This window comes from Hevea brasiliensis, chromosome 8 (genome assembly GCF_030052815.1).
Source record: "Hevea brasiliensis isolate MT/VB/25A 57/8 chromosome 8, ASM3005281v1, whole genome shotgun sequence".
Classification (NCBI taxonomy): Eukaryota; Viridiplantae; Streptophyta; class Magnoliopsida; order Malpighiales; family Euphorbiaceae; genus Hevea; species Hevea brasiliensis.
The window spans coordinates 90215425-90359603 of NC_079500.1; the positions used below are offsets into that span (position 1 = coordinate 90215425).

At 32.4% G+C, this 144179-nt stretch overlaps 6 protein-coding genes and 2 pseudogenes across 6 annotated transcripts; 3 read left to right on the forward strand and 5 right to left on the reverse strand.

Moving 5' to 3' along the window:
* Window positions 1-12716: 12716 nt before the first annotated feature.
* LOC110648906 (uncharacterized) lies at window positions 12717-21225 on the reverse strand. The gene is made up of 2 exons (XM_058151609.1): window positions 21054-21225; window positions 12717-13339 (listed from the first exon to the last, which is right to left on the reverse strand). Exons 1-2 carry the CDS (start codon window positions 21145-21147, stop codon window positions 12831-12833), a joined length of 603 nt encoding a protein of 200 aa, XP_058007592.1. The 5' UTR covers window positions 21148-21225; the 3' UTR covers window positions 12717-12830.
* A 3523-nt stretch (window positions 21226-24748) lies between these two features.
* On the reverse strand, window positions 24749-26559 carry LOC110648912 (lysM domain receptor-like kinase 3). Its single transcript, XM_021803289.2, has one exon. It carries the CDS (start codon window positions 26169-26171, stop codon window positions 24882-24884), a length of 1290 nt encoding a protein of 429 aa, XP_021658981.1. The 5' UTR covers window positions 26172-26559; the 3' UTR covers window positions 24749-24881.
* An 11955-nt stretch (window positions 26560-38514) lies between these two features.
* Window positions 38515-40161, forward strand: LOC131182147 (uncharacterized). The gene is made up of 2 exons (XM_058150797.1): window positions 38515-38753; window positions 39948-40161. Exons 1-2 carry the CDS (start codon window positions 38515-38517, stop codon window positions 40159-40161), a joined length of 453 nt encoding a protein of 150 aa, XP_058006780.1.
* A 2334-nt stretch (window positions 40162-42495) lies between these two features.
* On the forward strand, window positions 42496-43390 carry LOC110648909 (hevamine-A-like; annotated as a pseudogene).
* Window positions 43391-62213: 18823 nt separating this feature from the next.
* On the reverse strand, window positions 62214-63185 carry LOC110648910 (GCN5-related N-acetyltransferase 8). The gene has a single exon (XM_058151610.1). The coding sequence runs from the start codon at window positions 63116-63118 to the stop codon at window positions 62420-62422; it is 699 nt and encodes a 232-aa protein (XP_058007593.1). The 5' UTR covers window positions 63119-63185; the 3' UTR covers window positions 62214-62419.
* A 1107-nt stretch (window positions 63186-64292) lies between these two features.
* LOC110648913 (lysine-specific demethylase ELF6) lies at window positions 64293-75674 on the reverse strand. The gene is made up of 7 exons (XM_021803290.2): window positions 73390-75674; window positions 72599-72677; window positions 71819-71886; window positions 70635-70785; window positions 68738-69312; window positions 67424-67603; window positions 64293-67256 (listed from the first exon to the last, which is right to left on the reverse strand). The coding sequence occupies exons 1-7, from the start codon at window positions 74558-74560 to the stop codon at window positions 64489-64491; spliced, it is 4992 nt and encodes a 1663-aa protein (XP_021658982.2). The 5' UTR covers window positions 74561-75674; the 3' UTR covers window positions 64293-64488.
* Window positions 75675-96685: 21011 nt separating this feature from the next.
* On the reverse strand, window positions 96686-101444 carry LOC110652284 (transketolase, chloroplastic-like; annotated as a pseudogene).
* A 28313-nt stretch (window positions 101445-129757) lies between these two features.
* Window positions 129758-139562, forward strand: LOC131182537 (uncharacterized). Its single transcript, XM_058152072.1, has 5 exons — window positions 129758-130337; window positions 137884-138460; window positions 138527-138619; window positions 138720-138836; window positions 138923-139562. The coding sequence occupies exons 2-5, from the start codon at window positions 138239-138241 to the stop codon at window positions 139292-139294; spliced, it is 804 nt and encodes a 267-aa protein (XP_058008055.1). The 5' UTR covers window positions 129758-130337; window positions 137884-138238; the 3' UTR covers window positions 139295-139562.
* Window positions 139563-144179: the final 4617 nt, after the last annotated feature.

The window sequence follows — 144179 nt, forward strand, 5'->3', positions numbered from 1 at the left end:
TTAGCTTTCTATTAGTTATTAACTATTTAGTAGCTGTCAACTATTTTACTAAAGATATTAGCTGTTTATACAGTGATTTAAAGTATAGGTGTCTGTTAAATGTAAAATTAGTGATATAATATTGTTCACTCTAATTAGAACACTCCCTCAATCTTTAAAAATTATGAAATATAATTTTACATGATTTATTTCCTAATACTTTACCACCGATCAGTGCAAGTGAGAGTTTTACCACCGATAAGTGCAAGTGAGAGAGGTAATATTTTGACAAGAGTGTCAAAACACTAAATACTACCTTAAAAACGGTTATCGAACAGGTCCTAAATCAGTTATAGAACATAGATTGAATGTCTTTAATGCCGGAAACTGTCTCCGTTCACTGCTAGAGCTTCCCAAATCAATGCCGTTGAACTCATTTCTCACCCTATCTATTCCACTTATCTCAATAAGTTGAGGTTCTATATTAAAGGTTGCATCACCGAGGATGTTCAGTTTTTTTCTTACAGAATATTCTTTCAGAAAAATTACATGATAATATAAAAATACGTAAAATAATATTTACTTGTCCATAAAATATGAGTCCTAAAGAATAAATTTCATATAATGATAAAATAAAACACATTTAGGTGAATTGAATAGCCAATTTTGTATATGCTACAAGAACCATGTTAATATGGAAAAATTAACAGGCAAAAGCAAAGCTAAGACAGAATGATGTTTCACTCTTTAGATCCCTGATAAAGGTTTTCACCAACCAAATTTGTTATAGGGGTCGAGTGTTACCTGCTCTATATGGCTTCTTGCATGATATAAACAGTATTGGGGGCTTCACCTTCTGTATCTTGTAATTGCCACTGGAAAAATTGGTTTCTTATGTAAATTTTGCTAAAACTATAATGGAACTTGTCGTTCGCCAAAGCATAACTACTGCGATTCTGCTTGGTAACTTGACTGGTCTAAGCGTATTCATGCCTAGCAAAAATATGGAGACCCCTTGTGCATTTCTCGCATCATTCTTCAGATGCTCATTTCCATATGATGTCCCTTAAGAATTTAAGAGCTGGAACACCTCTGATCTCTACATCAACTAATGGTCACTGTATCAATGTCAATCTGGAGAGTTCTGGATCATTTCGTCTATATCAAGAGCACGCACATGATCCTGAAATGTTTTTAACAGAAAATTCTAATATTAAAACTTCAATATCTTCTTCTCATTTAATTGCATGATGTGCTCCCAATTGGGCTCATATAGGAAATAATAAATTAATATACCTTTCTTTTCATTGCACAAAACTTGCAGTCAGAGACAGATTGAGGGAGAATTTGATTAAAAATAAGCCTCTTAACAGGAACATTCTCCTTTTGCAAGGAGGCACGCAACCTAGATGACTCACTGACTGCCATTACCTGCAAAAATAAATCACGTAACAAGAGAATTAGCCACTGAATGCTTGGGTTTTGGACATTCAAAGGTGTATATTGCAGTTACAAATAGATCTACCCTGAATTATCCTTCCCCATTTCATAAGCAAAGCAGTTTGCATGAGTTACCGACAGGCCCATAAAAGAACAAATATGCACTGTTCCATTAATGAAATAAGAAAAGAAGGTTTCTTGCCAAGCTTAAAACAAGAATATTCAACCTTCACTCAACGTATAGAGAATATTTAAGTAATTATAAAAATTTATTACCGTGGGAATTGTAACTATGACAAACTCTGTGGAGTCTGTATCACGAAAAAGCTCACGACCTTCTATCATCCTCTCCCTCAGTCGTTCCAATTTGTCAGCCTGCAAAAAATATATATATATCATAAAAATAAAAAAAAAGTACTAAAAATAGACAAATTAAGAGCAGAAGATGTGCTTCCAATGAATTCCTTACAGCATCCCGTCGGGTTCCTTCTTGTCCAAAAACAGATTTGATGGCAGATGTGGCAGAAGATATTTTTTGTTTAAGCTGCAATGAAATGCAAAGCAGTTAGAATCATTTCATGGTAACCAAATAAGCAATTGTTTCAAATATAATTCACTCTAAAATTATGCTAGACAAGAAAACAGATAAAGAAATTAAAATTGCAGTCCAGTCAAATGTAAAGATGAATTTATAACCAAAGTAATAGAAGACATAATTGTGGTATCCTGTACTCGCTCAACTGCATTCTAGATAAAGGGTGTAAAAATTTATAAGAATAACGCTAAATTATTATGGGTATTTTTTATAATCTTTAATTATATATTTTAATACGTATACGGCACATTATTTGTATATATTCATAATTAATTAAATTTTCTATAAAAAAATTTTTTATTAAATTTTCCATATATAATAATAATAATAATAATAATAATAATAATAATAATAATAAATAACTAATTAAGATAATTTATTATATAAAAATAATTAAATTAATAACGTAATTTAATATTATGAATTAAAAATTACATTTTTTTTTCTATAACTTTATCAATTTATTAAATATTATAATTTAATGGATTTGTCATGACCCAACCTATGGGCCGGACTGGCACTAGAACCTGGGCCAGCCTAAAATCCCGAGGCACATAGTAAGTCTAATTATTCCTTAACTCAATCCTAAGGCCCATTTTAAGCCCAATTTCAAGAATTCAATCGGATAGAGTCTAACTATAACATGGACCATACAACGGAAAGTTTTTTACTCGCCCGACCTGTAAGCACAATATATAATAATTTGGGAAGTTCAGCTCATCCTCCACATACTCATGATGTCATAAAATCAAATGGGAGCTCAGCTCTCTCATCCAATCCAATCATACATGCATCTAATAATTTTACAGATCCTATTACAGACCTGATTTTTATAAAATACTTCTAATACATGTAAAATTCTAAAAGTTAGTAAAATTATGCAAAACATCACAGACATTAATAGATGACCTGCGAGGGAGAGAGACAGGTTAGAACTCAATAAGAAATCTCCTGTATCCTGAAAAAATAAGGTGAACAGGAGTGAGCGTTCGACTCAGAGAGTAAAATACTAATTTTAACTACAATTTCTATAACTATCTAAAGCTAATGCATCTTAAAGAGCGGAATGCAACACCATCATAATTTTTATATAAATCACATCATAATAGCAACAGGTAATTTGGAGCATTCACACACCCAATAATATTCAAACAGTACATATATGAAGACTAATCCCCTATATAGCTCTCTTAATCCAACCTCTGCCAGCGAATACATCTCAAGCCGGACTTTCATTTAATAGACCAAATAAGGGGGCCAGCGAGATCATCTCGAGCCGTGCCTACCTCGACTTATCCATAAAATGATCAGGTCCCAGTGAGTCAAGCTCCAGCAGCATTTACCCGTCTTGTCCATATCCAACACCACACACCACACGCACACTGCTCCAAATTACCATAAAACAATATCCATGGCACTTCATCAATTAAAAATGCAATATAAAATGTGCTTTGTGTTTAACTACATAGATATATATTTACAAGTGATGCATGGGCATGCTTGAACATATAATAATATTAAAATTATAATCAAAATCAATATTTTACTCACAGACGTGAACCGAGGTCACTGCGATGACTGGGTGAAGAAGGAAGGCTATCCCGGCTCACCTGACAATTTCATTATAATTATTTAAAATAATTGATTCAATACAAGTTTAAAAAGAAATCAAAGACACCTTAAGTCGTGCCGAAAATTCGGCAGAATCTCCCTTATACCTGAGACCTACCCAACCTGTAAAAGGGTTAAAAATACATTTCAACATCCATAAGTCACACAACCACAACTCAATCACATCACATGTTCTCTCTTGGGCCCATCCCAACAGTCAACCACCACAATTTAAAAAATTACCATTTAGTCCCTATAAATAATCCTCTTGCAAAAACTATCTAAATGAGCTCTAGAAATTCTAAAATTTTCCCCTGCAGTCCTTAGCAATATTATCAAGTTATTGCAAAAGGAATTATAATTTTCTAACCTACCATGAATATTTTATAGATTTTTAATTGAAATCAGGCCTAGATAATTAAGAAAAATGAGAGTTCGGGTTTACCTATGCCAATTCCGACCTTAAGACTCGTCCGAGATGTCTGAAAATGGTGGGGTAGCCTATAATTTTGACCAGATTCTGATGCTTTCCCGGTAACCTGCCAACCTGGCCTAAAATTGAAGACTGGAGCAACTGTCGAATTTCCACGAAATGAGCGTACCTACACAAAGCCCACAACACGGGGCTAGTACATAATTTTTATAGAATTTATTAAGCTCATTTAATACTCGAAAAAACATTACAAAGTTCCGTAGAATCTATTGGAAAACGATGTAGGAAAAATTTGAAATGGGTATTGCCGCGAAGCTCTTGTTCTGGAGGAGCATTTTGGTACTCTCGAATTTTTCTTAAGGTTCACGGTTTACGAGAAATCTAGCCCAAAAATCGAAATGGGCTAAAATTTTCTGAACAAAAATTGAGCAAACCGCTCAATAAATTTTTGTGTTCTTAGTGTCTATGAAAAGCTCTCAAGGTGTAGATGGATTTTGGGATAAGATCCAGTTCAATCGGTGGTCGGATTAGTCGGAATTGGCCTGGGAAGTTGAAGTAGCGCGTGCGCGCAGTGGAGGTTTTTTGCGCGGTTTTTCAGCGACCTGCGGGCCAGTCAACGGCGGGGAAGGTCGCCGATGACGCGGGGACGGGAGGGGAGGCGGTGGCCGACGCAGAGGGAGAGGGAGGAGAGAGAAACAGGAGGGAGAAGTGGGGCGTCGGGGAGAGAGAATGAAGGAGAAGAAAAGAAGGAAGGGGACTAGTTCGATTCGATCGGTCCGATTCAGGATACTCGAAATTGAATTTTTGTTCTGTCATGAAACAAAAAACGAGGCCCAAAAATTTCAAAAAAATTTCAAAAAACTCCGAAAATTTTGTAAAGTCTAAATATAATTTTAGTTTTGCCACGTGATCTTTAAATTAATTCTTAAAAATTAATAAAGTTTATTGATTTTGAAAAAATCAAACCCGATTTCTAAATTTCGAAAAATTTTAAATAATTTTCCAAAATTTTTAATAAAATAAAATACTAATATTCACTCATAAAATAATAAATTTAAAAATTAAGGGTGTTACAGGATTTCTAGTTGAAAAGAATGGAGAAGTTATTACAATTAGAATATAAAAAAAAAATTATAACACATGTTTGGTTTGACTATTTTTGAAAATGACTATAAAGATTTATATTTTATAATGATTTAATCTAAACAATTAAAATTTTGTAATTTCATTATATTTAAATCTTTGTTATTATACTTTTATTTAAAATTTTATAATTTTATCAATTTTGTTATGAGTCAAAAGTTTCAATAACACAACAGAAAAGTTTTGGACATTAGTCATATCAATTAATTGATATTATTAATTTGTCTTTCTGTATAGGTTATTCATGTATTTTTGTTTAACTTATATCATAAATAATTTTTACAATAGCAGAATTATAAATTTCAAATATCTACGTGATATTCTTTTAAAACTAATAATTGGTATTAGAGTTTGCATGAAACTAATCAATGGAAGTGTTTGTTTTTAAATTAGACATGTATTCTAACAAGATACAAGAAGTTTGTTTCAATCAACTTATTAGATGGCCAATGATCTATAATTGAAAAAATATTGAACAGTTCTTTTCTAATAAACACTCAGTTATAATAATAATAATAATACACTAAACTAATAAAAATTTATTTAAAAAACTATTCTATTTTCTAATTTTACAAGTAATTTTCTTTCACATATTAGATATACAATTTCATTGTGTAAGTTAAGATTATTTTAAATTATAAAAAATTAAATAAGATATGCAAATCAATTTTTCTTTTATAAAAAAGTAAAATAATAGAGCTTAAATGAATTAAATTCAACAAGCTAATTTTTATTTATTATTAATTTATTTTAATTTTTAAATATTTTCACGTATTTATATTTTTAAAACTTATTGTTATATCTTTTTTATTATATCATATTTAAGTTTATAATTAAGTTAATATTATAAGTTAATAATATAACATATAACTTTTATAAACATATAATCAAATAAAAAAATAATTTTTAAATTGATAAATAAGTTTATTTATATAATTAATGAAAATGACTTTAAAATTAATATTTTAATTTAAACAATTGAATATAATATTTATAATATTATATAATATATAAAAAAATTTTAAAAAAATATATAAAAAATTAAATCATAAATTTTATAACGAATATAATAGCGTATAACATTGCAATTACAATTAAGATTTAAAAAATGATTTTTAGTAGCCAATTAAATTTAATCCTTTATTATTATAATACTAAATCATCATAAGTATTTTTAACAATTTCAATGTTCCCTCTACTTTCCACTTTTATAGATAAAAAAATATTTATATATAATTGTAATATTAGATTTTATTAACTATTTTTTTACAATTATGTTAATAATCATTGGCAATGAATCCAAATATTATAATGATTACATTTTAATATGATATAGATCATAAAAATAAAAATTGATCAAAAATTTTGCACGAGTTTCATAGAAATTTTTTTCAAGAAAACATGAATTTTTTATTTTAATTAACTTTTTTTATAAAATCTTATTTTAAATTAAAAAAGTTAAATAAAATAGACTACAAATTTTAAATTTATAATAATTTTAAAATCAATTTAAATATAATTATAATTTTCAAAATAATAAATAAATTAATTAAAATTATGTTTTTTACTAATTTGAGAATAATTGTTAAAATTGATATAAAAATAAAAAGATTGGCTAATATTAATAATATAGCCAAATATTTGAATTGTTTTTTGTAACATTTTATTTTTCATGATATATATGTTTTATATGCATTCTAATTAGTAAAAATAAAAGTATATCAATAGAATAAGAAATTATAGAAGTGAAATTTATAATAAGAAATTTATTATTATAATATAATTTTATAATTGTAAGTGATTTTTAAATATATAAATTTAACTATTTATTATTTTGTCAGTTCATAAGTGTTTAATTTATCAAAATTAATTAGTTTTTAGTATTTTATAATTTTTATAAAACATATATAATTAAAGTGAAAAATATAAACTTTTTTCAACACTATTTAAGAGTTTATACACATAATAGTAAATAAATTCAATTTAATATAATTTTATATAATGTTGATTTTTTTTATTTCTAGTTATTTTCAATTTAATTTTTTAATTTTATTTGGCAAAATTAATTGTGCACATCCATATCAATAAGTGTCAATATTATTAATTTTTATTTGATATATAATATTTTACATAATTTTATATTTTTTTATGATATAGAGAAAAACTTTAAAAATAAGACTAAAAAATATGTTAATACTAATAAATTATTATAAATAATAAATTAATATCCAAAATGTTCTTTTTCTATAAAAAATAAAAAATCAATACTAATAGAATAAAAAATACTAACATTAATATATTATTATTTTTAATTAAAATAATTATAATAAAAAAACGTGTAGACAATTATTCATTTTATAGTAAAATATTTATCAAACTAATTTGTAACATATTTTTAAATTAAAATTTTTTTTATTATCATTTTTTTAGAAGTAAACATCAAATTTTAATAAAGGAAATTGTTGAATCCAAATAAATAAAAATTCTATTAAATGATGTCATGCTTATATTCATATAAAAATTATGACTTTTTTAATTAAATTATTAATTTATATTTATATTTAAATATAGATTTATTAAATTGAAATAATAATTCTATATATGATTTCTAATTTTTTTTTATATATATATATTTATTATTTAGTAAGTTAGGATAACATTATAATACTAAAAAATTAAAAAATATTATTTTTTTTATATGTACAGATATAAATATTTTTAAACTTTTAATAACGTATCATTTTAAAATAAAAAAATGCTATATAAATTATAATCATTCTATTAATTATATTATTTTTAGGATTAAATTTAAACTTAACATTTCTGTTAATTATTAATTTTTACATAATATCTATTTATCTATTTAAAATTTTTTTCCTCATATATATATATATATATATATATATATATATATATATATATATATATATATATATATATATATTGCTTTGTACATAGTTATATATTATTTAAAAAATTTAGATTTATTTTATTTTAATATATATATTACATACTAATTAAATATATTTTATAAATCAACGAATATCATTTTTTTTTCATTGTTATACACAAATACACACACATGTAAAGCTTATCAATTAATAGTATTTATATAAGACTTATGAATTCAATTTTAATTAAAACTAATTTATATATTAATGTAATAATAAGAATTTGAGAAATATACCTATAATTAAGAAAAATATAAATTTATTTTATATGAAATATTTCTTAATAAACTTATAAGAAATTAAATTAAATGAGAATTTCAAAAACAATAATAAAAGAATTCATATGTTTGGCTGACAAAAATTAATTTCTTTTCATGTTCTTATAATTGTATTAAAATAAATTTACATAAATAATTATAAGATAAAAATATTATTAGGATTTATTAAAAAAGTGATTCATATAAATAAAATACCATTCTCTTTTTGTACATAATATAAATTATGAATGTATTTATTTTTATATTTTACCCTTATTTACAACAAAATAAATAACTTAAGTAGAGATATTTAGAGTATTTAATAGAAAAATTCATGCAATTTTTAGGCTAATTATTGGATACACCAAGAGTACAAAAAAATAATACTCCTTTAAATACAACAAAACAGTTTTCCCTTACTTGTAGAAAGGTGATTGTAACACCCTCCCGGTAGCAACTCCGTACATTCTACTGTTCCGGTGACCGGTGTCGGTCCGGACAGCTAGAACGTCCGGAAAAATATTTAAACTAAAGTCAAGAACCAAAATTAACTCAAATATTAATAAGAAAAATTTAGGAAAAATTTTTGAAATTAAATACAATCAAGTCAAATGAGCCGGTGCCCAAGCGATGGGTAACCCAGAGGGAAGTTGCGGTTCTCGCAACGAGGAGCCCTAGACCCGGGAAAAAATTCATAAAATAATTTTTGGAACTCCAGAGAAGGGTCATTGAGGTTCCTATGGCATTAGAATGCCAAGAAAATATTTAGAAAAATTTTACAATCGGTACAGACAATTTTGACCCGTTAAGCCAAACGGAGGGCATTTTGGTCATTTCGCCTTCAGAGACGATTTTTGGCCGACTTGTCCAGTTGAGTAAATAATTATTATGACATAAAATATGAATTAATATTGATGAAAAATTAATTGAAAGTTAGTAGAAAAGAAAAGAAAAGAAAATGCAACAAAATGCCAAATATGACATATTGTGATGTCATTTAAAAAGCTTTCTCCAATCACAATTAAATAACCCTTTAATTAACTAATAAAAGAGACCAAAGGAGACCAAAAATTCTGGTAATCTTCTTCTTCTTCTTCAGCCAAAACGTGACCTCCCCTTTTCCATAACCCTCCATGAAAGTTTCCTTTAATTTCTTCCATTTCCTATGAAATTCCACTACTAAACCCTAAGTCACCTTCACTAAAACTTGTCCCCACATCACAAGGCAACTCTAGGCAGCCACAAAGAGGAGAAATTCTAGAGTTTTCACAAGCTCAATAAGTTGAGCAAAGAGGTTAGTGCTTAATTATGCATGTATATCTCTTGTTCCATGTTAAGGACTTAAAAATGAGTATGAAATTGTAGATTAAATGAATGAAACTTATGGGTATGTATGCCATGGATTTCGGCTGCCCTAAGGAAGGAATAGGATTGAGTGTTTGTGATGGACTTGGAGTGAACTAGAAACCATGTTTAAAGTGTATAAATATAAGGATAATGAACTAGTAGTTAATTAAGATAAGTTGTGAAAATTCATAATGGGAATTAGGGTTTTAAGGGTGAAAATTGGACTTGGCATTTGAATTAATTAATGGACATTCTAGTGGTCAATTAGTGACCATTTAAGGCAAGTTAATCATAATTTGAAGTGAGTTAATGCATGGCAAAGTGAATGTGTAGGCTGCCTAAAGACAAGCAGGTGGTGAAATTTCAATCCACTTGGACTGCCATATCTTTGGCTGTGTTGGTCCAATTGGTGTTTGGCCAATTGGAGATGAAACTAGGCTTATAATGGCACATTTTTGCTGAAGAAACCATGCCCAAAAGACCAAAGCAAGTGGACCAAAAGTTGGCCCCAATCCGGATACCCTGCAACAGCACCTGCAGAAATGACCAAATGAACAGTGTTCATTTGGCCATAACTCACTGTAGATATGGTCAATTGACCTGAAATTTTTACAGCGACAAGACAGGATATAGACAAACAACTTTCATGAAGAACATCACCCCAAATTATGCCATGAACCCATTCAAATTATTGGGCAAAGTTGAGTTATCAAACCTGCAACTCTGCAGATTTTCATTTGAGCAGTAATGTTTGGAGGACTATAACTCTCTCTAGAAAACTTGGATTTAGGCGATTCTTGAACCGATGGAAACCTAAGGCATGGTAGAACATTTCATATGAAGAAAGTTAGACCAAATTATAAACTTAACTTGATCAAACTACTGACCAAATTTGGACCAAAATCTGCCAAAACCCAAAATTGCAGCATGAACAGTACACGTGAATAGTAAACTTATTTTGGCCATAACTTGAGCTACAAAACTCCAAATGGAGTGATTCAAAAAAGGAAATTCAACTAGACAAAATAAGGAACAACTTTCATGTTTACCATTTCCTCAAATTCCCACTGCAACAGGGCTTAATGGAACAGTAAATTTGGGTCACAAAAACTGAAAATTCTGCCCTCTTGGTTTTAAGTTTGGAAATGGTATTTGTGACTTATTCCAACAAGTTTTAAATGAAAAATGTGGTATGTTTGAAGTGCCAAAGCCAATGTACCTACTTTCTATGCAAAAGTCAACTTTTTGTTTGACTAATGAAGTGAATAGTGACACAAAAACTTGAAATTCAAAAATGTGAAACTTAAAAATGCAAAATGCCCTAGTAGGCCTAATGTGATTGGTTTGGATAGTTTGGCATGCCAATAGGGTATTGTTTTAGCAGTACTGCGAAAGGCTTTATACCTGTGTTCATGGCTTTATGCCCGTATTCATGGCTTTTATGCCCGTATTCATGGCTTTTATGCCCGATTATGTGATATCATGGCTTTTTAGCCATACTGACTGCATACATGGTTGACGTTCTGCGTCCCATGGTATGATGGCCCGAGGCACCGCGGTGTCCAGTGCCAACAACCCGTTATCCAGTCCAGTCGTCCAGTATAGGTTACTTGGGCATGGAAAAGTATAACTGTGATTGAACTGATTATTAAAGAAAATACGAAAATTAAGTATCAGGAACGATTACAAAAATACAAAGAAGCTCAAGATCATGAAGAAAATAATTAACGAAATGCATGAAGAAGTTAATATCATAAAACATGATTAGTCATCGACTAAACAATAAGTTAGTAATTAGTCAATTCTTATGAACACAATAGCAAGGAAATTATTATTTTTATTTGCATATTATATTTTCTTGTATTATTGGCACCACTAAGCTTTATGCTTAGCGCGTCGCTTTTGCAACGCGTAGGTACTGAAGATTTGGACAGAGGGCCCGGTAGACCACAGATTCGGTAAGGCAGTTCACAGTTCTACATAGTGTCCGTGTCACCTCACCGTCTACAGTGCATTGGTAGGACACTAGGCTTCATTTTGGTATTTTGTAATTGATTTTTATTTTCCTTTGTGTAAATGAAACTTATGTAATGTATTTTGATTTTCATGTAAATAATGCAAAATTGTGTTTGTAAATAGAAAAGTGAATATTGATCTGTGACTGTTACATGACTATCAAATGTGATGAATGATTGAGAAACGAATGGTTGAAAAATATTGAGATTTTGATATTGGAGTTTGTGAATAGATGAATATGATTATTAGAAATGTTTTTCACAGGTTCCGAAGAACTGTTTTCTCCATTTTTAGCCGGTACTCCGCCGAATTTTCTTTAAAATTTTTGGAACCTCAAATAAATTACAATTTCAATAAATGAATTATATTTCACAAGTTATATTCAAAACTACGATAAAAATGAATTAAGATAAAATAGAGTGCTCTGACACACTGAGTGGCATAACTTGCTCGGCTACACTGTAGTCGGGTAAGGGGTGTCACAGTGATACTCATGTTTATAAAGAGAAGATACATGTGTACCAGGTGCACCTAATAATCTCTCTTTTTTTAAATTAAAAGAGTGGAATTTTAGTAATTTTAAACATTTCAACACGAGAATTAATAAAAAAAATTCAATTGAATTGAATTCTTTCTTTTTTTTTTAAGACTTTTCCAAACACACTGTAAACTGTAAAATTCAATTCAATTTCATAAAATTTTATGTACTACAAGCATTTAAGAACAGGAGGATTAAAGGGCAAGGGAATTCAGGATCTTGATCACCCTTATTTAGGAATTCTAATGAAAGAAGTGCATTTCTTTTAGCAGCATTTAAGGATATTATATCTTTTGCATTGTTCATGGAATCCTCCAGGGCTTCAATTAATGCCTGCTGAGCTAATTTCTGAATTAGAAACCAAACAGACAAGCAGAGCACTTTGTAATTTCATTTTCAAGCCACATGAAAAGTATACGAGATTCCAATTTGCAATGAGAATTAGGTCAACAAATATGCCATTCTTATACAATTCACCACATTGATTCTCTCAAATACTGATACTTGGCTGCTGAAATTCCTACTCTTTCAAAATTTTGTTTCCTGCTAAATCTTCAAGCGTTAAATTCAGTGTATCCACAGAACCTTTTTTCACTTCCTCCCCACGAGCAGCCAGGAAGTCCTCAATGCTTCCTGGTTCTCCAAACCACCCAAGGCGATCGGCAATCAGATGTAAGTTATTACAGCCACTACAACGTGCCACCACCACACCTTTCTCATATGATTCGCGACAAACTGTCTTCACTGATCTTGTCTCGCATACCTTACAGGTAAATATCATTGCAAGATCATGCCTTGGTGATGTTTTCAAGTTTGATATAGTGGAGTACTCAACAGCAGAATTATCGCTACCGTTTGTTTGGGAAGGAGCAGTTGCTGAGTCATGACTGGGCTTGAGACAACCAGTTTCATCGTTTTCTGAATCCTCATTAAGCTGACTAGCTGGATTTGTTTGCGTCTGAAACCTTCTATAAAAATAATCTCTAGTGAATATTGATCTTTCAGAAGGAAGAAGTTGCCAGGCTGGTTCTGCCACCAAGAATTTTATTTATCAAAACAAATGTCTAAAACACACAGTAAGAGCACTGGTATTTCAAATCAAATATTCAAATTTTTCCAGTGTAAGAGTTACAAATACCATAAAGGTCTAAAATTAGAAGCACTCAAGTCACTTGTATGCATGCACAGAGAGAGGGAGAGAGGATTGAGTACATTAAACAAGTAAAAGGTGCATTTCTATAATTCTTTTTTGCTATTGCTGTCCAAGGATCTTTGAAAACCAGCATCTACCAAATCCATACATATGCAGTCCCAGTATCCCACAAACACCTAATACCTCAATTGAGTGAATGGTGCTAGTCTTTTATGAAACACTCATATTTGTTATTAAGTGTTCAAACATCAGTGCCAACATCATGATGTAGTTTCAAAGTTTCATAGTCAAGGGTGATTAATACGTATTAATATTACTAAATTTAAGGAAGTTTGAAGTTTCAATACTTGTGCAGTTTTCAATGGAGAGGTTCTTCCCACAATCGAATAAAAGCAATGAGGGTGTGTGTTGGTCAAACAATCAGCATAGAGCTAAATATCAACATACCAGCATTCTGCCCATATGACAACTCAAAATTTTAACACCATCACTTTAAAACTTCACCAAATTTAAATTTGAACTTTCTTTTTCTAAATTTAAAGACTCCAAACTTAATCATGTCTTTAATAAATGGACAAACATCAGCAACACTATGGAATAAAAGCTTGTTTGACAAAAACTTCAAATCAACCCTAATGTGACAAATCATAAATAGAGGCCAGAGCAGATGAGTAAACATGGAACTTATTTAAACCACAAAGTGGCAGAAATAAAATGTAGAATACAAATAATTTTCTTATTGCAGAAGCATAGCTGACCACAAACAGATAGGTACTCAAGCTGAATTGGGTTGATTACATGATAAACTGAGTTAAGCTTGTCGACACCATATTTTGGCCGATCCCCGAAATCAATAGACTTTGAAATCGATCCCCAGCACCAAGTCTCCTTACCAGTCAATTACATTTCCGATCTCTCTTCATAGGGATCAAACCAACGCCAGGTCTCCATACCGATCTCTCAAAACAATTATCAAGTCTTCTGGCCAGTCAATCACATTTCCGATCTCTCGTCAAACGAAATCAAACATTAGGTCTTCGTGCCATCCAGTCTTATTTCCGATCTCTCTTTTATAAATATTGTGAATAATTGTTTAATAAAGTTAAGGTTTTAATCCGGCTTAATGTTGCTTCCGATCTTAAGTGTTCAAATCAGGTTTCCAATTTTAATAATCTTAAGTTCCGTTCGGTGTTTGTCCTCGGCAGATCTCATGCTTACAATATTTCTCCGACCTCTTATACTTAGATTAATAATCACTTTTAAGTTTGATGTTCTAATTGGTTCGGACAGTCGGGCGCTTGTACAATTTAGATACTTTTCGATCACATCCAGTTATTGAACGAAAGAGAGAATTTCATTTCATTTCAAAATAAAATACAAGTCATTCGGCTGGAGGATCACCCCCAGCCTGTTCTACATTTCGCTCACCCTCTCTATCTCCCTCAGTTTCTTCCTCGCTCTCCTCTTCGTCTTGGGGAGCCAGGTCCACCATCCAGGAAAAGTCCTCCTCGGGATAACGCTTCTTGAGCTCGGCCAAAAGGTCCCCGTGAGTGTTCACATAAGCACCGGCCTCCCTCGTCACTGCCTCTTCTTCTTTTGCTCTAAGTTCTTCAGTGAGGCGAGCGACATCAGCAGCTCGGAGCGCCCGAGGTTCTTCAAGAGCATGAGCCTATTCAGCCAATTTATCCTCATAAAATTTCATCCGCCCCTCAATGTCAGCTATATATTCCCGGGCGGATGAAAGTTGAGCTCAGGCGGAAGCCACTTCCTGACCCACCTTTTGGATCTCCTGCTTCAAATGATGAGCCTTTTCCCTGATGATATGCTGGTTCACTAAGCTTTCCACGCTCAAGCTCATTGTCTGGGTCAGGAGATCGTCGATGTTGCCCTGGGTCAGCTGATTCCGATCCTCCTGGAGGCAGATGGAAGCTCCTAGATCTTTCCCAAGCCCGGATTCTCCCGTACAGATCGATTCTTCTCCAGGGAGTGAATCAGAACTTGAGCACCGTGGGAAAGGGTCCTCGAAGTAGGTTGGGAAGGACCCCCTTCCGCACTCGAAGCAACTGGTGGAGGTGGTGGCGGCTCTTCTTGTCGAGGAGGAGACCGAACCACTTCTACTTCAGGGATCAGCGGTCTCGAGGGTCAAGACGAGCCTCCCTGCATCTCCCCTGGATCGCGCCTTGGCGTCTGTGAGGCCTTAGCACGCTTCATCTCCCGCACTTTCCTAGAGACCTCTCTCTTCCGCTTCCGGCTCTCTTTGAAAGCCTCGCCACTCGCCATACCTGCACAAAGAAAAAGTCAGTGAGTTCGCTAAGGCCCAGAGATCAGAGATATAAAAATCGAGGCCGAGGTCGAGAGTCAAGCCAGCGTTCTTCGCGGTAACGGCCGCATCATCCAATGATGCAGTTCGGCCATCACCGCATCTAAACAGGAAAACTTCTGATTGGTCGCCTGATCCTTTAGCTCCATTACCATTGCGCCCTCTTCCCTACTCAAGGCGATGTAATTCGAGAGTGATGGGCCCAGATGTAGCCAGTTACGTGGGAAACCCTCAAAACCGTTCAGAATCTTGCTCCTCAGAATAAAGAAGCGATTCTTCCAATTCTTCAGCGAGAGGGCAGATCGGTAAAGAGCCCACAATGCGGTTTCGCCTGAAGGAACCAGTACTCGTCGTCCTTTCGACGAGTTAGCCTATGTAGCTCGGCGAACACCTTCGCTGTAGGACTGAGTCCCTTAGCTCGGCAGAGGCCTCTGAAGGCTACCAGGATCCGCCATGAGTTCGGATGTACTTGGGCTATACATACTTGGTGGAATTTCAGAACGTCCTTGAAGAAGTCATCAAGAGGAAACCGCAGCCCGACTTTTAATTGCTCTTCGTATATCATGATCATATCATTTTCTTCGAAGAAATAATCACCTCGGAGATCGCCATGGCATCTGATAAGCTCGTATGAGTTGGTCCGAAGATTGTATTCTTGGCTAATCGTCTGCAGATCGATTTCTTGAAGGATTGACGGCAGCTCATCCACGGGAAGGCTCTCTCTCCCTGAGGAATGCGTTCGTCTTGAGGGTGCCGCTTGACCACGGGCTGAAACGGAGGTTGTAGGAGGTTCAGATCGCCCGCTTGGTCCAACCACTTCAACCTCATCTGACGACCACGAGACATGAACGGAAGGGGGGCTCGTCGCTCTCTGACCCTCGGCGCCGCTCATTTTCAAAGAAAAGAGAAAATTTAACTAAAAGAAAGATCAAAACCCTTACCGGAGTGTGATCGGTGTCGGAAGAACTTGAAAAAATGAGAGAATTTTGGAATCGCTCGCGAGATGCTGAAAATGACATAAGGGAGCAACTGGCTGACCCATCCCCTATTTATACCCGTCTGAGCATTTAATGCTCACAGTGCCCCAAGTGGCGCATCGGTTAGCGGGATTCGCCAGTTTTTCTGACACGTCTCAAGAATATTCCAGAAACTCCATAAGTAAATAAGGGGAGATCGACTAGTTAAAGATTGACGAATTAAGATAAATGTTCAGAATTACAGATCGGCTAAGGGCTATTCAGTTAGGAATCGGATCGGATAAACACATTAGAGATCGGAAAATAACCAATGCAATAATAGTAAAATGATAATTGACAAAATAAAATCTCATTTCCAAAAGGTCAGATTACATCATTTGGGCGATCTCAAGAGATCGGATTACATTAAAGGTCAGATTCCATCATTTGGGCGATCTCAAGAGATCGGATTACATTAAAGGTCAGATTCCATCATTTGGGCAATCTCTAGAGATCAGCGGTACATCCTACCTAGTAAAGACCTATGTCAAAGCCTAGTCTTGCGGCTGAATCAAAAAACATGTTTGATCAGGAAACCAGCCATCGACATCGGATAGATGTACAGCTCAGATGGGGTGACTATGACTCTCATGAGGATAGGAGAGGTCATCGTCAATGTTATCGCTCGAAACCGAACCGCTGTTGGGACACCCGATGTGGTGAGGAGCCAAGTGAACTTCGAAGGGCAGTCACCAATGATAAGAGGGAAATTAGCAGTCTTCTAGCCCGAAATCGGTTCACCGATTATATCGGTCGACCGACTCGAGATGGCCACGATCGATATTCTCGATCTAGATCGGTAAATTAGTCCGATTCTCTCACTGTCATCAGAGATAGCCATCGTGATTTTCTGGTCACCGGGGTCATAAATTTTCAGTCGATGAACAAAGTGAACAGTCGGAAAAAGATCAAAAGCAGCTGCCATAGCCGTGATTGTTGCCGGAGAGGCTAGAACAGGAAAAGTGAGAAGCGGAAAGAGGAGAAAATGAAATGCGAAAAGGATGTCCCGTTGAAGATATATATATAGAGAAGGTCTGAGCATTTATTGCTAGCGGAAAACGAAGTGGATGCCTCTGTAACCGAAAGAATAAATGTTTGACTGAACCAATCCAGATAGAAGAGAAGATTCTGGAATGGGAGATATCGGGAGAGGGGCCCGGCATGAGAGATCGGAAGAGGATCGTATTAGAAAGATCGAAAGGGATGGGAGATCGGAAAGCAAAGAGAAAATAAGACAACTTCTAATAACTGTCGTCATAATCAGAGCCGAGGTAGTTAAAGCGTTGCAGACGAGATCAAATCTCCACCGCATGCCTCATTTACAGAATCGCCCACATTACTGACAGGTTGCCAGAACGTGTCATGACAGTCCTGTACATCTCGATCTCCATCGTTGATCTTATTTGCAAGGACAAGTCCGGAGCCCTTGGATCAAAGAGAAGACGACAAGACCGGCGCTTTTTTTTCCCAACCCTCGGATCTCCCTTGACAAGAAGATTTTGAGCCGTTGGATTAGAAAAGAGAAAGGACAGATATTCTGAATAAGATCGCGACCGTCCATTTTGATTCTCTTCAATTCTCAAGCATCAGATCGTGTCTTTTAAAATCCAAACCTTCCATCTCCCTCAAAGGAAATCCTGACCCTTCATCGAGAGCCCCCGGTCCCTATAAATACCTGCATGAAAATTTTAAAAAAAAGGAGGAAGAACAAAAGAAAAAAGGTGGTGATTATAGTGGAAAGGCTCTAAAAATTGATTCAGTTTTGCTACTTTGCTATTTTTAAGCTTTCAAAATAGAAAAAACTTCAGAAACCAGTTTTCTAAAGTATTTTCTTTAAAGGAGTGTTGGACACTGAAACTCTTTATTTTCAGTTTGTTCATTGCTCTACAATACCCTCTCTTAGTTTCAGTTCTGTTTTCATCATCTTTATATCCACTCTTATTTTCCAAGCTCAATCTCATTCAAGCCCGGTTATTGTCATTTCGGTTCGACTGCATTTTAACTTGGTACTCTTCATTACAAGGCAAGCATTAGTCCCCAGACTATTAGCACGCAGCTCTACTATATTTGTGACTCCATAGTTAGTTCAATAGATTCAACTCCCTACAGTTGAGTGTTTAGACCGTTGCTTTACCAAGTACTCGTTTTCTTTATATTTATTTTCTTTGTTTTCATGCTCGTAATTTTCGTCAAGTTTATGTTATGTTAAAAACCCCACGAAGGTGGTTATCCTCTTGAGTTTACTTTTTGTTCATCCGTTCATGTCATTTACTTATTTTTTTAGCCTTTATTACCTTCAAATGTAGGTGTTTTGGTCCCGAGTAACGTATAGGTAGTTTGGTAAAATGTTGGTAGCTGTATCTTAACACGAAAGTTTCTTCAAAATAATAAAAGTTTGGATAATAAATCAGAAGAAAATTATGAAGTCGAACCACTAGACTAGCTCAGGAGATAACTTGGTATAGTGGGGGATCGAGGTAAGATCGGATCCCCGACTAGTAAACGGAAGAGATCGGATATTGCCTGTCAAAAGGTATTGGTAAGGCAATCACATAGGAGATCGGAAAGAAATTTAGTCTGTATCCCCTACATAGGTATAAGGTAATAACGGATTAAGAGAAGCCTTGTTCGGGCTCTCAGCATCTTCGGATGTCAGAACCCTTAGTCTCAGGTCTTTACGACATACAATCGCAATTAAATCTCAAGAGGTCGGGGGAGAGTTCTTACCCGATCCTCATTTAAACGAAAAAGAGATCGGAGGAGAGTTCTTATCCGATTCTCAAATATTTTAATAAATATTAAATGAGATCGGAGGAGAGTTCTTATCCGATTCTCAATCAAAATTTTAATAAATATTAAAAGAGATCGGAGGAGAGTTCTTATCCGAGTCTCAATCAAAATTTTTCAATATTTAAAGAGATCGGAGGAGAGTTCTTATCCGGTTCTCAATCAAAATTTTAATAAACGCTTAAAAAGATCGGAGGAGAGTTCTTATCCGATTCTCAAATCAAAATTTTAATAAATATGCGAAGATCGGAGAAGAGTTCTTATCCGAGATTCCCCACTCAAACTTTAAGCAAATTATTCCCAGAGATCGGAATGGGCTTTTACCCGGGTTCCCTCAAATTCAAACTAAAATAACACAATACGCAAAGTGATCCTCTAAACCAAAACCGCTACGCAACATCAACTCACTAAGGGTCGTCTCATGTACTTATGTATTTGGGTAACCCGAACTAGTGAAAAATCAAATTTTCCCTTACCTAAGGGATTAACATCATCATCCTAACCCCCCTAACTATCGATTTTAATTTGCAAAGAGCATAATGTTAAATCTGTTTGCCGTTATAGAGGGACGATGCGGGGTGCCTAACACCTTCTCCGCCCGTATATGGACCCTGAATCTAGAATCTCTGTTTTCGAAGTGGTTTCATTTTAACTTATTTTCACAAATGGTTTTCTTTAATTTCCCGCAAAATTGAAGTGGCGACTCCTCACTCTTTCCCACTTCGGTGAGTGTTCGTCGAGGCGACCGCAAAATACATTGCGACAGAGCTCAAAGAAATCTCAATATGATGGACCCTAAAATCTGTGTTAACCTCGGGGTAACCAAAGCCCAATAACAAGCAAACTTAGCCTAGGTCAAAATGAACTTCAGAGCAGCACACACCAAACCAAGAATGCTACCTCCATATCAAAAGAGCTTCATAGAATTCAAAATCTGGTCATTTCCAAGATGATGGATAGTCTAAATTGGTAAAATACTCTAGGGAACTCATAAAAGAAATAGCTAGATACAACTAGCAGAAACCTGTTCTCTTTCATAGCTTGACAGTGTATAATTCTTGCATATGCATTACAAATTCACGTTTTCCAATTCAACCATCATATCCTGCTATATAAAATGTCAAAAACTACCAAGTTGGAGAGACATCCTAAAAGTTGAAAATTTTGAATTTGAAGAAAATCATAAAAAAGCTGAAAATTCGAGCAGCCAAACGCAGCATAACTACATATTCTAATTTTCCTACGTTATAGCCCCACAAATTCAAGGCTGAGGAAAATCACTCAATTTGCTAGAGTTTTATCAATTTATTTGAATCGCTAAAAGACACATATTCGCTTCTTCACTATAAAACTTCAAAAAGATTAAAGAATCTACAAAATTATGAACTAACCTCAAAGCTTATCAAAAACAAACACAACGACATAAGCATAGCGAGAGAGAGAGAGAGAGAGAGAAAGAGAGCTAACCTCTATTAATGGGAAAGATGCAGGGATGATTGCGATTATGTACAAAGAAAGAGACCACTCGCCTCATCTGCAAGATGTTTCTAGCAGCCGCCATGAAGGGTTGCTGTCCGAGATTGCGAGTCCCTGGCTCTGGTACCGGTTCCTGTAAAGCATATTAGCACAGTGGAACTTGGCCCTTGAGCTTGGCCTAATGACTATCTAGTCCCTGTCCAAGTTTAGAAATTATTTTTCTCCCACTTTCTTTATTATTTTAAAAAAATTAAAAAAAGTATTTTTTTTTCTTAATTTTATCATTATTTATTATCTTTAATGTATTTTTTTTTATAAAGGATACTTTAATCATTATTATTTTTTTAAAAATAAAATTATCTAACTATTTTCTTAATTTTTATGTAAAAACTTTAAAAGACAATTGAAATAGATCTCTCTAGAACTTTTGTTTGAATTTTTAATAATGCATGGAAATAAAGAGAAACTTAATAATAAAAATAAAGAGAAAAAATTTTTAACAGAAAAAATAATAAAAAAATTTCAATTATTTTGTTCAAATAAATTATTAAAATTAAAGAAAAATATAATTTCTTCATTAAAAAAAAAAAAATCATTATACCCTCATCAAGTAACTTAAGCTTCTGGTATTCTTAAGGTGTTTCATACTGCCAGTGATTTAATCATTATATATAATAAGCTTGTCTCAAGTTATATAAATCCCACCAGTTTGAAGATAGATGAATGAAAAGAATTTGGTAACAGAGCAAGAACATGGATTTTATGGATGAATGAATACATTTTCTTCAATTAATATTGAAAAATTTATATGGGTTTATGAGCTCTATGTAGTTGAAAGAAGTAACAAGCACCAAATTGGGGATTAAACAAAAACAAGGCATTGAAATAATTTCAAGTAAATAACACTCGTTTTCCTTCATTAATCTCCTCCAATTTGGGGGAGATATATTGGGTCAGATATAAGGAGTTTAGAAATATAATTTCGCCTTTTTTTTAATTTTTTCTGTTTAATTTGGTATTTAAATAAGAGAATTTAAAAAAAAATTAAAATGTAATTTAATGAGAAAAATTAAAAAAAAAATTTAATTTTTAATTAAGAATAAATTAAATGTAAATATACCTTTAACAGACTCTTAAGTTTTTGTCTCTTGAAACAATTTCTAATAAAAGTTTAAAATGTTGATATTTATTTATTGATTTAATTAAATTAAAAATTTAATGAGTTTATATTTTAAAATAAAAAAAATTAATTCAATTAAAATAAAAAATTTGTGAGTTATATTTTTTAAAATTTATTTTAAATAATAAAAAATAAATTTTGAAAAGTTTAAAATTATAAGCAAAATATATTAAAAGAATTTAAGTTTAAATGTTATCTCAGCTAGTTATTTCTAAATATAAGGAAGACTCTGTTTGATAATAGCTTTTAAGGTAGCGTTTAACGTTTTAATCAAAGTCAAAAGATTATTTTTCTTATTTATATTGATCGGTGGCATAATATTTATACTAATTTTAGAGATTAAAGAAATAATATATAAAAAATTATTTTTAAAAATTAAGAGAATATTTTAAGCCAATAAAATTTTATTATTATTTTTATATTTAATAATAAATTTAATAATTTTTTTACTAAATATTTTTTATTTAAAAAATATATAAATAAATTATTAAAATAATTAATAATTATTAAAACAATAAATATTACCGAACAGACTTTACATTAATAGTTGGGCCCTTTTTAAGTCTAAACACTGCCTGACGGTAGGGTTTGAATTCCATGATATGTGTGGATGATAGTGTTACCGATTTATACAGGCGAGATAACCTCAAGTCTATTGTTGCCGGCCTGACTATCCAGGGAAGGCATTGACCGAGCTGGACTGACAACAGCATTCTATTGGTTTTCAACATCTAACATCAACAGTGGTCAGCGGTCAAAACATCTCTCTTCTTCTAATTGCTTAATGAACCGGACAAAACCATATAACAATCACTTTTCAAAAGAAATATTCAAGATATTTTAGCCCTGCTGCTGGCGGCGTGTGTTTTCTGTTCTTTGTAGCTATATGGCTACTTCAAGATGCATCTCAGCACCATCAACCTGAACACCAAATTTCAATTGGGATACTTACGGAGGGTCTCTTCTGGGTGTGCTAGATCACTTCAATTATGAAACTAGTTCATATCACTCTGGAGGAATTGATTTTTCTTGCATTTTGGTGGCAGAATCACAAGTTTGCATGAAACCAAGTCGCTGAAACAATACTAAGGACTCTGTTTTCTTGGCCAAGCAATAGCAAGATACTAAAAGATCAAACAGCTAACGCAATCAATTAAATTGTATGACAGATCATTTAAAGAAAATATATTTTAAATATAAATATACGCAAAACCCATTTCAGACAACTAAACGGCAGTAAGGAAGGGTTGTAATGACTTCTTGGAGCACACAGTGAGGTTGATGGTGGCGACGAATGGTCGGGGAGATGTTGGGAAGACCGATTGTCAGGCAATTTGGGTTCATGGGTTCGGTTGGGTCTTCCTCAAACCAATGCCAATCCATTAGCTACGGGTGTCGACAACACGACTGATGGTTGAAATGGAATCATGGGTGACTAACAAGCATATTGGGATTGGTTTTGGCCCTTGAATGGCTGAATGGCGAAGATTCAACTGTTGAAAGCTCTTAATTCATAGATAGAGATACCCTTTATTCATTATTATATTTGTCCACATTCCTGCAACAAGGGAAATACCCAATCCTCTGCCTTACCCAGCCCCACCAGAAGGCCTTCTCAACCCCACAAGAAGGCCTTCTGGCAGCCTGATATGACATGGCCTGGTGTATAAGAAAGGAATGACCCAAGAGTTTCTCTCAGATTATGATGGGTGAACCCACACGAATGCAAACAACTACTATAAAACATTCTATTGAGTCATTGGCTGACTAATTCCAACATCAACAGTGGTCAGTGGTCAAGACATCTGTCTTCTTCCAATTGTTCATATTCCATTCCTGATGTATCCACCATGCTCAGCAGTAGAACCGGACAAAACCATAAAATAATCTTGTTCTTTTTAAACATATGCATGACTGTCTCAAAAGAAATATTGAGGATGTTTTAGCCCTGTTGTTGGGAGCATCTGTTTTCTGTCTTTTTTTAAGATGCATCTCAGCTCCATCGACTTGTACATCAAATTTCACTTGGGATCCTTATGAATTGAAGGGTCTCTTCTGCGTATGCCAAATCATATAAATTATGAAACTAGTTCATATCATTCTGGAGGAATTGATTTTTCTTTCATTTTGGTGGCAGAACCACAAGCTCGTATGAAACCAAGTCACAGAAACAAAACTCTATTCTCTTGGCCAAGCAAAAACTTGTATGACAGATCAAAGGATGCAAGACTTGTAGCTACATTATCACTCACTGCTTTCAATACCAAGCATACAACAAATTTGTGAGATTGTGAACATTTCATAAACAAATATTTGATTTTCTTGTAACAGTATATCTGCTATACTCTACTGAATATTAGATGGGTCATAAGTTCAATGATATTCTAGAGATTCTCAGTGCACTGGAAATGCTCTTCACAAGTCAAGCAACTAAAAGTTTGCACAAAAATTGCAGATAACAATGGAAGCTGTCTGTATTTCATCCATTTGTTTCAAAGAATGGATCTATGAAAATTTTCTTTATACATTATACAGAAAAAATATATATATATCAAAGGGTACTCAAAACTGCAAAAGAAATAATAAACAAAACCAGAGTCACCTATTGATCTGCCATTTTTCTGCTAAACTGTGTTCATTCATCGAGGTGCCAAAGAAACAGAGAAATCAATTGGCATACCAATCCTCTCAGCCCAATTCTTGGATTCCAAATACAATTTAGACACTCTACCGGCCACCTGCTCCATATCCGGCCGCTTCTGTGGGTCCTCCTCCACACATTCCAACCCCACGAAAACCATCTTCTCCGCCACATCCACTGGATACGAATCCTTCAACCTCCGATCCACCCAGTTCCTCACCCCACTGGCACCGCTGCTCACAGCCTCTCTTGCCCTCTCAATTACGCTAACTCTGCTAAACCCTCCACTCCTTTCGTCAAACACGTACCTCAACGCCTCCATCCCTGATACCAACTCCAAAACCACCACTCCAAAAGCATAAACATCGCATTTCTGCGTCACAATCCCACTTGCTTGAAACTCCGGCGACATGTATCCTCTCGTCCCTTCAATTTTCATGCCTTTACTATTACTCCTACCTAAACTTCTCGCCTCTGATCTTTCACTCCCCTCCATTTCCCCGCACAGCTCCGCCGTCCCAAAATGACAAATCTTGGCATTTAACGAATCTTCAGTTACTAATATGCTCGAACTTTTTATATGGTTATGGACAAAACCCGAATTTGAAGCTGCACAATGGTGAATATAATCGAGCCCATGAGCGATATCTGTAGCAATCTGCATCCGCGAGAGCCAATTTGACAGTACCGTGTAACTGGGATTCTGTGGATTTCTTAGACAAGTAGCTAAATTAACACCATTAACGTATTCATACACAAGATATATACAATTCCCTGACGTGGAAGCACCCAGAAGCTTAATCAAGCTGCTATGATGACTCCTGCAGATAGTGGATAGCCGCTGCTGGAGCTCCGGTAATTCGATGGGGTCACGGCGGCGGAACTTGCGCTTGAAAATAACCACCTCTTTCCGGCGAATCTGGCAGCGCCAAGAGGTCGAAGAGGAGGAAGAAGAAAAGGGTTTTGATAGGAAATTGTTAGTGGCTCTGCAGATTTCAGCAAAGTCATAAATATTTGGGTTCTCTGGTAAAGCGGCTTCTTTCAGGCTTTTGAGAGAGCGTTTGCTTGAGATAGAAGAAGAAGACGATTTTGAAGTGTCCTTGTTATTGTTAAAGAAGCCTGAAGAAGAGTAATTAATGGATGATGATGATGGGTAATTGAGACTTGGGTAATTGCTGGATGATGATGATAATGATGAAGATGGGTTTGCAGAAGAAGATGATTTTGAAGGGCGGGATTTGGGGGTTAGAGAGTGGTTTACATCTGTGCTTTTTCTTGATTTGCACATGAGGACATGAGGATAATAGAAACAAACAGAAACAATCTTGGGTTTTTAGTGGTGGTTGCTGGTGATGGCGGCGGCGGCGGCAGCTGCGGTGGGGTGGCATAAAAACAACAGTCTAGGAATCAAATCAATGCGTGAAATTGCAGAAAGATGGGAACTTTGAACATGGGATTGTTTTGGAGGTTTGCAGTGTTGTCCTTGTCAGGGCTGTATAACCATAACTTCAAAATCAAAGAGAAGTGTATGGATACTTTCCGAAGTACTAAAAAAAAAGACAGAGAGAGCAAATCAAGGAAGAAGATGAAAGAAAATATTAATAAGACAGAAGACAAGGGCCGGTGGCAAATTGGAGGAATCATATAATGAAACGTTATTCCGCTTAGCTGTGTTTTGACGAAATGGCAACCGTCCCCATTCTAGATATTATTATTATTATTATTATTATTTTAGATACACCCGTGTGTATCTCTCTGATAATTATAATTGTGTGACTTATTCTTTAAAAGAAGGTTTAAGATATATTGAAAAGCAAAAATAAATCCATAAGACATGAGTGATTCTGGCCTATATACTCAGATATGTACTAATCCAATTAAAAATTAATATATTACTGAAATAATGATAAGTCCTATTATAAAAGTAGGATAAATTTTATTATAAAATATGATTCTCTAAGTTTTGATTGATTAAATATATATTTTTACATGTTAATGCATTTAAAATTTTCTTATTTTATAAGGTGAGTATTATTAATAAGGATTAATTATTAAAATAATATTATTTATAAAATTATTTACAAATTTAATAAAACTTAATTTGAAATGTTTTCTTGAGTAATATCATGTCATGTCAAAATATTTAAAAAGACATAGAAAATATAAAAAAATTATTTAAGATAATTTATTTAAAATGATGTTATTAAATAGTAAAAAAATTATTTAAAAAAATATCATTTAAAATAATATTTTTTAAAATATTTATTCAAATTTATTTAAAAACTTAAGAATGTGAAGTTTAAAAAATTTATTCTCTGCTCGTTGTATTGTTTACTTTGCAACTCAATTTTTTTTTAATAAACTTATTATAGATAATGATCTCTCCAGTTATTGATAAAAATATTAATAATATAAATGATGATAATAACTTTTATTTTATTATTAATATAAATTAACTTTTTAATTACTTGGAAAAAAATTTTAAATTATAACTTATTATGTTATATTTATTAATTTTATAATTATTTATCGAATTAAATAAACATAAGAATATTTTTTATGAGTTATTTCTTAGAATGAAAATTAATAAAAATGAAAGAAATAATTTCAAATCAAAATTACATAAATTAAAAAATTTTTAGAATTAAAAAATAACATAACTAAAATTAAAATTTAAAAATATTCCTTTCATCTTTTAATAAAATTTTTTTTCCAAATAATAAAAAAATTCAATTTATATTAATAATAAAATAAAAATTATTATTTTTATTTATATTACTAACATTTTTATAAATGGCTCATTTTCTATAGTAAATTTTGACAAATGTTTTTGACGTGATATGGGAATGTTTCAGTAACATTTTCTTGAGTAATTTCTTTATTTTCTAACGTAATATGACATTATTTTTGAAAATATTATTTTAAATAATATGTTTTTTAAATAATTTTTATATTTTTTTAATATGATGTGATATTACTTAAAAATACATTTCTAAATATCTTTAAACAAATACTATTTACAAAAATAGTTTCATATTCACGCGAAATTTATAAATAATTTTTTAAATCACATTATTCTAATAATTAATCATGGTAATGAAACCTTTAAGGAATTTGAAAATAAAATTAAATATAATTAAATTTTAGAGAAGTTTTAATTTGTAAAATAATATGTATATTAAGATTAAATTATATTTAAATTATATATATTATAATAATATTTACAATTTTTAAATATTAAATTTTAAATAAATAAAATTTAAATATTTGTAAGATTTAATAAAATTTTAAAAGATAAATTTATAGTAAAATATATTTTAATACTTCAAATATTATTTGTCAAAATAATTGGAGTTGGAATGAAAACATATAATTTAGGATGAATTTTAATTAAATTTAAAATAATTTAAATACTAAAATTATTAATCAAATTTGAATTTAAATTTTTACAGTAAATATCTTTAGTGATCCCTAATCAAAGTACTTTTTCAAGATCCTGTCCTTTTCATTTTTTTTTCTTTTTTATAAATATGAATTAATTAATGCAAAGATTGAGGAAATTAGAAGTGGTTAAAGGTAGATAAGGATGTCGTCTGCTTTTAGGTCGAAACAAGAATTAGATCAATGATTTTAGTCTTAAGAAATGGGGATTTAATTTAATGACTCAATTTGATTATATTCAACAGTTAAATCGAATTGTAAACCGAATTAGAATTGGTCCAGGTCAATAGTTCTGCCTTATGAACCAGTTCAAAATTGGGGTATATGGGGGTTAATTGTGGTCTCCCCTTCTTTAAACCTGAATCGCAACCGGTTGGAAATTGGCTTGATTTAGAAAATGATTTTCTTTTTTTTTAATTTATATTTAGGTCTTTTTAATTATTTTATATTAAAAATTAGATAAATGATATCTAAAAATTTATTATAATTTGATAATACTATAAGCCAAATCAAAATTAGGGCAAAACTATATCAAATCAAAACTATTTGAAATCGAAATCATTTCAAATCAAAGCCAATTCAAGCAGTGAGATCGGCTGAATTGATGTTCCAACTCAAAATCAGACAGAAATTATCAAATTAGCCTATGGGCAGGTTTCCATGCAATAACCATTGGGAAATGCAACCAATTATAATTCAGTGGACAATTTTGGGAACTAAATGCAAGTGAAGAAGGCTATTATCTTTTGCAATTAAATTAATATAAAATCTGAAATAAAATTATACAAAAATAAAAAGGCATTTTAGGATTCGTTGTGTGCTCGGTTGCTGTGACTGTCACGCACTTTTGTTTTTATACAATTTATTAAATTTTAATTTTATTTTATAAAATTTATTAAATTTTAATTTAATTTCATAAAAATCACTATAACTTAAATTTAAAATTTTTTTGATTAATGTATTAATTTATTAACTATTTTATAAATAAATTTACTTAATTAGTGATTCTTAGATGAGAAAAAATAAAGAACGAAAAAAAAAAAAAGAATGGAGAAGAATTCAATAGAAAGAAAATAATTATATGCATACTTTTTTTAAGAAATTAATAAAATAAAATAAATTTATTTATAAAAAAATTAATAATTTAATATGTTAATTTAAAAATTTTTAATTTTATATTATAATAATTTTTATAAAATTAAATTACAATTCAATGAATTTCATAAGAGAAATTAAAATCCTAACAATTTTTATGAAAAAATTTATAAGATTGAGTGATAACATATAATATTCAGCCAGTAAATTCAAAGTATAATACTTGTGTAAGTCATTGTTCTCCATTATAGAGACCCCACTCCATTTTCAACTTTCTCTGACGGTTGGTTGGTGTAGGGATGGTAACAGTTAGATTTTTATGGATATTCGATATCATTGAATCTGAATAAGATAAATTTTGGTATTATATAATCGGATTTGGAATAGAATTAGATTTAAAAAATAATATCCGTGACAGGTTCGGATCGAATTTGAGTTTTACATATTAAGTATCCGTTACTCAAACTTATTTATATAAATATTTAATTAAATATAAAATATATATTTTATATAATAATATTTATAAATTTTTATATATTTTATTTTATATAAAATAAAATTTAAATATTTTATGAAATTATTAAAATTTTAAAATATAAATTATTATTCAAAATAATTTTCATACAAAATATTAATTAAAATATATAAAATTAAATGGGTTCGAGTTTTTTTCAAGTAATAATAATTGTGTTTGAAACGGATTCGGGTAGTTGAAAATAAATTTTAATTGAATTTGAAACGGTTTCAGATTTTGATAATATTAATTAGGTTCGAATTCTGATAGAGTGATTTTACAAGTATCATAACCGTTGTCATCCCTAAATTGGTGTGCTTAGAAAAATTATGAAATCGATCTACATTCCACAGTTTGATCATAGGCATCATAATGTTGCTTGTGATAAATCCTAAACAAGTCTCACTATATATATATATATATATATATACACACACACACACACGTCAGTTTAAACAGATTAAAATTCCCAACTTTACGCATCATAATGGTTGCTTGTGATAAATCCTAAACAAGTCTCACTATATATATATATATATATATATATATATATATATATATATATATATACACACGTCAGTTTAAACAGATTAAAATTCCCGACTTTCATTTCTAAACTACGAGAAAAAAAAAATTATATATGTGAAGAAAAACAGATCAGTATACAACAGCAAAAGAAGGGCCAAAATTTTCATTACAAAATGTGCCAAGTAGCCTATCAAAATCCCCAGGGATATGATTACAAATTTCAGAACAACTCCAAGATTGGGCTTCATTAGGAGCTGATATATATTTGAAGATGTGAGCACTTGTCCTATATGTCTTCATGTGAGCCGTCTGCGTCCAGTCACTTCCATTCATTCGTATCAGGTTCAGGCAAAGTGACTGACAGTACACGCAGTCTTCCAACAAAGAAACATGTTGACCCCACAAGCTCAAAGGAGCATATAGATTTTGATGATACTAAAACTCAATTAGAATCAAACTAACATTGTTTTAAGTGTTGTGTTTCTCAAAAGAATAAAAAGGAAAAGTCACAAGGATTTTATGATGGATTCGTGCTTCTGAAGAAAGGATGACATTCTAAGGATAACACAGGACGAATCAAATGAGATAAAAAAAGAAAATGTTACCTTCCAAGGTTGCATTGAAAATCAGAATTGAAGGTACACATAGTATAGAAGTTAATTTTATTTTTAGGATTACTTGTCAAAGAATTGAGGAGTAAAAGTCAATGATGCTTATTTTCAATCCCTCAAAAGATTTTCTTTTAAATATCATTACTGGCCTAAAAGCATTTGAATATGATTTGGTGTAAAGTTTTATAGTTTTGAAAGTTATGCAGAAAAGTTTTCCTGGTATGCTAACTGGTTTGCTACTTATTTTAGTATGCTAACTGGTTTGCTATTTTCTCAAGTATGCTAACTGTCTCAACTCTGCACAACATCGCAGAAAACGACAAAATAACGGTTATTTTCTTGAAATTCGTATCTGTAACGTTCAAATGAGTTCTGCAACGGTAAAAAACGTTCCAAAGCTATAAATACACCTTCCTTTGGCCATTTTGCACTTAATGAAAGTCCCTCTACTATTCAAAATCATTAAAGCTTTCATTCAAAGTGCTCAAAGTATTTTATTGCTCATCATTGGCTTATTTACTCAACTCTTATTTATAGTTTCTGTTGTATTGAGTGAGAGTGAGTTTTAAACACATTATTATCATTTATGAGAGGTCATTCAAGCACCTATTGAAGCTTGGTTGTGAAAAGTGTTTGGGATAACACTTGGTAGAAGTGTGAAGCTACTTGTAAAAGTTTTGGTGAGAAGATTTGTAAAGGGCTTTTGTCTCTTGCCTTTAAAAGAGAAGAATAGTGAAGTGAAGACTCAAAGTGAGATCTTTGAGAGAGTGGATGTAGGCTAGTTAAAGCCGAACCACTATAAAAATTTCAGTGTTCATTTTCTCAACCCTTGCTCTTTACATTTATGCATTTTAACTTTATGATTGATATGCTTTTGCTGATATGAAAGTTGATATCATATGTTCTTGATCTTGCTGCTATCTGAGAAAAACAGTTTACTGGTAAATCTGCTGATATCTGATATAATCTGCTTGTTGTTTAATCTGTCGGCTAGTATATCCGTATTCTCGCTCGTTTGTGTTAAAAATCTATCCAGATTACTGATATATTTACTGAATGCTAATATAGTCTGCTATATCAGTATACTGATTGCATATAGCTTAACTTTGAATCAACTTGTCAATAGAGCTATATTGTTCATATTTCACATTAGTCAATTAAGTTGAACCTAGCTGCAATTTTCAAAGGTTTTGAGCAAGAACCGAAAATTGTTTTTAAAGTCCAATTCACCGCCCTTTTGGATATATTTTGGGACATCAATTTGGCATTAGAGCTTGTCTCTCTTGCTTGAGGATTAAACCCCTTAGAGTGATCCACACACATGGCTAGTTCATCTAGAAATTCTGCTGGTATACCTGCCCCCATAGCTGAAGGTTATTCCATCACTAGACCACCACTTTTTAATGGCACAAATTACTCTTTTTGGAAAACTAGAATGAGAAACTTTATACAATCTGTTGACATTGATGCTTGGAGAATAATTAAAGATGGTCCTTATATTCCTTATAAAACCAGTGAAGGAACTGTACAAATTCCTAAAGCTGAAGTTGAATTTGATGATAATGATTGGAAGAAAATTTCTACAAATGCCAAGGCTATTAACATTCTTCATTGTGCTCTTGATATTAATGAGTATAATCGTGTTTCAGGATGTCAAACTGCAAAAGAAATATGAGACAAACTAGAAGTCACATATGAAGGAACTGATGTGGTAAAAAAGTCAAAGGCAAACCTCCTCATCCGTGATTATGAATTATTTGAGATGAAACCTGGTGAAACTATTGCTGAGATGAGTACCAGATTTACAGACCTTGTAAATCTACTTAAAGCTCTTGGAAAGAGATTTGAAGAACAAGAACTTGTAAAGAAAATTTTGAGGTCTCTTCCAAAGACGTGGGAAGCAAAGACTACTGTTATTCAAGACACCAAGGATTTCAGAAAATACACCTATGATGAGCTAATTGGTTCTCTCATTGCACATGAGATGATTTATAAGAAAGATGAGAATGAAGGTGATCAAAAGAAAAAGAAAGGGATAGCTTTCATATCCGAAAAAGTAGATGAGAAAAAGAAAAATGTTGTTCTTAAAGCTAGTTCAAGTGATGATTCAAGTGCTTCAAGTGATGATGATGAAGATATGGCTATGATAGTCAAAAGATTCAAAAGAGCATTTAGAAAAGGTGGAAGCAAATACAAGAAGTTCACAAAGAAATATGCTCCAAAGACTCCAAATCATTCAAGTGAAATAGTTTGTTATGAGTGTAACAAACCAGGCCACATTAAGCCAAAATGTCCTACATTGAAGAAGAAAAACAAGTTTAGAAAGGACAAAAGCAAAAAGGCAATGGCAGCAACATGGAGTGACAGTGACTCTTCATCAAATGATGAAACAAGTGACAAAGAAGCTACAAACACTTGTATGATGGCAATTGAAGAAAAAGGTGAAAGCTCACACATCGAAGATAGTGAAAATGAGGTAAATCTTGAACTTTCTAATGTTGATGAATTAGAACTTGCATTTGTGAAGACATATGATAAATATAGAACTTTTAGAAAGAAATGCAAAATTCTGGTTCATGAAAATTGTGCTTTAAGATCAGAAAATATTTCCTTGAGTATGGCTTCAAAGGAAAATGAATTTTACAAATCTCAAATGAAATTATTTAAGGAAGTTAATGATGAGCTTCAAAGATCAAAAGAAGTGTGTGAACAACTTCTTGAGAAAAACAGAATTCTTGAAGAAAAAGTTGAATCTTTGACAAGAGATTTATCTAAATTTACAAAAGGAAAAGAAACACTTGATATACTTCTTAGGAATCAAAGATCCACAAATGAAAAATCTGGAATTGGATATGATGGATTTATGAAGTATGAAAAATACAAACAGTTTTTTTGTTAAAGCTACATCCTTTTCTCAACCGAGTATTACATGCTTTTATTGTAATCATAAAGGTCATATGATTAATGCTTGTCCTATTAGGAAAGGAACCTTTAAGGCAAAGAAAGTATGGGTGCCTAAATCAACCCTACCTAATGTTACTAACATTCAAGGACCCAAAGTTGCTTGGGTACCTAAGAACAATTAACTGATTTCAGGTCTGCCTAAGGAGTATGCTGGAAACAGAACATTGGTACATTGATAGTGGCTGCTCTAGGCACATGACAGGAAATAAAGGAAAGTTTTCCTCTCTTACTTTGAAAGAAGAAGGTTATGTCAAATTTGGTGATAAAAGCAAAGCTAAAATTGTTGGATGTGGAACTATTGGTAAAAATCCTTGCATTGAGAATGTTGCATTAGTACAAGGATTAAAGTATAATCTCTTAAGTGTTAGTCAATTGTGTGATAATGGTTTTAAAGTGATTTTTACTTCTACACATTATGAAATTCATGGAAATAATGTTATGTTTGCTGGTGCTAGAATAGATAATATTTACTTACTTGATTTAACAAGTCTTGAAAAAAATTGTGAAACATGCTTTATGACTTCAGATGATAGTGCATGGTTATGGCATAGAAAATTAGGACATGCTAGCATGAGTACACTTGCTAAACTTTCTAGAAGGAATCTTGTTAGAGGACTTCCAAAGCTAAGATTTGAAAAAGAATTTCAATGCAAAGCTTGTGCACTTAGTAAGCATACAAAATCATTTTTTAAATCAAAAAATGTTGTAACTACGTCTAGACCATTGGAATTATTACATCTTGATCTTTTTGGTCCAATCACACCTAGAAGTCTAGGAGGCAAGGCATATGCATTTGTAATTGTTGATGATTTTTCAAGATTCACATGGACTTTCTTTCTTGCTCATAAAGATGAAACCTTTGATATATTTGAAGCTTTTTGCAAAAGAATTCAAAATGAAAAAGGATATTGCATTACATCTTTGAGGAGTGATAATGGAAAAGAATTTGAAAATAATTTGTTTGAAAATTTCTGCTCTCAAAATGGTATTTATCATACATTTTCAGCTCCTAGAACTCCACAACAAAATGGAGTTGTTGAAAGGAAAAATAGATCTTTGCAAGAAATGGCAAGAACAATGCTGAATGAAAACAGTTTACCAAAATATTTCTCAAGCGTGTCAGAATACAAAGATGCTACATTTTGAACAGAGTTTCCATTAGAGCCATTTTAAAGAAAACTCCTTATGAACTATGGAAAGAAAGAAAACCCAATATTGCATATTTTCATGTCTTTGGTTGAAAATGTTACATTTTGAATAACAAAGACAGCAATCTCAAGAAATTTGATGCTAAATCTTGTGAAGGAATATTTCTAGGCTATTCAACAAATAGCAAAGCATATAGGATTTTCAATAGAAAAACATTGACCATGGAAGAATCAATGCATATACTTTTTGATGATGCTAACACTTCCTTGCAAAGGAAAGATTCTTGTGATGATGAAATTGAGCAGATTCTAAACTCAAAGAGTTCGAATAATGATGAGCTTGAATCAAAAGAACCAGTGGAGCATGATCAAAACGACAAAGAAGAAGAACTCCCTTGCTCCACAAATGTTGAAATTCAAGAAGACTCCCAACCAAATGTGGAAGAACTACAAATTGAGGAACCTCAACATCAAGATATTCCACAAGAATGGAGGTACCATAGAAATCATTCCAAAGATGACATTCTTGATAGTCCATCATAAAGAATGATGACAAGAGCTCAACTTAGAAGATATTTTGGTAATGTTGCTTTTGTTTCTCAATTTGAACCCAAAACATATGATGATGCTCAAAATGATGAAAATTGGCTTTTTGCTATGCAAGAGGAATTAAATCAATTTGAAAGAAACAAAGTTTGGAAACTTGTTCCTAAACCTAAAAAGCACTCTGTTATTGGAACTAAATGGGTATTTAGAAATAAGATGGATGAAAAAGGACATGTAATTAGAAATAAAGCTAGACTAGTAGCTCAAGGATACAACCAAGAGGAAGGTATTGATTTTGATGAAACCTTTGCTTCGGTTGCTAGAATTGAAGCTATTAGAATGTTGTGTGCATTTGCATGTTTTAAGAATTTCATGCTTTATCAAATGGATGTTAAAAGTGCATTTTTAAATGGATATATTGATGAAGAAGTTTATGTAGCTCAACCTCCTGGTTTTGAAGACCCTCACTTTCCAAATCATGTTTACAAGCTTACTAAAGCTCTCTATGGTTTAAAGCAAGCTCCTAGAGCATGGTATGAGAGACTTAGTAAATTTTTGCTTCAAAATGATTTTAAAAGAGGAAAAGTGGATACTACTCTTTTCATTAAGAAAATAGGAAAAGACATGCTTATTGTGCAAATCTATGTTGATGATATTATTTTTGGTGCTACTAACCATTCACTTTGTAAGAAATTTTCCAACATGATGAAAAGTGAATTTGAAATGAGTATGATGGGTGAACTTACTTTCTTCCTTGGATTGCAAATTAAGCAAATGGAAGATGGAATTTTTATAAATCAGTCCAAGTACATAAAGAATATGCTAAAGAAATTCAAAATGGAGGATATGAAAAGTGTTGGAACTCCCATGAGCTCAACAATTAAATTGGAGAAAGATGAAAAAGGTAAAGAGGTAGATAACAAATTTTATAGAGGTATGATTGGTTCTTTACTCTACTTGACAGCATCTAGACCAGATATTCATTTCAGTGTATGTTTATGTGCAAGATTTCAATCATGTCCAAAAGAATCTCATCTTGTAGCAGTTAAGAGAATTTTTAAGTACCTCATTGGCACTCAAAACATTGGTTTATGGTATCCAAAATGTGAATCATTTGATCTTATTGGTTATAGTGATTCAGATTTTGCTGGTAGTAGATTAGACAGAAAAAGCACTTCTGGAACTTGTCAATTTCTAGGTCATGCATTAGTTTCATGGCACAGTAAAAAGCAAACTTCTGTTGCACTTTCTACTGCAGAAGCTGAATATATTGCAGCTGGAAGTTGTGTTGCACAGATTTTATGGATGAAACAACAGCTTGAAGACTTTGAAATTAAATTTGATCACATTCCCATAAGATGTGACAATACTAGTGCTATAAACCTATTAAAAAATCCTGTTCAACACTCTAGAAGCAAGCATATTGAAATTAGACATCATTTTATTAGGGATCATGTTCAAAATGGTGATATTCAAATCGAATTTGTCCCTTCTGAAAAACAGCTTGCTGACATTTTCACAAAGCCACTTAGTGAGGAAATTTTTTGCAAAATAAGAAGAGAACTTGGTATGATTGATGCTCTTGATTAAGTTTTGATGCATTCTCATGTTTCCATATGAAAATGAAGTGATATATATTGGTTTGTAGTGTTAAAAATGCATTCTGATATTTCTGGTGTAATTTGAAAAATTCTGGGTCTTATCAGATATGAACAGTAATCTACAGAATTTGATCACAGTGGCATACTAATCTGTTTGCTAATTTTCTTGTTTGCTAAATGCTTTACCATTGCTCCTACTTTTTCGTTGGCAAACTGGAAGTCAGGTCTGGTTGCACTAAATCTCTAAAATTTTTTTTCTTTCGAGCGCCTTTTCTGCATGTTTAAAGACCATATTACTTAAATACCCCTCTACTTAGAGTATTGTATCTTTATGTGATTTAAGGGCAAAATGGACTTTTAACACATTAATTAGCGCGGGACTCAAATTTTTTTCCTGAACCATCAATCTTCTCACTGTTCCTCCTCTGCTACACACTACCCATTCTCTGCAAATACCTACAGTTGTGTCTTTTCAGTTTTAAAATTCAAAACTCCTTCTTCTTCCGTCGCCTCGTCTCCCAAAACCCGAACGAACGCGTCTCCATCTGCAAACCCATTCCATTCGCAACCTTCCAAGCCATCGTCTCCCTTCATCACTCTTAAAATTTCTGAAACCCATTGGCAGTGAATCGATTAAATCGATTGTTTCAAGATAGAAAATCCCCAAGTTTTTTTATTTTTGTCATTTCTCTAAATCTGCCGAAAGAAATTATTTCCTGTTGGATATTTTTTGCTTGAATCGATTCGCACTCTCTGTCTCTGCATCTCTCAGGTATAAAATCTAAAACTTTAATGGAATCGCGTTTTACATTTTATTTGTGCTTGTTTTGTTTGTCTTCCTTTCGCAATATGCTGAGTGATTTTTTTTTTAATCTGTTTGATCTGCTTTCACTTGTTTGCTCTGTTTTCGCACTTAGTTGTTTATTTTTTTTTTGGGCATTAACATTTCGTAAAAATGTTGTATATAACAAAATCATGAATCGGTTGCCGTTGATTCTTAAGAACCCGAATATCTCTTGCTGTCTGTTCTATTTTTTTATGACATTGCGCTCAGTTGTGCTAAATGCATTTTGACATGCTTGGACTGATTATATATATGAATATATATTGGCTGCTCACATCGCTGAATTTATAATCTCAGTCCTCACTGTCCTTACGGCCTATCTTGCTTCTGAGATTGGTTATGGCGCGGGAAAAAGGAAAAGGGAAAGCTAAAATCCCCACATATTCATCATCGGACTCCACTGATGCAAGTGTTCCTGCGTCTCCCCCTACACAAAAAGATGCTCCTCTGGTAATTGGCAAATCAAAAGAAACACCCAAGAAAAGAACCAGTGAGCCTGTCCAAGAAAAGGGAACCAAAAAGAAAAAGACTTCAAAAGCTCCAGTTGTGCATATGGAGAGGGCCATTCATGAGCCAAGGTATATCCACTGGCCTGTTTTTATTGAAGTTTCTGTTCCTTTACAATCCTTGTTCGAATATCAGAAATGGGATAAATTGTGCTCTGACACTGAAGGAGTGTATGTGGATTTAGTTCAAGAATTCTATAAGAATTTGAGGGTTGATGATTCTGACAAAGATGAGTCTTTTAAGGTGAAAATGAAAGGGAAAATCTATGAAGTGACAGTTGCTAGATTAGCCAAAGCCCTAGGAATTCCAAACAGTGGGAATAAAATCTGTTCCCACAAAGATGTTTTTGCTGTTGGTGGATTTAACAAAAGAGATTTTGAGGGTGAAGTGTTTAAAGGGGAAGTGAAGGATAAAACTAGCATTACCCATGCTCATCAACACATCAAAATTCTTCATAGTTTTATCATTTATGTGTTGAATCCTAGAACTGGCAGTCCCAACTATTTGAGTACCCTTGATCTCTGCATAATTTGGCATATTGTGAACCAAATTGAATTTAATCTTGCCTATTTTATGCTGAAGCAAATCATGAAATGGAAACCACCTTACAAGCTACCCTATGCCCATCTTCTTAATGGTCTGTTTAGAGACTTTGGGATACCTTTGGAAATCGAGAAACTTAGGACCAATATGATCCCAATCACAAGTTTGCAAAAAGATGATGATGGTAGAAAGCTTAGATTTGAACAAGGTGCTAGTTCTAAGGATAGTGCAAGTGGCACTGTTAATGTTGAAGGAATTTTGGAGGAAGTAAACAACTTGAGAGGATTTGTTGAAATGGAACTTGGAGAGATACAAAAATTTAGAGGTTTTCAAACTGTTCTTATGAATGCTCTTGATTCTAAAGTTGATGGCACTTTGATGTTGATGTACAAAATTGTGGAAGAATTGTTTAAAATCAAAGTTCATTTGGGTATTTCAACCACTGAGGCTGGAGAAACCAGTAAAGCTGCTACTGGTTCTGCTCCTCAAACAGAGAAAGAAAAAGAGAAAGAAGAAGAGAAAGGAGAAGAGGAAGAACAGGAAACAGAAGAGGAAGAAGAAGAAGAAACAGAAGAGGAAGAAGAGAAAGAAACAGAAGAAGAGGAAGAGAAAGAAACAGAAGAAGAAGAAGAAGAGAAAGAGGAAGAAAAGGAAGAAGAGGAAGAAGATGAAGCTGAAAAAGATGAAGATGATTCTGATGATGGGAATGGTAATGGAGGCAGCAAAGAAGATAGTGGGAAGGATATGAGTGACTCAGAGTCTGAAGCAGAACCAGAGACCCCTGCTCCTGCTGCTCCTGCAAAAGGAAAGGGAAAAACAGCTCAAAAGGAACAAAGAAGCAAACAGAAAGAGGCAACTGGTAAACCATCTGGCAAAAAGACTAAAACTGGCAAAAAGTCTACAGTGAAGTGCAGTACTATCACAGAATCGACTTAGCAGCTGGGCCTATTATTCCCTTGACACCAGGAACTGAATTGGCTGCTGAAATTCTTCAAACTTTGGTGATAAACCTGTCAAGCCCAAAAAGCTGAAAATGGCTGCTCCAAAACCAATCAGAAGAAGCTCTAGGCTGAAAGGATAAACTGAATTCTGATTGAATTTTGTCTAACAGTCTGTCTGTTAGTTTGCTACTTAGTTTGCTACTTTTGGTTTTTCTGAATTTTAAATTAGTCTGCTATATCAATTTCTGTCTTGGCTGTTTTATTTACTGCACTTAGACTGAATTTTGACATGCTTTCTCCCATATTATTTTGATGCTGACAAAAAGGGGGAGAAAAGTAATGAATGGTAATCTTAATACTTGATATAGTTTGTGATTACTTGTGGATAATATAGTTTGTGATTATTGTTGATATACCTTGTGAATGATATACAATTTGTGATTAATGTGCATATTGTGTATACTTAGTTAGTATCTTTAGTCACACTTGACTCCTTAAGAAAATGCTTATGAATATTTCATTGAAATTATTAAGGGGGAGTTATTTGTGATTAATTGTTGATATAAGCACATACATAGGGGGAGTTATTCTCACATACACATTCATACACATACTCACACTTATTAACATTTACATGGTGATTCAATTGAGTTTTGTCATCATCAAAAAGGGGGAGATTGTTGACCCCACAAGCTCAAAGGAGCATAGATTTTGATGATACTAAAACTCAACTAGAATCAAACTAACATTGTTTTAAGTGTTGTGTTTCTCAAAAGAACAAAAAGGAAAAGTCACAAGGATTTTATGATGGATTCGTGCTTTTGAAGAAAGGATGACATTCTAAGGATAACACAGGACGAATCAAAGGAGATAAAAGAAGAAAATGTTACCTTCCAAGGCTGCATTGAAAATCAGAATTGAAGGTACACATAGTATAGAAGTTAATTTTATTTTTAGGATTACTTGTGAAAAGAATTGAGGAGTAAAAGTCAATGATGCTTATTTTCAATCCCTCAAAAGATTTTCTTTTAAATATCATTACTGGCCTAAAAGTATTTGAATATGATTTGGTGTAAAGTTTTATAGTTTTGAAAGTTATGCAGAAAAGTTTTCCTGGTATGCTAACTGGTTTGCTACTTATTTTAGTATGCTAACTGGTTTGCTATTTTCTCAAGTATGCTAACTGTCTCAACTCTGCACAACATCGCAGAAAACGACAAAATAACGGCTATTTTCTTGAAATTCGTATCTGTAACGTTCAAATGAGTTCTGCAACGGTAAAAAACGTTCCAAAGCTATAAATACACCTTCCTTTGGCCATTTTGCACTTAATGAAAGTCCCTCTACTGTTCAAAATCATTAAAGCTTTCATTCAAAGTGCTCAAAGTGTTTTATTGCTCATCATTGGCTTATTTACTCAACTCTTCTTTATAGTTTCTGTTGTATTAAGTGAGAGTGAGTTTTAAACACATTATTATCATTTATGAGAGGTCATTCAAGCACCTATTGAAGCTTGGTTGTGAAAAGTGTTTGGGATAACACTTGGTAGAAGTGTGAAGCTACTTGTAAAAGCTTTGGTGAGAAGATTTGTAAAGGGCTTTTGTCTCTTGCCTTTAAAAGAGAAGAATAGTGAAGTGAAGACTCAAAGTGGGATCTTTGAGAGAGTGGATGTAGGCTAGTTAAAGCCGAACCACTATAAAAATTTCAGTGTTCATTTTCTCAACCCTTGCTCTTTACATTTATGCATTTTAACTTTATGATTGATATGCTTTTGCTGATATGAAAGTTGATATCATATGTTCTTGATCTTGCTGCTATCTGAGAAAAACAGTTTACTGGTAAATCTGCTGATATCTGATATAATCTGCTTGTTGTTTAATCTGCTGTCAGTTAGTATATCTGGTATTCTGCTCTGGTTGCTGTGTTAAAAATCTATCCAGATTACTGATATATTTACTGAATGCTAATATAGTCTGCTATATCAGTATACTGATTGCATATAGCTTAACTTTGAATCAACTTGTCAATAGAGCTATATTGTTCATATTTCACATTAGTCAATTAAGTTGAACCTAGCTGCAATTTTCAAAGGTTTTGAGCAAGAACCGAAAATTGTTTTTAAAGTCCAATTCACCCCCCTCTTGGACATATTTTGGGACATCAATTGAAATAAAACAGTGGCAAACAGAATGGGCTCAGCTTCCCTTATACAAAAGGCATCCTCCTGAAAATAGTTCCAAGCAACAAGCAGCAAATACTGGAAACTCTTTATATTAGGGACTAGCTAGCTGGTGTCTCAAAACACTTGCAAGTCTAAGTTTAGTTTGGAATGGCATCAAGTTCAGGAATCTCACTAGCATTCATCTTATCAGTGATTCTATCACTGCTTGTGGGTTCTGAAGCTGGCGGAATAGCAATCTATTGGGGTCAGAATGGAAATGAAGGGACCTTGGCAGAGACTTGTGCCACAGGAAACTATAACTTTGTAAACATAGCTTTCCTGCCCACTTTTGGCAATGGTCAGACTCCGATGATCAACCTCGCTGGACATTGCGATCCCTACAGCAATGGTTGCACAGGATTGAGTTCTGATATTAAATCCTGTTAAGCCAAAGGCATTAAGGTGATGCTTTCTATTGGTGAAGGAGCTGGGAGTTACTATCTTGCATCTACTGAGGATGCCAAGCAGGTTGCAACTTACCTTTGGAATAACTTCTTGGGTGGTCATTCATCGTCCCGCCCACTTGGACCAGCTGTTCTAGATGGAATTGATTTTGACATTGAAGGAGGAACAAACCAACATTGGGATGATCTTGCAAGGTTCCTTTCAGCATATAGCAAGAAAGGTAAAAAAAGTATACTTAACTGCAGCTCCCCAGTGCCCATTCCCTGATTCTTGGGTAGGAAATGCCCTTAAGACAGGACTTTTTGACAATGTTTGGGTTCAATTCTACAACAATCCTCCTTGCCAATACTCTGGAAGTATTACAAATCTTGAAAATGCATGGAAACAATGGACTTCGGATATCCCTGCTAGCAAGATTTTCCTAGGATTGCCTACTGCTCCTGATGCAGCTGGCAGTGGTTTCATCCCAGTAGCCGATCTCACTTCGAAAGTCCTTCCTGCAATCAAGGGCTCTGCTAAGTATGGAGGGGTTATGCTGTGGTCCAAGTATTATGATGATCAAACTGGTTACAGCAAGGCCATCAAGAGCTCTGTTTAACTTCTTTAAGGCTTCATGTGAATGGATTTCCCCTTGTGGGAGTTTATATGTAAGCAGATGTATCTCTACATTTAGTAATGTTCTATGTAAATAAATGCAGCATTGTTTGCTTTTGATTTCTGATCCCTACTTGCTTCTCTCGCTTCCCTTCATTAAAATGATACTATGTCCAATTCTATGTTTAATTCTTCTTCATCTTATATTGTTTTTCTTTATCACAATTCAAATTCATGGTAAATTCAGCCTTATAAACCATCTTACATCTAACAGTCGAGGAAGAAAAAAAGAAGGACAAAAAAAAGGCCAGGAAAATTTAAGATGGGCTTAGTCTTACTTCCATAGGGAGGTTAATCAAATTCCTAATTAAAGCATGTGCCTTTGCCCGTTGTTGTTGACTGACAATCATTTTTGGAGTGCACATTATACGAGCCATATGTTTTATCTAACACATAAACAAAAATAAACGGGCACATAAATAAATTTCAAATAATGCAATACAAATATATCAAAATCAGTAAAATGAAAGTATTAATCCCTGCTATTACTATTTGAAAAGAGTAACATTACTATTACATTCAAATAAAATTACTTTCCTACACCCTCTGAGAATAAGAAAAATACAATTGGATGATTTGTTTAATACATTACTGCAAGTGAAAAGAGTAACATAATTAAATAATGGTGTTTTTTCGCACCGAACAATTATTTTTTTTGTGTCCTTGTTCACGACAGAGCGAACAATGTATATTAGACGCAGAAGAAACTTTTTTATTCACATTCCAATTCATTTCATTCTTCATTCTTGACGATTTTGGTCTTCCTTTAAACCTTTTCCATGTCGGGTTAGGCACAAGACTTGGATCATTGTCTATTAGTCAATCATAATGATGTTCAAGTGCATGAAACTGCCACTCATAGCGCTTAAGTATTTGCTCTAATGTATAATAATTTGAAACATATTGCTCATAATTCATTGACATTGATTGGCATGCTGCTATAACATGGGAACATGGAATGCGTATCTCTTGAAACTTGCCACACATGCATGTCCTTTCATGAAGTCTGACAATGTGCTTCTTCCCAGATGTACCTTTCCAAACTTCAAATTCACCACAATCACGGTTAAACAACCTAACATTAAGTGAGTTTGCTTCATTTAAATTTTCACCTAAAATTTGACGACATGCTGGGGTAAAGTTGAAGCCCTGTAGCAATTGTTCACAAAATGTCGTGCGACGCGTATCAAAATATTCGACACACTGGAAAAATATTTTCTCTACTATTGCAGTTATTGGTAATGGATGGATCTCCTTCAGCATTCCATTAACTTACTCAATTGTATTGGTTATCATGCTACCATACCTCTTCCCTCCACCATGAGAACGTGTCCATTTTTCCAAAGGTATCTTATTGGCCCATTCAAACGTGTCTAGATGCTCAATCTTGATTGTGTTCATGGCCTCATAAAAATTTTTTTTCTGAATTTGGTGAGCTGTTACAAAATAAATGTAAAATATTTTTATTATGTGACATTGAAACTTCAATTAACATTACCATATAAATACCAATCTTCTAAAAACTAACCTGCCTTTAGAAGAGCTTCTTTCATGTTAGTATTTTTGAACTTCGTGTTATAATTGCTCAATATGTGTCTTAAACAATATCAATGATGTCCATCAGGAGGCCGCCACCAATCTTGATGCATTGCCGTTTTTATGCCAATATGCCTATCTGATATAACACAAATATCATAACAATCAGTCACAAACACCCGTAGACAAGACATGAACCAATCCCAATTTCGTGTATTTTCACAATCAACTGTTGCCCAAGCAATGGGAAAAATATGGTTATTACCGTCCAATGCAGTAGTATAAAATAAATGCCCTTTGTACTTTTCATATAAAAACATTGAGTCTATATAAATAACAGGGCGACAGTGCTTGAAACCTTCAATTGTTTGTTTGAACATCCAAAGCATTCTGTCGAAAACCGGATAATTGGGTTTTAATTTATTATTAACAAATAAAGGGTCATCTTCAATTAAAAACGCAGAATCAGGGTTGTGTTTGCACAAAGCAAGCATGAATTGCTGCAATGTTGTAAAAGATTCCTCCCAACCACCAAAGATCTTCACAATTGCATCGTGTCTAGCCTTCCATGTCTTCCGATAACTTGGCATATATCCGACCTTATCTTTGATTTCTACATGCAACGCAGATATCTTCACATTTGGTTATTCTCATACAATTGCAAGGATGAAATCAGATATAAATTTGCTATCCAATTGCTTATGGTCTTGTGAGATTGATGGATTAACACATGTATGGGGTCCGTTATATAGAGTAATTTTCCATATATCAGATCCTTCCCAATGAAACGCACGCATTCTCCACTTACAATTGCTCTTTCTATCTTTACACCTGATAGCATATGTTATGTTGTTTGTCTCTTCATAAGAAAACTCATGGTCCCTAAGTAAATGATATTCTTTGGCAGCTTTTTGGATAGCGTCTCTAGAAGGGAATATCATTCCAACTTCAAACTCATTTGATGGATCCCACATTGAACAACATTGTGGTTTTGACTATGAATCAACTGTTAGCAATGAAAATCTATTTCAGAGTAAGGTGGAGGATGGACAACAGGCGTTTTTGGGTTTGCAATATGAGTGTTATAGTACAAAGGCAAATCTACTACCAGCTCATTATCATGCTGAACATCCTCATTTATGTTTGTGTCATCACTATAAATCCATTTTTCATCAAAATCCTCTTTGTTCCCATCATCATTGGGGCAATAATCACTGGAAGAAGATTTTGAATCATATACTCATTCACGCGGACAAATATCTTCAAATTCATTGATAACCCTTAAAACCTTATCCTCAACCGTACTGCCATGAATTTGAGATGATTGATAGCATAAAACCGTGTCATCACTTGCATGTGCAGAAGCACCTACATCAGTACTAGCAGCATTTGAGGGTCCCGCTTCATCAACAACATTTGCGGTTACATCTAGTAAAAAAATGTCAATATATAATTCAATCGATGACATACCTCCTATTTCATCAATGAAATTAAACATAATATTTATATCATCATTGTTAGACAAACTCATGCAGTCCCATTTGTAACGCCCTCATATTGGACACTCTTGTACAGTCTACTGTTTCGGCGCCTGATGTCTGCTCGGACAGTCAAGATATCTGGAGCTATACCTGTGACATCCAGAAAAGTCATAGATAAAAATAAATAACAATTATAAGAAGGAAAAATATAAATAAAGAAAACAAGCATAAAAAGTTAAATGAGTTGAGGGTCACAGCGATGGGTGACCTTCCCGGGAAGTGATTGCGAGGTCAGTCCTAACCCTAATTTTAAACGGGAAATTGTGACGCTGCAATCCTAAGGACTATCGCGAACCTAGTGGAAAAGAGAAAATCACGAAAAAGAGCTACTAAGTAGGTCAAATAATTAAGTCAGGGCTCCGAAAGAAATATCGAATTACTTGCAAACCGGATCAAACCGACGACGGGCAAATTGGTTAATTCACCCCTGGAGGTGACTCACGACCTAATTGTCCAATAAAATCGAAGAAATGAAAATTTCAAAATATAGAATTAAATTAAAGAATTATGGAAAAATAAAGGAAAAAGAAAAGAAAATGAATTATGACCTCATCTTAGTGACCTCATCCATGATGTTAAAAATAAAATTTAATTATTCTAATTTTTGACTAAGTCACAAAGCAAGATAAATACATAAAATTAAAAAAAAAAATGGTCATCTTCATTTTCTAGTTGCCGTCCCTCTCCTCATCCTCTCTTCTCTCTTTAGTTTTCCTCCATAGCCATATTTTTCAAGCTTTTAAAGCTTGAATTTAACCCATAAATCTCCTAAATTTCATAGTTAAAAACCTAAAATCAAGCTTTGGCAAGAGGAGTAGAAGAGAAAAATTCAAAAAGGAAGTGGGAATTGGAAGAGTGAAAGAGCTACCAAGAGGTTAGTGGTTAGTTTTCAAATTTATGCTGTAATTCATGATTAAGTAGTTAAGTTACACTAGAAATTGATAAACAAATGAAACAAATCATGCTCATCCCCATCCACATGAGTTTTGGCCAATGTAAGGAAGTTAGGGTTTCATTGATTTTGATGCAATTAAAGGTCTAATTAAACTTGATTTAGGGTGTAGATGATGCTCATACACTTTAATTGCATCAATTGAATTAAGTAGAAAAATTAGGATTCTTGATCCTTAGGGTTTGAGAAGAAAAATTGAGAAATTGGTAAATTGATGTACTTTGACCTAAATGAGACTCAAAATGGTCAATTGAGAGAAATTAGAATGTGTTTGAATAGTTAGAAGTAAAACCAAATTCGGATAGGTAGGGGTCTAATCCTGGAAAGCTTGACCTAGGTCCTTTTCAGGGACCAAAATTATAATTCTACCACTCCAATTGGTGTGAGACCAATTGGAAATGAGAATAGACATATAGTGACACATTTTTCATGTAGAAATCATGCCTAGAAAGTGACTCTAAGTTAATGAACAATTAGGTCAAATCCGGGTAATGTGCACTGCCACTATACAAAAATGATCAAATGAATAATATTTGCTTATTTAGCCATAACTTGGTCTAGGTAGGTTCAAATAATCTGATTTTTGTAGCATTGGAAAGATATGAAATAGTACTACAACTTTTATGAAGAACACCAATCCAAATTCTACCCATAACCAAGTCATTTTGCCACCCAAATTTGGTTGCCCAAAATTGCCAAAATCGAAAACTTGCCCAGAATTTTGGGTAGATACAAATCCGGCTAGCCTTAAGAAAATAGCTATAACTTGAGCTACAAAACTCCAAATGGAGTGATTCAAAAAGGAAATTAAAGATAAGACATTAAGGAACAACTTTGATGAAGGAAAGTTGGTCAAATTTCCATTGTAGGCAGACCAATAAAATATTACAAACAAGTAACCCAAAACTGAAATTTTGAGATTTAACCCTAATATAGACTTTGAATTGAATTTGACAATCAATGCCAATAAAAACATGACTCAAAATGTGGTATATGAGTGCAATTAGAATTAATAAACCTATTTAGTAGGAAAAAGTAAACATTTTAACTTGAATAGTACAATGAATAGTAACCCCAAAATACAAAATTAAAAGGATACCAATTTAAGCAAAATTAAGGCTACAACTGGTAGGCATGAAATAAATTAATGGATTTACTATGAGATATGATACTGAAACACTGTAAACTGTGTGTTTCAGTTGAAAAAGAGACTGAAAAGAAATCTTCAAGGAAAAACTAAGAGGTGGAGTAAATTAGTCAACAAAGAGGTTTGTGCACAACTAGTGTTTTTATTGATTATATTTCTTCATATGTCTTTTGACTAAATGATTTTATTTCTTATTGTGTTATGTTTATCAAATATTAAATTGATCTCAACAATTATTGAAATGTGTTATGGTATGAATGAGTTTAATTTTGAAAAATTCATTTTGTCATGAATTGAATAAAGTTAGCTTTAGAAAAATTTTGATTGAAATATACTTGACATGGGAAATAGATAAAATTTATTATTTGTAATATTAATTTTAGTATTTTAATGAATGTACTATTTAATTTCTTTTTGAGTTTGAATTTATGTATAGTTTCATTTATGATAAGTTTGGGTTGAAAATGAATTGAGATAGTTGATGCATATGATTTATACATTTTTTAGATTGAATTGTATTGAGAAATGATTTGAAATGGAGTTATGGTTGAGTAAAAATATTGAAAGTGTGTTTCTTTGTAGGTTTTGAAGAACTATTTTCTCAAAATACAGCCGGCAGTCTGCTGAAATTTTTGTAAAAATTACGGAAATTTTAATTACAGAAAAATTTGATTTGTGATTTAGTGTCAATTAAGGGTTTTTAAAATTTGTAAAAAATTTACTATCAGAAAAAAAATGAATGAACAAAAATTGTTTCAAAATCTCTTGTAATATATTTAATGAGTTACCAGTAGGCGAATTACGGTAATTCATTAGGTGTACTATGGGATCATGTTATGCTTTATGTAATAGTAGGGTGTGACACAATTTCACTGAACCTTCTTCCACAATGGGTTGTCTAAATAAGATATCCGATATAAAATCACACCCAACTTTAAAACCAATTCCACGTACCATTTTCATACCTAAAGTACCAAGATCAATACGTTTACCAATACTAATGACAGTTCATGAAACCCCACAATAGTCATAGCCTTCATTATCCTTAATAATTTCTTCATCCCAATATAAAGTAGCAAAGGATGGAATTGACATTTTCTGATGAAAAAAAAAAAGTATTATTTTAATAAAGCATGACAGAAGCTATAAATTAAAATTTATATATGTTATTATAAAAAACATTTATTTTATATTATATTATATTAAATTAAATTAAATATTTATGTTAATGGGTTCAGGTGTCATATACCAACCCGGTATAATTCGAACATTACTGCAACCCATCAATAATATTAATTTAACTAAGTCAAACTCGTCCCAAATCCCATTCTATTACGATTTGGTCTTATACACAATCCGCAAAAGCCTAGCCCGTTGCCATCTGTAAGGATGACCAAGGATTTTCATTAGAATTTTTACAACCAGTAAGAATTGCTATAACTGCTTCCATAGGGATGGTTGGGTTGAGCAATTCTAATTAAATATTCAAAAAAATAAGCATTGTATTTTTTTAATCATTATATTAAACTATTGTATTTTTTTAAAATTAAAAATTACTGGACATATAATTACTATATTTTTAATTTTTAGGCATTACTTATATTTTGAATTTTCTATGAATTTTTTGAGAAAGTTAAACTATTATTTTTAGTTTATGTAAATTTTTTTAATCATGAAATGTAACTATTTTATTTTTAAAAATTAAAATTATGTATAATTACTATATATTTTGTATATTTCATTTTTTTTATTGTCTATTGAATATTTTCCTACTTGTATAATTTATATTATATTTTCCTATAATTTATGTTAATTTTTTTAATCACGATATTCAATTAATTTATTTAAAAATAAAAATTACCTATAATTACTATACTTTTATTTTCAGCCATTATTTATATTTCAAATTTTTTATGTTATTCTTATATATTTTCTTAATTGTATAATTTATATTATATTTTCCTACATATCCTTAATCGAATATATTATTAACTCATTTTTCTATGAAATTTTTTATGATCTTAAAATAATAATTTAGGTTTTTGTAAATTTTAGCTTTATGCAAACTTTTTATTCAACATATCAAAATATTATATTTTAATATGAAAAATTAAAATTTAATAAACTATGCACTTTATTTTCAGCCAAAATCTTTGATTTTTCTAATTTTTTTATTGTTTAAATATTTGATGTTAATAATACACATTTTAAAATTATTTTTTATAATATTTTGTTAATAATACACATTGTGTTAATAATATTATTTTCTAATTTTGTTATGTCCCTATTAACTTTATTTCTCTGTTACACACTTTACAATTATAGTGTCAATAATCTATATATTATTTTCAGGTTAGCTATAATCTACTCAAGTATTCAAATAATTAAATTACATATAATACTAAAAATTCATATAAAACTATATCTCTAAACACTAATAATATTATAAAAACCTACTTCATATCATAACACATGCATGCATGCATACTTACAAAAATTATTTTAATAACTTTCTCTAATAATAAAAACATTTAACACTCAAATATTTCAATATATTACAAGTAAATAGGTTATCCAACTAATAAAATACATACCTTAAATTTTGAAGGACAAAATTTGGCACAAAATTTTTTTTTCAAGCTTCACTTATCTTGTTCCAATTAACAATCGAACTAAACCTTTTTCCTTCCACAGGTGCAGCTCCTCTCATTGTTGCTGGTCTACCAAGCAGGAAGAGCGACAACAGCTCCACTAATTTTTCACCAACAATAGAGAAAATGAGAAGAACAGAGTGATGATCAACACTGAAGGAGAGTTAGTGTAACACCCCTGATTTTTTATATATTATTATTGGGCTTCGTGTAGGTATCTTCAATTCGCGGAAATTCGACAGTTGTCCGGATTTGTGAATTTCCGTCCAGACAGACCAGCTACCGGAAAAGTCTCCGAATTGGATCGAGGTTTTGGCTACCCCACCATTGTCAGGCATCCCGAGCGCGTTCCCGAAGTCGGAATCGACAAAGGTAAACCCGAACCTTGCTTTTTCGTAATTTTCTAGTGCTTAAATAGGATTAAAAATCCATAAAATATTCGTGGTAGCTTAGAAAATTATGATTCTTTTTGCAATAGCTTAGTAATATTGCTAAGGACATGAGGCAAAATTTTAGAATTTTTAGAGCTGATTTGGGCAATTTTTGCAAATATGGTCAATTATAAGGACTAAATTGAAATTTTACATATTGTGATGGATGATTGATTTGATGGGCCCAGGAGGGGCTGTGTGATGGGATTGAGTTGTGGACATATGAATTGTGAATATAGAAGTGTGTTTTGAGCCCTTTTGCAGGTTGGGTAGGTCCTAGGTATAGGGGAGACTCTGCCGGATTTTCGGCACGACTTAGGTTGTATTTGGTCTTTTCTTTGTTTGTATTGAGTCAAATTTATTAAATGATTGTAATAAAAATTGTCAGGTGAGCCGGGACAGCCTTCTTCCTCCGCCCAGCCGCCTCAGAGATCACCGTCAAGTCTGTGAGTAAAATATTAATTTTAATTGTAATTTCGATATTATTATATGTTCAGCCTGCCCATGCATCACTTATATGCATATATTTATGTAGTTAAACTCTAGGCAAGATTTATGATGCATTGATAACTGTTAAAGTGCCATGATGTTGTTGTGGTAATTTGGAGCAGTGTGCGTGCGTTGGCATGCGTGTGATGTGGTGTGGACTATGGATAGGACGGGTAGTCACGGCTTGAGTTCTTCGCTGAGACCCGATCCTTCGAGGGGTAGTCACGGCTTGAGTTCTTCGCTGGGACCCTCGATTTGGTTTATTAAGCGAAAGTCCTGCTTGAGTTCTTCGCTGGCACCAGGTTGGATTTAAGAGAGCTGTATAGGGGATCAACTCCCATATGTTATGATTGATGCTACAGGGTGCGTGAGTGCTCCAAATTACCTTTTTGATGTTATGATGTGAAAATGTTGTTGATGTTGCATTTCACTCTACAGGGTGCATTAGTTTTAGATAGTTATAGTGATTATGGTTAAAATTGATATTTTACTCTCTGAGTCGAACGCTCACTCCTGTTCAATATTTTTTTAGGCCACAGGAGGATATTTTTAAGGTTAACCTGCTTTCTCCCTCGCAGGTCGATTATTAATGTTTGTATAAACTTGTTAAATCTTAGAATTTCCGCATGTGTTAGAAATGTTTATTTGATTTGGGTCTGTAAACTAAATTATTATTTTGGACCTGTAAACTTAATATGCTATGCATGTTTGATGGATTGGATGAGGGAGCTGAGCTCCCCAATTGATGATATAACGTGTTTACAGGTCGGGTGAGTAAAAAAAAAAAACTCCCCGTTGAAAGGTCCATTTTATGGCCGGACTCTGTCCGGTTGATTTCTTGATATTGGGCCCAAATGGGCCTTTGAGTTGGGTTAATGAACAGTTAGGCTTACTACGGGCCTCGGGGGCTTTAGGCTGGCCCAGGTCCTAGTGCCGGTCCGGCCCATAGGTTGGGTCGTGACAAATGTGGTATCAGAGCTTAGGCTCCAGATTCATAGGGAAAAATTATCTAAGTGTTGGAAAGAGTCTACTAGGAGTCACATGCGGAGTATAGGATTCTGTTTCGTCTTTTCCTGTAATTCTTTGTTTCTAGATTCTACGTTATACCTCAGGAAATATAAGATTACCTCAGTTAGTGTCTTGATTTTCGTGGAGTACACAGAAATGTGAAATAGAGTTAGTAGACATGTGAGGTCTATCATGAGGATACGTACTCCAAGAAATGTTATATTTTTGTCAGTATGGGTTTAAATGGTGTGCCCATTTCGTGTAAGGCACGAGTACATAAAAGTGAGTCTTAAAAGTACATGCAGTTGCCTAGATAAGGATGAGGATACCCACTGGCGGTCATCGGTAGATGACCCAATCGAGAATAAGTTTGTGATAATATAACATTCAGGATATATAAGAAATTAGGAGACATAGTCTGTCATGACGTATCTTAGTAACTGTACAATGTTCTCGATGTCCGCTCCTGTAAGTCGCATTACACAAGATCGACATGAGATTATTGTATAGAGCTGCGTGCATCCGTGGTGCTCCATAATGAGGGTGTTTGAGATGGCTTCTGTTTTGGTACAGCTTATGCGAGCGAGTTCTATATTTGCAGAGGAGTTGGGAACTCTGGCTAAGAGTCTAGAGTTAGAATATTGAAAGGTCACGGTTGGGTGATAACTAGAGTCGGTGACTCGATTACTGACATGATCTAGAGTTACATCAAGAGTTGCCATCAGACTAGAGGACTAGTTGCAAAGTAAAGGTGACACTTATAGAGTGAGAATAGTATACCTTGTGTGTATCAGTATGGAATAAAGTACAACTCTACTACCTAGAGAAGGTCGAAACTATGAATTGATGATTTATAGAGCTATGATATGATAAAAGAGTCATTAACTTGACATGGTTCTGGCAAGGTGGTAGATGTAGTACCTTTGTTGCAGCAAGTTAGGATATAGTCCTATCTTTTCAGAATGGATCGAAGGTTATTACTGATAATGATGACTTATGGAATAGTGTCCCAGATGGGACTGTAGAGTGTGGTAGATAGTAGTTGGCTCGGGTATCCTGGAGAGGATACAAGTTCCATTATAGGAATCATATATAATCAGATCACGATGGATGTAAATCCTTTGAATTGGATGACGGGTTTGGGTGCCCGAAATCTTAAGTTTTGGAATTGAGTAAACATGGAAAATAATAATAATAATAATAATAATAATAATAAAATTACTGCAAAATTAGTTCTCGAGGTAGTAAGGGTATTATGTAAGCTAAAGGATAAGAATAGAGATCATACAATAAAAGTATGACTGTAATTTGCTGAGTTCCTTTCTAATTTCAAATTATTCAAAACAATAGTATAATCTAATTATAATAGTGTTAAGAGTAATAAATTAGTGAAGATAAATCACAGAAGGCCAATGGATAAAGAAAGTGCAGAATGAAAGTCTGGACAATTGATTGCAGATGCAATATAATCTAAATGCTAGTGGAAGTACTAGATAGAGTGGTCAAAGGACCAAATCTGAGTAGCACAGACATATGATAACGCGATAGAAACTCTGAAAGATATAGTTAGCAAGTACAGCTATTATGTTAGGAAGAAGAATGGAACCAGGGATAGAATAGTCAAGTTCTATTTTGGGTAAGACAAAGGAAATAAATGAAAGGACAACCTAAAGAGCGCATAATAAAAGGAACAAAGTTAAGATATAGGATAGGCTAAGTGTTATTCTTGGCAAGGAGAATGACAAGGATGGAAAACCCAAAATGGGACCACATTAGTGAGAAAAGTGATGGAGGTATGGAATACAATAATAATGAGTAAATGTTAGAAGGTGTGCGATGATATTGCGGACTACCTAAATAGGTAGAGAAAGAGAAGTTAGTAAGCAGTAAGTTGAATAAAAGTCAGTCTAAGGGATCAAATAGGTATGATGAGAGGAAAAGAATGATAGATAATGACACATAGATTTTAGGTTAGACTTTTGAGATAGTGAGAAGGTAGTTAGAGGTTCGTTATGAATGTCAAGCAAACATTTTTAGTGTGATCAACAGAATCACTTTGTAGTGAAGCAATAACGACAGGACAATAGTAGGGGTAGAACGAAAAGTGACAAGTCTGGATGGTTATAAATCACTAGAAAGTTCAAGGATCAAATTAATGACCCTAGATAAGGGTGGAATTAGTGTTGGAAGAATTTATTAGTGAGAGAAATCTTTCAGGAATCAACAAAAGTTAAGGGCACAATAAAAACAATGATAGATATGAATCATAGGTCGAGTATAAGTAAAGTTAATAAATTATAAAATATTATGTCAAGAAGGAAAATGGTACGGTAAAGGGTTCATGCAGATGATACCTTATGGGTAGAGCATAATTGTGCTAGGAGATGATGAAATTTGGAGAGAAAGACCAAGAAACTTAGGTGAAACGTTATAATATGACAATCGGGTGTAGTTGAATATAAGAGGATATTTTCTTTCTTTTCAAGTTTAGCTTGTGCTTTTGGTTCTAGAAGGTTATATAAGGAACAGAAACTGAGTCAAGGAGACCTAGTTATTGAGAGTTTGGTAGGCACAAATTCATACATAATTTCCTGATATGAGAATGACAGTAAGTGCATACCTAGTATTAAGTATGAAAGGACGAACAGAGTAATGACAGGAGTTAAATTGAGTTAGCTACTAAGGCTTGCAACTGTTTTAAACTATGAGCTGGAGGAAATACTAATTGTGGATGAGTTTCAATAGATGAAATTATTGCTAATGGGTAATTTGAGGTTGAAGTTTAGAAAGCTATGGGCAGTATATGTGATTATATTAAGGAGAATAAACACGTGAAGTATCTTATTTAGAATTAAGGCATGACACACATTTCCCACAGCCGTGTTAGTTCAGATGGAACTTATAGTTTCTGGAGCTCCTATCCATCAAGGATGAGCAATTTCCTACTAAGGCTGGTAGGGAATGATAATGTTCTGATAGTTAAGTTGGGAAAGGGGTTACAAAAATGAATTTTCTATGGTTAATTATAAGTGTTACAAAAGGTGAAGAATGTATTGGTAGGAGAAAATCGTAAGGTTAGAATCCCCGAAGTAATGGAACTAGTAATCAAGATAAGACTAAGAAATAAAAAGAAAGTTAAAGTTGATGATGGGATAGACATCTTTGAAGGAAAAGGTGTAAGGATGAGATAGGACTAAAATTAAGGAATAAGTACAGCAGGTTGAAAAGATACCAACAATACCAAAAATAAGAAAAGGGAAGTGGATAAGATGCAAAGGATAGGAAGAGAGCTCGATAGAGTCAGTTATAATGATGAGGATAAGGAGTGTCTAACCACTATCCCTGTGTTAACACTACCTATGAGCGGTGAAGGATACACCGTGTAATGTGACGCCTCCAGAGTTGGCCTAGGGTGTGTTTTGATGCGGAATGGAAAAGTAGTGGCTTATGCTTCAAGGCAGCTGAAGAGGCATGAGCAGAACTATCCCACCCATGATTTGAAAATGGCGGTTGTAGTCTTTGCACTAAAAATCTGGAGACACTACCTGTATGGTGAAGTGTGCGAGATATACACCAACCATAAGAGTTTGAAGTACATCTTCCAACAAAGGGATTTAAACTTGAGACAGAGGAGATGGATGGAGCTTCTGGAAGACTATGATTGCACCATCCAGTACCACCCTGGGAAGGCCAATGTAGTAGCAGATGCTTTAAGCAGAAAATCTTCTGGCAGTTTGGCCCACATTTCAGCAGAGAAGAGACTGTTGATTCAGGAAGTACATGAGTTGATGGATCAAGGTTTAATCCTAGATCTTTCAGATGAGGGGGTCTTCTTGGCTCATTTTTCAGTGAGGCCAGACTTGCGAGATAGAGTTAGAGTTTCCCAACGCAGAGACCAACAATTAATGAAGATCATAGAAAGAGTACAGCAAGGTGAAGGTGGTGAGTTTGGATTTACCAATGATGGCGCCCTAGTGCAAGGTTCTAGGATATGTGTGCCCAATGTGGACAACCTCAGGAATGAAATCATGCGAGAGGCACACTATACACTGTACAATGTCCACCTAGGTTCCACCAAAATGTACCATGATGTGAAAGATAGTTACTGGTGGATGGCATGAAGAGAGACATAGCAGACTTTGTGTCCAAGTGCTTGACTTGTCAGAAGGTGAAGTTTGAACATCAGAGACCGTCAGGGAAGCTGCAAGAGCTCCCTATCCCAGAATGGAAGTGGGAAATGATTACTATGGATTTTGTGACTGGGTTACCTCGTACCACGCGAGGATATGATTCGATATGGGTAATTGTAGACCGCCTAACCAAATCAGCTCACTTCTTGTCAGAAGACTACATACTGCGGGCACAGTATGCCCGGCTCTACATTCGAGAAATAGTCAGATTGCATGGAGTTCCTGCTTCCATAATATCTGACAGAGGGCCCCAGTTCACTTCTCGATTTTGGAGAAAGTTACAGGAGGCACTTGGCACACTGTTGAACTTCAGTACGGCTTTCCACCCTCAGACAGACGGACAGTCCGAAAGGACAATCCAAACACTGGAAGACATGCTTCGCATGAGTGTTTTGGATTTTGGAGGTCAATGGGATGAGCAGCTAGCTTTGGTGGAGTTTGCCTACAACAACAAGCATTATTCCAAAGATAGGGATGGCACCCTATGAGGCACTATATGGAAGGAAGTGTAGGTCTCCTCTGTGTTGGACGGAAATGGGGGAAGCGAAGGTGCATGATGTAGACCTAGTGCAGTACACTTCAGAGGTAGTTCCTTTAATCAGGGAACGACTGAAAACAGCTTTCAGTAGGCAAAAGAGTTATGCAGACCCCAGACGGAGGGATGTGGAGTTTGCAGTGGGCGACTATGTATTCCTGAAGGTTTCTCCAATGAAGGGAGTCATGATATTTGGAAAGAAGGGCAAGTTGGCACCTCGGTATATTGGACCTTTTGAGGTTACTGATAGAGTTGGAGCAGTTGCCTACCGGTTGGAGCTACCACCCAACCTTTCTCACGTTCATCCCGTGTTTCACATCTCCATGTTCAGAAAATACATTCCAGATTCTTCTCATATACTACAACCAGATGTAATAGAGCTAAAAGAGAACTTGACATTTGAGGAGCAACCTGTAGCCATAGTGGACTACCGAGTGAGACAGCTAACATCAAAACAGATCCCTATGGTTAAGGTTTTGTGGAGGAGTTAGTCAGTGGAAGAGTGCACCTAGGAGTCAGAACGGGACATGCGTAGCAAGTACCCTTATCTATTCAATGTGTAATCATGTACTTTATTCTGCCTTGTGTAAAATTCGAGGACGAATTTTTTTTAAGGGGGGAAGAATATAACACCCCTGATTTTTTATATATTATTATTGGGCTTCGTGTAGGTATCTTCAATTCGCGGAAATTCGACAGTTGTTTGGATCTGTGAATTTCCGTCCAAACAGACCAGCGACCGGAAAAGTCTCCGAATTGGATCGAGGTTTTGGCTACCCCACCATTGTCAGGCATCCCGAGCGCGTTCCCGAAGTCGGAATCGACAAAGGTAAACCCGAACCTTGCTTTTTCATAATTTTCTAGTGCTTAAATAGGATTAAAAATCCATAAAATATTCGTGGTAGCTTAGAAAATTATGATTCTTTTTGCAATAGCTTAGTAATATTGCTAAGGACCGCGGGGCAAAATTTTAGAATTTTTAGAGCTGATTTGGGCAATTTTTGCAAATATGGTCAATTATAAGGACTAAATTGAAATTTTACATATTGTGATGGATGATTGATTTGATGGGCCCAGGAGAGGCTGTGTGATGGGATTGAGTTGTGGACATATGAATTGTGAATATAGAAGTGTGTTTTGAGCCCTTTTGCAGGTTGGGTAGGTCCTAGGTATAGGAGACTCACGATTTTCACACGACTTAGGACGTATTTGGTCTTTTCTTTATTTGTATTGAGTCAAATTTATTAAATGATTGTAATAAAATTGTCAGTGAGCCGATGACCTTCTTCCTCCGCTACCACCTCGGTGATCACCACAAGTCCGTGAGTAAAATATTAATTTTAATTGTAATTTCGATATTATTATATGTTCACTGCCCATGCATCACTTATATGCATATATTTATGTAGTTAAACTCTAGGCACGATTTATGATGCATTGATAATCATAAAGTGCCATGATGTTGTTGTGGTAATTTGGAGCAGCAGCGTATGCGTTGGCGTGCGTGTGATGTGGTGTGGACTATGGATAGGACGGGTAGTCACGGCTTGAGTTCTTCGCTGAGACCCGATCCTTCGAGGGGTAGTCACGGCTTGAGTTCTTCGCTAGGACCCTCGATTTGGTTTATTAAGCGAAAGTCCGGCTTGAGTTCTTCGCTGGCACCAGGTTGGATTTAAGAGAGCTATATAGGGGATCAGCTCCCATATGTTATGATTGATGCTATAGGGTGCGTGAGTGCTCCAAATTACCTTTTTGATGTTATGATGTGAAAATGTTGTTGATGTTGCATTTCACTCTACAGGGTGCATTAGTTTTAGATAGTTATAGTGATTATGGTTAAAATTGATATTTTACTCTCTGAGTCGAACGCTCACTCCTGTTCAATATTTTTTCAGGCCACAGGAGGATATTTTTAAGGTTAACCTGCTTTCTCCCTCGCAGGTCGATTATTAATGTTTGTATAAACTTGTTAAATTTTAGAATTTCCGCATGTATTAGAAATATTTATTTGATTAGGGTCTGTAAACTAAATTATTATTTTGGACCTGTAAACTTAATATGCTATGCATGTTTGATGGATTGGATGAGGGAGCTGAGCTCCCATTTATTTTTATGATGTTATGAGTATGTGGAGGGTGAGCTGAGCTCCCCAATTGATGATATAACGTGTTTACAGGTCGGGTGAGTAAAAAAAAAAACTCCCCGTTGAAAGGTCCATTTTATGGCCGGACTCTGTCCGGTTAATTTCTTGATATTGGGCCCAAATGGGCCTTTGAGTTGGGTTAATGAACAGTTAGGCTTACTACGGGCCTCGAGGGCTTTAGGCTGGCCCAGGTCCTAGTGCCGGTCCGGCCCATAGGTTGGGTCGTGACAGTTCGGTTTCGTTTGTGGGATAAACTGAACGAGGATGTGTATATAGGAAATTTGAACTTTGGACGCTAATATTATTGGCGTCCCAGGCACCAGCACTCTCTCTGAAGGATTCAAATTCACTGGGCGGGGCATATTGAATAACGTGAGCTCTGCACGCCATTGTTAATGGCGTCCCACTGTCTGCACGCCATTTATGATGGCATCCTGTGACCAGCAACAGCAGACGTGACTCCAGCTTTGGACGCTTTTTTGAATAGCGTCCCATCTCTGGACACTGGTTCTGTATCCGGATGATGGTTTGAATGGCGTCCCATCTCACCATCTTTCCACCTTACCATCTTTTACTCCGTTTCCGTAATTTCTATAATCAAAACCCTCTGTTAATAAATTTTATACATACACTACCCTAGTACGGTAAATTCCCCAACAGAAAAGGCCAAGCAATATTGAATTCCATGAAAAACAGAAAAAGGACTTTTAATGTATTTTATTTTAATAATTAATATTATATATTAAATAAAATTTATTAATCTTATTATTATCATTAATTAATATATAACATTTTAATTTCTTAATATTTAAGATAACATGTTAATGATAGTAAAAATAAATTTTAATGCATTATATCTAACCTATAACCAATATAACTCAAATAAAAACAATGAAAATTGGGTTAGATTAACACAAGTTCAATGGTTTTATCGATTTCTTGTACATCCCTAATGTTTAGAATCTGGGCTTATTATTACAAAGATGCAAGCTACACTTTTTTGTTCATATAATATATTATTCGTGTTGATTTACCTAAAAGGGTTAATTAGAATGGGAATCAAGAACTCCCAGAATTTCAATTTTAATTCAAGCTATTTTAAATTTAATGGTTTCGATTTTTGTTTAAATTTAAAAAAAATATATTAAAATGAAAAAAAGCAATCCATCACGAAAACATGGAGTTTGATTCCAATCTGATTCATTTACGATTTGAGTCAAAAATAGATTTGACCGTTTCTAATTCTAAATCTGCCCTTAGCTGAGTCTAGTATAATACATTAATACTTCCCAACTCATAAATTATAAAATAAATATTACTAGCTAAATGAATAATTACTAAAAAATCTGTGGGAGCAATTATGAGAAGAGGAAGCTGTGGAGATATGATTAACAGAAATGGTTTAATTCCGAATCCTTTTCAGTTGACATATGATCATGGGAGGATTTGGGAAGCCGAATGCATGTGTGAGGAGACAGGCTTCTACTATAGACCTGAACCTGATAATGTTCTTTTTCTTTGTCATTTGCTTCTAAAGAAGGACAAGTATTGAATGCGACATACATATTAAATTTTAGCCAGAGAAATTTTATTAACTGTATAATTAGCAAAGGGCTAGAGGAAATTGAAGCCCAGGTTTCTTGTCCAAAGCCTAACATATGCCAGAAGTTCCCTTTCCTTGAAAAAGCTGTTGTTCACATCACATCCTGTTCTGCTAAAGCGTGGAAGAGGACATATGTGCAAGCAAAGCAGAACGCCGAAAGCATGTCCCACTCCAGTTTTGGGCTTCTGCCATTTGTCGCACCCTAGACCAAAACTTTTTGCGAATAAAGAGCAGAGAAACAACTTGAAATTGACACCTCCCCCATTATCCCAAATTCTTTCTTCTTTTGCTATTTAGTCATATAAAGAAAGATTTAACGCAAAGCAAACTCTTCCAGGTATAGAAAAAATTCATCTCATTTCTATTTTATTGAACTGTTTGGGATTTGCTTATCGATCTAGTTTTGCTTAGATCTTGGCCATGGAAGATATTAAAATAAAAGAATAGGGCAAAAGACAATACAATTTTCTCTTTCTGGTTTAGCCAAAGCAGAGCAGAGAGCAGCCACAGAGAAACTTGAAAAAAAAAAAAAGAAAGATCATTTCTTTAGAAATCTAATCTCATTGAAAGCAAAAATTTCACAAACAGTTGAAATTACTTGCAGAAAAAACATATATTATAGCATATAACTAAAACCTCACATTCTTCTTCTTCACCAATTTTCATTCATTACAGTATCATTTTAGCTCACCTTAAAACCAAATAAAAACCCCACAAAGCCATAACCCTATACTTGTCCGGCAAACCTCAAATGGCATCACGATAAGCCTCAAGAGCTTCACCAGTCAACCTGCAAATCCTCCAATCTGTCAAAACCTTCGCACCCATCTCTTCATAAAACTTAATAGCATTTACATTCCAATCCAGCACCGTCCACTCCACTCTCCCATATCCCATTTTCACGGCCTGAGCAGCCACCGCCGATAGCAGCATCTTCCCCATTCCTTTCCTTCTGTAACACTCCCTCACGAACAGATCCTCCACGTACAAGCCTGGCTTCGCTAGGAACGTCGAATAGTTAGGGAAGAAGAGGACGAACCCAGCTACCACTACGTCATTAGTTCCACTCTTGAATAATTCGGCTTCTGGGTCGATGACAGGAAGGTCGAGCTGGATGATACGCTCAATGGGTGTGAACTTTGGGAAGGCGATTTTGGGAAGAGGGTTGGGGGAAACCTCCAGGAGGAAGACGGTAAATGATTGGAAAGGCGGGTTGTTGAAGAGGGTGGCGGAGAGGGAGGATTCGGTGGCGATGCAGTGATGAGCGAGGCGCTCGAAGACAGCCATTTGGTGGATCATTTTGTGAATGCAAGGGACATCGGCGGGGGTTGCGAGGCGGATCCTGGAGAAGAGAGGGTGGCCAACTGGGACGGAGTCAGAGTCAGGGAGGCCGGTGGGAGCCTCCGGGGCAGGGGATGGAGGAGGCGGGGGAGCAGCTGCTGCCATTTTGCTGGATGATGCGAACAATGGGGAGTTTCTAGACCTGTAATGTAAAGGATTTGGCCAGTGGGTGGAGTTTTATAGTTGTTGTGGTGGGGTGGGCTGTAGAAGATTGTAAGGTTAATTTGTCCACATAAATTAATAGTATTTTTCCCCATCTCTTTTTATTCTTCTGTGCTATAATAAATAAATGCACAACTTATCAACAACTATAGTTGTTTTTTTTATTTATTTTTTCTATTAAAGAATAATTTTGAGAGCTGTAAAATCTTGAATAAATTATAAAAAAGAAATTAATAAAAAGAATTAAATAATTCAACTAATTATTATTTTTTTTGTTTCATTTCAATAAATTTTAAAATTTTTTTATAAAAATTAAAAAAATATTGAATAATATATTTTTGTAAAAAAAATATTAATGATTATAAAAATATCATCATAATATCATTGAAATATAAAAAATATTGAAGAAGAAAATACTTTAGAAATAATATTCCTTTGGTCTATAACAGATAATTTAGATTTTTTTTTATCACACTTTATTTACTATTTTAAATTTTATTTTTTTTCAATTTTAATACATTTTCTTTTTAAACACCTTTCCAAGAATCAAGACACTTTATTCAAATATTTATTTTTTTTATAAAATTAATGTTTTCTAATTATTTCTTTAATTGTTGTAAAAAACATTAAAAAGTTATTGAAATGTAATAAACAAAGGTAAAATTAAAAAAATAATAATTAATTTTTTTTTAATTAGTAAATAAAATGAAAAAAAAAATTTAAATCATTTATTACAATGAAAACACTTCAATTTAAAAGGAGTCAATTGTTCAAAGGCCAAATCCACACTTTTCTTCATACATGCCATGGATGACATCAATTCATTTTTGATTTATGTTTGATTCCAAAACATTTATCTGCCAACCTGAAATGATTGACCATCAAGAACATCTACAACAAAATTGGAGCAATTAGATAACCTAACTAGGACCCACAAGAGAAACGAGAAAAGGTTTGACAACTCAACTTGTAATGCAATTTTCCCATAGAAAAAGACAAGCATGTAATGAAGCTTCTCCAGAACAGCTTCTTTCTACTGCCACTGGTAATGCAATTTATTGCAGTGCAATTCTATTCAAAAGAAAATATTATGGAATGATCTAGAGTAGACTGGACAAAACACAAAGGGTTTTCAACTATCATTGCATTCAAATAATTGGAGAATGCCTGCCTACAAAAGGATCAGTTTAACTCTAGCCTACACCTGTGTGGAATGCTCGAGTTTATACATGATTTGGTAGGCCTCTTTGGCCCCCAAAATCCAATCCCCCGTTTCCATATGATACAGATTCCAGCCTGAATACGACAAATCTTCAGGCAGGTGTATTCACATAGTGTCCTGTTTTTCTCCTATGCCGGCTAAAGTCTGATACAAACCTGAAAGAGAGGCCACAGTCTTCAACCTTGCACTTGTATGGCTTCTCTCCAGTATGCACCCGTATATGCTCAGTTCTAGCCCATGCCCACTTGAATGACATGGAGCAACCCTTCCATGGGCACTTGAGGGGTCTATCACCTTCGTGAACACGTTGATGAATTATTGCATATTTGTGGGTGCTAAATTTCTTCCTACACCCTTCATATGGGCACTGGTTGCGTTTGTGCAACTGTAGCTCTGCCTTTGTCTTAAAACTCATGGTGCAGCCTTCCAGGTCACACTTGTGAGATCTCTTCATGATTTCTTTCTTTTTTGTGCAAGGAACTGAAATATCAGAAGGTTTTCTGGCCTTCTTTCTTGGTGGATTATCCTGAGTTGATTTTCTAATATTCATCTCATTACTACATGTTGCATCTTTCCCAGCCCTCGGCCTCAATCCTTCACATGGGCTTTTAATAAAGCCATTGCAATTTAATTTATTGTCTGTTAACTGATCAACTTCATTTTTTCTTTTTCTGCTCTTCCCAGCAGTTGATCCAGGATCTACCACAGTGGATTTGTTGCTTTCCAGTTCATATGATGAACAAACTTCTTGGCCCTTGAGCATATTTTCAATGGTGCAGAATTCTTCATCAGTTCCAGAACATTTTTTAAATGGTTCTGGATTAGGTTGATATATCTGTGTAACTTGGCTAGAAAGAGGTTCCTCCTCATTACTCGCAATTATAGTCTTACGTATTTCGGGCGCTTCATCATCTCTAGTCACCCCATCATCTAAGTGAATTTCCTGCTGCACTTCAGTGTCTAAATTAACATCATTATTATCTTCAGCAGTACATTTCTCTCTAGGAGCTTCAGAATATTCTTCCACTGCAACAGGAACAAATGGATCTTGCATTTGAGTAGGGGGATTTGGGACTAGTTCTTCCACCTTGCTTCTGTTAGCAATTGGAACTTTTAATAGCATTTCAGAATCAGAACTTGAGATAGTGCACAAGTCTTCTTTAGCTGTGCTCCCTCCAATAACTTCAGGAAATCCTTCCACTGAAGCTGTAGTAGGCTGTTCTACTTCCATTTGTGTTACAGAACACAAGATATGTTCTGCCTTCCTTTCATTTGTGGTCTGAATTGCCTGCAGCACTCCATTCTCTGAAGTCGCACCATTGCAAAATTTGACTGCTGCACAGGGCTCCCTGGAAATTTCAGAACATTCATCCACAGAGACATGATTTGGGTGATTTACCAATCTAACATTACTCAGAATGAGTTCCTCCCCATTAATTCCACCAGTAAATTGAACTTCATGCTGCAGTTTATCTTCTGAAAAACAGGTCTCTTGTGAAAATTCAGCCTTTTCTTCCAACGAGGAAGCAAGCTGATTTATTGATGTGTCATCAAATAAAATGCTCTGGCTACCTTTACCTTTGCCAGTTTGAAGATCTACTTGCACTTCATTGCCCAAAGTGACGCAATCACTAATCTCATTATTCATGCAAGATTTCTCTACAACTACATTCTCCATTTGTCCCACAGGTGTACAAGCATGTAAACTTGCTGGAGCAGCAAGACCAGTAATCTCATTTGCCAAAACATCTCTACTAGCCAGGACTTTGTGCTGTCCTTCAGAAACCATATTACAAGTCTCATTCCTGAGGTTGAACTTTTCCATTATTTGACACTCTCCTTGCATCCCAGATCTTTCATCAGCTGCAATGACACATGGACTAGAGCATTCAATGGCATTAGAATCCTCAACCTGACAGGTTCCTGCAGTGACCCTTTCTTTGCGCTGCATCCCCAAACTACCACAGGCTGCTACATTGCATAAAATCTCATAGCCATTTGATTCTTCCAAAGTTTGATTCTCAACTTCCCCCACATGCTCAACAGCTACATTAGCAGTTAGAAGGGAGCCTGCAACATGTAGAGGTGCAGAATTCAAGCTCATATCACCAGTTGCTTCAAGCACCTTCACTTCATGCAGCATTCCAGACATTCCAAGGCGAGAGAAATCAAATCCTGCAGAATCACTTCCACTTGTCTCAACATTAGAAGGACTAATCTTGGATGTTTTTCCATAATGCTTCACATGATCTTGACAATCAGAAACTGAAACTTCTTCCATCACATGATTTCTGGGGCAGCCTTGACCCCAACTTGCAGAACAATCTATTTTAACCTTGTACTTCCTTCTTGTATATTGAATGAGTTTTTCCCCCTTTTCAATATTGGCTCTACCTGACCTTCCCCCCAATGCACAATCTTTGTTTGTTTCAACAGTGTCACATGGCTTACAGTGAGCGTGCGAATTTAACTTGGTTCTTGACCTTGATCTTCTGGATTGCCATTTGATATTTAAGAAATCTGAACTGGAACTTTCATCAGAAAATACTCCCCGCAATGCTAAAGCATGCTGTACTTTACTAGATGGACTTTCATCAGAAAATAGCCCCCCCAATGCTAAAGCATGCTGAACTTTACTAGATGGAGCGTTCTTTCTAACCTTTACACAGCACTGTAAGTTGATCCCCATTCTTGAAGTCCAATCTTCTCCACATTCATCATGGTCTTCATCATCAATTGCGAGACATATCAAGTTCAGATCTTCCTGGGATGCATTTTCTAGTGCAACCTCATTGTAATTGAAAGGAGTGCCAATATCCTCTGAAATGGCGGTAGCATGTGCCTTTATTTTCTGAGAGTCTACAGGAATTTAAAAAGAAATCATAAGAATAATTGCTTAACTTGCAAAATGGATTCACAATGAAGAAAAGAAAAAATTGTCATATATGTACCATGCACAATGCATATGCATAAAGTTAAAATCTCAATTTACTGAAAAATAGGACAGACATTCAAAACCATCTCACCTGAATGGCAAATTATAAGCATGTTTGCTCCACCTTTAGACTGCAACAATTCCTCAATTTGGACAGCATGCTCCAGGCAGAAAATCCGAGGTCTCAGAAATTTACTAGAATTATTCCACCCTCTGGGCATTGGCAGATCCGTCAGAGGAAGAAAAAGGTCAGGCACAGGATGGAGATCATCTGCAGAAGCATGCATAAAGCACACATTGACTCACTTTAGCACCTGAAGAGACTCAATAGAGCAAAGGGTAAATTGGCCCCAATAAATCATTTCACTTGCTTTCACTCAGACCCATAATTATTTCTTTATCTTCCCATTCTTCATGAATATGAAATATGTTTACCATATTAAAAATTTACAGCCATTGCATGCCACAAATATTACACAATTCCTTATAAAATCTGGATCATCTAGTGCATCTCTATGGATTACAACATGGAAAATAAACAGGGCTCTCCAATTTTTATTTGCATACTTTTTTTCGATGCAGTAGAGTATCTAGCTCAATGATGCAAACCAAAGGAGAAAGTGAACCAGAAAGGGAAGAAACATAGAACAGAAGAATTTAGGGAAGGAAGGGATGAACACACAGAAGAATTTAGACTTCATTTATGTTAACCATACCAAATTACAGAGACTGTTCCCCTTTTTATACAAATCATCCCACCAATCAATATTAGACATGTATCAATACCTCCCCTACGCTTCCTTGCCCTCAAGGACCATTAGCTCTGATACCAATTGATGCAAACCAAGAGAAATTGAACCAAGAAAGGGGAGAACACAGAAGATTGAGAAAGAGAATGACATCAGAAAAAGAGAGACTGAAATTCTTATTCATATCACACACTACAATTTTATCAAGAATCTTTATAAATGTCATCTATGTAACTGATATATTCTGATTTCTGATACAACTGACTCCTAACAACTCTAACTAATCCAGCTCTTTCCCTTTTATTCTTTTTATTGTATCACACAATTAGCTGAAATAGAATCATAAATCAGAAATAGAACTAGCATCATTAAAAATTGCACATAAAGGCCACTCAGATTAGCACAAAATATATCCCATCCAATTGAAATTTATGGTCAAATGCAACATGAAATGAAAAAGATTATGAAAACAACTAGCATTAGTTGCAGTAGGAGGTAGGAGCCTCCACATTAGAATATCAGGAACTCTTTCAGGCCCTTGAAACATTTTTGTAACCTAAAGATAACACAGGGACCAACTAAAGATAACATTAGAAAAGCACAGGGACCAACCAAAGATAACACAGAAGCAACAGACAAGTATGATAACCTAATACCTGGAACAGAGCACTTGATAGAGCCACCACAGGCTACAGAGGAATGACAATTTTCAGATTTTTCAACCCTTGATCTTTCTTGAACCAAAGGATGATCCACTGGAAGAAGTTCTATTGATGCCCTCTCAGATGGTTGCACCACACACATAAATGGAAAACCAAGTATCCCACAAGCCACACATGCCAATGTTCCTGAATCAACTTGAAAATCACATGATAAATCATCATCTTCCACATATAAATCATTGAGAGATTCCATATACAAACTCATCTCCTTAAACAGATCATTCCCAGTAGTGCCACTTTTATCTTCAGAATGAGCATGCAAAACATTTTCTTCTGATGTGGTAGCAATAGTAATAGGCAACTGAGACTCTTTACTTGCACACGGCAACAAATCAGGGTTCCATATTACCACATTGTAAGCGGAATCTTTCCCAAGAAGAACAGATAAAATACCGTTTTCTTTCAATATATCTTCTATAAAAGCCTTCTTCACTGACAACTCTCTTTCTTCTTTCAGACGGTCTCTAAGACGAGAACTCCGTGCACCTGGTAGCAGTGATCTAGGTACCCTGGAATAAATTAAGAGATGAGAAATACTAAATGGCTTGCACCGCTTTGAAAACTCTGTGGATGCAATTAGCAAAGAAACATGATCCAATAACTTACTTAGCTTGACATAAAAGTTATTTTATGGCAACTTCCAGCCATAGTTATTAAAGGCGGGGCCTCAGGCTCCAGGCTCACCAGGCTCCAGTCCTAGCACCTCTACAGGAGAAAGGCGGGCAACATTCACCAGATCCTTGCCTTATACGCCTTGGCGTGAGCCTTGTTCCAGGCGCAAGGCTAGAAAGGCGCGCCTTTTTTATTTCCACATTCGGCGAATACTTCCATTGACAAAAAGCACTATTACGTAATACGAAATTTATCGATCTAGAAGTTTTCGAAATTAGTATCGTTGGTAATAACTAGTCACCAAAATCTCATCAAACTAACATACTCAGGATTACAAACCTCCCATACTTTGATTTTCAACACTACCACTCATCATCTTTTTCAAAAAAAAAAAAAAAAAGTTGATACTCCTTTAGTTCTTAAAGATGAGGGAAATGATGAAGATTTTGATTTTGAAGAAAAACATTAAGAGAATGAAGGTGTAGAAAAAGATGAAGAAAATATAGTTATTTTATAATTTCTTAACTTTAGTTATGAAACATTAAAAGACTATTAAATTTTAATATATTATTATTTGAATGCTTATTAGTTATTATTAATTTTAGTCTTATGTTATTTCAAGTTTGATGGAATATTCATATTTATTTTACTTTGATTTTTTTTTTTTTTTTTACCCCTCACCTCCCTCAGGCGTGTGCCTTCGCCTCGCGCCTAGGCTCTAGGACCCCTTGGTGCCTTAGCGCGCCTTGCGCCTTTAATAACTATGCTTCCAGCACAATGCAACAAAAAGTTATTTACTTGAAATGATAAAAGCATTCAATTCAAAGTAAACTATAAGCCAAATGAATAATTAATTATGAGATGAATTAAAAAAAATGATCTATCGTAGATCTTGAAATTCTTTAGTGACCAAAACAACAAAGTATTACCGAAAAACTATGACAATCATGCTTCAATTTTACATAAATGATACATAATAGAACATGTAAGATGCTTATCATATTTTGTGATCCTGATAAGCTTCTTTCTTATACACCGTTAGAAAAAGCAGAAAAGTCAAACAATCCAGCTCAATTTCCACATAAATATGCATCTCAACTATGTTCCATAGGCAAAAAGCTTCCATTTCATTAAAATAAGATGAGAATATCATGATCGTAAAGGAATAAGTTTCATAAGCTAAGCATAGAGGGTTGATTGCGGTAAATAATCTGCAGACCTGGAAACAAAAGACATAGTCAACAGGTATAGCAGCTGCTGATGGGAAAGCATGGGAAGATAATTCATGGCAGCTCTGCGTACTGCAGCTTCCCTGGCTACTTTAAGCCATTGTGGAGTTCCAAAATTAGCCGCTTCCCCACAGTTAAAACCTATTATAATTATGAAAGGGGAAAAAAAGAATGTGATGAAGAGAGGAGGAAGACAAGGGTTTAGAAAATTTGCATAATAGCAGATAACCTTGAGATGACAGATTGATAAACCAACCAAAAATAAATTCCAGAAGCATAGCAAAAATGATACCAATAACACTTAATCACAGGCATCATTTGCAGAAGAAAGAATAAATTTTACAAAGGAATATCACTGTAAGAGTATATACATACATGAGCTATGATGGAAGAACCTTGTACTTGTTTATTTACTTTGTTGATAAGTGTAGAAGTAAATTAGTCTTACAAGATCTATTGCGATTCCTTTTGAAATAACATAATGGTTCTCGCATCATCCCAATGGAAAAATATCTCCAAAGTTCTTAGGATGAAGTCACCCAGTCTTCCTAATTATATAGTATACTAGCTTAGTATTTCCCAAATGCAAAAATTTTAAAACTTATTCCTTTGAAAGCTAGTGACAATTTTCTTTTTTTTATCTTTTTAGGTTTAAGGTCAGTAGAACTTTTCAGATCATTTTCTATCACTCTTTGAATAACTTATAAGTGAAAGGAGTCACTAGCATTCTTTGCGACTGCTTATTGCAACTAGATCAACTTCTAATCTATCTAATCTAAGTAAATTTCCAGAGACTGCAACACACCAATGTAAGTATCCTAAGAAGAATAGAGAATCTTTAACAATGTGTTCTCCAATGTGATAGTGCATTTAAAATTGACTTATTGACTACAAGCAGAGAAGATAGGTGCCCACTCATGAACAAATGGAATCCACTGCTGCTTACATAAATGGATCAATCACATCCTGGAAACACATTTGATCTAAACTTTGTTGTATTTCCATATAACACATCAGGCTTTATTGGACACGTATTTTCTCCTCATGGCAAATGCCAAATGCTATGTTTTTGACACAGTAAGAGCATTGTGCTGAGCTCAGGTGCCAATGCCTCATAGTAAATGACATGCTTTCATAAAATTTGTAAATGTTTGAGCAAACGGTGAAGAATTACCATGGCTGAATCCTACATGATAAGCACGTGGAAAAGTCACAACAAAGTCACCAGGATTCTGTATTAACCTAAAGGAAAACCAGAAAAAAAATGAACATAATTTCAACATAATCAGCTGAAAATACCAAGTTCAATCCTCAGTATCACACAAAATCAAAATTTACAAGTATAAACCCTTACATTTATATTTAAAAAACTAATAACAAAATGGAAGTTACCAAAAAAAAAGTTTAATTGTGGTTTATTTTGACATCTAAATAGCCAAAGATTTTTTTTCATCATTTTAGTGCCACGAGGTTTCATATATTGTCACTTTAGTGCTATTTTAACTGATAGTATTCAGTTACGATTAAATAGTATCCTAGGGCATAAAAAATACTCATTAGATGAAAAAAAATGCTAAATTAATGATCTTTGTAAGCCCATAAAAGAAATACAATTTTCCATATTTTTATTTTTTATCCATAATATAATTTTATTCTAAAACATAAAAGTTAATTTAACACTCAACTGATGTAATGTGGCCATTCATACAGAGCATAGCTATGATTTTAACACATCAGCAAAAAAAGGTGCTGAAGTGACAATGAATCAAAACCTCAGTCCTAAAATGATTTAAAAAAATAAGCATAAAAAATCTGCTGCTTAAATGTCATTGTGGTAACCTCATGGTAATTTTAAAATTTTTCCACTTAGTAAAATTTTTAGAAGAACAGAAGCGATCAAAGCTCCAAGAGAAAATAAAAGAACAAGAAAGGAAGGGGAAAAACCACAACCTACCTACAACAAGGAATGCTGGATGAAACTACCACCTCAGGTGACAAAAGGGTTGTCTTCTCACCCAACAATGTCAGAGCACCTGGAAACAAAACAAACTGCAGTATTGAAAATTGTATGGAATTAAAAATGTTCAACAAATTTCAGATTCTAACAAACTACTTCATTAGAAGGAAGGCGATAAAGAATATCCAAACTATCATAATTTACAAACCAAGAACTTGGAAAACTTTGTGCAGTAGATACAAACAAAATAAGGTCATTTAACTCTCAAACATTATGCCAGTGCAAGGAAAATTTATTTATACAAGAATGTTCTCCAACAAGATTTAGGTCTCTTGATACAGTCAATTTAGCTTTGGCTAGGAACATATTTGCAGACCAAAATTTAGTCACTGTTAACTACTCTGAGGCCATGGAGTTAAGTATCACAATCTGGGGTAATCATTAGAAGGTATGCAGATAAATAAGCCACCCACTATACAACTAGGTAACAAAAGGGTGAAATTTGACAGATTAGGAAGCTGCTAGGATTAAAAATCCACTACTAGCAAATAAATAAATAAATAAAATAGCATCGATAGGAAGATGGAATTGTTGAACATAATGCATCTGAAAAGCTACATTATTCTAAGAGTTTCAAATAAAAGTAACAGTTCTTGAGCAGGGTTTTAGCTATAAAAAGACCAAGAACGAAAAGGTTAAACCCTTCATCAAAGAGGAATTACATGGAAAATTTCAAGCAATAAGCAAGCAATTTAACATATAAACATGCCAGCTAAACAGTGAAATACCTAAGCGATCAATACTGCCACCATAAGCCTCAGTACAGATAACTTCCTCAAATGCAAATGCATAATCTCCGGGGACAGCATACCAAGTCTTTGGAGAGCCAGTATGCAGAAAATTCATGCTGTGAAGCTCATGATCTTCAACATGCCAAGCAAACCAACTGAACAGCATACCAATATAAACCATAGGGGAAGTAACACCTGGGATATCGTCTGGCATGAATCGCGTAATTGACCCAGGTGAGCGTGCAATTACTTGCAGATTCCAAGGGCTGTTAGAAAGCTTCCAACCTGCAGTACCTTCCATATCACTGGTAGCATTAACACTTTTTCGCTTAGAAGATCTCAAATTATCCTCCAAAATGGAGGTTGAAGAAGTAATAGATGATGTGGGTATTGGTCCTGAGGATGTACTTGGGTCATTCGTAAAAGCAGCACCCTTAATTTCATCATTACATGAATTATTTACATTATCCATTTCATTTTTCTTGCAATCAGAACTTTCTGTACTCCTTCTTCTATACGACTTATATGATGCCCTCTTCCTTCTTCGTCTATGAAAATACCGAAACTGACCCTCTGGCTCTCCAAAACCCGACCCAGGCACGTCATTTGCATATTCCACATGGATAGGCTTCTCTGAAGCTGCTTTCCAGAACAATGCTTCTATAACCAATGGATTAACCTCCTTAATCATACCCAACAAACTCCTTGCAAAAGCCTTGGATTTAGACTCAAATTGTTCCAATGTGTAAATCTCCCCACTTTGCCATACTTGCTTATGAACACCCAATTGGGGGCTCTCCTTAACCATCCCTTTTGTTCTCTTCATACCCTGTCCCAACTCCTGATGCCTGGTCGTAAATACAGCTCTAACCTCCCCTTCATTAGTACAATCCGCTAAACCCGTTTTCAATGAGGAAGAAGCATTTGACAAATCCACACCATCACCCAATTCCGGACATTTGGAAAGGGATTTATTCAAGTTATAAAAAACGTACCTTTTGGAAGGTTTAGGCAAGGGAGGTATAATCTTACATATACCAAAGGCACTAGCTTCCTTCTCAATTTTCGATATATAAGCAATTGGGTCTGCAAATTCAGTATCAGTAGGCCGGAACTCGGGGGCCAAGGGCAAATCTTTAAGCCATTTGGGTATTTCCACATTACCCATTTCAACAAAGATTCAGATTAACAATACCCACTTGACAGAACAAATATATAACAAAAACATGAAGCTCAATTATACAGCATTTCCCTATCATTGAAGCTGCAAAGAAGAGCTCATCTAAACCCTAGATTCAAGATTTTCTATAGGTGAAACTGTAAAATGGGTTTTTGCTTCTATAGTGATTGAATTTTGAAGATACCCCAGCTTCAAGAAATTGACAAAATAGAGTGCATGTAAAGGTAAAATTTAAAAGATGAAAATAAAATGAACCTGTTGAACTCCAAGAGACTGTTTTGAATTTCCCTTCTTCAAAGAAACCAAATAAGAAGAGAGGGAGAGCGAAGGGGGGAGAGAATTAGGGTGTTTGTCTAGGTTTTAAGTGACATTTCTTATCCAGCGTATGATAGTAATGCATACTGGGGATAAATTATCATGTACCTCGAGGACATAGCGCACGGGTGTTTCTAGGCCGCGAGTTTCGGTGCAGGGTTTTTAAGCCCGAAACTCAGAGCTTCGTAGTTCGTTGTGCAACAACAGCGCACTTTAGCAGTGAGCGCTGATAAAATAATGAGATGAGAGGATTATCTGGGGTGAGTATAGCCAAATTATCAATGAATTTAAGCATGGACACAGAACACCGCATTTTTAATGAACGACCAACCCTTTAGGAGATATTAGCATTAATGGAAAAGAGGCATCACAGATGGGGTCCAAGGTCCAAGCATAACAGGAAAGGCACCTAAGCCCAAACCAAGATAACAACTAGTAATGCACCCATAACCCAACAAAAGCCCAAGTTCAAACTAAAGAAATCCTAGATGTAGGTGCTGCTGATCAAGGATCCTATCCGGCTAACCTGATGAGGAGGGTATCAAGAATCTTACGCGTTGCCACCGACTTTTGCTGCATCAAGGATAGAGGCAACTAGCTTGAGATGAGTTTCGCTGAAAGATTTGCACATTCAGGAGGTCCTTATCTCACTGCCGCACAGCCAAGTCAAAACCCCAAGAGCTCAATCGATCTGGCGGGGCAGAGCCCTTCAAGTACATGCAAAAACCACAATAAAATAAAAATTAGGTACAGTGAGGGGAGTGTGTAACACCCCAAGTCGTCTAGGAGGAAGCTCCCCTGCCCAGAAGGGGTAGGGAAGCCGCAGAACTCAGGCAAGAAGAGAAGACTAACTCTAGATGAAAAAAAAAAAAAAATCTCTCTGGACAACTATCAATCACCAGCCTTTTGTTTAATCCTTAATTGTGCAGGGGATAAATTAAATACGAAAAATAAGAAAAAATAAAAAATAAATTTAATTTTTTATATTATTTAAACAAATTATTAAAATAAGAGTGTAATATATTTTTTCTTTTAAAAAATAAGAAAAATAACTATTATACTCTATTTTTTTTATTACATTGTATAACCGGTGATGGAGCCATTAAAGGCACAAGAGGGAATGAGTCCCCATAAGATTTTGAAAAAAAATTAAGGGTATAATGGTCTTTTGAACAAAAGTAAATCCAAATTACCTTAAGACCCCCGATTTTTAAAAAATATATATATTTAAGTTTTATTATTATTATTATTATTATTATTATTATTTTGAGAAATTTAGCAACTCATGTCCCAATTTTATAACATTTTACTAATACAATTAAAATATTATATATACTTTAATTTCTAACATTTTGCTTAAATAAAATTTTATTCCTTTAATTTTTAAAAAAATTAATTTTTAATTTTAAGAAAAATAAAAGATAAGACTAAAATGTTATTTTATTTAAAAAAGATACAATTAAAAGTTATTTGACTTAAATAGTAAGGGTTAAAATATAGCAAAAGGATTAAATTTTACATATTTTAAATTTAATAATAATTTAATTCAATTCTTAAAAATAAAGTATACAAATATAAGTTTCACTAATTATTAGTAGGCTTAACCCAACTCATTTATCTTTAGTAAGCAATACTCAACTCACTTATTTTTAGTAAACGATCTGTTTAGGGTTTTAATTAAGAAATTTTAAAAAAAATTCAAAAAAAAAATTCAAAAAAAAAATAAAGATTTCTCATTCTAACATGTCACATATTTTGAGAGTCATTATTCTAGCAAATATATTATTCTCTTTAATAATCTAACTTAATGAGTTTGTAAAAAATTTATAAATTTTGGATATGTAATTTTATGCAAAATTTTCTCTAATTTTTTAATTTTTTAATATTAAAGTTTAAGTAATCAAAAGAAATAAATACAGAAAGAGAGAAAGAGAGAGAAGAAAAATAATTAATAAAAAATATGTATATTATTATATATCACTAAAAGAGGTTACCTTTTATAATTCTTAACAATTTTGCCCTTATTCCCTACCTCCCACAGATTACTTTTCTAATCCTCTGTTGGCCAAGTCCTCAGCATTACTCTTTAGGTGGCCCATGTCTATAGTCATCTAATGCATGTTAAAATTTTATTTAAATTTTAATAATTTTAAATTTTAAAAAGGATTTTAAAATAAAAAATAAAAATAGATAAATAAAAAGTATTATCATATTATTAATTATACATACGATTATTTTGATTTATTATTAAATTTTAATGTTATCACTAATTAGTTTTAATTTATTATGACATAAAAATATTTAATTTTATTTTTATTTAATAAAATTAATATTGACAAATTTTTACAGATAATATTTTCAAGAGTAAAAATGAATTTTGAAAAAATATTTAATTAGCTACTAAAAAATTCAATTAAATTATTATTATACTAATATAATAAAAGAGAAGGCACTTTCAATGAAAGTATTACTTTCTTTATGTCCCCTTTATACTACATCTCTATTATCTTAATTAATTTTTTCAATAAATTAATTAATGAATTTTCTTTGATTAAAATAATTTTGAGATTTATAATATGAAGTTGGATTTTTTTTAAAAATATTTTTCTTTTTGATGAAAAGAAAATGTCTCAAACATTTGAATTAAAAAATTAAAAAAATATTAGAAAAAGAAAGACAAAATGAAGCTTAATATAGTTGCATATTAATGAAAAATATTAAATCATTAATATTCAAAATTGATTTATTCTCTGCGTATTCTGCAAGCGCTTCACTTATATTCACATATGACATTGTAACCATTACAAAGAACATTAGGAAGCTAGCAATGGCTTTAGTCTTAAAAGCCATACTTTTTTACAAGTTTAACTTTTTTTTTTGGGTGTCTGAAATTATTTGAATTTATCAATAGATGCTTATAAAGGGATGGTTAATCAAACTTATTTAGGAAAAAAAATATGTTCTTGCGCATATTTTGTTAGTGGATTATAGCAAAATAAGGAAAAACTTAAGGCATATGAATAGTTGTTGAAAGTTTCGATTGTCTAGATAAATTTTAATTGCAAATATAGAAAAATTTTAATATATGAAAATAAGGTTGAGATATTGTTTGAAAGTTTTCTACTCTTAAAATAAAGGTCAGTTATTAATTGTATAATTAATTTAAACAACTCAAAGCCTTTAAAACAATAAAAAGAAAAGACATGATGATAGCCTAGAATGTCTATATTTATTAAATTTTTATTTTTTTATAATTATTTGAGAAAAATGTAAAAAATATATTGTGATTTTGCGCTTTAACATATTAAAAATTGTAATTTACTTTTTGTTAATTTGATATCCTATAGTCTAAATAGTTAATTATTATTAAATAATACTAATGTGACAAGCATTTAATGTTGATATAACCCACGTTAGCGTTATGTAAGCGCTACATGGATGTCACATAAGCATCGTATCTACCATTTATTGTCACATCAATGCTACATATTCGTCACGTTAGTATCATTTAATAATAACTAATAGTTTCAATCACATTTGTTAACAGAAAAATACAGGATATTAAATTGACAAAAATCAAATTATGATCCCATGTATTAAAGTGTAAAATTACAAAATAATTTTTTATATTTTTCCCTAATTATTTTTAAGTGTAGACAGGAGGATTAGTATTGGTGATATTTAAACCCTAATATTTGGTCCTAAATAGTATCTTTTTCTTTTTTGTTGATGATAATTAGAGGGTTTTCAAATTAATCAGAAACAAAATGAGTATTGCTTTTTACAGAGCCATCAAGGGTGGGACATCCTCCATAAAACATTCTCATCATCCTAAGATAGGGCCCAAGAAGCCAAATGATGTGTTACCTTATTACAATCTCTAAAAGACAAAAAAAAGAAAGAAAGATTGAAAACCTAAACTCTTATGAACAATATCATCCACAATCAATTAATAAAAAGTCAAATCAAATAAGTGTAGAGCATCAATAAGTGCTTTTAAAACAAATTCTAGACTGAAATGAGTGAGTCCACAATTCTAGAATGTAATAGATTCTCATTCCATCCTTTCAGGTTTTTCCACACTTGCTCTTTAATATAGCAAAAGATAGCTTTCTTGGATTTGCCAATCATGGCAGGAATCCTAAGATACTGAGAGTGATAATCAGTAGAGTTGACACCAAAAATAGATTGATAGATTGCCTCATTTGTTCATGAACATTCTTACTAAAGGAATTTTTATTTTTATTTTTACTTATATAAGTTTTTTTTTTTGGCAGAAAGCTCACTCATACTATAAAAGAATTAATTTAACCTTTTGACACTTCGATTGGGTTGCTCGAACCAAACAGTCATTTGCAAAGAATATGTGGGATATCTCTGGGCTAGCACGACATAATTTAACACCATGAATTTTTTTTTCATCTAAATAGCTTTCCTTATCAACATTAAAAGTTGTTCTATATATCAAAAACAAATAAGAAGAAAGAGGATACCCTTTTGGAGGCCTTGATTTGGTTTCAGAGAACCTTTTGATTTCCCATTTAATAGAAAAAATGAGATAGATGAAATGCAAGTCATGATAAGTTGTAAAATGTATGGGACGGCCATCTTAACAAGAATTCACTCTAAGTAAACTCGTCTAATTTGAAAGCAAAAAAGCACTTTTTTACCCTTACACTAGCGTTTCATAGAATGAAAGATCTCAAAAGTAGCTAGCACATTATTAGTAATGAGATGACCAGGAACTAATGCACTTTGAGACTTATGAATAAGGGGAGAACAAGTTTTAGACGATTGGCCCAAGACCTTTGACATGAGTTTATAAGTCATATTACACAAATTAATTGGCCTTAGATCTTTCATGGACTCTTGTATTTTAACTTTAGGAATAAGAGCGAGGAAAAATATGATTAATGGAAGGAGGCATAATACCAAAATATGCTCCCCAATCCGATCTGAGGCTTTCATTTGAAAAAAATTTGTATTCCTATCAATATCTTCAAGCCAAATTCTCTAGATCGATAGCACCAAGGAATTTCCTTATTTTAATATGCCATCTAACACCCTTTGAAGCAAGTTGTGCCCATTCCATATCCCTTTTTCCTGACCACCAAATTGTAACTGGTCCAATTTTTACATCAAATCTTTAATATGACATTGGATTTACTAGAACGGTTCCTTATTCCACTTAGTTAAAGCTTGTGCCCCCCAAATTCTAATTCGATGAAAATAGAATATTGTAAAACCCTAATTACAATTACTTTAAAATGATTAATCACAAAATAATGGCATTGGAGGATCCAATTGTCTTTGCATTAGTCCAACACATTAAGAATCTCATGAATTGTGCTGACTTGTCCTTTGGGGAAGCTTGCCGATATTGGTACCCATTTTTGGAAAAGATCCTAGCTAGCAGGCGGTGTGATCACTTCGCATGATTTATGGGGACTAGCCTATTCTAGAATGTATCCTGTCGGGTACTTTTGGCCTTTTATGAGTTTTTTTTGGGGCTTTGCCTTCGTTTATAACAATACACATGTATATTGTATGTAAGCTCTATTTGCAAATTTTAGGGGGGTGGGGGGTTGGGGGGGGAGAAGCTTTGACATTTCACCCATAAGTATCTCATCACATGTTTTGCCTATTTTGATCCTTTCATTATAATTGTTATCTATACAATGTATGTGCATGAGTCAGGATCAAATATGTTTATATTAGGGTAAATTAAAAAAAAAAACTGCCATATGATTTTGTTGGGTAATTATTATATGCAGTTTCTCAATTTTATAAATTTTTCATAAAAGTTATTAAAATTTTATTTTTTTCATAAAATATATTAAATTTTAATTTGATTTCATAAAATTACTGTAATTGAAAATTAAAAATTTTCAGGTTAATTTACTGATCTGTTAACTATTTTACAAGTAAAATTATCTAATTAGTGGTAGCTGATAAAGAAGAAATGAAGAAAACAGAGGCATTTAATGGCGAGAGAGGTAGTTGAATGCGTTATACGTATCCTATTTTCTCTTTCCTTTTTTAAGAAACTAATAAAACAAAGTAATTTTATTTGTAAAATAATTTACTATAATAATTTTATTAATTTGCTAAATAAACTTTTACTTATAAAAATATTTATATTTTAAAATTTTTTATGTTCTATAATAATTATTATTTTTATATCACATTTTAGTTTTGGATTGCGTAGATGAAAGTACAAGTGAGAGAATAGTGATGTGGGTGTGACTACAATTAAGAGATTAAAAAAATTATTAAACTAGTTGAACGCTACTTAAAATAGAGTCAAGTTAGTGGGACACTATTTAAGTAGCATCTCGCCACTCTTTTAATTATTTTTTTTCAAAGATTCTGCTTTTTAATTGTTTTTTAATAATAGGATGCTATTTATATTAGCTTTTCCCTTTCTCTCTTCCAGTTCAACACAATCATCTTCTTTTGATAAATAAGTCTAAACCCACCTCATATGATAATTTTTTTCAGATGCACCCTTTTAGTAAAAAGCTCTGGGAAGTATGTAGAAATACTACCACTGACCTCACTTTTTATTCTTATTAGCCGATGCTCTCTTCTGCTATCACAGACCTTACTTTTATTTCAATCGGATCACAGCGTAAAACTTTCGGGTCGGGTCATAATGGAAATCCATGAAGACATATTCAAAATTCAAGCCATGTAAAAATAACAGTCAACACTACCATCACCACCACCACTTGATCATCACTATCACCACTTAGCCAATGTTACCTCTATCACTATCATTACCCCCACATTGTCACCACCATTGTCGCCACTACCAGCACTACTTAGTCATTACTATTAATCGACTATCAATCATTGTAATCACTATCACTTATTATTAATACTAAAAGTAAATTAAATATTAAAATCAAAATTATCATCACATTATACTACTTATATTTTTATTTTGTAACTAAATTTAGGAATGTAATGATAATTACATTACATTATGTTACAACTTTGATTGCATTACATAATTGATTACATTGCATTATATTACGCTCTATCAAACGTAACCTAAGATTTTTGTGATTAAATATTTTTTTGTCGCATGATATATAATATTTATAGACATTTTTATTTTAGTTATGTATTCAATTTTTTTATATTATTAAACAAAATAATGTATAGCAAGATGATAATTTCAATATTTTAATATATTTATAATTTATCCTTGAGGTTAATGTTTCCGATCGTTAGTTTCTTACTAATTTTTTAAGTGATACCTTTGAACAAGAATAATTTATTTTTTTAATAAAATTTATATTTCTGTTGGCTTTTAAGTGTTACCTTTAAATATCAAAGACATTTTAAGCAATTTTAAAATAGTTTTTAAATAATAAGAATAAGTTAGATGAATTGATTTGCCAAAATAATAATAATAATAATAATAATAATAATAATAATAATAATAATAATAATAATAATAATAATAATAATAATAATAATAATAATTTCACATATCTATAAATATGAAGTTTTTATGACCAATCTAATTATTCATTGGATTGTTATGCATTCTTTATTAGTTTTATCTTTCTTATGCTATATATTTTGAAAGAAATTGGTAATTAAGGATTGCTATTGATAAGATTTAAATTAATCTTATAAGACATTCTTATTCTTAATTATATACTTTTTTTTTTAAATTATCACTAAGCTAGGATATATCAGTTACTTTTGTAAAAGGTTATTTAAATGGTCAAATCATAGAAAAAAGTCAAACATTTGCATGCTTTTGCGTTTTAATCTTATCGTTTAAATTTTGATATAAAAAAGCTAAAATTGAAAGGTTTGTAAAAATTTTATCTAAATTTGTAATTCAATTTGAAGGGAGTGTGGCTCTGATGACATGGCATCCCATTTAGCATTTTTATTCTAAAATCGTAGGACCCAATTGACACATCATTTTGGTAAATCATACAAAAAAGCCAAGTCTTTACATGCTTTGGCATTTTAATCCTATCAATGCAATCTTGGCAAAAAAACTAACCCTTCTCTCTCTCTCTCTCTCTCTCTCTCTCTCTCATTATGGAAGGAATGGCAACATTTTCATCTTTAAGAGTCTTCAAGAAATATGGCTAAGAACTATAGGAGTTTTTCCCCAACTCTTTAGTTCTACTTCATAAAAGAACAATTTCAATGGAAACTGTGGAACTAAAAAAAAATAATAAAAAAAAATTATACTATTAATTATAAAATAAACTCATAATCAACTAAGTGGGATTTGCTGGTCAAGTAGGGACTCATTGGTTGTGAAGACTCATCCAACAATGTTGGTCCAAGGGGCAATCTCGCTGATGTAAGGCAACTCCTTGAATTGAAACGCCTCGAGGACATTGTTAAAGTTTGAAGTAGTGTTTATGGGAAATCCTCTAAAGAGAATCGCACTAGTTTTGTACAGCAAAGAGTCAAGGCAATTGTTTCTTGTTTTTTTGGTATCAGTGAGAGTAGAAACAGATGAAAGAGAAGAGTTTGGGGAAAGAATAGAAGGGAAAGGAAATGAATTAAAGTGTTTTATAATTTCTTTGTTTTATTATGGAAGGTCCACAAAATTATTTGAGTTATATTGAGAAGTCACCTTCACAAAGTTACTAATTTCCATATAAAAAATGCAGAGAGGGAGGGAGAGAGATAGAGAGAGAGGAATTAGTTTTTTTTTTTATCAAAGTTGAAATGATAAGATTAAAATTTCAAAACACGCAAAGGTTTAACTTTTTTTTATATGATTTTTTAAAATGATGTGTCAAATAAGTCTTATTATTTTAGAATAAAAAATATCAAATGGAATACCATGTCATCAGAGCCATACTCTCCCCAAATTGAATTTTAAATTTGGATAAAATTTCTGTAAACTTTTTAATTTTGATTTTTTATCAAAATCGAAACAATAGGATTAAAATGCAAAAGCACCCAAAGGTTTAGTTTTTTCTTTTTTTTTTTTTTCCAGTCAATTGGCCTATTTAAATACTTCTTATTTATAGAAAATTATTGAAATTGCGTTCTACTTTGTTCATTAACTCTTTCAAAAGGATAAAGGAATTTAATTATTATATTTTATTAATTATTAGTCACAATGTTTTTATATTGCTTTAGTTACTCTTTTAGCTAGCATTGAAGGAAATTGATACCATTCATAATTTTTTTTAAACATCATATGTTATTGATTATAGTAATTTTCTTTTAAAAAACTATGTGTTGTAGATTAAAGTTAATTTTTTAATCATAATCCAAGAAATTCTTTAGAATATTTTACTTAAATTCTTTAATTAATTTTTTTTTATTTTGGATATATAAAATGTGTTTTACATTACCTCTAGGTCCAAGTTAATCCAAATGGTAGAAGGCAAAAGAAAATCATATGATATATTGAATCTAATCTTACAAATATTATGGAAAAATATGAAAAATAACTCTAGTTAACAACAACATCGATAATAATGATAAAAATTAAAATATATAAATAAAAAAAAATTTCAATGATAAAGTTAGTTTAATTCGAATCAATATATTTCTATTGCTTTACTCGCTTAAAGTCTTTTGCATTATCTGCAACTTTCTCATCCCCAAAAGGTTTAGGATGAGATTTATTACCAGCGCTACTTCCTTCAATTGCTTTGCAATAATCTGAGCAGGCTTTAGCACAGGTATCGAGAGATGCTTTTGTTTGCTGAAGACATGAAGGCATGCATTGCTTTGCACACCCTGTAAGCTCTTCACTTCTGCTTGTGCATACCATTATCAACATTAATATGCCTATGACATTCATCTTCATGCCCATCTTGATTTGCAATTTTTTTTTTTTTAGTTTTTTCCTGGAGGTGTCGTTAAAATTAACAAGTGAATTATTAATGCCTATATATATAGAGGGACAAGGGTTGAAACTATCAACGAAAACCACGTCTTTTGATTGGTTTGGAACAAAATAAGGAAAATAAATGATGATCGAAGATTTCTAATTTTGTAAAGGAAAGTGAATGCTTGGTGTAAATAACCAACAAAAACCTACTACTATTATGATTATTATTATTATTATTTCACAAGAAATTTCATTCTCTTGCTCTCTTGTGCCAACAACAGGCTCCAAGGAGAGTTGGCAGGGGCTATCATCCCCCCTAAAATTTTAATTTTCAATTTGGAAGAGTTTAACTATAAACATGTATTTAATATACTTTCAAATCTTATTAAATCGATTAAAAAAATAAATGAGCTCATATTTTAATAATTTAAAAGATTATTTTTTTATTAGTCTAATTAAATTGAAAAATTAGTAACTTATATTTTTAAAATTTCTTTTTAATTAATAAAAATATTTAAAAAGATTCAAATTATAAGTAAAATATAAGAGACAACTAAATCTAAATGCTTCATCTGTTTAACATTGAATTCAAGATCTAAAAAAGGCTATTTTCCCTCTAAAATATTTTAATTTTTAATTTAAAGTAATTTAAATATGAATATGTCTTTAATAGACTCTTATATTCAGTACAAAAAATTTTCTAACAAAATTTTAAAAGATTTTTTTTATTGGTACAATTAAATAAAAAAAATTCATTAACCTCCTAATAAAATAATTTAAGAGGTTATTTTTTATTGACCCAACTAAATTAAGAAAAATTAAATTGTAAGTGAATTATATAAGACATCTAAATTTAAATGTTGCATCTATTATTGAATGATATATTTTATTGACCCAATTAAAAAAAATTAATTGGTAAATATTTTAATAATTAAAATATAATTTTAGTAGCTCAACTAAATTAAAAAATTAATAGTTCATATTTTTTAAATTTTCTTTAACTAATAAAAAAATTAAAAACGATCAAATTATGAATAAAGTATAAAAGACAATTAAGTTTAAATGGTTATTGACCTTCATAGGTCTAAATATTACATCCATTATTATTTTGTAATTGTACTAACATGATTAAGTTTTTAGATTATTAATTAAAAAAAAGTTACATAATTTATAATATATATAATAGTGGAAGAGGAATAATAAAATTATCAAAAAAATTCATAATAATTTAATATTATAATAATAAAAAACTAATTTTATTTTATTTTAATTAGATATTAAAAATTAATTTTATTCAATACCAAACGACAACAAACTAAAACACTACGACATTGCTTTTTTTTTTTTTACTCATAATTAACCTTACTATTACTATATACTAAAGCAACGCTTTGTTTGAGTGTTCTTAGAACAGTAAGAGGACTCTTTTGCCCTCCTATTCATTTGTCTTTGGTGCCATACGTAACCTGCCAAAAAGCTACCATCAACCCCCTCTTTTTCATTTATTATTTCTTTAAGAAAATTTATATTAAATTAATTTACATTATTAAGTTAGCAGGCTCAAAAATGATGAAATTGATTGGACGTTTTAAACTTTTTATAAGAAAAATTAAATTAAATTAAATTATTTTCAACGATTTATTAAATTATTTAAGTTAAAATGTATTAGTAGATTCAAAGATAAGTTTTGAAATTTATTTTAGTCAAGGCACTGACTCACATCAAATCTGTCTAGATTGACCAATTGATTTATTACTAAATTGATTCATTCAAACCAATCTCGATTTAAAAAAAAAAATTATTTCTGAATTAGACCAATCACTTATTTGATCATATTTTAGAGAAACTGTATGATAATTTCAATTTCAATTGGTTGAATACTCCCCATTTCTACATTATGCGTTTCTTTGGCAATATCTAATTTTAATTATTTTTAACTATTAAATGATTAAATTTTCTCATTCATTATACATATTATAAATAATTTAAAGTGACTTTATTTATAATAAAATACATTTTACTTAATAAATTAATATTATAAAGTAAAAAAAAAATATAGGAAAAATCACTATAATGAATTTGGGAATTTAAACGAAATTTCTTGTATATTAGCCCATTAATTTAAAAATCATAGCACTATATATATATATATATGTGAGAAATAAAAATAATTAAATAACTTTACAATAAATTGTAAATAATAATTGTGATATATATGTCAAATTTTATTTATTAATAATATTATAGAAATTTTTATAACAAAAAATATATACTTGCAGCATCGCGCGGGGTATTGCAGCTTGTTTTTCCCTATATATAGATAACAGAGAGTGAGATTTTAATTTCTAATGAATATAATAAAACCACGCATATATAAACCCTAATGGCCTTGGTTGTTTCTTCATCAGGTAAAACAATTAATGGCAGATGAGAAATTTGTAGTGTTTGTTCAAAACATGCATTATTTATTATTTTGGATGGGGAGGGTGGCAATATTTGTTTGTGTTTTTCTTAGAAAATATAATGCTTTATTCTTCTTTTCCATCTTCTTATTGCTTTTCGTTAATGATAACTATATTCACTTTGGTTCTTATGTTTGAATGATAATTATATTCACAACACTATTGTGAGGATTCAAAAAATCAGGTTAATTTTAATGTCTTCACGTAGACATTGATTGGATATATAAATATTATATATTTTTTTGTAGATATTTAATTTTTTATTTGTTTGGGAGTGAGTTGCTAGCCCTATAATCATACTACATTGTTGGTTTTGCAAGGGCCAAACCATAAAAAAAGTGCAATTTAATCTAAAACCTTTTAATTTTAAAAAAATAAGCCAATTTTTGAGAGGTTGTAGAAATTTTATCCATTTTTGAAATTCAATTTGGGTGGAGTGTTTGGCATGACATGTTTTATTATAAATATATGGGACTTACTTGACACATCACTTAAAATTTAAAAAAAAAAAAAAAATCTGCCTCTTCCATTTCTCCTCTCTCCCTCTCTCAAGGTCATTGGGTTCCTCTCCTCTACAACACGAAATTTCGTACTCATAATTAATAATAAACCTCAATCAAGACTCACAATCACAATCACAAAGCCAAAACACAAAATCAATACTTTGTGTACGAGGGTTTATCTTGACACTTCTGTTATATACGGGCTCAAGTTTGTTGTACTTCATGAGTTTATCCTAAGAGAGTATAACCCAGGTGATGGGTCGGCGACGCTATACCAAGAGGTTAAAGATTGCTCCTTGGTGATTTTCATGCTAAGTAGCAACACTTCTATCAGGTAATCGAAGCTTTGTCAATTTTAGTGATTTATAGCATGGAAAATGCGAGTTTGGTGATAGGTGTTTCTCAGTTTGCTAACCAAATGTAAGTTGGGGTTGTGTATTGTCATATTAGTTTGAGATAAAATATTTGAGCTAAATATAAGATTTGAACAAACTTCTTTCCCTTAAGCTAGATTTTAGGAATAGAATTAGACTCAGTCTATTTTCTCTTTATGATATCATACCCTACTCTACTTCAATGTTGGGTTACCCGTATATGTGTTTGCCTACAATATTCAAGTTTCATGTTGTCATTGATGTTGTGCCCGGTGTAGTCTACTAGTAAATTCAGCGGCTTTTGGGTAATTTTAGCGGCAAAGAAGCTTTCATTTATTTCAAATTTGGCAACAAAAGTAGTTGATGTTGCTACCAGAAGGTAGAAGAAAATACTATAATAAATCATGAAAGAAGGGGGGGAGAATTTTCTTTTTCTTTTTCCTAATTTTAAGTGATGTGTCTTGTAGGTCACGTTCCTATAATAAAATATACTACATGGCTTACCAGCTTAGCAGAAACACTCCCCAAATTAGATTTTAAAAATGGATAAAATTTTTGTTATTTTCAAAAATTGGCTTATTTTGTCAAAATTAAAATGTTTTAATTAAATCGCAAAAACGTGCAAAGATTTAGTCTTTTTTTTTTTTAAATTTTGGGTTGTAGCCATCACCTTCAGGTTTGTGGTGATGAACGTTTTTCGCATCTTAACTTGCTTTTTCCCATGCAGACTAATACAAGAAGATTTTGATATCCTTAATCTTAGAGTAAGTCCCTTTAATTAATTATTTATTTATTTATTTTTGTAATTATGGGTCTGATTAGACACAAGAACCAATTTTATGTTGTTTCATATTGTTATTTGTTTATCACATCGAAATAAATATTACGTCCTGAATTTATTAGTATTCATTCTATTAGAATATATAATATCAGAATAATCTTTAATTCAATAGTTTTATAGTTATCTTTAAGGTTAGAAGGTATTGAGTCTTAATCGAAACCAATTATATGTATTTTTTTTATTGTATATATACAAAATTTTATGTGTCAAAATTTAGTTAAGTAAAATTTTGCAATTCCTTTTGAATATAAAACATTTCATTCAGACTGTACAAGCTCTAAAACTTAGACTCGATGCTACAGATATATATTTTTTTTTATATATTTATTATGTCAATATAATTTATACATAGAAAAATACTTATATTAAAAATATATTCAATTTTATTTTATAATATTAAAGTTACATCTTACAAACAAAAACTATTATTTATCAATATATAATTACTAAAATCATTTAGTTAATTCAATTAAAATCATTCACTATATTACATATTAGTTACGTGGATATAGTTTAATTTAAAACCAAACTACTATTAATATTAACAATACAATATATATTTATTATTTACTTATTATAATACATTAGATAAGATATTATTGAATAAAAAATATTTAAATGTAGAGTCTAATTATATAAAAAAATAAAAAAAAATAAATTAATTAACCCATCTAAAGAAAAGCCTAACACATTCTTATGGTAATAGATTTTAGTATATAAAAAAAGTATATGAATATTGTTTTAAAATATTTTTTAATTACTAAAATATAAATTAAATATATTGTGATTACATTAGAATTTAAGAGCAAATCAAATTTAATTATTTATTATTTATTAATCAAATTTACACATATGATATACTAACAACTCTAAATTAATATTCTCAAATGTCTTTTAGATATAATTTTCAATTTTTTAGATAATAATAATAATAATAATAATAATAATAATAATAATAATAATAATAATAATAATAATACAAAAGAAAATTAATGTCAATCAAAATATTATTATTTTAAAGTAGTGTTTATGGCAAAACTGTAACACCCCCGTTTGCATAGCCTGGTATATTTCACTGTTCCGGTGACCGGTTCAGTCCGGACAATTATTGGGATTAGAGCCACACCTAAGACAATTTGAGAAGCCATAAACACAAATAATTAGTAATGTTTAATTAGTTAACTATAAATAAGAAAAACAGAACATAAGAGGTTAAACGAGCCGAGAGTCACAAATGATGAGTGACCTCCTGAACGCATCATGAAGTCGTTTTAAACTCAAATTTCGAACCGTAAAAAGTGACGCTGCGGTCCTTAGGACCCTTATGAACACAGTGGAAAAGAGAAAATCACGAAAAAGAACTGTTAAGTCAGTCAAATAATTAGGTCAGGGAGCCGGAAGAAATATTAGATTATTTGCAAACCGGGATGAACCGGCGAGGGGCAATTTGGTCAATTGACCCCGAGAGCTGACTCCTGACATAACTGTCAAATAAAATCGGAGAAAAGAAAATTTCGGAATCGACAATAGAATTAAAGAACTAATAGAAAAATAAATAGAAAAAAAAAAGAAAAGGAAAGAGGTTGGAAAAGTCAAAGTTGATGACATCACTAATGATGTCATAAACAAATTTGTTAAATATTTATTAAATTTGATATTTATGGTCTTCCAAAGCAAAAACGTGTAAAGGAAAAACAAAGAAAAAAAAATTTAGGATTTTCTTCTTTTTCCCCTCTCTCTTTGCCACCCACTTGTTTCCTTAAATCCCCCATGGAAGCTTTCTCTTTAAGCTTACATTAAGCTCAAATTTTCCTTACCCAACCATAATAACTCTCATAAGGACTTCTTTAAAGCTTGTTATTACTACTTAAGAAGGAGATTTCAAGAAGAAAGAAGAGCAAAGGTTAGGGTTTTGAAGCTTTAAGTGAGGTTAGCATATCAAACTCTTTATTTTTCCATTTAAATGCATGTTTAGGTAATTAAGTGAGCTTAGAACTTGATTTAAATGAAACAAATATGGGAGAGGGACCAAACTGAAATTTGGGCAGCTTGATAGGAGTATGAATTACATGAAATTGATGCATTAGAAGGAGTTTAAAAGCTTTGATTAGTTGAATGGTTAAGGTTAAGTGCACTAGTTATGGTTAAATGCAAGAGTTAGTGAGTTTAGGGTTTCAATGCAAGGGTTTATGAACCAAAAATTGGGAAATGCATAAATGGCATATTTGACCTATTGTGAAATGAAATAATGATCAATTAGGACCAAATAAAGTGTATGGGAATGGTGGAAAATTTAGCTAAATTCGTAGGTCAATGGTCATGCTGCTGGCAGCATGACCAAACCCACTTTGAAGGACCAAAACTCAAATTTTACAAGTCCAATTGATATGCCACCAATTGGAGATGAAAATAGACATAAAAGAGCACAATTTTCATTAAGGAACCATGACAAAAAACTGACCAAAACTTGGTGAAACAATTGACCAAAGTGAATTGATAGCAGGCTGCCCTGCACCAAACTGACCAAATGAACAGTAACTGTTCATTTGGTCATAACTCGAGCTAGGTAGGTCAAATTGACCTGAAATTTTACCAGCAATTAGATATGATATAGACCTAAAACTTTCATGAAGAACACCAACCCAAATTAGGCCATTAACTCATTCAAATCATTGAGCAAAGTTAAATTTACTGTACTGAGATTCTGCAGATTTTTCATTGAGCAGCAATGTTTGGATGGTTATAACTCTCTCTAGAAAACTCGGATTTAGGCGATTATTGAACCGATGGAAACCTAAGACATAGTACAACATTTCATATGAAGAAAGTGAGACCAAATTATGAACTTAACTTGATCAAATTATTAACCAAAATTGGACCAAAAATCTGCCAGCACCAAAATCTCAGTATGAACAGTACACGTGAACAGTAAACTTATTTTGGCCATAACTTGAGCTACAAAACTCCGATTGAGGTGATCCAAAAATGAGAATACACTTAAGACAATAAGGAACATTTTCTATGAAGGAAGTTTTGTCAAATTCCAACAGTAGATCGACCAATGGAATAGTGCAACTTCGGAGCACAAAACCGAAAATTGACAATTTTGCCAAAATGACCTATGCTTTGAAAAAGTGACAAAAACCAACAAGTTTAATGAACAAAATGTGGTATGTGGGTGAAGTTGGAGTTCCCATACCTAGTAATCCTTAGAAAGTCAATTATTTGACTTAAATAGTGCAGTGAATAGTAACCCGAAACACAAAATTTTGAAAACGTCAAATTTAACACGTTAGAAATAGGTAAATGCGAAGTTAAAATTTATTTTGAGATTTATGTTAAGTTCTAGTACTGAAACATTGTAAAATTTTGTGTTTCAGTTGAAAAGAATATCGGGAAGGAACCCGAGGAAACGAGTCGAGGCTAAGGGACGACTCGCTTGAGGTTTGTGCACAATAAACCCTATTTAAGCATTTTATCCTTGAAAAATTGATTTATTACGCATTATGAATTTATGAACTTTTGTGTTGCCACCTTGTGATCAAATTGTAACTTTGGAAATGGATTGATTTTTGTATGCAATATTTGAATGAAATGTTTGAAACGAATTTTTGATTCACACTTAGCATGACAGTTACTTATTATTCCTCCTCCATTTATGGGGTTGAGATCGTTTATTTTCCTCCCTCTCTGGCTTGCCAGTTGAGGTTGTAGATCGGATGAGTACTCATTAGCTAGCTAGCCACCTCCCTCATTGGTTTCGATTAATGGGGTTGAGATTGCTTTGTCGTGGTGTACAACACGGCATTGATCGGAAATTTTGTGTCATGGCTTAAGTTGTGTACGACTTTGGCAACACTGTGTTTATGCAATTGTTTGACTAAACTGTTGTTTAATATATTATTTGACAAAATGAGTTGTTATGAGCTTTGATATTTGCGAAATGTGATTGTGAAGTATTCAAATTATGTTTCATCAATAAATGATTTATGTATCGCATTTTAAATCTTTATTGTGCACCACTGAGTATGTTTATACTCAGCGATAGTTTAATTTACTGTCGCAGATAAAAGCAAGGAGAAAGCAGCAGAGTGAGCTGCGGGATTGACAAGATCTTTTTGATCCCTTTTTGTACGGGTATTGTTTTATACCCTTATGGTTATTTTGATGTAAATCAGTAATGTCATAAGTATCAATGTAAATTGAGCGATTGTAAATAAACTATAATAATATTATTTTAGATTTTCTTACAGAATTTGATATTTGTACATATGGATTTTCTGCCTTATGTTTTGTGAATGGAATTATTGAACCTACTGAGTTGACAAATTTGACTTGGATTGTGAAACTGTTTTGAAATGGATTGACTTGAGTTGAATTGTGAATTATTGGAGGTTGGGAGTTGTAAAATAGTTTTGGAAGTGCTTTTTACAGGTATTTGAAGAACTGGTTTCTCAAAATACAGAGGGAACTCTGTCAAAATTTTTATAAAATTTGCGACAAAATTTGAATGGACAAAAATTTTTACTAGTATTTAAACTTTGAATAAATGGTTTTTAATTCTTACCAAAATGCTCACCACTTCCAAAATGTAAGAAAATTGTTTTTAAATCCCTTGTAGGGTACTTAATGAGTTATCGGTAGGTGAAGTTCGGTAGTTCATTAAGTATTCTACGGGAGCATGCTATGCCTTACGGAGAGGTAAGGTATGACAAAAACAAATGTTAAAAAATATTTCTAAAATATATCTACAGTATGTCATTATTATGCTTTTCTTGCAATGATATGAAAGTTTAATATTTCATTGGTATAATGTCCATGTATAAAGTAATAAAAGTCATTTGATCATAAAATAAATTCAACTTAAAATTGATTTTAACAATGATAATTATAATTAATGTCAATTAAACAATTTGAAAACAATTAAAATGTCAATAGAAAAAGATATAATAGTAAAAAAAAAATTTAAATTCTTATATAAACACTTAAGTGGTTTAAAAAAATCAAAATATTAATACTTTAAATATTTAATTAATAAAGTAAAACATATAAGTAAAAATTAATGGAGACTTAAGCGTTTCAACTAATTAGAAGGAAAAAAAAATGGAATGGTATGTCAAAAAGTTTTAATATATTTCATGTAAAAAATTAAAAAGAAAATCTTTATTTTAATAATCAAAACATTTTAAAAGAAATAAGGCACCGAAAATAAAGAATAGCAACACAGTGAAATGATAACAATAGTACTGCTGAAACAGTGAATTACACTTTATTATACTTTATTATTAAAATTATTTCTTTGAAATAATAATAATTAAATAATTTAAAAACAAATGAAATTAAAATTAAAAAAATAATTTAAATTGATTTAAAAATAGATAACTGCTTAATCTAAATATTTTAATTTGAAGAAAGTGTATTATAATACATTTTATATTAATCATATTCTCCTTTATAAATGCTCATCAAATTCAGAACCACTTAATCTAAACCTCCAAATTTATGAATAAGAATTTGAAAATTAATATATATAGTTTGTGTATATTGTGTCTAACTTAATTTTCAAATTCTTATTCATAAATTTGGAGGTTTATATATATCTCCATAATATGTGTTAGATACACAAAATTTAGAAAAAAATATAAAAAAATATCTTATAATTTTGTGCTTTGATAAATTGAGTTTGTAATTTAATTTTTATTAATTTAATGTTTTGTATTTTTCTTCGTTAATAAATGTGATTCAAACCGTTAGTTATCGTTAAATGATACTGACGTAGAGAATACATAGAGCTGATATGGCAATATGTTAACGTCATATATTTTTCATAAACACTTCACATTTATAATGTATTACCATATAAGTATTATTTAATAGTAATTAATTGTTTGAACTATATTTGCTAACTAAGGAAAATTCATATATTAAATTGATAAAAATTAAATCAATCTTTTTTTTTTTTAATATTTTCCCTAAAATTTAAGGAAAAGACATTTGCAATGATCTAGTCTGCATACATGTGTATAGGAAGGTAAAAAGAAACCATACATGATGGGAGAAGAGAAAAACTACCCCACGATTCCCTTTAAAATACAATAATTAATAAGTCAATTTTTTTTTAAATTTAATTTCAGTATATAGCAAAGTGAAAGATTATTTAATAACAAATTTTTGCTAATTGAACAAAAAAAATTGAAAAATTTACGTTAAATCACAATTATAATTAATTTTGTGCCTGTAGCTGAACGTTAATTAGTTGATGCAATTGTAACAAAATGAGCTAAATTGAATTTAGAAAAATATTAATTATAAACTGTAATATAGTTTTCAGAGATTCATTTGATTAATAAAATAGTTAATTAATTTAAACTTTATATTTATAATAAATAAAATTTTTATTTACAATATAAAATATATTTTATATTTATTTTCAATTGAAATTTTTTATTAAATAATATTTTTATTAATTAAAATATTATATTATTATATAATGAGACTAATTTTCTTTTCATAACATCTAATATAATTTAAATTTAAAATTTCAACATATCATTTATTTATTTTTTTTAAATTTAGATAAGTTCGAATGTATTATAAATTACTTATGAATTTTATTTTTAAATTATAATTATTATTTTTAACAGCTTTTTAGTAGAAATTGTGAAACATGGAATTAGTAATACATTAAGTAGACCTTTCGACATAATTATAAGTAAAATATATGTAAATGAAATTTTACGACATAAATTTTTGAATGTTCATAATTTTATGGTTTATTATTAATTAGTATAATTTTTTTTTTGAGATTTTAGTTTTACAATTGGTTTGTTTTTTAATTTAAATAAAAAAGAAATTTTAGTAATAATTTAAGGTTTATTGACCATGCATTTAATATATAATTCACTTCAAGTAACATATATATTTTATTTAATAGATTTCACAATTTATGTAGGGTACATTTTTTGTAATCATATATTTTTCAAATTTGATTTGTACAAAGGTATAAATTTATTTTTATATTTTATTTTTAGATACATGAATTTATTTGACTTAATTCAAAATATAATTATGTTAATTTTTAATATTTTTAGTATAAAATTTTAATTAAAAATAAATATAAAATATATTTTATATAATAAATATAAAAATAATTTTTTAAATATAAAATTTAAATTAATAAATTATTTTACTAATCAAATAAAATTTTAGAGATTATATTATAATTTATTAATAACTTTTTCAAATTTAATTTAACTATTTAACTTTAATTAACGTTTAATTATAATATAAAAAATATACTATCTATAATTTAATGTAAACCTTTGATTTTTTTTGAATTTTTTTATAATAAATAAATCTTTATTTATGTAATAAATGGAAAATTTTTAAACAGAATATAAAAATATAATTAGAGGTTAATTAATTTTTAGTGTATATATATATATATATATATATATATATATAATCTTACAAGTACATTATTTTTAATAATTATGAAAAATTCTTGGAATAATTTCAATATGATAGACTTGTAGTTTGTAACATGAAAATTATTTTTAAAATTTATTAATTTAAATAGACATGCCTAACAAGTTGATAATTGTAACTTCTCTATTAGAAAATTTTTAAAAAAATTAAAATTTCTTTTATTTACATTCACGATATTAAATTATCTTTGTATTATTAATTTTTTATATTTATATAATAACTAACTTTATTAGACTATATATGAAAATTTAATAACAAATTACATATAAAAAAGTTTAATCATGTAGTTAATTTAAAATGTCTATTGTGTAAGCAATGACTTTGCAACCTTGGTTACATTTTCTTCTGTGAAACCTAACTTCATAAACGTATCCAAATATGCTCCACTAGCCCCAAAGTCCTCCACCCCAATCACCACACCTCCATCACCTGCATACTCCTTCCAACCAATTGGAAATCCAGCTTCTACGCCAACACCCTTTGGAACACTCCGTGGTAATACACGCTCCTTGTACTCCAGCGGCTGCCTGTCAAAAAGCCTCCAGCAAACAAGTGAAACCACCCTCCCCTTCCTCCCTTCTTTCCTTAGCATCTTTGCACTCCCTTCACAAAGGCACAGTTCAGTTCCAGTACCTAGCAATATAATCTCTGGCTTACATTTACCAGAATTGTCACTTACTATGTATCCTCCTCTTTCAACTTCTTTGGCAGATGTTCCTTCTAAGTTTGCTGCTACTTTTTGCCTCGACAATGCAATCACACTAGGTACTTTCCTACTTGTAATAGCTACTTTGTATGCTCCGGCGGTTTCATTCCCATCTGCCGGTCTGAAAACTGGAAGCCGTGGCACTGCTCTGAGGCCAGCAAGCTGTTCAACTGGCTGGTGAGTTGGACCATCTTCTCCGAGGCCAATAGAGTCATGGGTCATGCTGTAGAGTACTCCAGCATGACTCAAAGCAGAAAGTCGGACTGAATTTTTCATGTAATCAGAGAATGTAAGGAATGTTGCTGCAAATGTGATTAATCCGCTTCTGCGTAATGCAATTCCATTTGAAATTCCTGCCATTGCATGCTCTCGAACTCCATAGCTTATGTTGCGGCCCGAAGGGGAGTGAGGCACAGAGAAGTCTTGGTAGTCATGAAGATAGACTTTGTTAGATGATGCAAGGTCAGCACTGCCACCAATCAGTCCTGGAAGCACCTTAGCAAGCTCATTCAAACACTTTTCGGAGTATCCTCGAGTAGCATCTACTGAATCTGACATTGACCACTTCTGTTGAGAGAAGAACAATATATTGTTACTGAAATTGGCTTTTGGGAATTCTATATCAAATCTATTGTCTGATAACCCCATAATAATAACAGTCCTTCGTTCAGAAAAAAGATAACATCCTCGATTATATAGAAAATTTTCTTCTTATGTAGTCATAAATTACCAGCAAGCAGCTTTCCCAGTTGGAAGGCAGACCACCATTGAGAAGAATTTCAAGCTCTGCATCCTCCCGAGGATGCTTACTTTTATAATACCCCAGCTTAAAGAACCACTCCCTCTCCAATTTTTGTCACTGGTCTGCTTGAATCTGCATTTCCCTGCAGCAATATATTGCAATAGTAATTTTGTTTCTCAGTATTCAATATTGAGATTAACTTTTTGAAAAAAGAAAATTTTTGCTAAACAATGAGAGGTTCGATAAAACAAACCTATAAACCACAGGGATGACATGGAATGGCTCTCGATGATCCCACACAAGTTTTTGTTTCATTTCCTTGACATCATCTTCATCAAAGGTACCATGATGAGCCTTAGATGTCCCTTCCTTTTTGGAAAATCTCCCAATCAAAGTCTCCACTATAACAGTTCAGATGACCATAAGTGATCTTAAAATAACTATAGATTAAAATATAAAGATGGGTTGGGGTCATCTCTAGCTAATGAATTGTACAGTTTGCTCAGATTGCAGATCACTGCCACCCTCTGAAAGCTACACGAGGAATTTGCAAAGTTTTCAGCAACAAATTAAAGGATGTATGCACAAAAGTGAGTAATTTATCTTTCCTTTTGGTAACACAAACAAAGAAATTTAAGGTCCTGAAATTTGAAGGATATGAATGAAAGGGTAAAAAGTAGATAACATGATCCTCAAGAGCACAGACCCTGATGAAATTGGTTTTCTAGTTTCGTTGAAAGCAGAGAGAAGAGCATCCTTGAAGGAATCCATATCATCATGTATGTTATCTACCGTAAATGTTTTCCAATCAAGAGCTCTGAATCTTGCAGATATATCTTCAGAAAATGCTAGAGTAGTCGGTCCATCAATGGTACTACAATTATCATCATAAATTAGTGTAAGCTTATGGAGATTCCAAAGCCCAGCCAAAGATGCAGCTTCATGTGATATTCCCTCCATGGCACACCCATCACCCATGATACAATATCTACATCACAAGATCAGTAACATAACACAGACGATCTTTGCATGTGTTGCTGCTATTTATCCAAATGAACTATCAAGTATATATACTAACATCCGATGGTCAATAATAACGCAATCCGGCTTATTGAATCTAGCCGCCAAGTGAGCTTCTGCTAGTGCCAGACCAACTGCATTAGCTACACCTTGTCCAAGAGGGCCTATTTTCAAAATCATATTTGTAAATAAGTACATATCAAAAAGCAATTAATCCCACAACTGTCGGATAGTCAAGTAGAAGAATAAGGTCCATCTGTAGGTATGTTAAAATCCACTATATCGTCCGAGAAAAAGTTACCTGAGGGATCAGTTTTGACCTTGTAAATATTCCAAGCACGAGTGAAATTTATTTGTGAGTAATTAGTGTGAGACCACGCCTTGTATATTGCCTCAATTTAGCTTATCTAATGTTTCAATGAAATAGTGTACATTCTCTTGTCCAATTCTTCAAGAATTAAAAAAAAAAAAGAAAAAAAGGAAAAAAAAAAAAAAAGAAGAGACATTAGCTGGGGAATTTAAGCTTGTACCTGTTGTGACTTCAATGCCATCTGTAACTGTGTTCTCTGGGTGACCCGGTGTCCTACTCCCAAGCTTACACAAGCACCTTAGGTCTTCTATCTGAATTAAACATGCTTAGAAATTAGAATCAAATAAATTAAAACCCTCCACACCAAATATGCATAGTTGTAATGCAATATTGGTGTATGGAACTACCTGAAGAACAGCATACTAGAGTTTGGCATAAAAGCATTCCTAAACTACATTCCATTTCCTGTTTGATGGTTAACTTAATTATTTCAATAAATTGATGTTAGTCAGGTTGGTTAATAATTAACATAGAAATTTTGTTCAAGAAATTAGGCGTCACATATATCAGACTCCTACTTGAAACACATTTTTTTGCTGACAGTCAGACTAGAAAAATGGCAATTATAGAGCTATTATTTCCCTGATTTGAATGCATTGGCAAGATCAATCAATAGCCTGGGGGAATCAAACGGGGTACTTCTGGTCTGGTCTTCAGAACAAAGTTGTCACAAATTATTTAGGTTGTTTGTTTAGAGCAAGAAACATAAAATTATGTTACTGTTTAGTGGAATTTTTTATCGGGACATGCAAGTCAAGCAATTAGAAATGGCAACCTCTGAACTAAATTGAACTTCTCTTTGAATTTAATCACAAATTTTTTTTTAAGGTTTTTGCTGTGTACCGCGGAAACATGTAAATTAAAAAAAAAATAAAGCAAATATACAAAATAACAACAATATTTATGTAATTCACAATTTTCTCCATCCACAAGCATGCTATCTTTCCATCAACCAAATTACAGTCAAGAGAACCAATACTATATAACTACTCATAATAAATATATTAATTAGTCATCTCAGTCTCTTTTAAACATAATCCAATATATTTACTACTTTAACTACTACACCACAAAGGGTTCAACTACATGGGTGGAGTTCATGAACTCTCATCAATAGAATTATATGCCTTTCTCTACCTTAGACCGAAGCATCTTTGCCTCCATGGAATTACAACTTTCCTTCCCTCCATGTAATTTGGAATTACAACTTTCCTTCCCTCCATGTAATTATGGGCAGGGCCTCTCACGAGCAAAGTCATTCTTTATGGGCTGAACTACTTTTTATAGGCATAGGCAAAGTTATTTTCTATGGACTAATTACTCAATGAGTAAAACTAAATAACATTTTTTATCATTCTTTTTCTATTTATATATTTATAATGTTAATTCTTCAATTCTAATCAAATTAGGGATCACAATCAATTTATAAATAATATTAAAATAGAAATTCTACCACCAACATATTATTTTTAAAAATATTTCTACCACTCGAATTTAAGTTATTAGCCAAACGTCTTGCAAATCAACGCGCATTTTAGGTAAAAAATCTAACAGTTTCAAGGAATTGATGTTGTTGCCATATCATCAATTGCTCAGAAAATTACAGGGAGAAATTAAATTAAGAAATGTACTTTATGATTAGCCGATGCCTAAACAGATTCAAACCCAGCAAGATGAAAGTAAACATACTGGAGCAAACACCCATGTCCAGCACTCAAAACAAACCTATCCCTGTTAAACCACTTGGGATTTCTTGGATTATAACACATAGCATGCACCCAACCTCGGCCATCCCCAGGGCCATGCCAGGGTGACCTGCCTTTGCATTTTGCACAGCATCTACTATCAGCATCCTTACATTGTCCACGCATTTCTTGTCAATCAATCTCTGAAAGGACTCATCATCAATCTTATCAATTTTATCAATGGAATTGTTTTCTTTCAAGTTTTGGTTATTGGGTTTTTGTTGAAATACATTTTTAAGCTCTTTTTGCCAGGAAAGTCTGTGGGTTTTAGAAAGAGGAGTGGTGGCTATGTGGCGTGTGTTAGTATTAAGGGGATTGCAATTAATGGATGAATTTGAGTTTGTATTGTTTTTGCTGTTGAGAGATGGTTTCGTGGAAATGAGAGGTAAATGGGGTTTGAAAAGAAAAGAAGAGAGAGCCATGGAGAGAGCGAAAGAAGTAGTGGTGGTGGATCGGAGATGGCGGTGCAGTGGCTAGCTGCAGGGAAACTGAGGTGAGAGAGCTGAATGTGATGGATTGACGTGGCAGTCTGCAGGAAGGTCTGTGACGTGTATGCCTAAGAACTTGACAAAGTGAAGAACAAGAATCGATTGAGTTCTTCTGATTACAATTGGCATACATGCAGAGATGATGACGATCTGATCTCTTGCTAAAACAATTGCAGTATAAAATATGAAAAAATAAAAAATAAAATATTTACAACACAAAAATATGTATATGTAGTAAAAAAATAAAAAAAAAATATCAATTTTAAGACTCAAACAGCAATTTTTCAAATTGACAATGTAATTTTTTAATATAGAAATGTATAATCATTAATCTATTTATAATAAATTATTAATTAAAATAAATAATAATTAAATTAACAATTTTATCCAAATACGAGTCCTACTCTAAAATGAATTTTATTCTAAAAATATAGAAATTGTATTATAACTCAATTTAAAAGTAATATACTACTAATCATTAATAATTATATATTTTCAATCTAAAGTTGACTATAATCTTATTTATATGATTATTTTATATATTAAAGTCAATGAATGTGTTGATTGAGCATTAAAATTTGAGAGAAAATTTTCTAGTAGGTTTAATTAAAAAAATAAAAAAACCCCATGCAATGTTGCTCCTAAATGCTAAATTGTTCTCTTTGCTTGCCATATATCTCTCTTTATAACTATAACATATAAATTAAAATGACTACAATGGATTGAAAATTATTAATTATATAGTTATGTTAAAGTTTTTTTTATATATAATTTAATTTCAAAATATTTTAAATTAATTTTAGTAAATAATTTTTTTTTATAAATTATATAGAATTCTATTAATAAATATAATACTCCCTTCGTCTCACTTCAAGTAATGTTTTAATTTTTTTTCTTATTTTATTTGTTTTTTAGAAAATTAATTAAAGAAGCATTAATTATTTTCTTTCAACTTTATTCTTATTTATTATTATTTCTAATGCATTTATCTCTTTTTTTTATCACCTTTCTCTACCTTAATTTAATACAAGTATATTTTAATTAATTATTAATTTTTTTATAAAAATAAATTTATCTAATAATTCTCTTAATTATTGTACAAAATTTTATAAAACACTTGAAATGAGATAAAAGAAGTACTAAAGTTTAATGATATAATTGGATAATATTTCATTAAAATACGAATTTAAGTCCAATCGAAACCATTTATAAAAAAAAAAAGTACGTTTAATGTGTATTTATTGCTGCAATATATGATAAAAGTAAAATTTATTAGAGTACAGCTTAAGTATTAATTTAATGAATTTTTTTTTTATTTTATATACTCATAAGAAAAATTTGAATTAATTTTCTTTTTATTTTGATTATCAATTTTCATTGTATTATTGATATAGCTTCACTTATCATTATTATATATCATTTCTACATATATATTTCAATTATTATTGAAAATTTAGATTTACAATAAAAAATTCTCATGAGTTGTGAGTTTATTATTTCCTTAAATGTTATTATTTCTTTTTTTTTTCATACTTCAATAAAAAATATAAAATTAATTACTGCAATAAATTCACTAAAAGAAAAAGAATGATGGTTAAATTATAATTTTCCAAAATTTTTTTATGAATCTTATTATCAATGATAATGGAAAAAGAATCAATAATGGGGTAAAAATAAATGATATAATACAATTAAATTTTTTTTATGTAATTATATTTTATTAACATTTTTTTATATTTTAAAAACTAAAAATGTTAGTTTATTTAATATTATAGTAAAAAAATTTTAACTTCGAGAAAAGAAAAATATATAATATCACTATTAATTTGTGTAATCAAATTAATTGATGTTAAATATACATGAAAACTAGCTAATGGCCGTGCAAATGATGTAGATTTATTAATTTTTAATTTTAATAATAAAATTATTAATATTTTATGTTTGAAATTAATATTAACCAATTATATAAAAAATATAGATTTAATATTATACAAATTATTAAAAGGTATAAATAAAATGAATTAAAAATATATAAAATGTTAAAATAAATAATTATTAGTATAAACTTACATTAATATCTCAAATAATTATAAAAAATATTATAAATAAAAAGCAAAATACAACAAAAAAATACTTTCATTTAAAAATTGAAATTAATGAAATAATATTTCTAAATGAGAGAAGATGAGATTATTTAAAAAAATATTATGTAAATTATACATTAATTATATATAAATAGGTTTAATATAAAAGATATTTAAAGACAATGATGTAAAATTCTTTCCAAAAGTTAAAGCACATTTGAAATGATAATAATGATATAAAATTTATATTTATTATTTAATCAACATGAAATATATAATAATTAATTTTTTTTATAAAATTTCTTCAATTGGAAATAAAATTATAGAGTAAAATATAAACTAACCTATCATATTTTTGCATAAATAAAATTATAAGAAAAAAATAATATAATAAGTTTTTAAATAACACATTTAATCTCAAAGGCCTAGATTTTGACAATCAATTTTTAAGAAAATAATTATTTAAATCATAACTTTCAATCAATAAACAATATCATCTGGATTTGGATGAGGTTTACAAATTGGCAATTATTATGCGATTCTTATTAGTTTATGATTAATTTGTAATAACTGATGGATAAAAGTAACTCTAATATCCTTTAATCTTTTATAAATGATAACCATACAAAGAATGATAAATAAGGAAAGAAAAGAGAAGATAAAAAAAATAAAGAAGAAAAGAAATTTTATTTTAATGAATAAAATATTATGTTTTAATATAAATTTTGACTAATGTAATCAATTAAATAAAATTGCACTCAATTTTAAGAATTTGATTTAAATTTTTAAAATAAAAATATTAAATTAAAAAATAAATTTATAAAAATATTAAATTAATTATAAATAATTTGTTGTATACGTACCTCAAAAGTCAATAATATAAAATATAAATTTATAGTATTAAAATAAAAACAATTTTTAAATAGTTTTTCAGACATACAGCAGCAGACATTTATCATGGTCTTGTAAGAAAGGTTTAGATTTTAAAGTTCTAACGTTTCTTTACAAGGTATGAATGACAGAAATATATATTCTAAAAACAATGACAGAAATAAAAATGGAAAATCTATTGTTGTTGAATTTAGAAAAAAAATGGAATAAATTAATAAAAAAGTTAAATACATAAGGTAACAAAAAAATTCTTAATTATTTATTTAAATATAATATCTAAAAATACGTTTTTTTTTTTCATTTTGCCAAATAATTAAGCAATTAATTTTTTTTATAGCATTTTCAACTTTAATAAAAACTTTCAGTTTTATTACTTTAATTTAAAATTTTTAACATTTATTTTAATTTTAGTAACAAAATTTTTAATAAATATAAGTACATGAAATTACTAATATAATATATAAATTAGGATAAAAATTTTATATTTTCATTTAAAAATATTGTTATAAATTAAAAAACCTAATTCAGTTTTAGTAATTTTGACTACAAAATACTTTATTAAAATTAATTTTAAAATCTAAGGATTAAAATGATAGAATTAAAAATATTTTAAGTTTTTATAACTTGAAATTTTTTTATATTTCTTTATTTGAAATTCTAAATAAATCGGAAAAAGTTTAAATAAAAAAAATGATGTATTAAATTTTAATTTATTCTATGTAATTTATTAATTTTGATGATCTTATGCTTGTTAGTTTTTAGATGCAATTTAATTTTAAACTCTTAAAAATTAATAAAGAGGGTAGCTATTTGATTCAATGTTTAGTTTTTTCAGAAAATTTTCTATGAATTTCATTTTTCTAACAGGGAAATATAATTAGTAATTAAGAATTTTCTTTTATCTGAGAAAGATAAATAAATTATAATAAGAATATAATTTTTCTTCTAAATAAAATATAATTTCTTTTCTAAATACTAAATTTATTTTCTAATATTATATTTTTTTATTTTAAATTAAACTTAAAAAAAAAAGAACCACTAGAAAACCAAATAGAGTTTCAGGTTTCCACTTAATAAATATAATTTTTGTATTTTAATGAAATTAATTATTTAATATTTTTATTTTAAAAAATATTATTTAGTTTTAATATTTTAGTCTATAAACTGTTAAGTAATTTGCTAAATTTTTTGTTAAGTTAGTTAAAAGAGAGAATAATTATATTATTCAAGATTACATGATTAAATAACTGATAAATTTAAAATAATAAAAAATAAAAAATTATATTATTCAAATTATAAAAATTTAATAATTGAGATAAAAAATGTTTCAAAATAAATTTACTAACAAAAAAATTAAATTAATAAAAGGACCATTTACAGAAATAATATATTTTTAAAATAAAATAATAAAATAATTAATTTTATTAAAATATAAAAGTTACATGGTAATGCTCCCTTCAATAAATAGTCTTCCTGCCTTTGTTACGAGCATCAATCACAACATTGGAAAAACTCTCATTTCATGATCCCTGCTCTCTGGGCATCTCAAGTTGCCAACTTTGCAATAACGTAATCGATGAATTTCTTTGGAAGGACCACAGTTTATCAAATCATCCTGCAAAACAGGCCCCAATAGGAATGATTATAGTCAGGAAATTGTACTGCAACTTGGAGTGGCTCTCATCAAGTGGAGCCATGGAAGTCATCTTCAGAGCACTCAAGTTTTGAGACAATGTGGGGACCCATATTCATACCGCACCCAAACAACGTACAAACATAATCCATGTCCATGTTTTGAAGCCTAAATAGGGGTGTGCAGTTTTCGGTTTAAACTGAAAAATCAAACTGAATCGATTAATTCGGTTTAATCAATTCGATTTTAAAATTTAATCAGTTCGGTTCAGTTCAGTTTATAATTTTGATAATTTCAGATTAATCGGTTCGGTTTGATTATTTTCATAAAAAAATCAAAAAAATCGAATCGAATCGAAATTATTAATATATATAGAAAATAAAAAATCGAACCAAATTGAATCGAATCAAATTGAATCGAACCGAAATTAAAGAAAACTGAACCGAGCCTTAAGATTTTTGAGTTTTGATTTCTAATTTTTTTTGTTTTTATATTTTTATTATTTAGATTTAATGTTAAAAATATAAAATTTTATAAATTTCGGTTTGATCGGTTTAAAACCGAACCGAACCGATATTTATTTGTTCGATTCGGTTCGTTTTTCTCTTATCAATCGGTTTAGTTCGGTTTTTAAAATTTTTGATTTTTGATTTTCGATTTTATACACCTAAGCCTAAATGTGTTTTCACAAAATTTTCCAACTTCTCGACTACCCCTTGATGAAAATTTCATAATACTCTTATACCACATAAATTTAGTGCTCTCTCTCATGAAAATATAAATTCTCTTTATTAAGTAGATGATTAGTTTCATATAATTGTGAGACAAGATGCATATACACCAAATATACTTTATATGATTTTTTTTATATTTTAATAGAATCAGACTCAGAGATTGCAGTATCATGAGCTTTGAATTCCAGTCTCAGCACCTTGGAAATTATCCTCCATTTTAAATTCAGTTTCGCAATATCTCAATGACCTAAAGATTGTTAATATTGTTTATATTCCTAGGGAAGCAAATTCAATAGCGAACACTCTAGCCAAACAAGGAGTTCCAAAACATGAGGAGTTGTAATTGCTTGTTATGTTTTGGTTTGTTCATCATCAGTGTTCCATGGTTGTTCATTGTTATGCTTCACTATGAATTTTGTTTTTGGCGTGCTCTTTTGTAGATTGGTTGGTCTGCTCCTTAGGTTGGGTGTATCAAGGGTGTGCCTGTTGGCACGGGTTTAGTGGAGAGCATTCCTTCCTCTCCTTTTTTTTTTCTCATTAATAAATTTTGGCTTATAAAAAAAAATAAGATATTTTTTTATCTGATTAAAAATAAAACCTAATCGTGATATAGCATGTTTAGTAAATTATTTAGCTTTACATATTATCATTATTTATAATTTCATTTTTATTTTGACAATTATATTAATACTTTTTAAAATTTGATTCTGTTTATAAAATTATTATTCCATCAATTTTTCTCATATTTTCTAATTAGTCATAGATGAAAGTACAAATATCATCATTATTAATAAATTCAATAATAACTCACCTCTCTGCCCTTTTCTTGTTCTTATCCCTGCCTCCCTCCCTCAGGCCCTTTACCCTTTGTTGTCTTCCTCTCATTTGTCCCTTAACCCTCCATCACTTCATGAACCCAAAAAGACTCACCCACTAGCTGAGTTGTTACCCCCGGCGTGTCCTGCTTAATTTTGTTGCGATCCACCAACACCCAAGAACCCCTTTCCCTTTACTCTGCAAGCTAAATCTCTTGAGTTTTTACATTGTGTTGGTATTAACTCTAGTATTAAAACTTGCCTTATTGTTGGTGGTATGATATAAAATAACTGATCTCTCGGATGGACACCACTTGTAAGAGGAGAGGTCGTATAGTGTGAGGACCCATATACTATAAAGAAGTACTTGCAAACAAGTATATATGACCACTTTGAACATACCCTATAGTTGGACATCGAGAGATATAGTGATCGTTACCTTAGAGAAGTCGTCTTTAATGAACCCTCTTGAGTGGTCATCTTTTAACAAGTTAGTAATGAGTATTGCTTCCGCAGGAAGGAACGAACTCATTTAAAGCCATTGGGATGTCTCATTTCTCCTATAAGGATGCCTTCCCACTTGGGCAATAAGACGTTTATCCTGTTAGATAAGCATAGGCTAACTACTCACCATAAATGTGCCACAAGCCTATAACAACCTAACTACCTGAAATTTACATGTGTTAGGTGCTCAGTAATCTCCATTTCAAAAGAGTTAGAATGATTATTATCCTTACAAGAGACATTTTATGACATCTTTAAAAACTATACTAGATCTTATAGGACCACTTGTACAAACTCTTATATGTGGAGGTGACCCATTACAAACTTAGTAAGTACTATAAGATCCTAGATAAGCTTTTAGCAAATAGGCTAAAGTTAATTATACCTTCTATAATCAGTCCATACCAAAATGCTTTCATCAAGGTCGCAAATAATGGATAGCTTTCTAGTTGCAAATGAAATTATGGATTATCATAAAAGGAAGAACAAAAGTTATCTACTATTCAAGTTGGATTTTGAGAAGACCTTCAACACAGTTAGATGGAATCATATAGTATTTACAATGAGGCATATGGGTTTTGGGAACAAATGGATATCATGGATTTCTTTTATCTAATGTCAGGTTTTCAATTCTTTTAAAAAATCATAATGAAAAATGAGCCTAAGTAGGGTGATTCGTTATCTCCATTGTCATTCATCATAGCAATTGAGCCATTGAGTCTCAGGATTGTAATACCCCTATTTGCATAGCCTGGTATATTTCACTATTCCGGTTACCGGTATTGGTCCGGATAATTAAGAGGATTAGAACCATACTTAAGACAACTAGATAAGCCCTGAACACAAATAATTAGTAATTGCCAATTAGTTAAGTATAAATAAGAAAAACAGAACATAAGAAGTTAAACGAGCCGAGAGTCATAGCGATGGGTGACCTTCTCGGAAAGGATTGCGAAGTCATTTTAAACTCAAATTTCGAACTGTAAAATATGACGCCGCGGTTCTTAGGACTATTGTGAACACAGTGGAAAAGAGAAAATCACGAAAAAGAATTGTTAAGTCAGTCAAATAATTAGGTCAGGGAGCCGGAAGAAATATTGAATTATTTGCAAACTGGGTTGAATCGGTGAGGGGCAATTTGGTTAATTGATTCCGAGAGTTGATTCCTGACCTGACTGTTAAATAAAATCGAAGAAAAGAAAATTTCAGAATCGGGTATTAAATTAAAGAACTAATAGAAAAATAAATAGAAAAAAAAAGAAAAAGAAAAAGTAAAAAAGGTGATGACATCATGCATGACATCATGCATGATGCAATAAACATAATAATAAACAATTAAATTTTGGATAAATTATGGGTCTTACATAAGGATAAGTTTATAAAAAAAAAAAGAAAGAAAAAAAAAAGTAAAAAGGAGTTGTCTTCCTCACCATTGCCGTCTCTCTCTCACTTTCACTCTCACTCTCACCCTCTCCCTCACTTAAACCTCCATTGAAGCTCACTTTGAGCTTGGAGAAAACTTAAATTCAGCCATAGAGATAGTAAGCTCCTTATTTAAACCTTGTGTATGAGCTTTGGAAGGAAGATTGAAGAAGCAAAGGAAAGGAAAGAAAGAAGAGAATTGAAGAAATTGGAGGTAAGTAATTTAGTTTGAGAAATTTAGTTTCTTAGTTATGTTTTTAGTTTAACTAACCTAGAACTCAACTTAAAAATGAAAGTAAAAACTTGTTAAGGGACCATAGGAAATTTAGCCAGCCTAGGGAGATATTGGATTTGATGGAAAATATTGGAATTAAAGTGTTAGAGAAGTTGGGTTAAGTGTGTATATGTGATTTGTATAGTTGGATTGCATGAATTGTGATGATTAGACAAATTAGGGTTTTGGCACCTAGGGTTTTGGAAGCCAAAAATGTGAGAATTGATCAAATGTTGTGTTTGACCTTGTTTGAGATGAAAAATGGTCATTTGTGACCAATTGAGATGTGTTGGAAATGTTAGAAGTGAGTTTAAATTCAGATTGAAAATGGTCAAGCTGCTGGCAGCAGGAACAAGGTCCCTTTGAGGGACCAAAACTGAAAATTTACAAGTCCAATTGGTATGAGACCAATTGGGAATGAAAATAGACACAAAATGGAACATTTTTCATTTAGGAATCATGCCCAAAAAAGTGACCATAACCTAGTGAACAAATCGACCAAATCCGGATTTCTGTAGTCTGACCTATACAAAAATGACCAAATGAATAGTGTTTGTTCATTTAGCCATAACTTAGGCTAGGCAGGTCTAAATAACCTGAAATTTTACCAGTGGACAGCTGAGATATAGACCTAAAACTTTCATGAAGAGCACAAACCCAAATTATGCCTTTAACCAAGTCATTTGGCCACCTAAATTTGGTGACCTAAAACTGCCAGAACCAGTTTGGTGCCTAGAAATCTGGGTTAAGTCCAATCCGGTAGCCATGATTCAAATGGCTATAACTTGAGCTACAAAACTCCAAATGGAGTGATTCAAAAAGGAGAATAAAGTTAAGACATTAAGGAATAATTTTTATGAAGAAAACTTAGCCCAATTCTAACAGCAAAATGACCAATGAAATAGTACAACCTAAGACACCAAAACTGAAAATTTGCAATTTTGCCTAAAAGACCTAAGTTTTGAGAAAACAACCAAAACCAACAAAATTGGTAAGAAAAATGTGGTATATGGGTGAAGTTGGAGTTCCCATACTATTAAGCCTTAGAAAGTCAATAAATTGACTTGAATAGTACCATAAATAGTAACCTCAACATGAAATTTACATGAATATAAGTTTAAACATATTGGAATTAGTTATTGAAATTGTTATGAAGTAAAGATACTGAGACACTATAAATTTTGTGTTTCAGCTGAAAAAGGCTCGGAAAGTCTAAGAGACTGAGTCAAGGCCTAGAGGTGACTCACGTCAGATTTGTGCACAATAAACCCTATTTAAGCATTTTATCATTGAAAAATGGATTTATTATGCATTATGAGTTTAAGAACTTTTGTGTTGCCACTTTGTGATGAGATTGTAAGTTTGAAAATTGATTTGATTTTTGTATGCAATATTTGAATAAATTGTTTTGATTTGATTTCGGATTCACACTTAGCATGACAGTACCATATTATTCCCCCATTTATGGGGTTGAGATCGATTATTTTCCTCCCTCTCTGGTTCACCAGTTGAGGTTGTAGATCGGATGAGTACTCATTAGCTAGCTAGCCACCTCCCTCATTGATTTCGATTAGTGGAGTTGTAGATTGCTTTGTCGTGGTGTACAACACGGCATTGATCGGAAATTTTGTGTCATGGCTTAAGTTGTGTATGAATTGGCAACACTGTGTTTATTAAATTATTTGACCCAAAAATTTTACTATAATGAGTTTTGATAATTGGTGAAATATAATTGTGCAACATTTAAATTGTGTTTTGTCAATGAATGATTTATGTATGGCATTTAAATTTTTATTGTGCACCACTGAATATTTTTATACTCAGCGATAGCTTATTTTGCTATCGCAGATAAGGGCAAGGAGAAAACAACAGAGTGAGCTACTACTGAGATAGTGGACTTCACTGATCACTTTTGTAAGGGTATTTATTTATACCCTTGTAGTTAATTAATGTAAATATTGTAATGTTTTATGTATTAATGTAAAGTTGAGCAGTTGTATAATAAATTGTAATAGTATTATTTGTTATATTTTATATCTGTAAATTAAACTTGTGAATGTAAATTAGCTTTATTGAATGAAATGATGAAATGTTTTGAGATGACAAACTTGGATAAAATTGTGGAATTATTTTGAAGTGGAATTGACTTGAGTTATGTTGAATTGAGATTATTTGGAGGTTGGGAGTTATGGAAAAATTTATTGGAAGTGTTTTTATAGGTTTTTGAAGAACTGTTTTCTCCAATACAGACGGTACTCTGCCAAAATTTTTATAAAATTTGTGGAAGAATAAAATGGACAAATTTTTTTACTAATTTTGAGACTTCAATTAAATGTTTTTAATTCCTACCAACACGCTCACCACTTCCAAAATGTAAAAAAATTGTTTTAAAATCCCTTGTAGTGTACTTAATGAATTATCGGTAGGTGAAGTTCGGTAGCTCATTAGGTATTCTACGGGATCATGTTATGCCTTACAGAGGTGTGATAAGGATAGATAGGGCCTGTGATTAAGGATGCTTGGATGGGGTATTTACAGGTAATAATGGTGTTGTAATTTCTCATCAACAATTTACCGATGACACGCTCCTTTTCTGCCCACCAAATACTAAGTTTGTTAATGCTTTTGCTAATATTCTCCACTGCTTCTGTCTAATGTCAGGAATGAAAGTGAATTTCCATAAAAATGTTTTATTTGGATTAAATGTGGACAAATCCGTGTTACAATTGGCTGTGGCCACTGCTTATTGCATAGTATGGTTACTTGGGTTTCCCATTACGGGTAAGTTCAAGGAGGTACTTTACATGGTTGTAGGTGAATAACAAAATAGAAGGCAGAGTTGCTTTTTAGAAGGGTAAGATTTTGTCAATGGCATGCTGTCTTATGTTAATTAAATCTTGCCTTTCTAATCTACCCCTTTATTTCTTATATGTCTTTAAGATTTCGAAAAAGGTGGCTACTCACATTGAGAAATTATTGAGAAGTTTCTTCTAGAAGGGTGGAAGCAATTCTAGAAAGCTTCATCTTGTAAATTAGAAAGTTTTATTGCAACCAAAGAGCCATGGAGGCCTTGGCATCACTAATATCTTACTCCACAATCACACCCTCCTTTTCAAGTGGTTATGGAGGTTGTAGTCAGAACATCTTCATAATCTACATTGTGATAGTGGTCTTGTCTTAGCCTCAGGTATTAACATTTCTTCTATATGGAGAGATATTTAGTGCTTTTCAATCTCTCAATCGGGTAATTTTTCCATTCTTGATATCATTCATTTTATTGTGAGTGATGGTTATCAAATTTGGTTTTGGCATGATAAATGGGCTCTCAAACCCTATTGAAATTTCCATTCTAGATTATTCAACCTGTTGCTAAACTCTAAAGCACTGATCAATGAACTTGGAAGATGGGAAAACTATGCTTGGGGATGGAATCTAACATGGACTAGGATTCTCTACCCTTGGGAATTGCAGAATATAGCCCAGCTTTTAGCTGTTATTAATAATATCAAACCTTGTATGGTGAAAAGAAATAGATTAATATAAAAGCCTTATACCAAAGGGAATTTTTTCGTAAATTCTCTTTATAAATGTCTTCTTAGTGCCTCCCTCTAAGAAAATTTGGTCTCTCTAAATATTTGGCTAGTCATTGGCACCCCCTTAAAGTTGAAATATTAGTGTGGCTCATTTGTAGAGATTATTTGTGCGCAAAGGATTGGTTATGCAACATTGGCATCCTTCCCTTGTCCTCAAATCTTTGTCCTCGATGCTCTATTGAGAAGGAAACAATTTATCATATTTTTTTGGGCTATCATCATTCCTAGTTAGTTTGGAATTGGTTTTTGCACTGGTGGGACATTGTGTTTTGCTTCCCTAACTCTTTTTCTACTTTATTTAATGAATGGGGGTCACTTGCAAGTTGTGCTTTCCAGTGAAAGTTCTGGGTTACCTTATTTTATGCTATAACATGCTAAATTTGATTGGCCATAAATAAAAAAAGTCTTTAACAATAAAGATATTTGCACCCCAACTCTTTGTTCATTGATCCTCCATCACCTATCAATATGGATGAAAGCCCTTGATGCTAATTTCCCTTTCTCAGGGACGATCTCCTTATCACTTCGACAATAATTAGATCATGGTCTAAACCCATGAGACCCCCATGCGCCCCCTTCTTTTCATGGTCAGCTCCTACATACTTGTGGTTAAAATAGAATGTGGATGCATCTTCATTGGGAAAACCAATCCAAGTGCCATTAAAGGAGTCTTTAGAGACTTAAATGGCCTCTTTCGCTGCATTTTTTCTTACCCTACTGGTATTCTAGATTCTAATGAAGCAAAATTAATAGCTTATTTTAAAGCTAATGAACTATTAGTCCCTAGGCCAAAATTAGGGTGTTGTTCCTCTCCAATCATCAATGAATCTAACTCAAAGGAAAAAAAATCCAAATTCTACCCCATGGAGACTCCATTATATTTTGAACTTGATCTTAGACCTCATGAGCTGTTTAGTTGAAGTTTCTTTTTCTTATGTTTTAACAGAAGCTAACACAGTAGTTGACTCTTTGGCAAAGCAAGGCTTAAATAAGGACGAGGACCATATTGTAGCTTTATAACTCAACTCTGAATTCCTACTCCCTTTCTTGCTGGGTGTTGGTGACATAGTTGCCATTTTACTGAGTCCTTTTGACAGTCTCCTTGTGATTCATCAGTGTCTTGGTCTATAAGCCATCTTATCTATTTTAGTCTACTACATTTTCTTGTCTAGCTCCATTTGCTTCTATTTTTGTTTATTGTTTGTGGATGTGCAGTTTTGTGGCTAGTTATTGTTAAATCTTTTGCATGAGTTAGTAGAGCTCATGTCTTTTTGCTTCTATACTTTGATACAGGTTTTTTCACTTAACATGTGGTGCCTAGGTTGGGTGTCTGGCTGGGCTTAGTTATGGTACTACATGTTAAGCTTTTCCTATAAATTTTTATAAAATTTTATTTATAAAAAAAAAGGTATGATGAAAGCCTAGCCGAATTGCTAAGGAAGGGTATGCTAGTTTTGGCCAAGCATGAAGGATATATTCCAGTAACCAAGATTAACTCTAGCAACTCAAACACTCTTAAACATTACTAAACAAATCACAACACTAATTTGGAGAAGAGAAACCTTGAATATATTAACAAAAATAGATTACAAAGAGTCAAAGTACTTGAAACAAAATGACAATTTGTGCCAAGTAATCTAAGTATATGCTTAAGATAATGTAAGAGACAAACTTGTATTGAATCTAAGTTTCAGGTGGAACTTAGCAAAGAGCATAACCTCACTTAAGAGTATTTGAGCTTAAGCTCTTACAAACTCTCTCTAATGGAGTTCTAAAAACATAAAACCCGATTTGAAAATTGATAAAATGAAGAAGAAGGAGTTTAGATGGTTATTTGGCCAAGCATGGCAAATGCCTAATGGTCCATGCTTGGCTGGTTATTACATAACACATTTCTTAAATGTTTGAATGACTTAACTATAAAAGGAAGGCCTCTAAAGTCAGATTTCTTCCTCCAAAGTTTGCTATGTCTTGTAACCAGATTTGGAGTATTAGCTTTTGCTAAAACTGTAAAAAGGTTAGATAATGACATTTCCCACTCATCACTTATATAATGGATAATGACTTGAACCAAAGCATGCCAACACATCATCCACATGTGCTTCCACCTAATCCAAGCTGCCACATCACCATCCACATGGCATGCCAAGTCAACAAGCCTCCAAATAACTTCCTCCCAATTCGGCCAAGCTAGGATCACCTAGAATATATAGTTGCAATATTGTAAAGCACTCCAATTGACTATCCATAGTGTTGGCCAAATATGTTAGGGCTTCTTGCTCCATGATTAGTGCTTGCAAAGCTTTGGCTCTTGACCTTGTTATGGTTCCTTTGAATTGTGGTGCTTCAAGGTCCACCATGTTGTCCTCATCAAGGTAAGTACTGACATTCCTTAAGCCCTTATTGCTTACATTCATTCTCTATGTTCTTTTCTTACACATTCCTTTTCTCCTTGTCCTAACTTAAGTTTCAAAGTGCCAAATGGGAGAAGCCCTTAACCCTCTAACCCTGTGCTATTTTGCAGATAAATAATCGATGGTCGGTGATAGCCTGAGTAGTTGTATAAGTACCCAAAGAAGTCATATCCTCAGAGAGAGTACCCATATATTCCTTAACTCGCACTCATAGACTCAAATACATCTTATCCACGTATCATTCATCCAAGACACCACCTAAATCAGTCATTATCAGTTGGAGTTTGATCTTGGAATCATTAATAAGTATAAAGTTGAGGTGGAAACTGTGAGATTGTAGGGGCTTGAAGAATAATAATGTGAGTTTGATGGTAAAGTCATCTAACAAGACAAGGATTTGATGATTTGTGGGAGATTCAAAAGTGAAGATTTTGGATTTGTAGGGAAATGAAAGAAATTGGAGTATATATATGAGCCTTTTTTTTTTCATACAGGATTGGTTAAGGGTGTACAATTGGTTGGTTCAATTTTGTACCAAACCAAAATTAAAAAAAATCAAATTGCATATTTTAAACAATCAAACCGAAATAAAAAACCTAAATTGAACAAATTAAATCAAAATAAATTGATTCAATTGAATTGATTTCAATAATCAAATGTGGAGACAAGAATGGAGAATATGTAACACCCTCACTTTAGCAAGTCCGTATATTCTACTATTTCGGTGACCGGTGTCAGTCCGGACAGCTAGAATGTCTGGTACTATATATAAACTAGAGTGAGGAGTCATAAATAGACCAAATAATGGTAAGAAAAATTAAGAAAAAAAAATTTTAGAAATGAAATACAACTAAGTTAAATAAGCCGGTGCCCTAGTGATGGGTGACCTAACAGGAAATTGCTATCTTCACAGATAGAAGCCCTGAACCCAGGGGGAAAATTCATGAAATAATTTTTGTGACTCTAGAGAAGAGTCTTTAAGGTTTCGATTTAGAAAAATTTTTAGATCCGTACAGACGATTTTGGCTCAATAACCCAAACGGAGGGCATTTTGGTCATTTCGTCTTCAGAGATGATTTTTGGCCAACTTTCCCAGTTAACTAAATAATTATTATGACATAAAATATGAATAAATATTGCTAAAAATTTAATTGAAAATGAGTTAAAAAAAAGAAAATTGAAGAAAATTGAAATTTTAACATCACATGATGTCATTTAAAAAGCTCCACCCAATCACCATTTGAAAAGTCAATTAAAAAGAGATAAAATGGGAAAAAAATTAAAAGAAATCTACACTTTGTCTTCAACCAGCCGAACTAAGAGAAGAGAGAAAGAGAAAGAAGAGAAAAACCTCCATTGATGCTTGGTAACAAGCTTGAGTTCATCCACCAAACCAACTCAAAACCCTAGGTTTCCTTCACAAAAACTTCTCCTCACTGTAACACCCTAGGCAAATCCCACATCGGCAAAACACGGGAGAGATGCTGGATTTATAAGTTGGTGGTTCGTAACCCCTATTGACGCGTTTTAAAACCGTGAGGGCTTCGGCCTAGAGCGGACAATATCACTAGTGGGCTGAGCCATTACATTTGATCTGATACCACAAATGTAATAGCTCGGCCCACTAGTGATATTTTCGCTACAGCCCCTCGCGCTTTAAACTGCGTCAATAGGGGTTACGACCACCAACTTATAAACCCGACATCTCTCCGTGTTTTGCGATGGATTTACTAAGTGTTACAATCCACCCTTATGGGACTCGGCGTCCTCGTAGGTTTGCCCCACCATCGTTCAAGGTTGCACGGAGCGCTCTCGATACCACAAATGTAATGGCCCGGCCCACTAGTGATATTGTCCGCTCTGGGCCGAAGCCCTTACGGTTTTAAAACGCGTCAATAGGGGTTACGAACCACCAACTTATAAACCCAGCATCTCTCCCGTGTTTTGCCGATGTGGGATTTGCCTAGGGTGTTACAATCCACCCCTCTTATGGGACTCAGTGTCCTCGCTGAGGTTTGCCCCACCATCGTTCAAGGTTGCACGCGGAGCGGCTCTGATACCACAAATGTAATGGCTCGGCCTACTAGTGATATTGTCCGCTCTGGGCCGAAGCCCTCACGGTTTTAAAACGCGTCAATAGGGGTTACGAACCACCAACTTATAAACCCAGTATCTCTCCCGTGTTTTGCCGATGTGGGATTTGCCTAGGGTGTTACTGTAACACCCTAGGCAAATCCCACATCGACAAAACACGGGAGAGATGCTGGGTTCATAAGATGGAGGTTCCTAACCCCTATTGACACGTTTTAAAACCGTGAGGGCTTCAGTCCAGAGCGGACAATATCACTAGTGGGCCGGGCCATTACATTTCTTCACAAATAGCACTGGTGCTCCCCAGGGTGACACACTAGGGCGTATGAAGCCTTTGTCTAGTAGCTCCTGTAACTGAACTTTCAACTCTCTCAGTTCAGTAGGTGCCATCCTATATGGAGCAATGGACATTGGTGCAGTACCCGGCATAACCTCTATAGCAAACTCCACTTCTCTATTGGGTGGCAAACCCGGCAACTCTTTCGGAAACACATCCGGAAAATCACATTATTGGTCACCTGGAATGAAGAAAGAGATTGGTGATTTTGTGACTAGATGTTTGACATGCCAGCAGGTTAAGGCTGAGCATCAGGTTCCATCAGGGTTGTTGCAACCTATATCCATACCAGAATGGAAATGGGACCGCATTACCATGGATTTTGTGACTGGGCTACCATTGACACAGAGGAAGCATGATACTATATGGGTGATTGTGGATAGATTGTGTAACAGCCCGATCCTTCTCCAGTTAGTATTGTCCACTTTGGCCCCTGGGCTTCACGGATTTGTCCCTTAGGAGGTTTCATTCCCAAAAGCGCGCTGACCAGGTGAGGAAGGCTCCCACATATATGGCCCAAATCTTTTCTTCCCATTTCCGATGTGGGACACGAAGTTTCCACCCCAGTGCGTAGTTGGTTGAACAAGCACGTCCCAACCCCATCCCTGGGTCGTGACAAGCCCACCAGCTTCCGCCTGGTGCATCCTCGCACCACACACCGTACTAAAGGGAGTCCAGCTCTGATACCAAATTGTAACGGCCCGGCCCACTAGTGATATTGTCCGCTATGAACCGAAGCCCTCACGGTTTTAAAACGCGTCAATAGGGGTTAGGAACCTCCATCTTATGAACCCAGCATCTCTCCCGTGTTTTGTCGATGTGGGATTTGCCTAGGGTGTTACAGATTGACCAAGTCAGCTCATTTCCTACCAGTTAGAACCAGCTACTCATTAGAGAGATTTGCAGAAATTTACATAGATGAGATAGTCCGGCTACATGGAGTGCCAACATCGATCATATCTGACCGAGACCCGAGATTTACTTCGAGGTTTTGGAAGAGGCTACAGGAGTCTTTAGGCACTCGACTACACTTCAGTACGGCTTTTCATCCACAGACGGATGGGCGATCGAGCGGGTGATTCAGGTAACCCTTAGAACCTAGTAAATTATTATAAAGGTTAAAAGACTACTAAAAATGACATGAATCACATAATAGGTATTGGAGGATATGTTGAGAAGCTGCATCATTGATTTTGAAGGAAGTTGGGAGAAGTATCTTCCTTTGGTAGAGTTTGCTTACAACAACAGCAACCAAGCCAGTATAAAAATGGCTCCATATGAAGCGTTGTATGGGAGGAGATGTAGAACTCCCTTATGCTGGACAGAAATGGCTGAGGAGAAAATAGTGGGCCCAGATTTAGTGAGACAGACAGAGGAAAAGGTGAAACTCATCAAAGACAATTTGAAGGTCGCCTTGGACAGACAGAAGTCATATGCCGACCTGAGGAGAAAGGATATAGAGTATGAGGTTAGCGAGAAGGTGTTTCTAAAGGTATCACCTTGGAAAAAAGTGCTAAGATTTGGTAAAAAGGGTAAGTTGAGCCCTAGGTTTATTGGTCCATACGATGTCATTGAGCATGTGGGTCCAGTAGCCTATAGGCTAGCTTTACCACCTGAGCTGGACAAGATCCACAGTGTATTCCATGTGTCGATGCTCAGGAGATACAGATCAGATCCTTCACATGTCATTTCAGCAGAGGAGATAATTGTGAAACCTGATTTGACATATGAAGAAGAACCAGTTAGAATCTTGGCACGGGAAGTGAAAGAACTCAGAAATAAGAGGATCCCACTAGTGAAAGTCTTGTGGAGACACCACAACACGGAAGAAGCGACATGGGAGAGCGAGGAGACGATGAGGCGGTTCCCTCGACTCTTCACATTAGGTAAATTTCGAGGATGAAATTTCTATTAGAGGAAGAATTGTAACGCCCTCACCATAGGTAGTCAGTACAATTTCTTTGTTCAACGACTCATATCTGTTCGGACAGTCAAAATGTCTGGAAGTACACCTAAACTATAGTGAGGAGGCATAAATTAATGAAATAAATATTTAAAAAAAATATATAGGAAAAATTTTGAGAAATAAAATAAAATTTAAAGAATTTATTAATTAGTATAAAAAATAAAATAAAATAAAAATAATCCGATGTGCACCATGAAAGGTATTTTGGTCATTTCACCCCTAGATGTGAATTTTGACTTAAATGTCAAATTAAAATTTGGAAATAGAATAATTAACATAAATTAATTTTATGAATTTGAATTTGAAAAATGAGAAGAGAAAGAAGAAGAAAAGAAAAGAAAAGGAAAGAAAAGAAAAGAAAGGAAATAGATTTATGAAATTTAAAAAAAAAAAATATAAAGTACACATAAATGTATATAAATAGACACAAGAAGACAAAATCCCACCAACCATTCTTCTTCCTCTTCTCTCTTTCTCCTTGCCGTTCCCTTGCTCTCTTCCTCCCCACCATTGTTATCAAGCTTAAAGCTTGATTTCCCAAGCTTTCACTCACCAAAACCCATAGACCCCTTCACAAAAAATTTAGCCCACACCATAAGGAAGCTTTAGATACCCATAAGAAGAAGAAAGATTTAAAGTTTGAAGTGGGTCACAATAGGTTAGTGTACTAATCCCTCTTCTTCTCTTTATTAAACATGAAAAGCATGTTTAGCTAAGCATAAATACCATTAAAACAAAAAGAAAATCTAGAGGAAAGAACCCTTGAATTTTTGGCAGCCATGGAACTTGAAATTTATTGCTTTTAAGTGATGAAAAATGGTTCTATGAGAATGTGTAATTAGTTGAAATGTTTGGGTGTTTGATTGTGTAGAGTTTGTGTAAATTTGAAACTTTGAAAACTAGGGTTTGTGTAAATGTTGAGGACTTTGTGTAAAATGTTGAAATTGATCTATTGGGATGAGATTGTTGCTTATAGAAGTGTATGCATGCAAATTGAAGTAAGGAAGTTGGAGGAGGTTGAGTTTTGGAAGTGTCAATTTTCTGTAGGTTGTGTTTGTTGAGGGCAGTGTACATTTTAGGCCATAAAAAAAATTGTGTGACCCCAATTGGTATGAGGCTAATTGGAGGTGAAACTAGACCCAAAATAGCCCATTTTCCATGAAGAAACCATGCCCAAATTCTGTCCAAAACTTGACCTAAATACTGCCCAAATTCGGATTTCCTTGCAACCCAACCCAGAAAATGACCAAATGAACAGTACGTGTTCATTTGGTCATAACTCTCTCTATACTGGTCCAAATGACCTAAAATTTTAACCATGGAAAGTTTAGACATAGGGCTACACTTTTCATGAAGACCACTTAACCCAGTTTTGCCTTTAACCAATTCAAATTGTTAGCACAAATTGGGTCACTGAAACTGCCAACCCAGAAAATGACCAAATGAACAGTACGTGTTCATTTGGTCATAACTCTCTCTATACTGGTCCAAATGACCTAAAATTTTAACCATGGAAAGTTTAGACATAGGGATACACTTTTCATGAAGACCACTTAACCCAGTTTTGCCTTTAACCAATTCAAATTGTTAGCACAAATTGGGTCACTGAAACTGCCAACCCAGAAAATGACCAAATGAACAGTACGTGTTCATTTGGTCATAACTCTCTCTATACTGGTCCAAATGACCTAAAATTTTAACCATGGAAAGTTTAGACATAGGGATACACTTTTCATGAAGACCACTTAACCCAGTTTTTCCTTTAACCAATTCAAATTGTTAGCACAAGTTGGGTCACTGAAACTGCCAACCCAGAAAATGTCCCAAAATACTATTCCTTTGGTATTTTGACCATAACTTGAGTTCTATAACCCCAAACTCAGTGATTCAAAAACTAAAATTCAAGTTTAAACATAGAGGAGCAATTGTTATGAAGGAATTGTGACTAAATAGACATCCCAACCTAGTCAAATTCCTAGATAAGGATAACACATCAACATGACCTAAAGAAAGGTTCATGGGAAAAATGCTATATAGGATAATTAAAATACTCATAAGGAAAATTTAATATTAAAAATGATATGAATATGTAAATTAGGACTAATGTCCTATTAATATGAAATTTATGGTACCAATGAACAGTACTAGATAATAGTAATAGTGAATTGTTCTAAATTAATTAAAAATATTTAATTGCCCATAGTATACCTAGACTTATTTATTTAGTTGGATAAATTGGTATACCAATTAGGGACTACAGATAGCAGTACTGCCTACCGAGAAAATCATGAATTGACAATATATGTCTGGTATGATTGTTCTACAGGCTATATGCCTACTTTATTTCTGGCTTTACAAGCTCCTCGTGCGACGGTAACCTCGTGCGGCGATATCTTTGGATAGACATATGGCTGTCTAACCAGTATACACCCGTACATCCAGCTTTTATAATTTGTTATAGGTTTTCTTGGGCACTGAAAAAAAAATAATAATTAAGACTTAAAATACAATAAGTAATCATAAAAGATCCCAATAATGTTAATTATTTCCAAAGAGCAATAAAAATGTAAAATACCCAGAAATTATGAGTTGCATATATTATTTCAAATTATTAAATTATTGTTATTATAAATTATGCACCACTAAGCGTTATGCTTAGCGCGTTGGTTTTCCATCGCGTAGGTATTGGAGATCGGCAGTACAGAGCTTTGATCAGATCTGCCATTGTCCAGAGTCACCTCACCGGTCTGTTGTATTTTGGTAGGGCCCATGTATAGACTAGTATTTTGGTTCATTATGTTTAGTCATGATGTAATTACTAGTTTATGATGTATTTCATTTTGGACTTGTAATTAAACTTTGAGATTGAAATGAAAACTTGTAATTTATTATCTATGAATTTCTATATGAATGCAATAGATAATACTTAATTTTGAGATCTCATAAATAATTGTAAATGATATGATACATGAGAATATGATATGGAAATGTGTAAAATGAATATGAACATGTTAACAGGTGATTAACGAAATCCGCCAGATGCTAATAAAATAAGGGAGGCTCTGTCCGGGTCTCCACAGAAATAAGATATAAAAAAAAAAAAATTTCTACACATAGAATACATGTTTTAAATGACATAAAAAGTTTACAATAGATATGATAAAACAAGATAGGGTGCTCCGGCACCGAATGTGGCACTTCTTGCTCGGCTATACTGTAGACGGGTGACACACTAGTGATATTGTCCGCTCTGGACTGAAGCCCTCACGGTTTTAAAACGCGTCAATACGGGTTAGGAACCTCCATCTTATGAACTCAGCATCTCTCCCGTGTTTTGTCGATGTGGGATTTGCCTAGGGTGTTACAATCCACCCCCCTTATGGGACTCAGCGTCCTCGCTGAGGTTTGCCCCACCATCATTCAAGGTTGCACGCGGAGCAGCTCTGATACCACAAATGTAATGGCCCGGCCCACTAGTGATATTGTCCGCTCTGGGCTGAAGCCCTCACGGTTTTAAAACGCGTCAATAGGGGTTAGGAACCTCCATCTTATGAACCCAGCATTTCTCCCGTGTTTTGTCAATGTGGGATTTGCCTAGGGTGTTACAATCCACCCCCCTTATGGGACTCAGCGTCCTCGCTGAGGTTTGCCCCACCATCGTTCAAGGTTACACGCGGAGCGGCTCTGATACCACAAATGTAATGGCCCGGCCCACTAGTGATATTATCCGCTCTGAGCCGAAGCCCTCACAGTTTTAAAACGCGTCAATAGGGGTTACGAACTGTCAACTTATGAACCCAGCATCTCTCCCGTGTTTTGTCGATGTGGGATTTGCCTAGGGTGTTACAATCCACCCCCCTTACGGGACTCAGCGTCCTCTCTGACGTTTGCCCCACCATCGTTCAAGGTTGCACGCGGAGCAGCTCTGATACCACAAATGTAGCGGCCCGACCCACTAGTGATATTTTCCGCTCTGAGCCGAAGCCCTCACGATTTTAAAACGCGTCACTATGAGTTATGAACTATCAACTTATAAACCCAACATTTCTCCCGTGTTTTGTCGATGTGGGATTTGCCTAGGGTGTTACAATCCACCCCCCTTATGGGACTCAGCGTCCTTTCTGAGGTTTGCCCCACCATCGTTCAAGGTTGCACGCGGAGCAGCTCTGATACCACAAATGTAATGGCCCGGCCCACTAGTGATATTGTCTGCTCTGGACTGAAGCCCTCACGGTTTTAAAACGCGTCAATACGGGTTAGGAACCTCCATCTTATGAACCCAGCATCTCTCCCGTGTTTTGTCGATGTGGGATTTGCCTAGGGTGTTACAATCCACCCCCCTTATGGGACTCAGTGTCCTCACTGAGGTTTGCCCCACCATCGTTCAAGGTTGCACGCGGAGCAGCTCTGATACCACAAATATAATGGCCCGGCCCACTAGTGATATTGTCCGCTCTGGGCTGAAGCCCTCACGGTTTTAAAACGCGTCAATAGGGGTTAGGAACCTCCATCTTATGAACCCAGCATTTCTCCCATGTTTTGTCGATGTGGGATTTGCCTAGGGTGTTACAATCCACCCCCCTTATGGGACTCAGCGTCCTCGCTGAGGTTTACCCTACCATCGTTCAAGGTTGCACGCGGAGCGGTTCTGATACCACAAATGTAATGGCCCGGCCCACTAGTGATATTGTCCGCTCTGGGCCGAAGCCCTCACGGTTTTAAAACGCGTCAATAGGGGTTACGAACTGTCAACTTATGAACCCAGCATCTCTCCCGTGTTTTGCCGATGTGGGATTTGCCTAGGGTGTTACAATCCACCCCCTTTAAGGGACTCAGCGTCCTCGCCGAGGTTTGCCCCACCATCGTTCAAGGTTGCACGCGGAGCGGCTCTGATACCACAAATGTAATGGCTCGGCCCACTAGTGATATTGTTTGCTCTGGGCCGAAGTCCTCACGGTTTTAAAACGCGTCAATAGGGGTTACAAACCACCAACTTATAAACCCAACATCTCTCCCGTGTTTTGCCGATGTGGGATTTGCCTAGGGTGTTAAACTCACACTAAGAGCAAGACTTGGACAGCAAAAAGGAAGAGAAAAAGTGGAGTTTTCAAGCCTTGGGAATTGGCTAAGTCAAGGTTAGTGCTACTTCTTCCATAAATCCATGAGTTTACCTTGTGTAAATTATGAATTGAGTGTTAGTTTTGGAAGAAAGAAAATAAATTATGTAAGTATGAAAAACCTTCAATTTTGGCAGCCTAGGGTACTTTAGAGTTTAAATGATTCAAGTGAATTATAGCTGTGAATTGATGCAATTGAACATGAAATTGATGATTAGAACATTTGATAGCATGATGTTTGAGTAAATTAGAATTTTGGAGTTAGGGTTTTGAGCAAACTTAGGGTTTTGCTCATGTGTTGGTGAATGAAAGTCCTAATGGTCAATTAGTGACCATTTGGCTGTGTTTGATGAGGAATTGAAGTGAATTATGGCTTTGGATTTGAGGTTGGGTATGCTGCCTCATAGGACCTACAGGGCTGGATATGAGTCCAGCATGTTTGGGTAGCTGTAACTTGAGTGGTGTAGGTTTAATTGGTGCAAGGCCAATTGGACATGAAACTAGATATATAATGGCACAACTTTGATGAAGAAAATTTTCCCAGAAAACAAACTTAGGATACCTTAAAAATTGACCAAATCTGGGTAACCAACCTGCTAGTTCTGGAAATTGACTAAATGAACAATGTTTGTTCATTTGGCCATAACTCAGTGTAGAAATATTCAAATGACCTGAATTTTATATCAATGGAAAGATTAGACAATTTAGAACAACTTTTATGAGGAACACAAACTCAAATTCTGAATCTAACCAATTCAAATTGCTAGTCCAATTTAGGACACCAAATCTGGCAGAATCAAATTTATCCAAAAAATATGGGTAAGGTCCAATCCGGCCAGTTATGGTAAATTGACCATAACTTGAGCTACAAAACTCCAAATGGAGTGATTCAAAAAGGAAATTAAAGAAGACACATAAAGGAACAACTTTGATGAAGAAAATTTGGCCAAATTTCCACTGTAACAATGACCAATAGAATAGTAAACTTAAGGTATGAAATCTGAAAATTTTGAATAACATAAAATAAGCTTTGAAATGGTATTGGCAATCAATGCTAACAAAAATAAAATGCAAAATGTGGTATCTTGGTGAACTTAGGCTTAATAAATTTATTATGAATTAAAAAGTCAACTTTTGTGTAGGAATGACCAAGTTAATAGTAACAACCAAAATTAATGGAGTGAAAGGTACCTCATTTAAATGATTTAATGAATGTTTAAATTATGTAAATATGTAGATGAGGTTTGTATTCTCATCACAAATAGAATTTAGGAGACATTGTTAATATATTTTGAAATGTGGTTTAGAAATCAATATAAATGAAAATGTTGAACCTAGGGACATGTAAAATGATGTAATAAATTAGATAAGGAATTAGAAAGGAAAAATAGATGATATAATTGATAAATTGTGGATTATATAAATGATATTCATGAATATATGCATTAGATGAAAATGAGTCTAGATACTGTACTTCCACTAGGAAATAAAGTTTAGAATGTTACAACAAATATATATAATGGAATACATAATGAAATAATTGTTATAAATTGTGATCATATGAATGACATAATGAATGAATAAATGAATCATGTTAATGTATGAATGAGACATTAGTTCTCATTATTGTAGAAAGGAAAAATACATTGAGTACAATGGTAAATGAGAACCATTGTTGTGAATTGTGATCGACACAAAGGATATAATGAATAAATAGATGAATTTTGATGAAGGTAGACTTTATGTAGAAATGTATTTTAAAAATTTATACTTCTGTTAAAAATAGAATTGAAATGTTATAAATTATAATTGAAATTTATCATGAAACAATGAATTCATAAAACACAATATATTAATATTTAATGGTATTAATGTACCAATGTGTCAGATTGGATAGATTGACATGCCAATAGAGTATTGTTTTAGCAGTATTGCGTAAGGCTTTATGCCTGTATTCATGGCTTTATGCCTGCACTCATGGCTTTTATACCCGATTATATATTATCATGGCTTTTTAGCCATACTGACTGCATACGTGGTTGACGTTCTGCGTCCCATGGTATGACGGCCCGAGGCACTGCGGTATCCAGTGCCAACGACCCGTTATCCAGTTTAGTCAGCCTGTCATAGGTTACTTGGGCAGTGAAATTTATTGAAATAAGTTAAGAATATTAGTAATTAAAAATATTAGAAATTAAATAAATGAGTAAGACGACCTAAAATAAATTAGAATAGTTATTTAGTAGAAAGAATTAAAATAAACTGAATCGATATTAAGATTTACTTATTATGAAATAAGCTGAGAATTTTAATTATTATGAAATAATTTGCGATAACCTAGAAAGTATGTAATGAAATGATAAAAAGATTTGCAATAGAGATATAACTTAAATGAGCATTACAAATGTATTTTTTTTATAATAATATAAAGTTAAGGATAATAATATTCTTAGAATTTTCGGGGATTGCATATTACTACTGTGAAATTAGGAATAAATTGCTTCTGAAGAGGATTAAATTAGAACGAAAAATAGTTGATACTAGAAGTATTATATTAAATTAGATTAAATTCCAGAGTATCCAAAGTATAATCTATTTCTTTCTTTATTTGTATATTATTTTCTTTATTATATTATTGCACTACTAAGCAAAAATGCTTAGCGCACTACAAAAAAAGTGAGCATAGGAGACAATTTTTGGAGTCGAATTTTTTTTTTATAGTCCTCAAATCATAATTTTTTTATATTATAGGGGACCAATATATTTTTTTGTCCCTAATTGAATTACTATTTAGAATTGGGGACAGCTTTTCTATCATAATTAAAAAAAAAAAATCTCAAATATAGGGGACAATTATATATTTCGTCCCTGAAGTGTGAGTTAAGGGTACAAGTATAGGAGAGAACAAAAATTTTTAGTCTCCAAATGTTAAAATTAGAAACATCTTAAGCTTTTTTACATAATTATATAATTATATAGAATCTCAAAATTATACATAATGAATTGGGATTTATTTTCAATAGAGTCGAATCACCTGTATTAGCTAAAAAATTTTACTTTTGAAGTGGACAAAATAAAACACATACTAGTTTAAAAGAAAATAAAATAAGTTATAATATTATTTAAAAAATTTTCATAACTTAAGGTTGGCCAAGAATGGTTTCGGCATGATTTCAAGATTTAAGGGATTAGAACATGCCTATATGGTCCCTCGATTCCAATTTCAATTTGGTTATGGTTTTAATTAAATTCACTAGTTATTTTTTTTTTCAAAATTTTATATTTTTTAAGGGAAAAAAAAGGTTTAGCATGAATTAAACTGTTTGGTTCCAAACCGATTCAATGTCATTTTTTTATTAATTTTGATAATCCATTCTCATTTTGATTTAAATCAATTCAGTTTCAGTTCTAATTCTAATTTGATTTGGTTTAATTTTGATTCTAATTTTTCTCCTAAATGGGTTTATGTCAGCTATTTAAAATTATAAAAATAATATTAAAAAATTAACAATTTCAATTGTTATTTTTTTATAACATTTTATTTTTAAAAGTTAATAAAAATAAAAATAAGTGTTTTTTTATGACTTCCCCCTCAAAATATCAATCTCTGCCTAATTGATTACTGCCCACGATTATTTCCCTCTTGAGCTTTTGGATTCTTTGGTTTTGGTATCATTCGTGTCCTCTCTCTCAGGTGGTAAACGATTCCCCATTCTTTCTCTCGGATGGTGAACGATTCTCTCGCCTTCGATGCTAGCTACAGCCATGGAGTGACTATGACTCTGTGTTGTTGCTCATTAAAATCGTGCTGTTGTTGTCCTCCATGAAGCTTGCCTCTCGAATTCTTGATACTACTGCTGCTATTCTCTTACATTGCCTCTTAAAATCGTTGTCATTATTTGAGTTTTGTTGTCCTTCACGATCTTAGGTTTAGGGTTAATTATTTTCTTCCATTTTAATTAGTAACTACCTCCTGAAATTGGGCATTTGTGGTTGTTTTTAGTTGTTTGTGGCACTGTTCTCCATGCTTGTATTTTACTTGGATTCATGGGTGAAATCAAATTTATAGAACTATTTATTGTGGTTGTTTTTTAATTTATTGTTTATTACCTAGCAATTTCGGTGTCTCTACTACATCTCCTGTAATTTTGGTGGTTGTTTTTTAATTTATTATTTTTTAATACATCAATTTATTATTTGATTTATTTAGTCCCTGTTTGCTTGCCTGGATTTCTTGGAAGATTTCTTTTCTTTTGTAAGCTTATGGAGGTGGTGGGAGTTGAGCCATCGAGACCATTTTCAGTAGGATTAGGACTGTCATTAGAAGATTGGGAGATGACGGTGCATTAAAGCTGTTCTTCATCTTCAAAATCCTGTGCAAAGTTTGACATTTTTTGGGAACGCTTTGATCCTCAACCATGTAGGGAGGAAGGGAGCTAATAATTTAAGCTAAGGGCAAGGTGATGTTTGGATAGGAGACAAAAAAAAGAAGATATTCAAAATGAGCATCAATAAAAAATTATGGTCCATCTATTGATATTAAAATTTGAATTGGAATTGTTTGACAGCAACCTTATAATATCAAATATTATTGGTTAAAATCGAATGGCAATTAAAATAAGACATTATAAGATTGGAAGCTAATATGACCAAAAGAGTGAGAGACAAACTAAAAAGGACAGGGGAAAGGATGCCATGAAGAGATCCGCATAAAACATTTCTAAGAAGAGGCATTAGCAATTTTTCATGTCTAGGAACAGAAAACATATCTTCATATTGAAAATGTCCAAAGCTTATGCCATATTGTTTGGTTACTGTACAATGTCTTCTTGTTTTTGGGATTTTTCTTATTGTTCAAACATTTGCTTTGGCCATTTGATTGGACTTTGTAAACTAGCTCTAGTTGTTGTAGATCTGCATGCTGCTATAAAGCTTTGTGAACCAGCTCTGGTTGTTGCAGATTCACCTCAGTACATAAAATTGGGATCAAAGCAAGAGGTTTGTGCTGTATTTTCTTAGCCTTTCCAATATGAGCTTGTTTTAGATTGATGTTTTCCTGCAATTTATATGTTAAATGGGATGTTAATTACTTTGCTGCTAGGGCTATTTCATTTTGCAACCAGTGATCTCCTTATGATATACTAATAAATATATATTATATAAACCTCAGGAGTTTGTAATTTCCATGTTTCTTTTATCAAATCGTCATTGTTATAGAAAGTATTTCAGGACAAAATGAATGAGGAAAAGTAATACCTATAGATGCTTACTTGAATCTAGGAGTTTATGGTGATAATTATCTACTTTACTCTCAGAGGATTCGAAATAGTGAATACAAATATTACAATTGGTTTTTGCTTGGGGTCTTGATTGCTGTCCGGTTTTGGTCTCTTAGGTTGTGGTCTACTTTGGATTTTGCTTGGAGTGTGGTTTTTTGCTGTCCTGTTTTTCCCTTTTGTATCTGCAGAATTTTTTTTATGTCTCTACAGCATGTTTTTAGGCTTTGTCTGGTTTTGGACTTTGTTCAAGTTTTCTATAATTGGTTTTCTAACTATAGTTTTTTCAATAAAATTTGAAGCTTATAAGAACAAAAAAAATTATACCCTTAATATTCAGAAAACATATTCAAAATAGTAATAGTAAAGGGTAATGTGCCTAGCTTTATTCCAAAAGCCTCAAGAATTAGATCTAAGTTTTCAGAAATAATGAGCAAATTCATTAAACAAACTAGAACGTATTACTTCATGTCACAGTTCAAAATTAGTATTTAATTAGAAATCCCAATAAATATTTTTAATTAATTAGAACTAAATTAAATTATACGAACAACAATTGCAGCAACAGAAAGGGGATAAGCAAAGTGGGATTAAAGGGTAATGTGTCTAGCTTTATTCCCTGTTTCTATTACGCCATAAAGGGTAATATTGAAGGCTATATTTAAGATATTACACATAGATATTAAGGCTATATATATATATATATATATATATATATATATATATATATATATATATATATATATATATATAATTTAAATATGAAATGTATTAACTATAATTAAATATAAAGTTTGGATGGAGAGAATATTTTATTAATAAAATAAAATTTCAGGAATTTAATTGTTTCAAAATACAAGTATTAATTCTCATAATTTCTTCTTTTTTTTTTTCTTGAAAACCCTTTTTTTATTGAATTTTCACATTCATTTTACTTATAATTGAAATCATCTATATATATTGTATTCTTCGGTATATTTTAATATTATTTATGTAGCACCCCAATTTTTGAAGGAAATATTAAATATAGTTGTTATTAGGAATAGAAATAAAATTTATAAAGTTTTGGGGAGAAAAATTTAATTTGAACTTGGACTTAAAAAAAAAAAGTTATAGAAGTTTTGGGGCAGAAAATATGATTTTTTGAAAGTTCAATAATCAAAATGAAATTTGTTTAAAACTAGTCAAAATGAAATTTTTTATTATATACTAGTTAATCTTTTTGCCTTAGTGATTGATATATTTACAGAGCAAGAGATTAAAAAAAAAAGATAATATTAATAATAATCGAAAAATCTTCAATTCTCGTGCATTTTCATGTTTGAATGCAGATGTCACTTGAAATTTCTATCAGTGTATTATATATATATATATATATATATATATATATATATATATATATATATATATATATATATATATATATATATATATATATATATATATATATATATTTAAGTAGGATTGAGGAATTTTTAGACTATGCTTTTAAAAAGACTGGGATGAAAAGTATTGAAAATAAAAGCAAGAATAATCAAACGGAGGCTTGATATTTTGACAAGTAGAAAATATACAATCAAATAATTAGCGACTTTTTGAATAATTGTGATTAAATTTACTTAATTGGATGAGAAAGAAAATGATTTTAGGCCTGAATTGTATTCAGCAGTGGATTTACTCTCTAATTATTCTTTCAAAGATTGACTGTTTAATCTTGATTGTTGATCCAAATATGATAGGATTGTCAATAACATTGAAATGTGAATTATTCCTCTACAGTTATTGATGTTTATGATCTAGGAGTAAAAAAATCAAATATTGGTGATTTTATACAGGTGTTCCATGAATCTCATTGACATGATTGATTTAATTATGATTTAATTTAATAATTATTTTAATCAATTTAATTTTAACAAATTTTAATTTAATTCTCATTTCAATTTAAATCAATTTGATTGTGATTTCAAATTGGTAGCATCTTTTTTCAATAGTACAATCAATAGGCACTATCCACATAAAAACATAAAATTTCCCTAATAAACTAAAAGTACCTATTTTCCCAATAAACTAAAAGAGTTGCTATCTCACTTGTATTATCTTGCATTATTTTTACCAATGACTTGTTTTTAGTACCTATTTGTTCTTTATCTATTTGTACATGCAAGATAATGTTTTTTCCCTACATGCTTTAGTTATCATATTTATTGTTATTCATTGTTATTTTTAATTGTTAAAGGATATGGCTCCTGATAAGAGTTGGATGGGAATTGAGAATAGAAAGGACCCTAGATATATTCATGGAGTTAAAGGTTTTCTGACACATGCATTTAGGCATGAATCAATATAAGATGTGATTCCATGTCCTTGCTTAAAATGTAGAAATGTCAATTACAAGCAAAAATTTGAAGTTAGGTACCATTTGTTAAAGCATGGAATTCTCAAAACTTATACCATTTGGTATTTCCATGGAGAGTCTCTAAATGAAGATGTTGACATCAATGATGATCCAATTGTTAATGATGATCAAGACTTCGATGATGATATGATTGGATTAGTGAATGACATATATTGTGGTTATAATGTCAACATTGGAACGGATTCTAATGAAGCATCGGTTGGAGAGGAACCTAAAAGGGATGCTACCATGTTTTACCATTTATTAAGGGAAGCTAAGGAAAAGTTACATCCAGAATGTGAGCTCTCAAAATTGGCTGCTATAGTGAAGTTACTTCACATGAAGAGTTTTCATCGATGGACCAACAGATCATTTGATGATTTGCTTGGTTTATTAAGGGAGCTTATTCCAAATGGAAAGCAAAATTTGCCAGAATCATACAGTAGTGCTCAAAAGTACGTTAGTGGTCTAGGCCTTCACTATGAGAAGTACGATGTTTGTCAGAATCATTGTACATTATATTGGGGATCATTTGCCAATGCAACATCATGTCAAATATGTGGATTATCTAGGTGGAAGTCTAACGAAGGGAAAAGCAAGAGGAAAAAAACTCCATATAAAGTGCTACGATACTTGCCTTTAAAACCAAGGTTGTAGAAGTTGTTTATGTCTAGTCAGGTAGCATCCAATATGCGATGGCATAAGGAAAAAAAGGATAGATTATGGAATTATGAGGCACCCTACTGATGGTCTTACGTGGAAGTCTTTTGATGAACAACATGGTTCATTTGCAAGTGATGCTCATAATGTTAGACTTGGATTGACAACTGATGGTTTCCAGCCTTTTGGAAACATGAGCTCCCAACATAGCATTTGGCCTGTAATTCTTATACCCCATAACTTACCCCCTTGGATTTGTAGGAAGCAAACCAATTTGATGATGTCAATGATTATTCCAGGTGAGCATAGTCCAGGAATGGGTATAGATATTTTTTTGTAGCCTTTAATTACTGAATTAAAAGAGTTATGGGAGGTTAGTGTGGAGACTTATGATGCACATAGCAAAAAGAACTTCACATTACATGCGGCCATTATTTGGACAATTAGTGATTTTCCAGCTTATGGAGATTTATCAGGGTGGTCAACAAAAGGTTACAAGGCTTGTCCTGCTTGCCACAAATATACTAGTGCAAAACACCTTTCTTATTCAAAGAAAATGTGCTATATGGATCATAGAAGGTTTTTGCCTCCTAGTCATAAATGGCGTAAGGACACTAAGTCCTTCAATGGCTTTAGAGAGACAAGAGCAATTCCAAAACCACTATCAGGTGATGAGGTGTTAATGGAGCTTGAAACTTTCACTCAAATGCCATTTAATAGGGGTATCAAAAGGAAGTATGATGCTTTAAATAGTTTCGAGAATTGGAGGAAGAAGAGTATCCTTTTTCAGTTACCCTATTGGAAGACACTTCTTATTCGGCATAATCTGGATGTGATGCACATTTAAAAGAATGTGTGTGATGATGTGTTAGAAATTGTAATGAACATCAAAGGAAAGACGAAAGATAATTTGAATAGCCGTTATGATTTGTTGAGTATGGGCATTAGACACGAGCTTCACCCAATTGTGAATGGGAAAAATGTTTGTGTCCCAATGGCACAATATGTGCTTTCTAATCATGAAAAGGAAGTCTTATGTAAGATGTTGGCTAATATGAAGACTTTAGATGGTTATTTTTCAAAAATATCTAGGTGTGTTAATGTGAAGGAACGTAAGATTTCTGCAATGAAAAGTCATGATTGCCATGTATTCATACAATAACTTCTTCCTCTTGCAATTCGAGGTTTCCTTCCTAAAAATGTTACTAAGCCACTTATTCAGTTAAGTGCCTTCTTTCGAGATATATGCAGTAAGAGTTTAGATAGTTCTCAATTGGATGACATCGAGAAGCAAATTGTCTTGACATTATGCAAATTAGAGATGATTTTTCCTCCATCTTTCTTTGACATTATGGTGCACTTAGTTGTAGGTGAGGCCAAGATTGCTGGACATGTTCAATACAAATGGATGTACCCAATTGAGAGATATTTGCATAAATTAAAATTATATGTTCGGAATAAGGCAAAGCCAGAAGGATCAATTGCTGAAGCTTATATTGCTGATGAGTGTTTAACTTTCTGTTCAAGATATTTGGTGGGAATTGACACCATCTTTAATCAGCTCCCACAAAATGATGATGGCTTTGATCAAAATGGTTGCAATGATGGGTTGGGAATTTTTAGAAGATCTGGGCGACCATTAGGAAGAGGTGAGTATCACTTGCTCACTGATGATTGGAAGCAGAAGGCACATCTTTACATTCTTAATAACTATGAAGAAGTTTGGCCTTGTGTTGAGTAAGTATCATTTTTTTTACATGAAAAAAATGTTATAATCCTAATATTATCCTATTTGATTTCTTACAAAATAAACATTGTTATAGGAAATATAAAGGTTCATTGCCTAATATCAATAATCGAGAATTGATGAGACGTTATAACTCAGAATTCCCAAATTGGTTCTTTAATCATGTACGTGAACTTATCCAATATGCTTGATTTTAATGAGTACATTACTTTATTCATATAATTCAATATAAATAACTATATATCCACATGATTTGATGATAAACTTCTAGGTGGTTGGGTTACATGTGCAAGGAGCAATTTCTAATGACTTACTCCATTTAGCTGAAGGTCCTTTAACATGCTACAAGTGTTATACTGGTTATATTGTGAATGGGTTTCGCTTTCACACTTTAGATCATCAAAAAATCAGACAAAGTCAAAACTCTAGTGTCATGTCTAGGGGTGACAATAATTCTCCTGATAAAGAGTATTATGGAACTTTGATGGATGTGTGGGAGCTACAATACTCAGGAAGGAATCAAATTTCATTATTTAAATGTGAATGGTTTGATGTGCGACATAAAGAGACTAGCTACATAGTAGATAATTACTCAATCACAAGTGTCAAAGCCAATGCTCGATTAAGTACAGAGGAGCCTTTATTTTGGCTTGTCAAGCTGAGCAAGTCTTTTATGTTAAGGATCCAAAAAATCCAAATTGGCTTGTTGTAATGAAAACTCATCCTCGAGATCTTTATAACATGCCTATTAAATTACAGGATGATGTTTGTGAAATTGTTGATGATAATGAGGTTTACCAAGAAGAGGAAAATGACATGCATGGTCGTCCAACAAGACCGATAGACAATGATGATGATATTGTTGACTTGAATAGGGTTAATGTTGATCCTGAAGAAGTTTCCATTCAAACAGCTCAAGAAATTCAAGAACGAATTGAACAAAATGATGAGGAACGTAATCAGGAAGAAAATATAGATGTTAGTGAAGATGAATTTGGAGATTATAATAATGAATTTGAAGAAGAAGAAGATGATGATTAAAGGTGGTTTTAAAAATATATATTTTTTAATTTTGACATATTCTTCCTATTGTATCTGTTTATTTATCAGGTATAATTTGATATATTGACACATTGTTGATTTTTTTTTTATTAAGTTTGTTAATGTTTGTTCATATTTTAATTTCTTTAGGTGATGGCAAGTGTAAGTAAACATAAGAAGAATAATAGGAAGATGCCGCCTGGGTTGAAAAGTTGCATATCTTCTGCACATGGTGATTCATCTGAAGAAACACTTCCACCCTCCCAATCAGAAAATTTGTCTGACTTTGTTACACCTGAAGGTATTTATTTGAATATTTGAATTATTTAGCTTTGAATGGTAATGTTATAATTTACTAGAAAATTGTGATTTTTTTTTTCAAATTTTAGATGGATGGAGACAAGTTTCAAGGTCTAACACTGTTTGCAAGCTCACTAGTGTTAACAGGATTGTTCGCATTCAGAGACAATCTTCTCCTACATCTAATATTGGTATATTTACATCTATTGCAATTATAATTTTATAAGCGCAAGCTTACACATGAAAAAGTTATAAGTTATAAATACTAAGTAACCGATTTTATTTTTTTATATATTTAGGTAAAAAAAGATAACTTTTTAGAGCTAACTTTAATCATGCACCACCTACCATTATTGATGCTCCATCACTATCTTCTCCTCCTCTATCAATTATCGGTATAATTTCGTATTTTACTTATAAATAAGTGTTGAATTTTTGTGTTAGAAATTTGGAATTATGATAGTTATATAACTAAATTCTTTTCTTATGATATGATGTACAGGAAATCAGGCAATCTTTAAGAATAACATTGAAAATGATCCAGTTGATGTCAGTAATGCTCCTTCATTATCTTCACCTGCTTCAAATGTTGTTGGTATGATTCTATACATTTTAACTAAATTTCAATAAAAGTTTTATTTTAATAATTTTGAAGTATAATAGGTATGCATATGAATGCTTTTGTTATTTTATAATTTTAGAGGAACGAAGACGATCTTTGAGGGCTCACATTAATAATGAGTCATTTGGTGCTATTAATGATTGCTCACAATCTTCACTTCCTCCAACTTCTGCTACTAGAGTCAATAATTAGTCTGATAGAAATCCTTATCAACCTGAGATTGAGACAAGTGGAAGAAGTTCAATGAATTTTGGAGGTAATTTTCACACACTTTTATAAGCTAAGAGATTGATAAAAGTATTACAAGTTCACCAAATCTTGCTAATTTATTGGATTAATCTTGTTGCTCATACACATTTGATGAGTTGTGTATATTGGATGATTTTTTTTTTTTGTTCTTCCATTAGGACGGTTGGCTAGTGGTAGGGGATTGTATAAAGGCATTGATCTTGATAAGTTGACAAATGGAAAGAAAGACAAGTTGATTACCTTCATACCCCCAGGAAAATATTTTCGACCAATTGGTGAACATGAAAGAAAGTTGGCATCATGGTTAGGATATTGTGCAAGATCTTGTGGTCCACCTAAGGAGCCTTGGAATGCTATTGAAGCTCGATATCTTATTCGTTTATGGAGTATGATTCAGGTTAACTTCATATGCTTTTTTAGAGTTTCTTGTTTGAAAAAATTCTTTTTATCCTTTAAATCATATCACATTATATTTTATTATATTCTATGTTAAATTGCTAAATAAGATGAATACATGATATTGCATGATTAAGAATCAATTTTTAAATTTTATAGGATTACTTTGATGTAAGTCCTGAGAGTCCAGACAAATGGAAGAAGCTTGAGGAAATGCAAAAGGTGAAGCCTGACACGGCTGAGATAAAAAAAGCTAAGTTTGAATTCTATTGTTTCTATGAAATGAAAATATTATATTGCAAATGGAAGTACAAGCTACACCTTAAGTATTTGAAGTACTCAATTGATGATGAACGACTGCAACATGTTTCTGAAGGATTGACTGTGGATACTTGGAAGGAAATGTTCAAAGTTTTTGCTAATGAGGACTTTCAGGTACTTTTTAATTACTTTTTCTATTATGGTAAAAAATAAATATTTTTTAACATCAATATCATGTAGGCCTTATGTTCCACCAATACAAATAATCGTGCTAGTCAAAGAATTATTGCTTCAACTGGTCCCACTCCTTTTGCGCAAGTAGAGTATGATATGGTAAACTATATAAAAAAAAAATACTATTTACTTGTAGTTATTTCTTTTCTTTAGTTATATTATGTTATATAATGCATGGTTAATATAATTAATATTGTAGATGGATGCGGAGATTGGTGAAGTACCATATGCTTCTGAAGTCTGGATGGCTACACATGGGTTCTTGGATGAGCAAGGCCAAACACAATGGCATGATCCAGAATCATCAAGGATATATGTAAGTATTTTGACTATGAAATTATTAATATTTTTATATTATATTTATATATTAAATATTCACATTTTTAATATTATATTTTGTAGGAAGAGAAGCAAAGGATTGAGAAACAACCAACAAATGATAATGAGACTGGTCCTACTCCAGATGATATCTTAAAAGAGGTGTTTGGCGTTAGATCTGGTTATGTCCGTGGTAAAGGATTAGGATACAAAGCAAGCACTAGGGGAATGGCATGCGGTTCTAGAAATGAGGAATTAAATGAATTGAGAGATGAGGTAGCAAGGTTGAATGCTCGTTTGAAGGAACAAGAACAACGCAATAATGAGATAGCACAACTAAATGCTCGACTCAAGGAACAAGAAGAGCGCAATTTAGAGTTTTTTAAAAGATTTGAGAGTGTGATAGGATACAAATCATCAGAAAGTCAGGATATGACAATAGTAAGTACTTTTTAGATATATTTAATTTCATGAATTGGAAAAACTACTTTTTGAATGACCCTTTATTTAAATCTATTGTAGGATTAACAGATCAAGTGATGAAGGCTTGCAGACTAGCAATGAAGTTGAATTAGAGTTTGAAGACTACTATTATCATAGGAGTTTTATTTTGAATATTATCAAGTATGAACAAATTAGGAATTAAAGTAGGTAGATTTAAGTTTATTTTGCATACTAGCTACGTACACTTAAAAATTATTGTTATATCATACTTTAAAACTTATGTTGCTTTTTATTGTTGAATATTAATTTTATCATATAGTTGCTTTGAATTAAATATGAGATTTACGAGTATCAATATTTTTAATAATTATAAATATAATATCCTAATATTAAAAGCAACTTTATAGGGAAAAAAATATGAGGATGTGAGGACGAAAATTATTCTTATTCGATTTTTATCAGGGGACGACTACGATCTTTATAAATTGGGACAAGTATTGTTCCCTTTAAATAGGGACGAATATCGTCCCCTTTTAATAGGGGGGATGATTATGGTCCCCCTTGAGTTTGATCCAAAACTAGGGACGAGCGTCGTCCCCCTTTTATAGGGGACGATTATGGTCCCCCTTGAGTTTGGACGAAGGGGATGACATTCATCCCCATATAGGGGGACGACAGTCATCTCCATGTTAGGAGACGACTATGATTGTCATCCCCATATTAGGGACGACTATCATCTCTTTTTCAGGGACGACATTATGATTTGTCGTCTCCTATAGAATAGGGTATGAAGGTAAAGAGGACAATAGGTGGGAACGATTAATGTCGTCCCTTATACCTTTGGGGATGATTATTCATAGTTTTGGGGATAATTTTATGTGTCCCCTATACTCACTTTTTTTGTAGTGGTGCGATGGATTTGTTTTCTTCGCGCAAGTACTGAAGATAAAGCCCAGTGAATATTAGACTGAGATTTTGAAGTCCGGATCTGCAGAAGTGTCACAAGTGTTTAGGTTATCACATCCTCAGCAATGCATATAGATAGGGCTCACAAAAGTCATTTTATGTATTTATAATTAGTTATTAATTGTAATATAAATTATGGTATTGTAATTAATTTGTATATCATGTAAATTGTGAATTTATGAAATTAGCTTATAAATCATGTAAATTATGAAGTTTGAGAATTTTGATACATAAATTGAGTATGAATGGATATGTATGCAAATGAGTTGCAAGAATTGAATGTGTGATGAGATGATTATGAAAATAACTGATGAGATTTTATTGTGAAAATATTGATGAAATTTCAAGCAGGTGAATAGTGAAATACGTCAACTGGTAATAAAATAGGGAAAACTCTGCTGGTTTCTCCACAGGAAAATAATTGATATTAAAATATAATTAGTTCAAAATTATTAAAGAAATAAAGTAAGATAAGTTAGGGTGTTCCGGCACCAAATGTAGTACTCCTTACTTGGCTAAACTATAGATGGGTAAGGGGTGTCACAGAATAAGTGAGACTCTAAAGAGTGGAGACCTAGCTTCGTCTTTGTTCTGGCTTCATCTAAGGGATTTGCAGCAAAAGGGCATAATTTAGACAATCAAGCGGAAGTGAAGAAAGAAGAAGTGAGACTCTAAAGAGTGGAGACCAGAGTGGAGAAGAAGTGAGACTCTAAAAAGTGGATTGTCTTTGTCCCGGCTTCGTCTAGGGGATTTGTAGCAAAAGGACTCAATGTTTGTGAGGTAAGGAGAAGACCCTTCATTCTTTCTAAAAGAAGGGCTAAAGGTTAGTTGAAGAACTGAAAGAAGGAATGACCGAAAGAGTGTAATGGATATATATATATATATATATATATGTATGTAAGTAAAACGGCGTAGAATTGATGTATATATATTTTCGATTCAATTTGTATATATATATTTTTAATTTTAATAACTGAACTGAATTGGAAAGCTAAACTTTTCTCTAAAAATACTAATTATAATCGAATTAAATTGATTCGTTTTTTTTTTTTCAATTAAAATCGAGATGCCCTTTTGATGGTGGAGTTGACATTGACGAGAAAGTCACATTTGTGAAAGAGAAAGGAGGGGAGACTTAAAAAGCAAAGAGATAGAGACAGGAAATAAGGGGGGAGGGCGGGGGAGAGAAACATGAGAGAGAACGGAGAGGGGTAAATGTATTATAGAAATAAAAAATTGTCTCTCATTTGACTTGATTAACTAAAAAAATACGCCAAAAAAATGGATAGATGAAATTTGAAGACGGAATCAAACTTTAAAGATACATTAATATAATTTTTAAAAATTAAAAAAATTATAAATAATCGCAATATCTAATAACTATATAATAATTTATCCTTTTATATATTAATTAATATATCCCTGTTGCTATCTATGTATTTATTAAAAAAGACAGTGAACTGGAAATCGAATATATAGTGTCCTAAAGTAGCAGATATTTTGGATTATCATGTGAGAAAGACGTAGCAACTTCCGACCATTCAATCTGTCTCTTCCCATGCAGTGTGTGGACAGGGAAAGATCTTTACCAAATCAGTTGGCTGTCTGACTTTTGAACACTGTGTCCTCTTCATGAACCTCACATAAACTCTATATCTTTAGCCAAATCCGCGTGCTATTGGAAGATACATACACAACCATATTTCCCCACAAGCATTATTTTACACCAACTTGCTTTAAGGACTGAGCGGCTCTTAATGAGTTGATATCGATTACCAATGCTTTATATCGGCTCACAGAGGCGGTGTATTTTCATATTTAAACATCACACTTAACAAATTCAAATCAGAACTAAGCAGGTAGTTGAATATAAATCACCATCTCGAAAACTACACATGCATTATTATTTGACACCAACTTGCTTTCAGGGATTGTTAATGAGATCTAAATGAGTTGATAGCTAATCTTTATTCATTAGAGGTGCAAAGCACTGACAGCCTGAGATGATTAGTCATTTGTTATATGTACATTCCGAGAATATCAAAGCTGTCTTAAAGAATCAAGAAAAGAATTATATATCTATAGATTATATAGCATGTAAAAGGAAGGTTTAAGTTTCACTTCAAAAGTGATAAGAAAGATGTTTGATTGTGGGAATTTTATTATAAGGTATTTAAATTATGAGGATTGGTGATTATATATATATATATATATATATATATATATATATATATATATATATATATTTGGTGCTCTAGTAATTTTATAATTCTAGAAAACAAATTTTATAGATATTTTGAATTAACTAATTTACTAAATTGCTTTTTAATCTTTATAATTTGATATTATTAATTTTTTTCTCTATATTAAAAAATAAATTAAAAACATCTAAAATTTAATTTTGTTACACTCTAGCTAGTTATTCCATCTATTTTCTAAATATATTTCAATATATTTGGCATGTCAAACAAGTCAAATAAGATACAAAATTTTAAGCAAATTACTATTTCATTCCTAAATTTTGTCCTTTTTAAAAAAATTATATTAAAATATTTCTAAAATTGCTGATTTTGAAAGGGTAATTCGATCTTTTCCTAAAGCATCAATGATTAAATAGATTAAAATAAATAGAATGATTAAAATGTTTGATGAATAAAATATTTTTTCATTTTAATTTAAAAAATAAGGAGACGACAACATTAATAATGCAGAGCGACAAAAATACATTCAGTTAATTATTCTGATTATTCTCTCAAATCTTTCAATTTTTTTGGGTAGGATTTGGAGTGCAATCTTTCTGAAGTATATGCGATATATAGCAAGAAATTAATCTTTATTTATTTATTTTTTTACAATATCCAGAGAACCACACATTACGAAAATGCAACTTGTTTACATATTATTTTATATGTTATCTTTCCCAACCAGATCCATCCCATCTCCATGCCACTTTTTATTCTTATCCATAAAAACGTGATCAAACTTGCTACTGCAATAATCAAGATTCAAGATTACATGCATATTTTGTGCTGCAATTGATGACCAAAATATAATAATATCATGTTAAAAATCTCTTAATTAACATAATTATCATCTCAATCCCTCCTAAATTGTATAGTTATTAGCCCCACATACTTACGATTAGTAACAAATACAAATCTGCGACTATATATACGACACTTTCACTTCTATACTTCCCAAATTATCTCTTTGATATAAAAGATGAAAGATAAGGGCCGATTCTTCAAACATTGTTTCAGCAAGTGTCTGAATCTTGGTATTAGGGTCTTGCAGTATGCAGCAAGCTGCAGTTTTCAAGATTGGCAGATATGGTCTCGATTTCCTGAGGAAGATTATTCCATTCCCAGAGATGTTCCGAGGGGTCACTTGGCAGTGTATGTAGGTGAAAATTGCAATAGATATGTCATTAAGGTTACTTTACTGAAGCATCCTCTCTTCTTGGCATTGCTCGATGAAGCTGAGGAGATTTTTGGCTTTGCTGCTGGTTCTAAACTATGCATTCCTTGCAGTGAGATCATATTCATCAGTGTTCTAAATTCTGCGAACTCGTAATAACAGGATTGTAGGTTTCAGTTTTGTTTTTAAGATGCAATATTCTTTTCATCTTGTTTAGCAATTTTGGTTAAAAGAAAAAAAAAAAAAAAAAAGAATAAGTGCACAGCTCAATTCATTTGCAAATAAAAACATTGTAATTGTATATTTGATCGATGTTCTTTAATAGCTAAGCAAGTTTTGCACTGTAGTGCTTGAAAATCTTGAGAAAGAAGTCTTGCAAGAAAACTTAGCCATTCGAGACGCACTCTGTTGTTTATTTTATCATCCAGAGATGGTAAATTTCTTCATTCTTCATTTAACTCATACAAAGTACAATTAAATAGTTTTCCATGAAATTAATTTAGCTGATGAGGGA

Excerpts from the sequence above, each read along its gene's own strand:
- LOC110648906 (XM_058151609.1), bottom strand. The coding sequence starts at position 21,147 with ATGGCGGCTGCTAGAAACATCTTGCAGATGAGGCGAGTGGTCTCTTTC. Across the intron at positions 13,340-21,053 it reads CATCTTTCCCATTAATAGAG|AACCAGCCTGGCAACTTCTT; the intron begins GTTAGCTCTCTT and ends TCTTGGTGGCAG.
- LOC110648912 (XM_021803289.2), bottom strand. The coding sequence starts at position 26,171 with ATGTGCAAATCAAGAAAAAGCACAGATGTAAACCACTCTCTAACCCCC.
- LOC131182147 (XM_058150797.1), top strand. The coding sequence starts at position 38,515 with ATGGCGCGGGAAAAAGGAAAAGGGAAAGCTAAAATCCCCACATATTCA. Across the intron at positions 38,754-39,947 it reads AGGGCCATTCATGAGCCAAG|CAAAGAAGATAGTGGGAAGG; the intron begins GTATATCCACTG and ends TAATGGAGGCAG.
- LOC110648910 (XM_058151610.1), bottom strand. The coding sequence starts at position 63,118 with ATGGCAGCAGCTGCTCCCCCGCCTCCTCCATCCCCTGCCCCGGAGGCT.
- LOC110648913 (XM_021803290.2), bottom strand. The coding sequence starts at position 74,560 with ATGGGTAATGTGGAAATACCCAAATGGCTTAAAGATTTGCCCTTGGCC. Across the intron at positions 72,678-73,389 it reads TGGCAGTATTGATCGCTTAG|GTGCTCTGACATTGTTGGGT; the intron begins GTATTTCACTGT and ends TTTTGTTTCCAG. Across the intron at positions 69,313-70,634 it reads ACTATGTCTTTTGTTTCCAG|GGTACCTAGATCACTGCTAC; the intron begins GTCTGCAGATTA and ends AATTTATTCCAG.
- LOC131182537 (XM_058152072.1), top strand. The coding sequence starts at position 138,239 with ATGCAAAAGGTGAAGCCTGACACGGCTGAGATAAAAAAAGCTAAGTTT. Across the intron at positions 138,461-138,526 it reads TTGCTAATGAGGACTTTCAG|GCCTTATGTTCCACCAATAC; the intron begins GTACTTTTTAAT and ends AATATCATGTAG. Across the intron at positions 138,620-138,719 it reads CGCAAGTAGAGTATGATATG|ATGGATGCGGAGATTGGTGA; the intron begins GTAAACTATATA and ends TTAATATTGTAG.